Source organism: Parus major, chromosome Z (genome assembly GCF_001522545.3).
Source record: "Parus major isolate Abel chromosome Z, Parus_major1.1, whole genome shotgun sequence".
NCBI lineage: Eukaryota > Metazoa > Chordata > Aves > Passeriformes > Paridae > Parus > Parus major.
The window spans coordinates 35,961,348-36,105,526 of record NC_031799.1 but is presented as its reverse complement, the minus strand read 5'-3'; the positions used below and the strand labels follow the sequence as shown (position 1 = coordinate 36,105,526).

The 144,179-nt window shown below is 37.2% G+C and overlaps 1 protein-coding gene across 1 annotated transcript; it reads left to right on the top strand.

Moving 5' to 3' along the window:
* The first annotated feature begins 49,419 nt into the window (after positions 1-49,419).
* On the top strand, positions 49,420-122,877 carry FRMD3 (FERM domain containing 3). The gene is made up of 13 exons (XM_033520681.1): positions 49,420-49,496; positions 61,924-61,966; positions 70,887-70,965; positions 83,921-84,018; positions 85,145-85,268; positions 95,799-95,886; positions 97,690-97,778; positions 100,036-100,099; positions 101,110-101,195; positions 104,436-104,510; positions 105,069-105,137; positions 108,276-108,397; positions 119,388-122,877. The coding sequence occupies exons 2-13, from the start codon at positions 61,960-61,962 to the stop codon at positions 119,981-119,983; spliced, it is 1,497 nt and encodes a 498-aa protein (XP_033376572.1). The 5' UTR covers positions 49,420-49,496; positions 61,924-61,959; the 3' UTR covers positions 119,984-122,877.
* Positions 122,878-144,179: the final 21,302 nt, after the last annotated feature.

The window sequence follows — 144,179 nt, the reverse complement described above, 5'->3', positions numbered from 1 at the left end:
TAAAAGAGCATATGCTAGAAGTCAAATTTTATTCATTATATAGGGAGACCACAAATGTTGAAGGCTACAAAAAGGATGTGGGCTACAGCTACAGATTTGGTATGGAACATGCTTTCAGTTAAGAAAATGAAAAATGTTTACAATTCTGATTTTTGTGCACTGGGTGCGTCCTGTGGCTTAGCTGGTGTGAGAATTTGATTAACCAAATTGTGTAAGAGCTCCCTGACAGTGAGGCCATTAATAAAATATTTCAAGAGATAATGGTAAAAATGTATACTGAGTGACGGCCTTTATCCCTGAAAGAATATGAAAGTCTGTGGAGGTACAAATTGCCTGTTGCTTTCCATCTGCCTTGGTCTTGGTCTGGAGATTTGATGAAGCATTTAGCATTTAGGACACTGAAGTAGTAGTTGCTGAAAAATTAGACATGAGCAATAGGAATGTTTAGCCAGACTGGGCAGTATTGGAGTTCAGTTTAATGGGCTTACAATATGAGATTGCAGAATGCCTGAAGTGGGGCTGCGTTAACCCAGGGTCATTGCCAGGGCTATGCCTGGGAAGTGGGCTGAGTGATGGTCTGGTCTCTCAGAGAAATAAAGGATACTTCCTATGAATTTTGTGGTTTTAATGGGACTATTTGTCCCCTAATATCTATTTATAATGTTCCCATGGGCATGCTGAGAGGTGTAGATTTTAAGGATTAAGGGAGATTTTAAAGATAAAAGCTGCTATTGGGAGAGAGGCTGTAATGGCTGTTCAATTTGAAGCACTTTCTGAGTTCTGCATGAATGACTATAAAATTCAAAAATCTGAGATAGAATGCTCTCCCCTCTATACTTGTAAATACATTCATGTGGGAATATGCTCTCTGAGATTTGTATTTCAAAAGAAACGTTTAATTCCTCAGGTGATTGTGCAGGACAGAGTGTCTTGTACTGTACTGGAACTTGTCTTCTGCAGAGCTCATGAATAAGAATGTGCTTTGCTATGAGTGTGGAAAAACGAGCTGTCATTCTCATTTGTGGTCTGCCTTCTGAGTTTCTCCCATTTTGCCGAGAGAGGAGATGAAACTTGCATTGATCACAGCACAGCTTAATATTCACCCCAGTTCGCAAGGTCACCGTGCCCCCCCAAAGTGCTCAGGAGAGAAGCAGACATGCAGGCTGTTTCTACACTGTCACTGCTCCAGAGTTGGTGGGGTTTAATTGAAAAATTTTCTTTTCTGCTGTGCAGGGTAGATATCATGTCCCTGAGGAATGTTAAGCATTAAGCTTTCCTGTATCTTCGACATTCTCACAAGCTATGACCTTGTGTTCAGCAGTGTTACCACCAGACCTCAGGCGCACCAGATCCTCTGAAGCACTCTGTTCTTCGATATTGTTTACAAGACAACCATTTGGGAATACAAATAGAGAGCACAGCACAGGAAGCATTCAGAATTTCCAGAAATCACACCATATGCCTCTCAGGGGATTATAATTTGGTGAAAGCAGAATCATGTTCTTTCAGAGACCGTTGTTCCTCAGTGCCAAAATTGCTGCAGATTATCAGTCTACCCTTTTCTTCTTTTTTGCAAAACGGGCTGATAATAATTTTCCTCCATACTTGTAATTTATTTTCTTTATGATATTACCATTTTATTTGTTCAGGATTTACCATTTTAAAACTAAAAATATATGTTATGAAAGTTTGATCAACTTTCATTAAGAATATCTGTTATTTAATTTCTGTAATTTAAAAAAGCCACACCAGACAACTAACACTCAGATGCTTCAGTTGTCTCTGTACATCTAATGAATGCAAGCAGCTGAGGGCCAACATGCAAATGACAGCTTGGAACCAAATGAAACGTGTGGAGTCCATTTCCATGGGCAGTGACAGCAGTGTTTACTGCATTATCATATTATCACAATAGTGCCACAGAGCCTGAGGCATGGATAGGGACCCCATTGTACTGTGCAAACAAAAAGTAAGATGCACTTCCTTGTCATGTCTAGTGACACAGACAGAGTGGAATAGTATATTATGTATATACATAAAATAGCTTGCTGCTGTTTAGATGAGAAGTTATATTTGGATCTCTGTGTGCTCTTGGCTCATGATAAATGGGAGGGAAAACATAGCAGTCTGAAGTCTTTTTGCCAATACATATTAATATGTTTGATTGGACAGTGTTCACAAAGGCAGGCAATAATTATTGAATCATCAAATGCAACTGAGCCAGGGTTCTGAGCTTAAGTCCGTAAATTGAGATTGTTGCCTAGATGGGCACCAGTAGATGAAGAAATTACACAGGGCAGTGTGGTGTGGTGGTCCCTGCATATTGCCATCTTTGCCAAGAGATGAGGGGATTGAAACATTATAATGAAACATTATAATGAAATGTGTTTTGCATTCCGTTGTTTTCTGACAAAGGTCTGACCTTGAAGGAAACGCAGTTCCTTGTTTTGGAAGTTTAAGAAATGTACTGTGGGAGCTGAGAAGGATACATGATTGTTTTCCTTCCTCACTCGTGAGGAAGGAGACAAGGAGGCTTAAAGTGAGAGGGTCCTGATAGGCACCTGATTGGCTGAGCAACTACTGGTGAGTGAAGGTTATCTGTTGATAATCATGCTCGTGGCCCTCAGCTGGACTTGCTCCAGGGGCTCCATGTCTCTGTTGTCCTGAGGAGCCCAGAGCTGGACACAGCACTCCAGTTGTGCCTCACGTGGGCTGAGTAGAAGGACGGGATCATCCCCCTCATCCTGTTGGCAGTGCTCTTCCTAATGCACCCCAGGCCACTATTGGCCCTCTTGGCCACCAGGTCACACTGCTGGCTCATGGACAGCTTTTTGTCCACCAGGAGCCCCAGGTCCTTCTCCTCAGAGCTGCTTTCCAGCTGGTGTCTGGGGTTATTCCTCCCCAGTGCAGGACTCTGCATTTGCTCTTGTCAAATTTCAGACAGTTCTCTGTCCATCTCTCCATCCTGTCAAGGCTCTTCACTCTGGGGTACTTGCCACTGCTCCCAGCTTTGTGCTGTCAGTGACAGAGAAGGCATCTGTCCCTTTGTCCAAATCATTGGACTCAGTATTGAACCTTGGGGGCACCACTTGTGACAGGCCTCCAACTAGACTATGTCACTGACTGTTACTGTCCGGGATCTGCTGTTCAGCCAGTTCTCCATCCACCTCCAGATCCACTCATCAAGATGGTTTTCCCGTCTTTGCCTTTTACAATATCATGGTACCTAGAGCCTTGCTGAAGTTTAGGTAGACAACATCAACCACTCTTCCCTCATCCATCCAGTGAACTGTCTTATCACAGTTTGGTTAAGCCTGACTTCCTTTTGGTGAATCCATGCTCACTTATCACCTTCTTGTCTTTCACATGACCAGAGATGGTATCCAGGATGAGCCATTCCATCACCTTTCCAGGGACTGAGGTGAGGTTGATTGGCCAGTAGTTCCCTGGATCCTCCTTTTTGCCCATTTTGAAGACCAAAGTGACATTTGCTTCCTTCCAGCCTGAGGGCTGGAAGATCACCTCTCCTGATCACCATAATTTTTCTAAGATGATTGTGAGTAGCCCAGCTATGGTGTCTTCCAGCTCCCTCAAGCATTCATTGGACTCCCATCACTCCCATCAGGGCCCATGGACTTGTGGATATCAGGCTTACCTAAGCAATCTCTAAGCCAGTCTTCCTCAACCAAAGAAAAGTCTTTCTTCCTCCAGACCTTGTTCCTGGGTCAGGGATTCCTGAGGGCTGGTTTTATCAGTGAAGGCTGAAGCCAAGGTAGGATTCAGTATTTCCGCTTTCTCTGCAGCCTCTGTTGCAATGGTTCCTGTTTTGCACAGAAACAGGCTCATGCTTTTCTTTTTGTTCTTGATGTGTTAGAAAAAGCCCTTCTTGTGATCCTGGATGTTCTTGGGCAGATTAATTCCAAATGGGCCTTGTTGCATTTTTACATACTCTGACAACATCACAGTATTCAGCCCTGTCAGGTGGCCTGTCCCTGCTTTCACCTCCTATATATTTCCTGCCTGGGTTTGAGTTTAGACAGGAATTCCTTCCTCATCATGTGCTGGTCTTGAGGCTGCATTGAATATTGGCTCTCTATAGGATCCTACTTCTTTGTAGATCATGTTCACATGAAATTATTGAAAGAAGATCCCTGAAGAGACTACAGTTAACTCTCCTGAAGCCCAGGGCTGCTTCCTCCTCAAGCAATACATAATTCCATGATCTTACGGTCACTGTTATGAGGGTTGCCAGAGTCTTCACATCTGCAGCCAGACCTTCCTTACCATATATCTTAATGCTCAGAAGCACAGCTTTTCTGGTTGGCCCTTGCATCACTAGTAGAAAGTTCTCATTAGTGCTTTACAACCACTTGGATTGTTTGTGCTTTGCTGTGTTGTTCCTACAACAGATGTTAGAGTGCTTGAAGTCCCCGTGAGAACCAGAGATTTTGACTACATAAAGGAATATGCTGAAGCAGGAGACCATGGAAAAGAGCTTTGCATCATTTTTTGGAAAGATACCAGTGGAGCAGAATGACATTTGGCAGGCTCGAGGATAGGATGTTGGGATAATGTAGTCACATAATAACAATAGTGAAGTAATGTCTTCATTTATTATACTTTTGTCTGTTTAGGGGTTAGAATGAATAATGTTTTTTTGTAGTAAGAATATGATTTCAGGAAACAAAGTAGAAGTGTGTTATGCGAGCATGACCTTTGTCATACTTCAAAATTAACTGAACAAGTAAGAGGTTTTTAAAAGTGTTCCCTGACAGGCAAAGGATGCATGGGCTGTGAAGATGATTGTGTATTAGGTATGCTTCCAATAAGGTAATAAATCTCTAGATGCTTAGTAGTGGAATCCCATTTGCAATTAATAAATGATATTTTAATACTTCTTTGCTTTGAATTTGGCATGGAGAATTCTGACTGATTGCTACTGCCCTGTTGTGTGCTGGCAGGGTCATAGTCTTCTGGTTGATATCATCTAGATTTATATTTTCTGTGTTTTGGGGTTGTCTCTAATATTATCTACAAGTTTGAAAGGTGAGTTTCAACTGAATTGAGCACTTTGATTACTACAAAATTGCTATGCTTTTGTACAACAAATCATATGTACTCTCACCTTGAGAGGTATGCTTTTCAATTCTTAAAAAAAAAATTACACTTTTTGACAATCACAAATAGTTGGCATCTCTAATGTGTTATGTGAAAAACTCTGGTTTAGCAAAGTGTTAGGGAACATTGTATAAAGTGCAAGTGCAGGTGAGCTGCTTATTGACTTCCAATGTAGTTTGCTGTTTTGGAGAAAAAAGCATTAGGGAAAATGAAACTCCATTTAGGAAAAAAAAAAAAGTGTTTCTGTTGATTTGTATAAGGTATTTTAATAGCTTAAGTTGAATTAGACTAGATTAGTTTACTAAATAGAATAGTTAAAATTAGACTAGATAACAGGCTTTCAGCATGAGGCAATCAGCTTATAGGTTATTGCTGAAAGACAGAAATATAAGGAATGTCTGCTAGAAAATTACAAAGTTAAATAACTTTAGTATCTTTAAATTAACATGGCACAACTGTCTTTAAAGGATTTTTTAGTGTGCTTTAAGACTGTGGGGTGCAGAATGCCAACTCTCTGTGTCAGTTTTCTATGCCTGAACAAATATGTGAAGGAAAACCATTTTTATGCTTACTTCATTATTCATTTACTACTGAGAGATATTATGTGTAAGGTTCAGTGTGGTATGCCTGATTTATGAAAGTTGTTTTCTTATTTTGCAGCAGATTTCTCCTGAACTTCACTGGCTAATCAGAAGTGAATGTAGGGGTACATAGTGCTCTCCTTACTGCAGATTCCACAGATGTAGGAGAGGGATATTCAAATACATGGACCTTTCATTGCAACTAGATTGTAGTGTACTTAAAATGTTTTTTTTTAATCAGTTAGAAGTAAGCTGTATGACAGATTACATGTTCATTTACTACAAAAAAATGAATTGAGCCAAGTCTTTGAATATGAAGGCACATAAGTTTAGGTACCTTAAAATACACTGGTGTCAGGTAAGAAAGCACATAACTAGTTGGATGGATACATGCTTGTCCAATTCCCAAAGAGTGGATTTGGAGGGAAATTAGAAGTTATGTATAGTGCTTAACAGCTATTTTATGGTACTGTGGGAATAGGGTTATCATTTGCATCAGCTTTAGGCAAAACCACACCATGAATAATACACAGAGCTTGCACAATTTTTTAAATTTTAAATTAAGGCGTGTACAACTTCTGTTTGTTTAACCAGTTAGCAACATCCCCTTGAAGCAAATTTTCAATGCAAAACATCATGCAGGAAATACATAAGTTTTCAGGTGCAAACCACTTCAAAAGCTCTGGGCGAGAAACAGAAATTTCTGTCTAGCAGTTCTAGTATGGAGAAATGGCTAGCTCTTTTTGAAAAACTATTCCAATGTGCACTGAGGTGAGTGAAACCAATTGAGTGGTTCCAGTGCAGTCAGTGGAAGCAACATGGTGGAGGATATGTGGAAGGTACATGGATTATACATGTAAATAATCACATGATTAATAATGACATGAGCACCTTTATTTCCTGAATTATGCTTGGAATCTGGACTCTGCACACTACAGTACATAAATCAGTACATAAAAGCAGTTGCTCTGAAAAACATGTTAATTCTTACAGTTTTGTTAGCTTACGCTGAAAAGGGTCGTTTTCTCAGAGGCATGACTTCATTTTGGAGGTGGTCATCATTTTTTTAAAGGTACTGTAAGTGGTTCCTCAGCTTGCTGTGTTGAAGTTAACAGAGGTTTGGAATATTGTATCCAGTTCTGCTGACTGTCTACTGACGGTCTTGGACTTCTATCAAGAACAATAGCTAATTTAAATGTTACACCTAGTATCTTCAGTAATGTTTATTCAAGAAACTGAGGATTCACTACCTAAATCACATGAGCATCACATGAGCTTTGAAAGTTAATTTTATGCAACAATTCTGAACTGCTGACAGGCCAAATAAATAAATAATTTGTGTAAGTCTACAATAAAGTCTTAGTCAAGCATTCAGAATGCTAAGGTGGTTTGCTTTATGTACTGTAATAAAGCTGATTTTATGCCTGATGCAAACAGATAATAAGCTGGAGTTTCCTGTGATGAGGTTAGTCCAGTCTGCAATTCTGAGCTGCAGTCAAGGAAAAAGGGAAAGTTACAAATCATCCTATTGTCATAACAGTTTTATCAATAGTTGTTATAGATGTTTTGCTTCATTTTCCCTGCACAGTATTAAGGATTAAATAATTAAATACCTAGTGAAATCTGAAATTTTAATTGTTTAACAGTACCAAATTAAAAAAAATACAACCCTTTCCAAAATGGCAAACCTAAAAGAGATGTCTATTTTTTCATAGTACTTCTATATACAATATTTACAGCAAAAACCTTTCCTTGAAAAATTACAGATTGTTCACCTCAATGTCTTGTACAAATTTTAGAAAATTATAAGATCTGAAGAAATTATAAGAAAAAATATAAGCCTAGGAAGATACATGAAAGTAGTACAGTAGACCTCCAAGTCATTTCCAAGCCATATTTTAATTTTAATTAGTAGGCATTTATTTCATTTACTTTTCAGTTGAATCCTAGTGCCCATCCCATTAAAACAGAACACAAATGGAAATAATGTCTAGCTTTATGAAGTATTCCAAATGGAAATGGAAGTACTGAACCTAGGCTTGGTGATATTTAATTACTTAAATAATTAGTTATGTATACTCAATATAATGGCATGGTTAAATTGGATAACATTTCTGAATATTAGCAACTATAGACAACTAATGTAAAGGAAAAAAGTGCAAATATTAAAATGGAATTTTTTATTTTGTGTATCACTAGTTGCCTGGTTGCTATTTTAAATCAAGTGTACTTGCTTAATGGTTTTCAATATGTGTAATGGCTGAAGTGCCAGTTTGGCTTGAGGTTTTACTGACGAAAATTAGCAAGCAGAAGTCCTGACTAGTTTGCAACTGAAGATCATTCCTTGCTACTGTAAATTATGCCTGATGAGGGATTTTTGTAAACATTTCCACCTTTGCAGTGCATCTTGTGGGCTAAATTCTGCCTTAAAATGCAAATGTCTGTGATTGCAGCCAGTGATTGCACATTGCAGGGTAGGTCAGGGCTGAGAATGCTGGTGCATGTACTCACTGTGCTGCTATACTGCTTTATGTCTCTGGGCACTCCTGCCACTGCCCTGTAAAACAGAGTGAATTACCAACCTAAAGAGAATTTGCAAGGCTATGTTGGCTGTGTTTCCCTTAATTAATTGTTGTGCTTAGGAGGAGACAAATATAAAGGTCCCAGGTATTCACAATTACTGAAACAGACCTTTCAATGTAGGTAATAATCTTTAAAGAAAGGTCAGAAAAGTGTGTCAGTCCTATTTTCATATTATTTTCTTTTTATCATAACAAAATGATGTTTGAAAGCACAGGAGAGAGCCAGTGTTAGATTGGAAATTCATTTTAATGATAAATAATTTTCTGAGAATAGAACATCAGTGTTTTTGAAGATACAAGTCTTACTCTGCTTATGAACTAAAAGTAATCAAGCCCATTAATAATATTATTTTTGTATTTAAGAGCAAGGTTTTGGCTTCTTCCATTTACATAAACCTAATTTAGCCTCTATGAAAGAACTAGTAAAGTGTATTTAAGTGTGAGACTCTAAACACACCTATTTCAGTTAAAGAGAGAGAAATTTTGGGGCATGCACTTTCTCATGAAACATAATTCATAGAAAGGATTATTACAAACATTTTTCTGATTCCTGCTCAGTCCTTCAATGGGTTCTATATAGTAGTATTAAAGGTTGAAATTACTGATCACAAAAGATATCCTTGTATCAGCAAAGATTTTTAGATAAATGGGAATCAGTACATTTTATTGCTTGTTGGTAGAAACATTTACTTGTTTATTTGTGGATTTCAATGTATTTATTTGTGTATTTTAAATAACCTCTATGTGTCTGAGGGAAGAAAAAAAGGAAGTGCATATAGTGTAAATGTGTTGCTTGTGGAGAATGTTTAATTTTTAATGAAACTCAGCATAATTTAGCAAAGTTATCCTTCCTTGAGCAATTTTATCCACTGCTAGTATTATCCACATCCACTGCTAGTATTACCACATACAGTGCATGTGTATGAAATTCTGCACTGAGGTATGTCCCAGCCATATGCGGAAAGGATGTGTTTTAATGTATTTATCTGGTTTTTATTTTTAAGGTGCTTTACAGTTTTGGTTTTTTTTTTTTAATTTTTTTATTTATGGGCAGTGGATTTAAATTTTTCTGAAAATTCTTGAAAGCTGGAAGCTGCTATCATTATCTGAAATTTTCAGTTCAATTATCTGGCTCCTGAACCACTTGATAGTTCAAAAAAGATATCTTTCTGGCCCCTTACCTTGTGCTGTGTGTCTAAACTCTCCGTCATTTAACATCTTTGGTCTTGAATCAGTTCTGTCTATCTGTGATGTTACTGAGCAGAGAGTGTTTTCATTTCCTCATACCTGCACACCTGTGCTTTGTAAGGATGTCTTGTCTCTTGGGATGAAGGCAGGACCCAGGTTTTGTTCTTGCTGAAGTTTTTAGCAATGTAGAGTGAAGAACAGGAGCCATGGCATTGCTACACATATTTCACACATCCCTTTGTGCCTCAAGATCTGATGGAGGGGTGACAGTGGTGGCCTGTGGCTGTGCCATTAGGGCTACTGACCGCACCCTGGTGGCCTCTGCTACCTTGGCTGGTAGCAGGTATGGCTGCTTCCTGACCTTGAGACAGAGGATAGTGCTTCATCTATGGATGAATGGAATGGAATGAAGGATGGAATCCATTGGGATGGGTGAGGGGGTACACAGGATAGGGATAATTTGCCATGCCACCTGTATTAGGGAGTGGAGGTGTCTGTGGAGCAAAATATTTGTGTAGCTGGGGGGGCTCCTGAATCTTTCTGGGTACGGGTCCATGAAGTGGGAGCTGGGTCCCCAAGGACCTGATTTGCTGCTGGTGCAACACTGACAGGATTATATTTGTGTAGAAACATTTGATCTTCCTCTGACTTCATCCCCTTTATGCGTTTCCTTATCCACTTCACTGGGCAGATGTATTTTTTCTTTGGGATTATAGAATGCTTGCAGAACAGTTTGAGTTCACTTTATGCCATTTCCAACACCTCAAGCTGGCAGCAGTCCAGTTACAACATACAAATTTGGTGTATTTCCATTCTAGTCATTATAGGATGCCTCAAGGTATAGTTGTAGATTGAATATTAAGAAGTGCTTACAGTTTTATTGTAGTGAGCAAGTTCTACCAAAAATTATCCATGGAACATTTATTGTGGTGATCTCTTCAATTTATTTTTTGGTGTAAGATTCATATTGTTTTTTTATATTTCAGTTTAACATTATATCTTGTGAGTTTTTTCATGGAAGTATCTGTACTATGGCTGCAGATATACTTGGGGTACAAAGAGTCTTCAGCAACAGGACAGACTCATTGATTTAAGCCACGCTGAGTACTCAAAACTTGCTCAACATGGTAGTGGCAAAATTCAGCAAATCTGAATTGCACCTTTGCCTCTTTGCTTTATGGATAATTCTTGGCCAGGTTGTAAGCAATCTTATTATATTAATCTAAATTCTCTAATTTATTCCTAACTTGTATTACTTCAGAGGCATTTGTTTCAATTTATTTTAGATTCTCAATTGTTGGCCCATTTTTTTTTTTTTTAATTGTATGCTGAATATATTTTCATAAAAGGCAAAATATTCACATTTATATGTAATATCATAAATATTTCCTGCTATAGTCAATCTGTGGATAAAGAATCAAATCTATCAGAATCCTTCCTGGAATTCTTTGGCTTGTGCCTGTTCAAGTTTGATTTTTTTTGTTGCTCACTAACAGAGAAGGTCTCAATTGTGAAGCTGTAATTTGTGCTGTCTGGGCCACAGTGACCATGAAGTGGTTTAGTTTAAAATTTCTGTTGTTAGGAGGAAATGTGACAGCAAAACTAAACCTGGGCATGGGGAGATCAGACTTCAGGCTTCTCAGGGAACTAGTTAGTGATGTTCTGCAGAAAATGCTTTTGAAGGTGCTGGGGTACATCAGTGGTAGTCACTTTTTAAACACCTCCTCAGAAGGGCACAGGAGCAGCAGTTCCTAAATGTCACCTGTCAAGCAGGCAAACTGGAAGGCTGGTCTAGATAAACAAGGATCTTCTTTTGGTGATAAGGCAAAAAAGGAAGCTGTAAGCCCAGAGGAAGCAAGGTCAGATGACATGGAAAGTAAATAGAGATGCTGTTCATCACAGTAGGGAGAAAGTTTGTGTGGCCATACCTCAACTGGAGTTGAAGCTGATAGAAACTGTGGGGTACAGAAAAAAGGAGTTTTTAAAAATATAGTAATAGCAAAAGGGAGTGCAAAAATGACATTGGCCTGTTGTGAAAGGAGGGTGGTCACGTCATAAACAGGGACACAGACAAGTCAGAGTTGTTAAATGCCTTCTTTGCCTCTGTCTTCAACACTGATGTTGGGCTCTGGGAATCCCAGTGTCCTGAGATGATCAGCTGGGTATGACAATCACAAACCCTCAGCTGACCCTGAAGTTTTGAGGGGTCTGCTGCTCCAGCTGGATCCCTACAAATCTATCGGGCCTGATGGGATTCATCTGAGAATACTAAAATACTTATTGCTGCCTATTACCATTGTGAGGTTTCTCTCAATGTTTTTTGAATGATCTTGGGAATCTGAAGAGTTCCTAGTTGACTGAAATGTGTCAAATGTCCTGATTTTCAAGAAGGATGAAAAGGAGGATCCTGGAAGCTACAGTCCTGTCAGTTTCACTTCAGTGTCTGGTAAAATTATAGAGAAGATTATTCAGGGAATTACTGAAAAACACAAAAAGTAATGCAGTCACTGGTCATAGCTAGCACAGCTTTGAGAGCAAAGTCTAATCAATCTTCTGCCAAACCTAATTTTCTTTCATGACAAGGTACCCCACTCAGCTGACCAAGGGAAGCCAATAAAACCTTTGACACTGTCTCTCACAGGATCCTTCTGGACCTAATGTCCAGCCCACAGCTGGATAAACACATGCTGGGATGGGTGAACAACTGGGTCACGGGTTGGGCACAAAGGGTTACAGTGAATGGGGTGACATCAGACTGGGAATCTGTCGCTGGTGGGGTTCCACAGGGCCCCACCCTCAGCCCTCTGCTCTTCAACATCTTCCTAAATGACCTGGACACAGGACTGGAAGGGATACTGAGCAAGTTTGCAGATGATACAAAACTGGGGGGAAATGTTTACTCTTGAGTGCAGGGAGGCCCTGCAGAGAGACCTTGACAAATCAGGGGTTTGGGCAATCACCAACCACATGAAGTTTGCACAGGTGATATAATACCTGCTTCAATGGAGAAAATTAATGACTTGTATGGCCCAATTTCAGAGTCTGGAATGGTTCTGAATTTGCAATTACAAGTATGTCTTTTCAGTTGCTGCTGCCTCATTCTGCATGGTATTGTGACTTATCAGCTTGAAGCCAGTATTGTACTATCTGTCACTAGTTGAGCTCTCTTGCTCTTCCTTCTCATCTCTCCTTCTCCCTGAAACTAATTTTGTACTTTAAATAAAGTTAGTATAAATACTAATACTTTCCTAACACACTGAAAACAAATTGTTTTGAAGCAAGTTCTCATAAAAGGTGATTTGTAAAGAGATTATAAAAGTTTCTTTCTAGAGGGCTGGATGCAGCGCCACTGGAATGGCTTGCAAGGAGCAACTTCCCCAAGCTCCATTCACAGGGTTTGGGTGAAAATCTGGTATCCTGATGATAATCTGTAATTATTTTATGTATCACACTGACTTGGTCATTGAGATATTTACTGTGTGAATATCACAGTTAACAAAGAACTACGTAATTAATTTGAGTCTACTGAAAGTAGACCTTGATTAACTCACTGTCCACAAGGACAGGCATCAGGGAGCAGTTACTCTGTGCTGATTCCAGCTTTGCAATTGCAAAAAGCACTGCATGTTTTCTAAGCAATTGGGAACTGAAGCAGCATGTTGCAGCCACTTCCCAAAGCCCTTCCCAGCTCCCAAAGGGAGAATGGGGGAAGAATTTCCTGCCAGAATGTAAAAGGCATTGCATATCTGGGCCATTGGTGCAGCCTTGAAAAAGTACAAGCTGGCTGTGGACCAGAATCTGCCATTTAAAATAATTTTATGCCTGGTTTAACATGTTGGAAACCCATAAGCAGTAGCAACCAGTAAGCAAATAGAATTGTTCAGCATCCACCACTGCTTTCAAAATACTAAAGAATTAATTTGGGAAAAAACCTCAAAATAAATGTAGGATTTTATGCATGTAGTAGGCTTACTTTTGTGTTTGCACTGTTGGGTAGATACTGCTGTCATTTTGCAACATATTACAGCAGTATAGTCAAAATATAAAACTTCAGCCTATTCTTACTGACAGTCACCTTCACTTTTGCATTCTTACTCCTTCATATTTTGTGCTTTCTTTGCAATTTCTTTTACTAATTTTTAATGATTTTTACTGGTAAATCTTACTTGGAGAAAATGGAAAGAAGGAAAGAGAACAATGAACTAGAGCAAGAAAAGTAAGAAAGGAAGGAGAATGTACAAAGTCATGCTGGAGGAAAGCACCTACTTAGGTTTTATATAAGCTTAAGAGATGGTAGGTTACAACTTTTTATTGCTTCACTGTGTAACTTCTGTCAATTAATTCAGTGTCAGTTAATCTTTTCAAAGGGTCATAATTATTTTTTAATAGCTGGACTGTTGAATTGAAGTTTTCTGTTCCCTTGTTGGATAATAAGTGCTTTGTACAATTAAGAATATTATCATACTTAAACTATGAGACAACTGCATTAGTGACATTTTCTGCATTTAATTATAGAATTATTTGAGTTGAAAAAGGCCTCTAAGATCATCAAATCCAGCCATAAAACTAACGCTGCCAAGTCCACCACTCAGTCATGTCCCTAAGCAGCATGTCTATGTGTTTTTTAAAATACCTCAAGGGCTGTTATTCTCAACCACATACCTGGGCAGCCTGTTTCATGATGAAGAATTTTTTCAGTTATCCAGTATGAACTATCCTTTCAGTGTTGATTAGTAGTGCATAAGTAAAAGTTGCACATGCAAAATGTCTCGCTGAAATTCAGCTCATATCTTTAGGGCAATTTTCCGAAGTCCATCTTCACGGAGTCAACTTGACTCCTCCCTCTTGTGTGAATGGCACTGCCCTGTGCTGTGGAGGGGTGTGAGAAAGAGCCATTTCTAGCAGGGGATAGGTCTGCTGTTGCCCTGAAAACTCAGCTTCTGAGCTTGCTGACATGGTTTTCTAAGGACTTTCCCAGGACAGTAACTGTAAACATAGATATGTGTACATTCTTTCTGTAACACGTCTTGTGATGGGCATCTCTCATGGCCAGTGCAGTGAGAAAGTGTTATCTTGACCATCCAATCCCTGGCCGTGGTCAGGAGCCTATAAATCCTGGGAGGAAAAATAAACTTTCTCTTCCCTTCACCACACCTCAACCTGTGTCCGTGTGATCTATTCATCTTCAGCGGCAACAGTCTGCTGGCATGCAGGTCAAGCGTCTGTATTAGACAGCTTCTCCCTTTAACAGAAGCATAAAATAAAATACAGATAATGGGAAACCACAGGCATGACCAGGTCAACTGTAGCCAAGTTGTATGCTAGCAAAAGACAGCATCTGCTGTGTAATTCTTGTCAAAAAACAATGCTAATTGGATCAGTATTTCATCTGAGCTAATGTTCTCCTTTTGCCTAGCTCAATAGGCATGTTTGCTAGGCAAGATATTGGCAAGTATTGGCAAGGTACTATTAAGCGAAAGGCCTTATTGTGGTGATCAAATCTGTGAAGAAAATGGTACAAGGCAACTATGAAGTTGTAACACAATAGCATAAAAATAGTATTCAGGGCATTTCAACATTGTAGTAAAGCTACAGTACTGAAATTCAGTACTATACAATTAAGTACTGTAGCCAGCTGCAAAGTAATTTGAATCAAGTGATGTACTTCAATATGTGATAAGGAGAAGAAAATAATTTGAATGTGGAACGTCAGTGTCCTGGTTTTGGCTGGGGTAGAGTTAATTGCTACTTAGTAGCTGGTACAGTGCTGTTTGGGACTCAGTAAGAGAATAATGTTGATAATTAATGCTACTACATTGGGAGGAGCTGTTGACACCCTCAAAGACACAAGGTCCCTGCAGTGAGACCTCAGCAAACCGGAGATAGGCTGTCACCAACTGTATGAAGTATAACAAAGATGTTCCGGATTTTGCACCTGGGATGGGGCAGCCCTGGGTGTTGGGCAATGACCTGCTGTAAGCAGAGCCATGGAAAGGCACCTGGGAGTTCTGGCAAGCTGAATACAAGCCAGCATTGCCCTGGCAGCCAGGAGGGACAACCCTGTCCTGGGGGGCATCAGGCACAGCATCACCAGCTGGGCAAGGGAGGGGATTGTCCTGCACTGCTCTGAGCTGGGGCAGCCTCAGCTCCAGTGCTGGGGGCAGTTTGGGCACCACAATATGAGAAAGACATGAAACTGTTAAGAGAGCATCCAAAGGAGCAATGGACTTGAGGGAAAGCTGTATGAGGAGTAGCTGAGGCCACTTGGTCTGTTCAACCTGGAGAAGAGGAAATTGAGGGGAGAGCTCATTGCAGTCTGCATCTTCCTCAAGAGGGGAAGAAGAGGGGCAGACATGGTGGTCCTGTGCTTAAAATTTCCTTCTAACATCCGAGCAAAAACTGCACTCAGTTTAAAAAAAATTATTAGTTTAAAAAACATTGCCCACTGTCCTGTCACTACATGCCCATATAAAAAGTCCCTCTCTCTTCTTCTTGTAAGTCCCTTTAAGGTAGTGACAAGCCTCAGTGAGGTTTTCCTGAAGCCTTTTGTTCTCAAGGATGAACAACGCCAGTTCTCTCAGTTTGTGTTTGTAGGAGAGGTGCGCCAGCCCTCTGATCATCTTCATTGCCCTCTGGACTCTCTCCAACAGGTCCATGTCCTTCCTGTGCTGGGACCCCAGAGCTGGATGCAGGGTTCCAGGTGGGGTCTCACCAGAGCAGAGCAGAAGGACAGAATCCCCTCCCTCCCCTCCTGCCCATACTGCTCTGGATGCAGCCCAGGACACGTTTGGCTCTCTGGGCTGGCAGTGCCCATGGCTGGGTCATGTCCAGCCTCTCACCCACCAGCACCCCCAAATCCTTCTGGGCAGGGTTACTCTCCATCTGTCCATCCTCTGGCCTGTGTTGGTACCAGGGATTGCCAGGTGCAGAACCTTGTACTTGGTCTTTTTAAACCGCATGGGATTTCCATGAGCCCAATTCTTGAGCTTGTTCAGGTCCTTCTGGATGTCATCCTGTCCTGTGGGTGTATCAGCTGCATCAACTGGCATGGTGTCATACGCAAACTTGCTGAATCTGCACTCAGTCTCACTGTCTGTGTCTTTGACAAAGACACTAAAGAGCCCTGACGGACACTACTCGTCACCAACCTCCAACTGGATGTAGAGCCATTGACAACTCTCAGCCTGTGTCCATCCAGTCAATTCGTAATTCACTGAATAGTTCATCCATCAAATCCATGTCTCTCCAGTTTGGAGATAAGGATGTCATGAGGGACCATGTCGAATTCTAGGCAGATGTCATTTGTTGGTCTTCCTGTGCTGACTGTTGTTGCCATGTCATAAAAAGCCACATCAGTGGTCAGGCACAATTTGCCCTTAGTAAAGCCATATAGCAGCTTTGGATCATCTCTTTGCCTTTTATGTGCTGTAGCAAATCTTCCAGGAGGATTTGCTTCAAGGAAGGATCTTCCCAGGCACAGAGATGAGGCTCCTGGGCTGTATATATATGTATAAGATATTACTTTTAAAAACGGGGGTGATGTTTCCCTTCTCCTCCATGAAAACAAAACGTAAGTCATTTTTTCAGATGAGCTGTGTATAAAGGCTAAAGGGACAAAGAAGCTGTGAAGTACCAGCTCTATATTTTGATGATTCCTTGATTAGTACACCCCATTTTAATTCATAAGTTTAACATTCTTGAACCTTGCTGTGCACCAGCAGCAGCTCTCTGCAAGCAACAGTTCCACTTCTGAGCCAACTGGTGAAATATCTTTGAAGACGTATACTGCCTCAAAACTACTAATGTACATCAACCAGTAACAGGATTAAAAATACATCAAAACAGAAACTCAAAATATAATTAGGCTAAAGATATAATTAGGCTCCTCCCCCATGCTCCCACTTATAGTCTCAGGAGCTATCGTAAATGACTTATATGCAAAAAAGTACGTATGGATGCAGGAAATATTTCTCCCTTGCAAACACGTCGTGAAGCCCACATGCATGCAAACCCTAAGGCATAAACAGATCATCTGAGAAGTATGGTCGTATCAGAGTTCCCCTGACTCGCACATTTAAGAACTGACAGAGGCAAGAGGATGAATGATTATAGAGCATTCCTCCCACAAACATGTGAAAATAGTTTTCAAAATACTGGATGAAGTCTAGCCAAGGAAAGGAGAAAATCTATTTTAAACAGAAGAACTTTGTTTCTGTCAGTGGGGATTTTGGGAGTAATATTAACATGAAGCAGAACTATATGATACATCCAAAACATGTAGTAATTTTGATTACAGGAAAAATAATATCTACCATATTAAAAGAGTTTTGTATGCAGCACTCTCAGGAACTTTAAGTAAATATCACTACCAAAGGATTACAGAAAAACAGAATTTCAGTACACCAAATGTTCCTCTTGTATTATACTTACTAGGGCTAGTACTATATGGTGATACCACTAAAATAGTTCTCACAATCAACCTCAATTACATTTGAATTTCCTCTTATCCTCTTATCCTCCCCCTTTTCCTTTCTAATGGAAGCAATTAGAAGTTAGCTTTCCTAAGAACAGCAGTTAGCTTAACAAAGCTAAGAAAAAGTCTCACCAATTGCACTCATAATCACCATCATGTTGGTATTAACAGATATTACAGTAACCTCAAATCTTAAAACATTAAATACTTCAAATGTCAACAGTCCAGTGATGTTCCAGCAGGACAAGGGAAACAAATGCAGACACATTTCCATATTATATTCTGAATTTCTGAATTTTAGAGATCTAATCCTTGCATTTAATGCTTATTATTTGAAATTTAGTAAACTGGATAGATTAGAAATCCAACTTTAGAGTAATTTTAAATATCTATAATTAGGAACATGCAAATATCATAAAATATTATCATTTGGTGTGGATTGTCCTTACTTTTCCCTTCTCTTTTTGCCTCATCCTAGCATCATGCACCACAAAAAAACTTTTTATAAGCTTTTAAAATACTAATTCTTTTTAGATGCTAAATCTTACTACAGAACATTTTTATAATGGGCAAAGAATAAGCAAAAGTCTTATTCCTGGTAGAAAACCTTAATGGGATCCCTCAAACTGTGATGTTCCACTGCAGCTATGAGAACACTGCATGGAGAATTTACTACTTGAGCATGATCTTCTTGTCAGCTTGTCATCTGGCTATGCAAGTATTGTAATTGCCCCCAGAAATGGGGACTGTGCCTGCTTGTGGAAGTAGCTCCTCAGCAGGAGTGCTTTCCCTGTGCCACCAGTGCTGTCAGCACACACACTGAATGCCACTGAACAGGATTCCTAGGTGAGCTTCAAATGCTGTGGCCTGATATCCTCGTGCCTTAGGACAGCTTCTCCTCACTGGCCTCATTAGACAGCCGAGTAGCTCAATCCAGATGCTGTGCTGTAAAGTCGCTTTAAACTTTAAAGTCTGTAAAGAATAAGCCTTCTCACAAAGTTCAGTTGTTAGCATTGCTTAAATAGCTTGCTTTGATGCCGACAGAGGTGCCTCTGTCTGGAAGAAATGTCCAGATTTAAAGCTGTGTCTGCTCCTCCTCCCTACACATATGCCCACATGCACACACACACACATACTTGCTTTCTCTAAATTTCCCCTTCATCTTTGGCATGTATTAAATACAACAAAGCAATCAAAGAAAATGGAAAGTAGTTGGAAATGCAAGACTAAGAGTGTCATATACATTTTACTGCAATACTTAGGAGGAAGTTAGGAGGAAGAAAAACATTAAGACTGTAAAACTTCATATCTACAATTGTTTTAAAAGGTGCCGGACTGTTTTTGGTGTCAGCATTTTTATCTCCAGCATATCTGTACTTTGAGATTTTAAGTCTAGAAACCAGTTTGGAACACCTACAATCCCTAAAGATTCTTATATAATCCTGGAATTTTAGATTGTAATATCTGCTAACAATAGGCATTGGACTTAACAACATAAGATTTCTTTTCAGTTCTACTTTCTTTTTTCTCCTACCCTCACATTATTTCCTATGTCTGTTCTTCCAGAATTAATGGAACTAAAGCAAATGTGCATTCCAGCTGGAAACTTATAATCAGAGCTTTCAAAGGACAGGCTGTGTTCATCTCCATTCACTCAAGATTCAGATGCTAATATCAGCTAGAAGTATATTGAAATTACAAAGGCAAGAACATGAAGTAGTAGTCCTACTGACCAGTTTTGAAATAAGAGCAGTTTCCAGTGGGTTTATAAGTGATTTTCTGATGTTTTGATTATTGAACTCTTCTTCCAGATCTTCTCAGGAACAGTGGAAGTCTTAGTGCAGTTTCTCTGAAAATATGCAACAGCCACTTGAGACCATGATAATTTAGCAGCAATGTTTCCTGATTTTCTGGTTAAGAGGAAAGTGTAATGGGAAAATACTAGAGCTAAGAAGGAAGATAACGAACCTGGTTTTTGCTAACATCTCCTGTTAGCAGCTGCACCTTCTCCTTCTCTTAGGAGCAAATGCTACACTAGCAGTAGCAGCCTGGGATTCAACATTTGGCATACATTAAAGTAGCACAATGCAGTGCCAAGTAAAGAAACACCAGCAACTTGGAATGGGACTCTTCTGGCAGAAATCAAATGATTGCTTGGATGAAATTCAAGTTTCTGCTACTGGCTTCAAATTGGCTATACTGCTCCTCTATCTAAGAAAATTCAAGTACCAGCAAATACTGAACTAAACAAGGTGCCATTTTCTTGGTATAAATACTTGAAGTGTGAGGTGAAGTTTGCAAGCATAAAAGCTAAGCACGTTATCTTTTGCCACTTACCATTTCATCACTTTTTTATCACATTATGTTTTTCAGTTTTAAGTAATTTTAGTTTTTATCAAATTTCTTTATCTTTATATCATTGGCTTAACTGACTTTCATTATGTAAGCCTAGGTGGCAACTATGCACCAGGCACACGCACTTGTTCCCACCCCCCCACTGCACCCCACCCTGGTGGAATAGGAAGGAGAATGAAAAGGAAAACTTGTAGGTTGAGATTAGAAGAATTAACCAACTGAAACAAAGTAAAATATATAAAATTAATAGGTTTGGGTTTGGTGTGGTTTTTTTTTTTTTTTAAGAAAAGGGATAAAACTCAAAGAAAAGGAAGTGATGTACAAATAATTGTTCACCGCCCACTGGCGGACACCAGACCCCATTCCCAAACACTTATCAGACCCATTTCCAGGTTACTACCCTACTTCATATACTGTGCAAGATGTTCTGTGTAGTGGAATATACTTTTGGCCAGTATGTGTCACCTGTCCTGGCTATGTTCCCTCCCAGCTTTTTACTAGGTAGTTACCAATGTGATCCAGAGCTGCTGACTGAGGGAGATTAGTGCTAACTCTGTGTATTTTACTCCCATGTGCACTTCTGTCTTTTTCACTTGGGTGTGATGTACTTTTAACTGTATTCAAGTCATTGTTGTGCCACACTGTCTTTTCTTCCATTTTATATGTGTTTTTACTCACCTCTGACAAAATGTCATGTGGTTGGTTCTCTGTAGCAACGATTTTACAGATTTGAAAGTGCTGTTCACCTCCCTTTAGAAATTTATGCTTACTGACATGGAAATGCACACCCTGATTCTACCCCATGCTTCACATTGATTCCCTCTGGGGTAATTTACAAGTGTGTACACTTGCAAAATGTACAGCAATCCTACTTTTGAAAGTCGTCTTTAAATTCCATACTAGTATTCTTTTTAAAAAGACAGTTTGGGTGGAATGAAAGAAGTTAAGTATTTTAAAACATCTAAACAATTCTCTGAGTTCTGATGTCAGAGTTACATCAGTGAACTTATCCTTGTTAGGCACCAATATTTGTTACTGAAAATTTATTTAAGTAAATTTTAGGAATGCAGTTTGCCTCTTTATATCATCTGTTATAGAAGTTTTCTTTGCGCTAAGGTCCTATGTTACAATACGTAAAATATTTGGTTATAGTACTTAACCTTTTATTTTACGTTAATCTGTAAAATTTGAAGCAATTGTAAAGTTTGTATTTACCTAAACCAGAGTTGTTTACCTCCATGAACTGAATAGCATCACTGCAGTACAGGGTCACACTTGTTAATTTCTCTTGCTTACATTTGAAAATTGGTATGCAAGTGGGAAGCTGAATGAGTGGTGGGAAGCTTTTCTTGCTTTTCCCCGAAACAGTTTGGCAGAGCTTGTATGAGAATAACGTGTGAGAGCAATGGGACACATGCCTCTATCATCCTTAAAGAACAGTGGGCTTCTGTTTTATTCCTGTTTAATGCAACTTCTCTGGTATTTTTTATAGGGATTAGATTCTTAGTTCATGTACGTTTCTGAAGAAAAATTACTTACAAATGAATAATAGTCTTTGACTGTTGCCACATCATATTTCTGCTAGGAGATTGGTGTTCAAACATGCAGGATTGTCATATGGGGACACAAAATGGCATTTTGGCACAATGTTAGTCTGTTGAGGCTTGTTTTAAATAGTATTAACAGCACTGAAGCACTGAGCTGGTCAGGTCTAAAATTGGTATGCAGAAGGATGAGACAGAGGAAGTGAACAGCAAATAAAAGCCTACACTGCCAAGCAAGGTACTTGTCTCTGTTGGAATCCTCTTGGAAATGTTTGAGTAGTTCCTTGGGAACAGGTTTGTAGTGAAGACAGAAGAGGTGAAGGAAGGATTTATGTGTAGAGAGAGTATCTCTGAAAATTCACTTACATTAAGTTTAGGAAAACCCTTCAGAGAGGAAAAACCTCCAAATTTAAAAGTACTGTGGCTATGGTTTTCAAAACTGAAGACTCACAGGTTCTCATGATATATATTTATGTGGGCGAAGTATTGAACTTACCTTCATCAGGAGATATTGAAATCCTAGTCTCAGGCTGCCAAACTTGGTTTCTCCAACTGTCTCAAAATACCTTAATTTCTTGGCTGAAATAGAAGGCATTGTACTAATTACCATCACAAAGCTGCTCCAAGAGAATTGTGAATATTAATATTTATTGGAAGTGTTGTGTGACAAAGATGGGGGGCATGTATTAGGCTATAAAATGAAGGACTTCCCCTTTATTCACATATTTTTGCAATGTTGTGATATGTGGCCTATTTGGTAATGCAGCGTGGAGATGTTGTTTTACCTGACTTCTGCAAAAAAAAGATGCATACAGATCCTTTAAAGGGACTCTGTCATCCAGATTGCTCTTACCTTGGATGCTCATGTTTCACAGTCTGCTGAAGCTGGAGGCAAATGCCGGGCATTTCATGCCTGAGGAAACCACTTTTATAGAGGTTTAAGGTGTGAATGTTCAGTGGTGTACATAAAGACAGCTCCCACTCTTTACTCTCCACACATTCAATTTTCTAGTAGTTGTCCATTAATTTTAAATCTCCATGAATTAAGTAATAATTTTTAAAAAGAGGCGTGCCTCTCTTCCGCCTATTTTAAAAAAATTATATTTACGTTTTGTTTTAGGGTTTCATTTTTGAAGAAATTTTTGAATGGGGTTTTTTAGAAAGTAAATTTAAGTGGGTTTTTTTTTTTAGATTGGTTTGGGAAAAGTGGAAAAAACTATTTGATAAGTAAAGTATAAGCATGAAAAATGAATAATATTAAATTATAACTTTTTTTTTTTTTAAGAGATGGTAAATTTGGAAAAGTTTTTTGGTGTAGTTTGGCTTGTTTAGTTTTTTATTAGTTTTTTTCGGCATTCAAATGTAGCATCCAGGCCCCTGGTGGGCTATAGGTGTGAGCATTTGGTTTTTTTGGGGTTTTTAGGTTTGAGTAGGTTTGAATAGCTTTAAGAAAAAGAAAAGCTATATTTTGGGGAATTTTTTTAGTTTTATCCACTTAAAAAAATTAAAAGTAAAGGAGAGTTATTTTTTTGTTATTTTTGTAGATAATATAGTCTAGGAGTAGAATGTGGAGGAGTGAGTGCTGTTTTTGAAAACAAATTTTACGCTTTTTTGTTTGTTTTTAGAACTAGTCTTAAAGTTGTAGGACTTAATATTTAGCATAAACAGAATAGACAGTTGGGGATATAAGAATTATGAAGTTACTTTAGGATATTTTACTTTTAATTTTTATATTCTTAGCTTATTACTAAAACAAATACATATTTTAACATTATACACACATATACATATATATCCATATATAGCTATATTTAGATAACGGTAGTGATATTTAGTAAATTCTGATATTGATATATAGTTTTTATTTAAAAATTAAATTTTCTTGAGGTATGTACTGTGTTGCTTTATTTTTTGTATTATTTATTATATGTAAATTGGTTTCTGAGTAAAGACAATTTTATGAATGGGTTTGTTTGTATTTGAGGTAGAATTGATTTAATTTTTTTTTTAAATAAAATTTTGATATGTACTATAGGGAATTCATTTTTGTTTATTGTATGTAGGGGCTTGGATTGGGTAGGGTTTGTTTGGTTGGTGAAACTTTGGGTGTTAACTAACTAGGTGAATTTTGTTAGATATTGTTTTTAATTTTTGAAATATTTTTTCCTTAATGTTTTTAAGGTGGTTTTTAACAATCTATTGTATTTTTTTACTTTGCTTTTAGTTGGTACATGGTAGAGGATATGGTACATTTATTTAGTGTTATGTTCTTTAGCTTAGGTGTTGATAAAGCTATTTTTGAAATTCATTTTGTTGTTTGACTTAATTTTTCAGGGGTATTATGTTTTAAAAGCACTTGTTTTCTAAGGCTTAGAATGATGTTATGTGCTGTAGTGTGAGGTATATAGTAGTTTTTTAGCTATTTTGTGGTGGTTTTTATTATTGTGACTACATAGTGTTTATTTTGAGGTGTTCAGGGTAGTGTAATGTAATTAACTTGCTAGGCTTTTTTATACTTATATTTGGACTATTGTTCATTATATTATAGAGGTTTTATTTGTTTGGCTTCTTTGATTGTAACGTATGTTTTATAGTTATGGATAATTTGAGAAATATTTTTCATGGTTAAATTAATTTTTTGGTTTTGTGCTTATTTATAGGTGGTATTTTTATTTTTATGACTTAAGGTATTATTTTAAGGACTTATTGCATTAGAAATTATTTTCTTTTGTGTTGCTAATTTAAGTTTCTTTTTGACACTTTTTTTTGTAGTTTGATTTATTTTTCAGTATTTCGGTGCTCCTCATTAGCTTTACTTTTGGGGACATGGGCATTTATATGGTGGAATTTTATAGATAGTTTTTTTACTTTGGTAGTGATGGTTTTTTACTTTTTAGCAGCTTAAATTAGTTTTTTTCTTACATTGTTAATTAGCTTTTTAAATTATTCTATTATTTTTATTGAGTATTGGCTATTGTTTATGAATTGGTGTAGAGACAGAGTTTTGCTTACTTTTTTTTTTAGCAAAGTTTAGAGCTAGTTGAATAGCTTTGACTTTAGTAAATTGGCTTGATTTTTTTTAAAGTAGTTTTTGTGACTTGTGTTGGGATTTTTATGGTTGTTTTCTACTTCTATTTCATTTTTACGATGTGATAAGAACTATTAGTAAAAACAACATTGTGCTTTTTTGTTGGCAGTTGGTTGTATGGTGGAGCTTTTTTTAGAATGCGTTACTTTTTGTTTCGTGGGGGTTTTTTTTGTTTGTTTGTGACACTAAAGTCTTTGCTCTTAGGCTAATTTGTATTTATTTTTGAAATTTTAGGGTTATTTAGTTTTCCAGGTGTGCTATATGATGAGAGCAATCTACTTGCTCCATGTAGCATTGGTGGCATGGTGGGTGGAGGGAACTTTTGCTTTGAATATTTACTTTAGTATTGATAACTGGGGTGCCAGAAGGAATTGTGTTTTACTGTTTATTGTTTTTGAGGTCGCTTGGACTTTTTTATGGGCTGCCAAAATTTCCTCCTCTGTTAGAGTGTGTTTTGACTTTTTTAACTTTTGACTTTAAAATTTTAGTGGTCTATTTTGACTTTTTTTAGTCATTTTTTGTTAAAGGCTTTAGGCCAGAATGTGGCTCCTGGCTGTAAAGTAGAGTGCATTCTTTACATCTGATCCTGTTTTGATTGGGCTAAGGGTTATTGTATGAGTGGTTTTTTGTTTGATTTGGGAAAAGGTTTGTTGTTGCTTAGGGCTTTATTGGAAAGTGTTCTTGCGGGTGACCAGGTAGAGAGGCCTTATAATTTGGCTGTACTTAGGAATACGTATTTGTAAAAGCTTATGGTACTTAAGAATGGTTGTGGGGTTTTTCTTGTTGTTTGGTGGAGATATTGTTGTGATACTATTGATGATATTGGTGGGAACTTGACGTTGTTTATTTTGCTACTTTATTCTTAGGAACTAGGTATTTTTATTAGGTTTTTAGATTTTGGGTTTTTTTGGTGGTGGAATGAGCTTTTAGGAAAATTTAGATGATTTTTTTTCTTTATTAAAACACTTTTGTTGGTGTGTTCCCCTACAGAATGATATTATTGATGTATTGCAGATGTTTTGGAGCTTTATTTTTTTTCAGTGCAGTCTGAATTAATCTATGGCAGATGGTAGGATTGTGTTTTTACTTGTGGGGCAATTGGTTCTAGCTGTACTGCACTCCCCTTTACATGAAGGTAAACTGAGGCTTGTATCTTGTTGCTAAAGGAATGGAGATTAATGTACTGGCAATGTTAATAGTCATTATAATAGTTATTTGCCTTGGATTAATGTTAATGCTAATTGCCTTGGATTATAGTTCGTATTGGAGCTCCGACTTGTCTGGCACAGTGGTGCTCAGTGGTGGAGTCATTTTATTTAAGGTATGATAGCTAATTTTAAATTTTTTTAGATTTGCTAAATGGGACTGTTGAAGGCTGAGTGGGTTTTTTTTGACCACCCCTTGGCTCTTTATTTTATGGATTGTTTTATGGATGGCAATTATAGCATTTTGAGTTGTTCCGTGCTGTTGGCGGTGCACTGTTGAAGTAGTAATTGATACTTGTTCTTCTCTCTTCAGAAGTTTTGTTGTAGATGGTTTTTTTTATAGTCTAGGTAAGGTGTTTAATTTTGTCCGTGCAGCCACTATTTTAAATGCTTACTTGAGTTCTTTTGGGTTTTTGAAATACTAACTTTGGAGGGAGCTTATGCTTAAAATGTATGGGTCTTTTGGGCCAGTCAAAATAGGGTGTTTGTTCTACTTATTTTTTGTTAGGCTTATATTAGGTTTTATTACAGTAAAGTTCTGTGATCTTTCTATCGTGCTAGCAATAGAAACAGGTTTTGTTCCCACATGTCTTGATAGGATTAATGTGCATTGCACATTAGCGTGGACTAAAGTCTTATGTTTTTTGTGGTTTTGATGTATTAGGCTAATGAATTTACATAGTCTAAAAACCACATTTTTTCCTAGACTACCTGGCTAGAAGCAGGGCCCCTCTAAGCCTGATTATCCTTCTTTGGATATATGTTTTGGAGGTTTTTTTAAGGGGATTCGACATGTCATTATTATTATACTTGGCAGTTTGGCTATGGGTTATTGGAGTTGCTTTTTTTTTTTGTGGAACTTTTATTTGCTTTTTAATTTAAGTGCCTGTTGTGCCAGAGTAGCATTAGATTTTCTATCTTACTTCTTCATGTTTTCTCTACAATTATGTAGGAAGAATTATAGCTCAGCTCATGGAGTGTATTTTTTTATCTTATTTGAGGGACTTTTGTGTGTGGTAGTAGAACGTTTGATTTGCACTGCTGAGATTTGGAGAAAGCTTTTTTTAAAATTTTTTTCTTTGAGTTTTATTGTGATTTTTAAAAAATCTTATAATTTATGTAGTTGTCTTTTTACGGCTGTGATTTTTGCATGTATTCAGAGCTTCTTCACCGTATTAAGTAGACTTCCTTTGTCATCTTGTTTTATTATTACTAAAGCAGCACTATTTTTGTGGCCCAAGTCGTATAAGTTTTTGCTACGTTACAGATGTCTATGGTACTAAGTTTGGATTTTTAGTTGTAGGTTATCTGAGAAGACAATTTTTGCCATTGCCATTTTTTTCAAGTATTGAATTTTTTGTTCCATGGTTTTTCATTTGGTTTGCTGCATATAGAAATCATCTGCACACAGATATCCTTGTGTCACACTTTTTAAGATCTGTGCTTAGAGATTGTGAGGGTTAGCCTTTTCCATCATATTTTGATTTATAATTGGATGATGTGGTAAGGATTTTAAATGCTTTTCTTTACTACTGTCTAAAATTGTAGCTTTGCTTTCAGTGTCTCAAAGACAGACTAAGTAATTTTAGATTCATCAGATCATTGAGTGTAATTTTTTTTAGGCTACATAGGTCTTTTAGGGAAAAGGACTGAATAGAGATTTTTGATTTTGTGTCATTTGCTTTGACTTCTGATTATGTGTTAGGAGTTGGCTTTGAGGGTCTTTCCCCATGATTATTATCTATTGGTTGATTGGTTTTGTTTGTGTGCTTCGTTTTCATGGCTACTGTTAGTGGTTTAGGCTCACTGTTTGGTTTAATTGTTGGTTTAGGTTCACTGTTTGGTTTAGTTATAACTTGAGTAGCTGGAGTGTTGGCTGCAGCCTGAGTTACTGGGATTACAATATTGGAGTTATCTTTGGATAAGGAAATAAGCTTAGGGACTAGAAAAGGTATTAAAACTTTACAAAAGCTTAGGGGCCAGAGGCACATGAAGGGTTTTACTCAGAGAGACATGAATTTAAGCAACATGGCTGTTGAATGGTTTATTTTAATGCTAGAGCAAATACAACTAAAATGCAATTAATATAGTTTTTTTCTACTTTTTTGAGCTGTATGTTGGGTGCCAAAAAATGTATTTTAGTTTAGGGTATATTTGGGAAGAAATTTTTGAATGGAGTGTTTTTAGAAACCAAACTGAAGCAGTCTGTCTTTTAGTTGGTTTGGGAAAAGATTTTTTCTTGGGGAAAAAAGTGGAAAAAACCTGCTTATTTAACAAGTAAAACATTCACAGGCATGAAAAATTAATAATATCAAACAATAAAGCTCCTTGCTGTTCTGAAGAGATGGCAAATCCAGGAATGTCCTTGTTGTGTGGTGTAGCTTGGCTCACTCAGTCTCTTATCAGTCCCTCCAGCTCGGAAAAGTGCCAAGGCCCAGGCCTCGGTGGGCCGCAGGCCGGAGCTCCCAGGTTTTTCTTGAGTTTTCAGTTCAGAGTGTGTTTGAGCAGTTTTAAGAAAAAGAGAAGCCACAGTCTGGGGAACTTTTCTGCTTCAGCTAGTTAAAAAAACTAGCTAAAAGCAAAGGGAAGCTCTTTATCACTGTCCATGCTGCAGAAAACACAGTGTAGGAGCAGAATGTAGGGAAGCAAGTGCAGTTTCTGAAAACAAACTGTGCACTTCTTTTTCTTCTCTTTGCTCTCAGAACCAGTCTTAAGGGTGCAGAACTTAACACCCAGCACGAGCAGAACAGACAACTGGGGACACAAGCATGGTAAAGTCACCCTAGGACCTGTTTTATTAGAAACAGTTTCTATCAGCAGCAATGACTTCACCACCTTACTTTGTATATCTGTGAACTGTAGGACAGATAATTGGGAACCTAGTGCACCAACTGTAAGTAGTAAGATTACAATTCACTTTATTGTTCCTTTTCCTTTTTTGTTGCAGGAAATGCTAAACAATCTCTCTGTACAGACAAGCTTAGAATGGTGAATACACAAGTAGATAGGAGAAGGAAACATAAAAAGGGAGAAATACTCTGGCCCGGAAAATATTTTATTTTCTCTGATGAATCATAAAGGTGTTTTATTAATTTTTTTTTCTCTCTTGTTCATCTTACCACCCTGAGGGTGCATAAACTGAGAATTCCCACCCGCCTTTACTTTCTGTCACTTTAAGCTTTCTAGAAACCCCAATAAGGCATTTTGCTTTTTTATGTTCACTTGCAATATGTATTCAATGCAAGATCTTAAAAAATTGAGAGATATCTGTAATTGATTTTACTTACATATTTAAAAAACATCTTTAGCCCTTACTTACACAATTTTCATTTTTAACTTCCCCTCAGTACTGATGTGATAGTTAAAAATGCTTGGAACTGTCAGTACCTATGAAAGGAACAAGTGTTTCTGATGTGCACTTGTAAATACATACTGTAATTAGATTTCCCTGTGCTTTTGTGAGTATAAGTGCTGTCAAGTCATCACTGGTCAGTGCCAGTGTTCAGTAATAATAGAGCATGAAAAATGTGGAAAGAGGCTGTGCTGGCAGCAATGCTGTCCATAACAAATTTTGCCTAAAAGAGCAGAGAAGAAAATCGTAGTGTGTTGCAGGTCAGTGAAACTGGGAAGAATGTGCTTGATTTTAGTAGAAGGCTCAATTCTTTTACCTGTCCATGATGGTCACTTCTGCTATAAGCAGAGAACCTTAACACAGATCATCATCACAGCATGACAGAACCATAGAATAATTTGGACTGGAAGGGACCTTTAAAGGTGCTGTAATCCAACCTTCCTGCAATGAGCAGGCACAAATGATGAGCAAGAAAAAAGCATGATCCAAGTAGAATTCTAATATCCACCCCATACTTGTGTGGCTTTGCATTTGCTGTTTTTTTTTAGATTGGCTTGTTCTAGTTTTCAGTTTCCTGGCATGATTTTTTTGTTTGTTTTTGTTGTTGTAGGGGTTTATTTCTGTTTGTCAGTTTGTTGTTTTCTGTATGTGTTTGTGTTTTATTCTTGTTTTTCCTAAAGATATTTACAAGCATCAAGTCTCCAGTGAAAGAAATGGAGACCTGCTCTTGAGATCAGAGCATGTGCTATTCCCTGTTAGCTCTTTGTGCAATGACATGCAGAGGAGAATCGAGGAAGGAGTTGTAAGATCATCCCTGAGCTGTGTGAAGCCATGGGGCAATTCCTTTTAGTGGCAGTGCACTGGAGGCACGGTGGCAGTAGTGGATAGAATGTTACTTTGGGAAAGCATTTCATTCGCTATTTTTACTGTTCAGATCATTCATGCAAAACTCATTTGCTTCATGTTTGTTTAACAAAGGAAAAATTGATTCTAAATGCTAGATTTTCATTTAGATGATTGGTGGATTTTCCACCAATCCACCAGAAAATGGTGGATATTCTGTTCCTCTTATTTTATTTAAGTGGCTTTATTTTTTTTACTTTAAGCAATGATTGCTCAATAATTATTCAGTGATGGATTAGCTAAATTCCTCAAAATGCTAAATACAAAGAGCTTTCTTACCTTTTAAATGTTTTCATAAAGAAAATCAATATCAAATTCTTGTTGGCTGAGTTTTTAGAATGTGCACTCTCTCATTTGAAATGTCTTTGGTGGCAAAAAATGTATGCTAAAACATAAAGTGGAACTGGCATTTCCTGGAAAGAAAGATCAAAGAGTGTAAGGATTGTGCAAAACAGAGATCTGTTGTGTTACTCAGTTTCCTAAGGAATTTCAAAGAAAATTTCAAACCCTGTTACTTTTAAAATATTTAAGATTTATGCAACTTACTGGTCAGCTTACTTTTGAACTAATGAACATAAAAGGAGCAGTAATTAATCGGCTTTTTCATCTCTAGAAAACTTTAAAATTAAACTTAATAATAATGAAATTAATACACAGATGTCTTTGGTATACATGAAAGCAGAGTGAAGAAATGAGGCTTAATCATTCTGCTTCATTGCATAATTTACTCAATCCTTTTGCCTTGAAGGTGTTGTTCCTCTTGTTCTACTGGTTCCAGTTCATACCATTGCAGAACAATGCTCTGATGTAATTTCCCATGACTGCACAATTGATACTGAGAACAAACCTACTTTTTCTAGCTTTCCTTTGGGAATCTGATAAACTTTTCAAAGGCTCCTGCTGCAAGTAGGTTAAGGGACACAGCAATCTGAAGTCAGTAGCTGTTTTATCCTTGTCAGGTCCAGGTGTATCTTGGGATGCTACACATCCATGTGTATCTTAAGTGCTGAACCTTCACACTCATCCTAGCTGCTGGCTAGGTGGTGGTAAAAAAGCTTTAGGCCTTTGCTCTGCCTCTTTCAACAACAAGTGTACTTTCACTGTGCTACTACTGAGTCTTGTGTCTGCTGACAGTTTTCTGGGTTTTACTGCCCTGCACAGAGGACATTGCCAGTGAGCAGTGACCTAGGCACACACCTTCCCTTTGCAAAACACCTTCTCCTGAGAAGGTATGATGTATGCATGTGGCATTACCATGATATGTGCATGTGTTTCAGACCTTTGGAAGTCTGTGTGTTGGGCAGTGCTGCCATTTTGCAAAGTTCAGCATGCTGAAACTAAAAAAAGTTAAATTAAATAGAGGTTAACAAAAATATGTAAGCATATGCAAAGGGAAACACAAAAAAGTGACCCTGCCTTACTCATGTTACATATACATTGAATTTTATTGAGACTAAGACAAGAGAATTTGTGCACTGATTTCTATATTTGACCTTAGAATTTGTGTATGAATTTGAGCTATACAGATTAGCAGGAAGAGCCTTTTTGTGATGTGTGAATAGCAGCTTGCATTGTAGGCTGAGATGCTAGCCTGAGACTGCAAAATGCTGTGGGGTGCATACTTCTTTTTCGTTTTTCCTCCTCCTAGCTGTCAACTCATTCAGACTTCATCAAATGTAAAGTTACTTCAGCAACTGACCCTTGCCGAATTAAGCTGTGAGTTCGCTTTTTTTTTTTTTTTTTAAATGCTGGTGAACTTTCAGAATAGAATCGAAGATTTCCAATAAATAACTTTAAAATACGACCTTTTGCAGGAGGGATCCCCTAAAATAATCTTTTCAGCTAGTATTTTAAAAGTGAGATCTGAATGTATATTTAGCTATACTACTTACTGATTTAGAAGGGCTTAATGAACTTCTTCATCAGCATTCTTCTCACACATGCATTTTTGAAAGCCATGAAAGATTTGTCATGGTAACTTGAATGTCTGTGTTGCTAGCCCAGAAGCTGGTGTTACTGAGGCAATAGTAGTAAGTTGTTTTATGCTGATTCTGCTGTCACTCTCAGTGTTACATGCTTTAGGCATGGCACACCCTGAAGTGAGTTAGTATTGAATGTTTGAATGCTATTTTTGCATTCCATGTCACCAGTAAAGCTAGTGTAGAGCCAGCCACAATAAACTCTACCACGACAAAGCTGAGTCAGTTGCTGGATGCATCCCGTAGTAATCTTTTTCTCCTTTGTTTTCTGTGATGACCATCACAGAAATAGTGTCTCACCACTAGAATCATCTGCCCGTCCTGGGTTGTAACAAAAATTACTGTCAGGGGGATAAAAATATTGTCCATATTTCCTTTATTTGGTCTTTAGGGTATATTGGACTGCGATTGACAGTCTGAGTAAGACCTTGAATTACCTGTGAGCTTCTCTGAGAAGCCAGTATAGGTAAGGAAGTTTCCAGTTTGCCTTTCTGTTTACCCTGTGATGATTTTGGTGGGTGCAAGAGTAGGGTTTTTATTAGCTCGCGATGTATCTAGGAAAGAGCTAGTGTATTTCCCTAGTCATGTTTCTGAGGGCAGACATGCTGTAGCATTCACTGATGCTGCTCCTCACCTTTTCATTCTGAGTAAATAAATCCAGTCTTAAAAAGAAAACAAACATATACCTTTATTACTTAGATATTTTCCATTAATGTGCTAGCAACTGAGATGCTGCTGTTACCAGACAAATTTCCTGCTACATCCTTAATGCAGCTCCTTTCCGGAGGAGTTATGTTATACCTATAGTCTTTTACATTGTCAGGAAACAGTCATCTTATTAAGATGAAAAGTTAATGAGAATTTTCCCTCTGCAGAGGGACTAATGGTTCAGGCTAGTCTGGAGCACGACTGTCTTCCTGACTGAAATATTATTGTTAAGTGGATGGAATGGATGCAAGATTAGATTATCAAAGTGAATAATGCAGATGGTTTTCTTGCTGTATTTTGGGTGTTCAGTGCTAGAAGAATACAATAAAATAGGTTTTAAAAGTACCTTATTCCTCACTGTAGCTAAATAGGCGTCAAAATGTGAGGATTGTAATACAGCTATTTTTGCACATGATAGGAAAACAAGTGGTAAGGCAAAAAACTGTCAAAACATAATTCATTAAATCTAGGCAATTTGTCATTAAACCTTGGATTACCAAGAACAAAAATTTGTTTAATGGAAAAGATTGTCAGATGCTTGTAATTGGTTATCAGAATAAAGACTGTTTATACATTTAGTATGGAATTCAGGCACCAGGTATTTTGTGTTGTCTTGCAGCTGCAGTTAAATGCAATGTTGATCTTCACAGTAAAACAGTTTTTTGCACTTTATGTTTTATTGTCTGTATTCATTAAGCTGTTCCAGTAGAATGTATTGTAATGATTTGTAGATCAGATATAATTGTGAAATAAAGGGATTAATTTTGCAATTTAAAATTTGAAACCTGTGATTTAAATGACCTTTAGATGTTTGCTTTTCCATGGTGTAGGCAGAAGAGTATTGCACTAGGAAAGCTGAAACTTTGTCCTTGACACAGATTATTATCTCTGTGTTCAGGAGAAAAGCTGAGTTGAATTCTCATTTATGTAGTTCTGGCAGGATGCTGTTGAAGGCTAATAGTTTATTGATAACTCTTTTGATTTTACTATTTCATTTGCTGCATATCACATGGCACATTTGCTACTCTTTTCCAAGCATATTCCAATCACTCCTCAAATGGAAAGATTGGTTTTTTAAGAAAAGAAAACTGTATTTACTGGGTGTGTCTGCTTTTTTTCTCACTTTCTGGTGTTTTGAGGGAATGTTTGCACTTTCCTTAGCTTGGGATATTTTCTATTTAAAATTTTGGTTTTATGTTCAACCAGAGATTCTTGCCCAGTTTTATGGTAAATGATTCCTTCAGAAGGAGTTAAAATATCACAACAATTTTAGTGCAATAATGGGAGCCATCATTGTCATCCTCTGGTATTACCTATAACAGAGAGTGGTGTGAAACAAGAGAAGGGTATGACAGCTGCAACCTGACTATGCAACTGAGAGTTTGAGACCTGCTCCTGTTGCACAACCTATTTTGGAATATTGTAATTTTTCTTTTGGTGACTTGAGAAAGAAGCTGGAAAAATATGTGAATTTATATCTTAATCTGTTAGAAGTTTGGGTTGTTTTGTTTTTTTTGGTTTTGTTTTGTTTGGGGTTTTGTTTTGGTTTTTTGTGGGTTTTTGGTTGGTTGGTTGGTTTGGTTTTGTTTTTTGTTTTTTTTTTTTCATGTGCACGATATAGTTAACCCATAATAATTTTGCAGTAGAAGAATCTTAATGTTTTAGCTTTCTGGTAATTTCAAAGATCTTTGACAAAATCCATAGTTCCAAGTGGCAGATGAGGAGGGGTGAATGAGCTGGTGAATGTTATTATAAAAACAGGAGAGAGTTTAAAATGGTCACAAGGAGTCTAAAGCAGATGAAATTGCCACCTGATGTAAGCAGGATCTGCTTTCTGTGTTTCCATAGCTGAGATTTTTTTGAGAACCTTGGCAAAATCAGCTTAAACATTCAGTGAATGGCTCTGAGGATTTCCCTTGATTCTGCCAGGAGGGAGGAGCCACGCGTGTTTTTCCTCCTGAGACAGGGTAACACTAAAAATTTGTGCCACAGTGAGACAGGAATCATGACAGTCACAGAGCCAGGGCTGACATTTAGTTTCCTGTGTTTTCACGGGAGGGAATGCACAGTTCCATCCAAGGGCAAGCTGCCCACCTGCTTTCTGTTTCATTAGTCTGTCATTAACTGACTGGGTATTTCCAGGGCTGATATAAAAAGCATAAAAAGGATATCCACCCCCTTTACTCTTTCCTTGGTTCTAGCTCACACATACACATCTTGTACTAAGTTGTATTGGCTGTTAGAGGGCACAGGAGATTTTCCCAATTTTCAAATGCCGTATTGGTCCTTCCAAACTTTTTTGGGGAAAGGATGCCTATATTCTCTACAGCTGCTCAGTATATGAGGAGTTTTTGGGATTGTGAAGTTTTGTGTAATTTTGAAGGGTGATGTTGAAGAACAAGGTAGATGTTTGACATAGATTGTTGTGCATGTATATTTTAAGACTTCTTTGGTTCATCTGTAAAAAATTTCACCCAATATGACTGTTTATAACTGGTCATAACTGTTTTAGGGATTCAGTGAAACAAGGGTGAAATTGCATCTTAAAACTTTCTGAGAAAAGCTGTGCTTAAGACTTTGGAATGTGTTCTGGCTTGTGACAAAGTCAATATTATTAGATATGACAGCGTATATACATTTTAAAGTAACAGTTTTTGAATGCTGTCAAATAGATCATAGTCCTTCATTAAATCCATTTGATGAAAAGAGATTGTTCTAGATAGGTAGCTATCTAGTATATTTTTTTTTAGTAATGTTTGTGGGAAATGATGGTGCTCTGTGTTGCTATGTTGCCAGTACAACCAAAGAATGTTTTTTCCAAGTTTGTTTTGTAAAGCTCATAATGCAGTAGAATTAACCAGCATCAGAATCTGCATATTTTTAACCTCTTTTTAAAAAAGCTTTAAGTCAAGATTGACTGCCTTGTCTAAAGACATGCTGTAGAAAAAAAAATGCAATTATTTCATTTTATGAAAGATAAGGCTGGCAAGTATGATATGTTAATTTGATAAAATGGTATATTCTAAATTATGCCGAATCATCTAATGGCCTTCTCTAATTTTAAAATCCCTTAGTCTTTTTTCTTGACATCTTTTTTGTATTTATATATGAAGTGTGTACATGTAGTATATATATATATACACACATGCACAAAAAATATGGGTGTGTATGTCTGAGATGCAGTATAAGCTAGAAAAGGAAATGCCTTTAATGAGCTAAATGCATGATGATGGTCAGCATTTTTAATCTATTGGCCATTGCTATAAGAAGTTCTTTATTAAATATTTCAAGTCTAATATCTTCAGCCATGTATGAGTATGCACTGCAGCCGTTCAGCAGGGTCAGTGTTTAAATAGGTAGTAATATCTGGAATTACTGAAACACCTTTCAGCCATCCTGTGAAATTCTGTCCTTCAGCAGGCTGGTACTTTCTGACAGCTGTGTTCTGAGTTATTCTCTTGTGCTGCCCTCCTGCCATGCCTATAACCCAATGCACAGACTCAATGCTCAGAGCATGCAAGCTGATACGCATTTATATTTTTGTTTCTGCTGGCTGCTGAAAGAAGGTGACAAAGACAAAACTTCAGAGGACTGGCTGCTGGGTACCTCAATGTGTGATACCTACCTGCATCAGGTGAGGCTGGCCACCCACTACTGCATGGTAAAAAGGAAGATGAACAGAACTGGGAAGGATTAGGGAAGACTAGGTGGAGAGACTGGGGAACGTAAGAGCACAGTGTCATTCCTGCACTAAACTAGAGTTTAAATGCCTTGTAAGAAAGAGAATCTTTCATCTTTTCTAGAAAAATATACTCTGGTTTACTGAGTCTCATGTTTCTGATACAGTTTTGCTTAATTCTGGTGCATTCTCAGTTGAGTTTTCAGTGCAATCGTTCCTCAAGGCTCTTCAGAGAACATGTGAAGATGGATGGATTCGGATTAATGGCAGCAGTGCAGTTGGTGGCGAAGCCTTTAGAGAGTAACAGAATATTCGATCATCAAGTCCAACTCTGAAGTGAATGTCTCATATGAGGATGAACCTACAACCTCGACATCACATGCCTTTACCAACTGAGCTAATCCCAGTGGTCTTCCCCTGCTCTCTGCTTTCCTTCTGCTTGCTGGTTTTCTTGTACGTAGGGCACATGGCTAAGAATGATTGCTGCATCCCACAAGGAGGGGGATGAAGGAGGCCACTGAAATGTCTGATTGCTCTCTCACCAATTTCCACACTGGCTTGTTTCTTGCTTTATTTTCCAAAAGCTATTTTTGCACCAATGTGTCAGGCAGAAAGAGAAATCCAAAAAGTCGTCTTGTGCTGCAAGACAAGATACCTTTTCTTCTTTGATGTCATCTGCTCATTTATGTAACTTCTCCAATTTTGAAAAAGAGGTTCATTATAAAATAATTTCATCCTGAGGTTTTGCAGTCAGTTTTGGCAGAGCAGGTACAAAGCTGTCAGAGCTTTGCTTCTCAGAATCTGCATGTCAGCTTTGCATTGCATCTAGCTCCTTCTTAAGACGCTTTTTAAGATTTTTTTTTTCTTACATAAACCTGTAGTACCCACAGATGACCTGGGTGAGGAGAATGCAGCCTTAGTTTGCTCCCAAATTACAAGAGGTTCAGGACAGGTTTTCTACCATCAGAGGACAATAAGAAGTCTTACTTTACTTTTTTATTTTGCAGTAATATTCAAAGCCATTTACTCCTTTTTTCAAGTTGCTTAGTTGTCCTCCTGATATTTGCAGTTACTCTGCTTCAATTCTAAATGTGACAGGAATTTAAAGAGAGACCTCTCTGATGCAACTATGACCTAGGAACCAGCTGTATTATCTATTTAGGAAAGTTACTGTATGTTATAATTTTTGACAGGTCTCCTTCCACTCCATAATCATCTGTGTGAGAACACGAGCTTATATCCAAAATTATAGTTTCATGCTTAAATACCTGTTAACAAGGTACATCATCTGAAAAAAATTTGCTTAGGAGAACTGTGCTCTTTTGAGTACAGGAAGTACCTTCCACTGTATGGTTTTTTATCTGCCACTACACATGGTAAAATGAATACAGGCAATCCCATTAAGCATCATCTTCTGTGTTTTGTTTTTTGTGTTTTTTTTCTTGTTTTAATGGTTTTTGTCTTCAGTTTTAACAGGCAGTGTGGTTGGTTAAGGGAAATTGATCAGTGTACATAAACATTCTCTGCATCCACTGATTTTTCAATACTTTCACCAAATGCCAGCCACCGAGGAGCTTATCAGAATGCTTCAATTATGTAAACACAGAATCTGTAGTCTTTTTCATCCCCTTCTTTTTTCCATTTGATTTCAGCCAAGAGCTAAAATTTTACAAATATCAAAGATAGCAAATTTTGCCCTGAATAGATAAGAAAGAATAGACAGAATAGTATTTTTTTAAGGTGAGGAAAAGTGAGTTACATACATTTGATATGTAATTCAGGGCTTTGCTTTCCATTTACTAGATGGAAAAAAAAATATTTGCAGCATCCTAGGGTTTATTTTGAGGGAGACCATCTTAAAAGAAATACAAGAGTAACTACTGCTAAGAAGAAAAAAAGTGTGATGAGTTCCCAACTTAGTCAAAAAGGATGTCTTTTAATAGCATGTCAGTATGTTCCCTAACTGAAGAATGTGGAAAACAAACCAATTACTGAAACAGTAAAAAGTGAGGTCAGCTTGCCTTTGATCTCTGCTGAATGTGTGGGAACAGGAAGTCTGAGCACATGACAGAAAGATGAAGATGAATCTGACGCAGTAAGGGAGAAAATGAAGTCTACTAAAGGTGAAACAATTATAGGATCTGTAAAATGTATTGCTTTATTATCTTCTTTTTTGCAGCTGTGGTTAATGGAGTAAGTCTGTAGAGCCCTCTATTTGAATTTCTATAGTGTGTCAGGTTTTTTGTGATGATAGTTAAAAGAAATTCAGAAAGACTTGTTGTTTTAAATCTGTATTATTATAAATAGTTCTTTAAAGAGTGAAAAAACCACAAACCATAGTTGTAATTTTGTGAGCTGATGATTACAAATGCATGGGTAGTTCTGGCTATGCTATCAAATGGAGATTTTATTCTAGTGGTAGTAATGAAGCAGTTTGTATGTCTTTCAAGGACTGAATGACCTCCAGAAAGGGAGAAAGAAAGGAAATCCAGCTTCCCCTACTACAAAAAGAATTATGAGCTGGGAACTTCTTCTTTGCCAAGAAGACAGAAACTTGTATGACACAGAGAATGAGTTCCTCCTTTGATGTCAATAGCTGGCTTCTATTAAATACCATTGGTGTGCATTGGTGTAGGTATCATGTTCAAGGAATTCTTCTGGAGGACTTCTTTCTCCAGTGTTTTCAATCTACCATTAATTTGCTCATCTGAAGACTGAATGTCAAATCTTATAAATTTAATGTTTGTTTTCCTTCAAAACAAGCATTTAACAATTGGGATTATTATGAGGGGGTAAAAGTACTGATGAAAGATTCTTTACTGTAATTATTTCTGACAGGAAAATATATTTAACCATATGTGCCTATAAAGCAGTAGTTGAGCAGCTTGGAAATAGTTTCTCATGGTAAAATTATTCCTACAATCTGCTGAAAGAAAGCACAGGAATAAAGCACTTTGCTGAGTGGGAAATGAGCCAACATGATCCTTGAAGTTACAAAATTTCTGCAGTCAAAGCACATGGGAAAAGTGATTAAGCATACTGAAATATTACCAAAGTTGGATAGAAAGGAGTTAGCTTTCTATCCAAAGGTAAGTAAACCTGAGGCAGGTAAGCAAGATGGATAGTTGAAAAAGATGTGTGTTGGTGGATTCTAAATAAATAGAAGGTGGGAGATCTTTGTGTTTATCCTCATCCTCTACCATAAAAACTTTTTTGAAGATGCACAGTAGGTATTAAGACAAGCGTCCTTTGAGGCATAATAATATAATTATATGGTATGTCTATCTGACAGTTCAAGTGCATGGCATGGTGAGGATTCCTCAGTTAACCAAAAGTTTTATCTAGGCCCTTATCACATCAGATTAGTGTATGAGTTGCACTTTCAGCTGCTTCACTGAGAGCTGGTGACTTCATCACTGAGACTGAGGGTCTTGTCTGTCAGGAGACATTATTTGTGAGTTGCAGCACTTATGATTGGGTGTGCTCCAGAGGTGATATTGCCAGATCCATGACTACACAGCTGGATTTGTGATTCTGGAATAAACCACATAGTGATGGATCAAATTTCTGTAATATCTAGTTGCATATACTGTTCATTATGTAAGCTTTTAGCCTTTCACATCACTCTAATAGCTTTTCAAATGGCCATTGCTTCATCCCCTCTAGGGATTATGTTCCATGATCTTATTTTTCTTCCTCCATGTCTCCCACCAGTGCATGCACATCCCATGTCATGCTTGCAGGCATTCATGATGTGTTTCCTCATGTGAGGCGATGAACGTACAGGGACAACCCCAAGCTGTGAGGGGCTTGAGGGGGACCAGATGAGGTGCCACTCCCAGTGCTTGCAGGGGTTCCCCAGCTGTACTCATAGCTTCTTTCAAGCCACCCTTCTCTCCCACTTGGTGTGGAGGCAAAGGTTTGTTCCTGCATGACCCTTACCACGGTTGTGGTTCAGTGTGCTCAGCTGAGCCCTGAAATGTGCTCCTGGAGGGGCATTCTTGCACCAGCCCCAGCTGCCTGTTCTCATGTGGGCTGCACAAGTGAGCTGTGTCATACCATGCTGAGTCTTTCTTTTGCCTATGCTCAGGGAAGTGTCTTGTTTGGCTAGAAGAATTTCTGGTTGCTTTTCTTTTTTAAAAACTCTTCTTGTAAAATAAGGGCAGACTGCTATGCATCTGTTGGAAAAAGCATATTTAAAGAATGGTGCTTGGATTTGTACTTGAACATGTACTGATTTTTCTGTGTGTTTTGAAACTACTGAGAAGATTCAGGCCAAGGGAGGATTGCTGACCATCATGTGTACTGGGGGATGTTAGGGTTTTTTTATTAAAATCTTGTTTTGGCTTTTATGTTGCTTTTGTAGGTGGAGCCTGAAAACTCGTTCTTGAAATCTCTAATCCACTTTCCTAGATGTGGTATGATGTCGAGAATGAAAGAGAGAAAGCAGAGTTAGGTTTGTTGAACAATGATGGATATTGAATAAAATGATAGATTTGTTGACTGAAGGACTAAATTCCTTTTAAGAAATCAATAGTGCCTCAGATGGCATCACAAATGCTGCGCTAATGGACGCTGTTACCAGAAGCGAGCAGTTAATGCTGCAAGCCTTCTGTGAGGCTGACCTTCAGGGACACAAAACCTAAATGGCTAAGTGATGCCCATGTGAACAACAGAAAATGAGCATGAGCCCTGTAAATGAATATTGCATTTGTGGTTTCCTCAGTGCTTGCTGGCCAAACTGGTGGAGACTTTTGAGATCTGCAGTATGTGAACTATAAATATTTATTTTTATTATTTATTTTTATAACTTACTCATGGGTCAGAGTAATTTACTTGCAGAATATCACTGAGGTCACGAACTGATTGTGTGAAAGCTATCTGCCTTCACTGCTGCTGTCCAAGTTTTACTATGTAGTATAATATACTTTTCATTTCTCATAATATTTTGCTTTTGGAATAGTTTTCATTGCCTGGGACTGGATTTTTTCTGTGGTGTAATTTTCCCCTTTTCCTCTTCATCTATTACTATTTGATCACAATCCTCATACCTCTAATTTAAGAGAGAGTAAAAATATGCTGTCTTATGGACAAATCTGTCCATCTGTGGAAAATGAATAGTACAAAATAAGAAAAATAAATAACCTCAAATGATCTTCATTTTCCAAACAAGTTAGCACCTAAGAGGAATTTGACAAATATATTTCTGACCTCACAGCAGTTATTTCTGGATAAATTTTCAATGCTGTGTACATGTAGCCATGCAGTTTCATTTAAGGTTAATAGAACTTCCTCAGCTACATTCACACATACATCCTTGAAAATGTTCTTCCCTTATCTTCTTCCTAACATAGACATTATTCTTTTTACTTTCCTTTCTCTTTTATTTTTAGATGTATTTATATATTTCTTTCCCAAAAGAAACTGTAAATAAAGGCTAGTTTATGGAGCTCTTTTCCCCTTAGTTTTCCTTATTAGTATGTATAGCTTGGGGCTCAACTGATAATTAAGTGCTTAGAAATTTGAGTTTAAAAAGTGATATATTTGTAAAAATTATGTTCTTTAAGATGCATTCCAGGTCACCAAATTAATTCTAAACCAGAGGAGTAGGGGTAGTTTATGTCTCATACATGAAGCATTCTTTATCACTAGTAACTGCTAAATTCCCTATGAAATAAGATGGGCATTAGTTCTCTAGTGTTTTCTATAATCTATGCACATATATCTATACATAATAAAATGTATTAAATGACAGATATAAAAATCGCTCCTTCCCTAAGTTCTAGAATTAGATAATGTTGATATAAATTATTTTAATTAATATAGAAATTTTAACTAGTCTATAGAAAAAAATATATACTTTGCAAGAGATAATAATAAAAAATAACATGTGGAAGAGGCCTGTTATAATTAAGTAAATGCCAGCTATTTAATTGCAGTGTCATGTTTTGTGCCTTTCAATAAAAAATCATTGCCCTTTTTTTTGCTTTGTTTTAGGTTTGTAGAAATACAATTAATTCTTCACTGTTAACAGAAGAAAAATTCGTGATTAATGCTTTGTTTCTAAAATAGGATCTTCCATTTCAAATTTGTTTGTTTTCTTTCAGCTAAAGTTTGTTGCCTTTTTTATTTTGGAATGTAAACTACAATAAAAGAAGTAAATTATAACTGGCTCTTATTACAGCTGAGAAAATTTTCCAGCTAAGTGTTATATACTGGACTAGACTAGACTTGAAGTGTATTTTCAAATAATATAAAATACTGTAGGATGCTGATTATAGAAGGAAAAAATTCCTTTTAAGAGTTATACCACTTTAGCTGAGGAATGAAACAACATGCTTTTATTGTTCTATATATTTTGAATTCTTTACTCAGTATTCTGTTCTTGTGAAACATTTTCATATATTCCTTTTGTTGTTTCCAAAGAAGGAACAGAAAATGGCAAAGGGCTTGTCTGCATAACTGTCTTGTAAGTATTTGCTGTCATTTGTTGTCTCAGTGAATCCATAAATCCAAAGAGCCATAAAAATTTGCAGAGGGCATTGGAGATTATCAGGATTAGGGCTGGCCCAGTTTTGCCATGTTGGAGTTGAGTCTGTTCCACCTCACTGACTTTGGCTGCTGCAGAATGAGGGTTCTGTTCCAGATTCTGTTATTCAGGCAAGACTTAAAAATTGATTGAGAAGCTACTGAGAAATTCAGGCATGCCTAGTTGTCTTCTTTCTCTGTGCCCTTAGTCCTCCCCCTATTCAGCTTTGATGAGTTGATATTAAATTAGTCCATTCCAGGGCACATCCCAGTCCAGTGATGCTTAGTGAACTCTTTTGCTGTGCCACTGGAGACAAATGCAAATGTGATGATAGCTGATCAGAATGGACACAAGCAGAGAATTGCTCCCAGATATCATTTCACAGCCATACTTTGGTGTACAAGAGCTGGCCCCATCCTGAACTATAGAATAACTGTTGATGCAATAGAAGATGTGTGCCTGTTGGGATTGAAGTTATTTCTATCATGAAAAGCCTAGAAGAAAGATAATCTTATGAGGATTTCCAAAGAAAAGTCAAAAATGTGAGATGTGGCAGCTGAAGTGGCAGTTTAGCTATATGGCTTTTTATAATTATTGTTAGGTATTATCAACAGAACTATCTTATTCAGTGGGTAAAGATGTTTTTTCTTTCTTTCTTTTTTTTTTTTTTTTTACCTTGGAGGCACAATAGTTTTGTACATTTTTCTGTTTGGGTTCGTTTCCATTCTATGGTTCTGTTATGATTGTTCTTTAATACATGTATTTAACTCTTTTACATGCATAGAACTTCAAAATACGTTGCAGCCCAAGGAAAATAAGCACACAGAATCAAAGAGTATGCTTGCCTTGGCTGAGAGCCTGACTTTCCATTAATTTGTTTCATTATGCTTTGTTTGTTGTATTGATAGTTTTTATTGGTTTTTTTTTTTGTTTGTTTGTTTGTTTTTTTTTTCCTTTCACATGGCTTTACACGTAAGGAAGCATTTAAGTACATGACCAGCTTTACACACAGGGTAACTGTTGGGAGCTGTTCACACAAGTAAAGACACTTATGGGATGAGGATTGAAATCCCCAGTACAAATAAATACTGTGTTTATTACTCTGCACACTTCTTAATAATGTCAGTGGCTTCCTGACAGAGATAAGCACAGCTGGCAAGACTTCAGTGGTTAGATAACAGAACAGAAACATTGTGTTTAATCTGCTTGTGACTCTTGCTCTTCCTTGTGACGACATTCAGATAAATACACACAGAACTCCACAGTGAAGCAAATGCAAATAGGGAAAACATTTCACTGGATGTAAGTTCTTAAACTGCTATAAGGAATTTTCCTCTCACTTTTCAGATTTGTGGAACAGTCACAAAGGTTTTGTGGTCTCATTTTACATCATTGGAGAATCGTTAAATCTGTAGAACAAGTTATACTCTCCCTTGCTTTTTAGGTTGCATCAAGATAGTTGAAATAAAAAAATAAATCCCCAAAGCAAGCGTGAGATGGGGATAATGTGTTAATGTGGGGATAATGCTAAAGAACAACAAAGATTGTTGTTTGGATTAGTTTCTGTATACCAGAGAAATTACCAAGTAATTAGGTTATTCAGTCATAAATTTGCAGAGTTGCAGAAATGGAAACTGTAATAGGAGTGTCTGGTAGGGAAAATGAAGCATTTCTCCAGTTTATTACTTGGTTCCTAGAGAAAAGGAACAAACTCAGGTTGCCCTGTGAGCCCATTAATGGAAGACTCTGTGATCATGTTTTCATATCTTGTTGGAGTAGAGAACATCCCCTGTTTTGCTTAATTCTTTTGTCACAGCTGCAAGTTCAGTTTGATACATATTTAGTTTTTTGATCCAGCTTAAAAAGTAGTGTTTAATAGTTATTTGCAAACTGACCTTGTGTGTTCGGGGATTTTGTCATTTACATGGCTTTATATCCATTGCATATGTGTTGGGGTTTGTTGTGGGATTTCAGTGGTATTAAGGTCAGATATTCAAATACAGCCTTAGGAAAAACATACTCATCTTGTCTGTGCCTATTTATCTAAATAAATCAAGAAGTCATTCCTCAAACTATTTATAGAAATCTCGAAATTTTTCTTTTGAGTGTGTGGAATATCTACATTGTAGGACTTTGCTTAAAGCCATTGCATGGGTTACAAAAATCGGAAGGAAAATATTTCTCATTTGTGATAGATAAATGTATTTGAATTAATAGATTTAGGGAAAAGTGGCTAATTTAATGGTATTCTTTCATTGAAAACAATGTATTGATTATAACTCAGGACATTTCATATCTCTCACAGACTTTTCTGACTCCTTTTCTGCCTGCATATATCTTCTTTAATGGACAATAATTGATGACTTCTGAGCAAACTGTTGTATAATTCTCAATATTTGACCTGTGAAAATTTTAAATGTACGACTTGATTTTTACTTTCAGATTGGTGTTGTTTGTGGCTGAAATTCTACAGTGGTGTTTGAAATACTGGCTTTCTTTATAATATATTTTTTTCATGTTCTGATAAACATTCTAAAATGTAATATAAAATTATTTTTCAGAATTGCTGCAAAGTACTTTTTTCATATAGAAGCATTTAAGGATTGTTTTTGTTTGTTTGGGGTTTTTTTGTTTGTTTTCTTTTTTTTAAGGATCACTTAATTGGAAAGCTGTATGGCAACTGTCTGAAATTTCAGGCAATGTTTTATGTTCATTATTCTCTGACCCAAATCCATTCCTCTGCTCTGTTGTGAATGACTAGCTGTTCTTAATTTATGTTATCCAGATTCTCTCACAGATCAGAATGAAATTTGGTTTTAATATATAATAGAATTCTTTTGTAGCATGGTAATATGTAGTAATGTGTAATAAATAAAAAAAACACATTATATTCTAAAGCTCAGAAGAATTTGAAGCATTGTTAGAGAAATAACAAAGTGTTTATGTATGTTGTTTGCAGAAAATAAAAATAGCTGCCATTGCTCATTCCTCTCGTCATAAAATCTATTACGAATTAGGACTTGATGTGCTGTGTGCCACATCAATTATTTCCCTCTGTGTATCAATTAAGATCTGTTTGTTTTCAAAAATTTCAGGTGTCTAGAAGGCTTTAATAGTGTAACATTTACAATTTCATATGAGGGCTCTCACTACATTATGCACATGCTAAATTAGCCCACTTCTGTGCAACTTGAATATTTTTTAAAATTAAATGAACTGAAGAGGGTATACTAACCAAGGGTGAAGTTATCAACTAGTCCCTTCTATTTATCGATGGCTTAAAGATTGCTAGAGCATGAATCTAGCTTGGAGGCTTTTTGCTCTTTTTTGTATGGTTTGTTTCCATCATCTATTTTCTAAGAAAGAAAACTAGGGCATCAATTCCGTTTAGAAACAGAATGTTGTTGCTGGATTTATAAACATTATGTGTGCTACACCCTTTCATCAGTTTCTTCAGGAATTCAGAAATTTGTGATTATTTAGGTGACTGAAGCAAAGGGCTTTTAAAATTCAAAGATTAGAATGTGAAACCCTAGTAGTTTATTGTAGTAGTTTATATTACTGACTGTTCTTCCAGTAACACCCTCTAATGCTGTCACATGAAAATATGGATAGTCTGGTTTCCTCATTTCCAGTGTTTTAAGAAATGGATTTAGTTTGTACTCTGTTGCCGGTGAAATCTGTTTTCATGTTTGATTGTACCCGAGTCATCTAACAGCTTATTATTCTATAATAGCTTGTTATTTCCTAGTCCTATTTAATTTGCTGCAGATTCATTTTAAACTGTATGCAACTTAAATGTCACATCTATCTTTATAACTTTTCCTACTGCCTTTGTAATGAAATGTCACCATGCAATTTTGTCAATATTTCAATGGTCTCTCATAGTGACAAAACTTTCCAGACACAAGTTTTTAAGTTAGAAGGCAGTTAATTGAAATATGACTGCATAAGTGTAGACCTTTTTTTTTTGTTAGCCAGAGGGAGAGTGACACTTTTCCTTTTGTATTTTTAAGTCTTTGATAGGACTTCTCCATTTGAGGAAAGTGTTATCTTTGTTGTCTCCAGAAAGCCCATACCTGTAACTGGGTAGAGCACAAAAAAATGTCAGTGAATGTGTTAACCACTCCTAACAATAAACAAGTTGATTTTTAAATGTCTTGAGGCTGGAAGGAAGCAATTACAGAAGGAAACCTGTTGCATCTAGGTTACATGGGAAAAGATAATGCAGGGTGCAAAGCATGAGGTTGCATGAGCACAAACTGAACAGACAAATTGTATTAGCATCCTTTGACAATGGCTGCTTAAAAATACAAATTATGGAAACACCAAGTGCAGACAAGGCAAAGGTATCTCCAGGCAAGCAGGAGTGTATGGAAGAGTACAGGACTTAAATTTATAGAAGGTGGAGACAGAGAGGAGTAGGGGAAGCAGGTGGCTTACACAGTAGCATTTGAAACAGAGGCGCCCACATCAAGAAAAAAGAAATATGTAGAGAAATTAGCAATTCCATTGTGGCTGGAAGGGAATTTGGGAGGAGAGGTGGTCCCAATGACAGGCTGGTTATGTCCACAGGAGCCTCAGCATATGGAAGGGCATTGCATCTCCCTGTCAGGGCCTTAACTGAGGATGTTTTTATTTAGTTAATTGTTTGTTGAGTGATAGAAACCAAAAGACAAGCAAATGTATCTACATGAGAATCCCTTATTAATTGTAAAGATAAGAGGAAAAAAAAATAGTTCACAGATTGTATTATTTTCTAAGTCTCCAGTCTTGAAGCATGTCTCATTTTTCCAGTGGGAAGCAGTAGGTCTCACCAGACAGTGGTGGTGCCTGGGCCATCACTTCCTTTGCCCTTTAGAGTGTGACCTCTGACAGGTCATGGTGCTGGTTTTGGCTCAGCTGCTTCTGTGCAAAATGAAGATGCAAGCAATACCTAGCCTTGTAAAGTACCATGAGAAATATAGATGCTATCTCTTCAGTTTTGCTCACCATGCTCTTTAAGGCTTAAAATGCCTTTTAACTTAAAAAAAAAGTTTGAACAAGGCATAACATTTAAGTTTTCAGGGAGTAGTTTGGAGAAGAACAATTAAATATTATTTTTATATAAAGTAATTTCATGTCCTTTGTAGTTTCTATTTAGTAGATATTGAAGAGCTTAATACACATTGTTTCATGTCAGCAAAGGGTAGACACTCACTACCTGGTCCACAGCAGAGGCGTCTCAGTGCAAGACCAGGGTAGACACACAGAGGGGAAAAAAAATGCAGAGACCTGACATCACTGTGCAATGAAGCACCTTTGTCTGCTTGGAGCAAACTGTTTTAAGAAAACAGCTTTAGCCCTGTACTAAAAATGACACAAATCACATTTCAGAAAAAACCCAACATGGCCCTTCACATTAGCTGGGTCACAAGATATGTGGAAACTCACATAGAATCTCCGTATTAGGCATCAGAAAAAGGAGAATAGACACACAGTCTTGAGATTGAAGAAAACAAAAAGAAAGAATGAGATTGTTAGCTAAATATCATGTCTGACAGTAAGATTTGATAAGGCCATAGTTACCCAGTGACAACACAAAGATGAAAACCTCTCATTCATTTGGGCATTTGTTCTTTGTACTGTAGCTCTGACTTAATTGAGGGGACTAAGGATCAAATGTCTCTTGCTGTGGGCACTGTGTAAAGATCCAGTAGAATACTCACATTCAGATCTGCTTTCAAATTTGGGGAATGAAAAAAAATACAGTGTTTTGAAATTCTATATGTAAATGAGTATCTGCTATGCCATTATAGCATCTGTGGAAATGTGATTGCTAGTAGTATATTAAGTCATATAAATTTGTAGCCATTAGAGCAGCATGAGTTTTCCTGAAGTAGCAATAATAATGATACTTTCTTAACCAGTGTGTTTATGTGCAGGGAGTGTATTGATCCTTAATCTCTTGAATGTTTTAGAGAAGATAAGCAGTTAAATCCTTGTCCTCATCTGAATAACAATAAATTTCATTCAAAAGTACCATTTTCCTTGACACTTTGCATAGATTTTTAGACAGCAAATTCAGAATACTCAACATAATGTATAATTTCTTTATCTTTTTACAGAGGGAAACCAAAGGTCAGTTTCTTATAGATCACATCTGCAACTATTACAGCTTACTGGAAAAAGACTATTTTGGCGTTCGATATGTTGACCCTGAGAAGCAGAGGGTATGTATATAATCTCTGACTAAATTTGTTTTTAAGTAAACTGATTTTTTTTTTTTTAATTAGCATGTAAGTTCTAATGCAAAGTTATGTATCTCTGAGTATTTGTACTTGGGCTGTAATCTGTCTGTAGAGGTTCCTCAAGTGTTATTTTTCAGGAATTCAAGGAATTCAAGGAATTATTTTTCCCTTCATGTATTTATATTATTATTATAGTACAATATATTCTGATCTGTGTAGTTGTGGACACTTAAACTAGAAAAGAATATATAGGCATGACTCAGAGTCAGCACAGAGCAGCTTTAGGCTCTGACAGTGCACTGGAATTTGGGATTTTTAGTTTTCTCTTAGTGTATGATTTTTGGGATATGCAAGAAGAAATTTTATTATTTTTATTAGGTAAAAGCAGTCATTCTGTTTCACCCATCACAGGGTGCATGGACTTCAAATCTGTAATACAGAAACAGGTGTGATTTGTCAAGCTTCAGGGCATTCATCAGGTTGGTCTTCCCTATAAGAATCTTTACATTTCTGTAATCAAAATTCTCAGGCCTGTGTTTTTGGTATTTTTGTGTACAGTAATTAGTCATCTTTCCTAGGTGTTAGGTGGTTCTGCAGGTTGTATTTATAGGTGACTTACTACTGCTACCCCCTGCGTGGCATCAGATGATTTTTACTGTGTGAGAGTAGGAGCAAATTGTCAACACAGGAAGCAGAAGTCCTCAGATGCTGAAATTCAGAACTGCATCTTCACCATGTTGTCCTGCTGGTCTCAATATTAGGACTTAGATATGTGACTTTAAAAGTCTTGGGAACATATAATGGCATTTAGTCTCTGGGAACAATTACCAGTTTGAAGCTGCTGTTATTGAAGAGGGAAAAAAAGAATTTGGCTGGATATCTCTTGCTACACCTTAATTAGTTTAGTCAAAAATCGCTGGAATTTAGGTATCACCATCAGGTCAAGCTTACAGAATTGCATAAGCTTTGCAAAGCTACACCAAATAGTTTCCATTTATCCCCCTTTTAAAGTGAAAATAATTAGCAGTTAGTCTGATTAGTGTTCTTAATTCTTCACAATGATAAACATTATAAAGATGTTCATCTGTTTGGAATTTATAGGAAAATTAGGTGGAGCAACGGATTGGTCTGTAATTAAATAAGACATAATAAACATTTACTTTTGTTGGGCATTTCTCTGACATTCACTCAAAATAGCTACAGAAAAATTATTTTACTTAACTGAAATAAAGAGAGTCTTATAAAAAAAATCCAGGGTTTTTTTGTGAGAATACTTTAAAATAGTGATACTTCAAGAAAAACTCCAAGATCCCAAATGCATTGTGATGCCCATTATATCACACCATATGTGTTTCCCATGTTTCAAAGAGCAGTTAGCTATATTGTTACTAAATTGTTAGATAATGGTCTTATCCATCTTGGCTATGCAATTGTCGTTTTACGTCTTGTAGTATAACTAATTTAGTGCTAAGTTTATGGAAAATCTTCCATACAGAAGCTAAAATCTTCTCTTGCTTAGCAGCACAAAAAATGTGAAAAAAAGATAAAAATTATGTTCTTACCTAAAAAAATCATGTTTTCATTTCCCTTTGTATCCCACAGCTAGATAATATTGTTGCCATCCTATGTAGAATGGTGGCTTGTATCAACTGGTCCACTCTTCAGCTGGATTGTGTTAAACAGACTTACCAAACTTACATTTTCCATACATGCATTTTAAGTGCTGATTTATAATTGCTGTCGTGATTTCAAGCATATCGATAACTTTCCTAATTGGATATTATTTCTTTATTTTAAATTCTGTCACGTATTAGGACATGATTTATACAGGACCCCTCTTTGGACAGACTTAAATGCTTTGATGATAAGTTCAAAGCAACATACATTCTTCTCTTAAGTTACCATTCATCAAAATAAGCTATTTTTTTATTCAGTGCCTTGTTTTGTCATGAACATCTTCCTGGAAGCCAAAGAATTCTGCACCCTAGCAATGATGTGAATATATAATAACCCAAACACTCCCACACAGCTCCAGGTTTTGCCACCTCATGGTTACTGCAAAAAGTTAGCTCTGTCCTAGCCAAAACCAGGACAGCTCAGTAAAAAATTAAGGAAATTACGGTTTTGAATTTGTGAGGCATGTGGCAGTTTTCCTCACTGTTTTTTATTTTAGCAGTTTTGAGTTTAGATGCCTGGAATTTATCTAACAAAACACCATCGGTAGTTGTCTAGGTATGTGTTTGAAGAGATAAGCTATAGCAAGTTTAAATTCTGGTGTGGTCACAGGAGAAATGTCAGGTGGCTGTAGCCGCTGTACAGATGGGAGTACTTACAGTTCTGTAGAAGAAATTTTCAAAGCTCTGTGCAATAAGTGTACTTGTAATTTGATAGAAGAAATTTCCAAGATTCAGTGGAATTCTTACAGGTCCCACCAAGGAGAAAGGGAGACGTGTTTTCTGCAGTACTTTATTAGGCCTTGGTGAGATGTGTCACAAAACACATCTACTGTAGCCCAGTAGGTGGATTTCAGCAGCAGCTTCTTTCTGAATGTAAACCTTATGGTTTGACCAAGCACAATTACTCTGAAGGAAAGCAATAGTTCATGCTATACCAGTTAATAACGTGTGTCACAATGTACTTCAGTGCCCCAGAGGCAAATAAAGTGATGTGGAAAAATGAATAAAATTAATATTGACTAAGATGGCTTTAGTGCATGATGTGGCTATGGTAAAATACAGCATATTGTTTGCCGCTTAGGACAAATATCATTAGACTCTAATGAGACCTCAGCTGCTCTGATGTAGATACCTGTATTCAAGAAAGATCAACTTAACTGAAGAAGGAAACAGAAAAGCAGTGTTAGAAATATAAAAAGAGTGGAGAGCTTGTTTATGAAATTATTTTAAGAAGAATTTTTTATTTTTTTTTCTCTTTTTGTGTAGGAAACAGGCTAGAAAAATGGGTTATACCTGCATCAGAGTGTAAAATGGAAAGAAAAGAAAGTTTAAGCAAGGGAGGTGGTTCTTAAGGTAGTGAGCTGCACTGTCTGAGACAGTCCTAATGGAGGCAGTGGGGGAAAATCTTTCACCAGGCTGGTAAATAAACTTAGTGGGATTATCTATAATTTTATGGAAGGAGTTTATATTAAATTTTGGCACAGACAGAGACTAGGCACCATCTTCTGACTGTTCTTTCAAGCAACATGTAAGCTGAAACAAGAAAGCAAAACTTTTTTTTAGGAGAGCTGTCATTTACTCTGATGTACACAGCACACAATGAATGTTGCTTTGTCAAATTTCTTGTCAAATGCTAAATGCCTCTTTTGTAGTATTTTATACGTCGAAGAATTTTATATTTGACCACATGGTCTCTGTGTTTGCACAGAAAGGGCTGTATCAATGGTTCCAAATGAAACTGCCAAAATCATGCATTTAACTCTGTCTTTTTTTGAATTATTAAATTATATTAAAAAATAGTATATAATTATATAGTGTACATACACACAAACACACAGACACACACACACACACACATATATATATGAAATATTATGCAGATTTACTCCTGCTGGCATTTGGTCTGGTAGTGATGCTTGTCTCCATTTTATTAAGATCTCATTTTTTTTTTTGTGCAAAGGTTTCATAGTTGCTCTGAAAGCTTATTTGCAATCCTTTTGTGTTGTAATGAGGGAGCTCAAGCAGGCAAAACTACCAGCTTTAATTCATCCAAAATGTCTTCTAAATGTATGCTACTGAAATGTAGCATTTTGACTTAGGAATATCAAAATATTTGACTGAGTTTGAGAATTAAAAAAAATAATTGTTTCAGTATTTCAGATGATTAAAATTAAATGTTTCAAGATTTATGTTCAGAGTATTTAGAATTTCTGATTGTGTAAAAAATGTAGAAAATTGAGCTAATTGTCTTATGTCAGAAAGAAATTTTGAAATGGGGGAAAACAGCTGGTGTTTTTATAGATTATTTTTCAAGTAAGTAATAATATATATTTTTTCTTTTCCCCGACTCCACTTTTATAATAATCCTTTTCTCCTTCATAAATAAACATGTGTGTATATTTTGGGCATACTTAAACTTTAAAAAATTTTCTATAGTTTTTCATATTCTATTCCAGACCCCCAAAAAAATCCCCAAACTCTGGATGATATTCTTAACAGAAGGCAGCATTGTACCTTCTTTTATATCTTTAAGTCTATGGGAGAGTAACAGTGTCAATAAAATCAAATTGAACTAGCAATTTAAAATCCTATGTTCTCCATCATGCTGTATCTTTTAGCATTACATTTGGATGTTCCCTTGGGGAAACTTTGCCTTAATGTAGATTCAAAAATATCAGTGGTGTACTAATAGTATGCAGTAAATTGTAGTATGCCATTTTATGCCATACAATACTGGAACAAAGGAATTCCTAGTGTTCATATATTAACTGTTGACTTTTTCATGTGGATTTCTGAGAAAATTATGTGGGATCACATTGCCTTTCTCCCTGACTCTAAACTGTAGTAACATTTGAAACTACTTTTGGTCAAATTTGACCACAGCAGTGATTATCCCTCTGCACTGCCTCTGGTGAGGCCGCACATAGTCCTGGGTTCTTTCTGGGCCCCTCCCTTTAAAAAGGACAGAAGGGCAGCAAGGCTCGTGAAAGGACTAAAAAATGTGTCTTATGAGGAATGGCTGAGGGATCAGGGCGTGCCAGGGCAGACCTCATCACCCTCCACAACTGCCTGAAAGGAGGGTGTAGTGAGGTGGGGGCTGGTCTCTACTGTGCCTGCAGTGAGAGGACCAGAGGAAATGGCTGAGACAGGGGAGATTCAGACCAGTTATTAGGAAATTCTTTTTCACTATTAGGGTGGTCAGGAAGTAGGTTTCCCTGGGAGGTGGTGGAGTCCCCATCCCTAGAGGTGCTCAAGAGGAGTCTGGGTCTGTTGCTGGGTGGTGTGGTTTAGTGATTTAAAGGTTACAGTGGTAATGCTGGGTGAGCAATGGGACTGGACAGTGTTAAAGGTGATGCCTTGATGATTTTATGATTCTATATAGTTCTCAAGTTTTAAGTTCCTATATGGTTTCATGAAGATAAGCTGACAGATTGGCGGATAGAACCCTATTATTTTCTTATTGATGGAAACACTAAAGGTCAAACCCAACCCAGGAAATCTCAAGAGAGTAAAGAGAGGTACACTGTAAGAATCCAAAACCCATCATTTGTAGCTTGTACTTTTTAACTGTTTCAAATAGGAACCATGCCTGGATGAGCTGTTACTGATTCTTCTACTCAAGGAACTATTCCTGGTACCTTTTCATATACTAGATACTATACTGAGGCCAATTGTCACACTCTCACACTTGTGAAAATACAGAATGGCTAATTTTGTGCCAGATACCCTGGGTTTATTGAGCAACTTCTTTGTATTTTTTGGGCTGGTGTGAGATGAGAATATAATGATACAGTGAAGCTGCTGTTCAGCATCTTCTCAAGAGTGGATTTCTTGTTGAAAGAGGCTATTGTTCTTGAGCGCAAGGGGAGATTAAACAGAAAGATGTTAGTGTGGTAAAATATTGTCTTTAAGTCCCTTCAGAAGGGCACCTGAGAAATGATTTAAACTTGGAAATGCTTCTTTAATTTATTTTTTTTTCCACTCACAGTGGATCAATCTAAGCACATGCTTGTGGTTTTGTTTTTGCATGTGGAAGTATGAGGTGGTAATTAGGCAGAAATACCTTGGGGCTACCCGTGGAGTGGATTGGAAGTGCCATGAAAAGGCTTTGTAGGACCCTGAAGCAACTGTGAAGTCTTACCTGTCACTGTGGAGATGTTTGAAATTGTTATCACCTTTGAGCATTAAGATGCTTTGTCATGTGTGTGTGCTGCAGGGCTGTCTGGGAGCAGCAGAGCAGTGCAATGGTTCTAGTTTTGTGCTTGTATGTCTGTCAGTATGGAAAGAAAGCCTTCGAATTAGTGAAACTACTCTGTGAGTACACTCCCTCTATGGAGCTGATCCTGAACGGTAGCTTTGAGTACACTGGGATTTTCCGACTTCCCCAGAGCACAGAGCCTGGTTTGGTGCTTTGATAGAAAGATGATGCTGGACACTATGGATTTGTTGGCCTGCCTGCTAATTTCCCCCTAAAGAACTGTTGCAGATACAATTCTCATTTTGCTTTCAAGTTTAAATATGGTGAAAATTAGGTGCAGCTGATCTCTGCTTTAGCAAGAGCAGCTATTTAATACATGTTTCTGAAGACATGTACCTAGTCCCACATGAGAGTGGTGAAGGTTGGCAGAAAGACACATCAGAAAACCTACAACCTCAGTTTAATGAAGCTTGTTTTTGTGTAAGGAGTTGCAATATTCCATACAGTTAAGAGAAGAGAGATCTCCAGTCTCTGTGAAGGGTTAGAACAGAAGTAATACAGGCCAAATCCTAGAGAGACTGGGCCATAGGTTAATAAAAATCTTTGTTCTTATCCATGCATATAAACTTCTGCTCCAGGACAGAATTATCACAAAACTTATTGCATTTGCATGAACTCTTGCTGCAGCAATGCTTGCTGTGTGTAGTCCAGGTTATGCTGGTTCAATAAAAAAATATAGTAGTACTGGAAAAGGAAAAAAGAAGGCTGTGAGAACCATATTTAATAGAAATGGATTTCATCCAGGGGTGGATTAGACAAGAATAATATGGCTAGGAAAAGAGGTGAGTGACAGAGAATTAATTAATAAGAGAGAGTCAGAGAGTAAGCAAAAGTGAATGAGAGAGAAAGATGTAAAATCGTTTGGAGAAGGTGATCAGGGAAAAGTTGCCTTCTAATTCTCAGAATTGAAACATTCTAAAGTAAACTAAATAGAAATTCACTGGTATTGAGAAATAGTTTTTAGAAAATCACAGGCAGTAATAAAAATCATTGTGGCTGTCAAGTATCAGAAAGAAGTGTTAAAAATGGGAATTTGAACAAATTGGCAAAAGCCTACAAAGATTTACAAACAAATTTTAATGGAGGCTATGTGGAAAAAGCCCACTGAGCGCAATGGGAGCTACTGCTCTTGTTCTTTTTCTAAGTGCTTACCTCTGACCATTTTCAGAGACTAGGTGCTGAGTTAAAAGGCACCATGCTTTTACTGGTAGAGATGCATTTATGTACTAAACAAAAATTTGACAGAGATTAATAGTAGTGTGGAAAGAATATATAAACTTAATATATACACTTAATTCAACAGAAATATTACTAACTAAATATCTTGTGTCAAGATTAGTATACTTGTAAACTAAATCATTTTGCAAGATATATTGATAAAAACAAAGATTTTTTTTTCCCATCAGTTGAGAACCTGTTGCCTGTGAGAATGCGGTGGCTTATGCATACATCAATATATGCAGATTTTATGGCCAGATGTTCAAATGATGTAGAGACTATGAATAAGTTCAGCTACTCCAACAAACAGCTATGATAATTAGCAAATTTATTTAATAAACTCCAGTTCAGAATCATACAAATGGTGATTCTGTTCCAGTGTATGTGACTACTTTTTTGGGACCAGATAAAGGCTTGTGGTAGCAATGGTATCTTGTTTCTTCCTCATTAGCATGCCACTAAATAGCATCGGTGCCCTGATTTTGGAAAAAAAAACCAGAGGAGCAGCTCTTTTGCTACAGCAGAACAACATCAATATTCTTGATATAAAAGTTCTTGAAACCATGAAAAAATGTTATTTGCCTTAGGGCATGAAGGAGGCACACATAATGCCCTGGGCCCTTTGGCATCTCTTATATCTCTGTGGAGTGGACACCTAATTAATTCCCCTGTCTGAGCTTCCATGAGCTTCAGATTTTTTTTTCTTTTCTTTTCTTTTTGGCAGGTGATAACCCCATGCAAGTCACTTCTTTGAAGTTAAAGCAAATTTACCTTGATTTTGCTCTTCATTCAAGAGAAAGATTAGATACACATTTTCAAGATTAATGTAGGGTGGAGTTTTAAATAAAATTAATTATTTTTTTACTTTTCTAGCAGTGTTCCATATACCCATTCTTCTGCCCTTTTCTGTCAATTAAACAAAGTTTTCCAATCCAGCCCTCGCCTGAAACATTTTTGTAAAACCTGCCGGTTCTTCTAATTCTGTTTTACTGTATGCACACCCAAGCACTTGGCTAAGTATTGCTTGCTGAGCAAAATTTAAGTATTCATGGTATTTGGCCACTTCCAGTTGCCCCTTATTAACTGCTCCTCTTGCAAACAGAGGGACTTAATCAAAAGCCTCTTGGCTTGCAGGGTGGTGAGGCACTGGAACAGGTTGCCTAGAGAATCTGTGGATGGCCCATCCCTGGGACTGTTCAATGCCAGGGTAGATGGAACTCTGAGCAACCTGGTCTTGTGACAGGTATCTCTGTCAGTGGCATGGGAGTCTTTAAAGTCCCTTTCAACCCAGGCCATTCCATAATTCTATCACTCTTGCCTTTTTCCTCACAGCTTCTTATTTTAAAACTCTTAACCCTGTGTTGAATCAAGACCAAGCTCAGTCTTCTCAGACCTTCTCAGTGATTGGCTTCTTTGAAACAGACTGAAGTGTTTTTACAAAAAGCATACGAGTGCTTGTGGTGTTGGCTTTCTAGAATGGTGCTTTTGTCCTTGCAGGGTGTCCGTGTTCGTCCTGATCTTTTTCTGTGAAAGCTGATAGCACATCAGCTGCTCAGTATTTGTGGGTAAGCAAGAACACACCTGGCCTTACTAATGACTACTCAGCACCATTTAAGGGCTGATCAGAGGTGAAGGCTCTATTTACAAAGTAAAAATTGCACTAGTCTGAAACACAGCATGCAATTGCAATGAAATATTTGTCAGAAGGCTCAGCATATTTTAGGAACCCAGCACCAAAAGTGATATCCACGATAGTTTGCTTATGCACCACTGGCACTCGAAGTACCAAGACTTGTTAGCTCTCCCATGACTGACCTTCAAGATTTCTGTGTATCTTTTTCTCTCCCTTTTATTTTTTGTGAAGGCATCTGTCTGGTCACTGAGATACCCAGCAGTTACTGAAACCTCTTTCAGCAAAGAGATTAGAAATTAGTAGCGCTGAACATGAATCTCTTCTCAGGATGCTTGGCAATGTGTTAGCAGGATTAGGATCAAAGGCTTTTGTTCCCCATTGGGCAGCAACCATGTTGCTAACATGCTTTCAATGAAACAAGTTCAGCCCCTGAAAAGAATGATTTTTGGTGATTGTTAAGTACTATCACACATGAAGCCAAGCTGGTTTGAGGGTGTAGGCCATCCTTCAATTAAAGCAGCCTTTGTGGACTACAGTGTCAAATGCATGAGACAGAAATGAAACTGCTTAAAATTGCTGGAGTTTTTTTCTCTCCCTGATTTGCACGCTGGGAAAGAAATAAAAGATTCTTGTCTCTAGTTAAAGTTTTATATCTGAATAGGGTTTTTTTGGGTTTTTTTTATTAGTCTTATCAAGTACAATAAGGGGCACAATAACTCCTTACAATGAAGAGTTGACAACATCTGTGAACTGTTCTTGCAAGGCAGTGTTGCCTACATATTAATGGCATTCTTTTGCAGCTGAACATTTAAAATATTTCTAGAATTTATCTTGACAAGCTAACTAAAAATGTTATATTTTCCTTTCACCTATTTTTTTTCAGGAAAATTGTTTAAAAAATGTTGCTACATGAAAAAAGCATTTTGGAAAACCAAATTCTTTTCAATTTAAAGTTTCTGCAGAAACGGTTTGATTAATTTACAGGAACCTTAATCTCCTCCTAACTATAACAGCTAATTAATCTTGGAATAAATATAGCTTGGATACTGTATAGCAGAGATGAGGCACAGGTATTAATTATTAATAGTCAATGCTGTAAGCCTGAAAGATAAGTACTCAAGGGAAAATCTTTCCTAAAACTCAAATTGAAATATGCAAACAAATGTAGGGGTGGCTATTTCCAGAAGTATTAGCAATGACTAGGTGTTTATCTTCCCCTGACAGTCAAAGAGCATTAAGCACCTAATTGCTGTGTCTTTGAAAGTCTCCACAAATTATAAAGTAACTCCTCAGTTTTCTGGAAGATTCAGCTGAATTGTGTACACATTTGCAATCTTCCACCAACAGAAGGTCACAATAGAAATCTGAGCTTGTAGAAACTGCCTGTCAGTTCCATGACCTCCATGCTTAATTGCTTGGTGTCTTTTCAATCTGTTTTTAACCCATGAAGGTCAGGTCTTAGTGAAACATATTTGATTTTGTATGTGTTAGGTAAATCTGCATTCCTGGGGGTTTGAGGAATTTCATCCATGTCTCCCCCCTTTCATTATTCACATGGTTGGTATGAGGTTTTCATATTTGCCAATTGGCTTTTTTTGACTCTGACTGTTCTGTTATAATAGGTTAATTAACTTTTTCAAACAGTTCTAAATGCTGATCTGATCTGTGCTGAAATTCTAGCCTGGTTTTTTAAAAAGGAATACTAAGAAAATTGTGTTGTGTTTCTGGTAGACGAGAATAGTGAATACTTTCAGTTTCCTGGGAGCAGTGCAGCATGGGGACTGCCCAAGTCCCCCTGTGCTGTCTGAATCTTTATCTAGGACTGGCCTGATCCTGGTGGATATGGGATAAGGAAATTGCACTTGTATATCTATGTGTGTCTTGACTGGTTTTCTATCCATGAATTCATTCTGGATTATGTATCTATAAGCCACTGCAGACTGTATAAGATTTCTTAAATCAGATTGTTATTACCTTTTTATGAGCAACTTTCAGCCCCCATTATTCAGAGTGAAACATATAAATAATTTATATGTATGATCTAAAAAAAGAATGAAATGAGCTAGATATTTCTGGTAAGTCAGTGAAACCGTCATTGCTGATTCACTTATGTTTCTTTCATCTTTTCCCCTAAAAAAAAGAGACACTGGGAAAATGGAATAGGTAAAGAGATGTTGGAGGGTTGCTGTTTTGCAGTGGCTGTTTGAAGTTTGAAGCTGTTGGGTTTTTGTTTTGTTTGTAGCAGGGCTCCATTGTCTCTCAGTGATAAGTGAACTTCAAATATAAATTTGTTGCAGAGCTTATGTTCAATACTACTGTAAACTATATGTGTATAAGTTTCTGAGCAACCATAGAAAGAACATAAGGCACAGATATTTGAAAATGTTCTTTCCAAAGTATTTGTTTTATCGAAAGTTCTCTTTCAGGAAACTAATTTAGGGTTATCCTGACTTCATCTGAATTGAGATGTCAGAATTTTTAAAGTAATAATGTTCTGTCAGTTATTAACAACTATAAAATATCTACACCTGGCCTTTCTCTGCAGTAGAATTACTAATGGTTATGTGGATAAATGGTAGCTCATGTAGGATATTTTATGTATTATGTATGGTTTAATAAATGCTAGGTATTCTTTTTGCAGTTGACCAAAGGGATTTAGAGCTAGAATGAAAGGGTTAAAAATGAAACCCCTTAGTGCAAGGCGTTCCAGTGTTGAGTATGCTTATTAAAACTGAATGCTGTGCTTTTTGACCAGCTGCTTCCACAGCACAAATCTCATTTTACTGTGGAGATTTTTGCTTACATGAAAAATACTAATACAAAAGGTGCTGGCTATAGTCAGAAGTGGCACTTGAATATCAGCATGTTCTTTTGTCTGACAAAACATCCTCCTGAGCAGGTCAGCTAGTGCTAGCAGGGGATGTGCTAAGGCTCTTAACTAAAATGTGAGCCTAACTTTTGGTTACAGAAGCACCTGAGTATTTTTTCTAAGAGAATTTAAAAAATATGAAACTTTTCCTGCCAAAAGCGTCTTTTCCGGTGAAGTTACGCATCTACCGATAAGCATCTGTACCTCTCTGCTTTATATTAATCATCTGTATTGTGGACATTTCCTGGAAAAGTGCAATCTTTTTCCCTTGAAATTTTTAGTTATTGCCAGAAGAGAGCAATAACTTGTGTCCTGTTTTTTTTGACTGAGGATATGGTACTTAAACATTCTTCAGTTTTAAGAAATGTAGAAGACAACACTAATGAGGAGACAGTGTTAAAGTTTCTGAATAGTCTGTCCTACTGTCTGATATGACCATTCTTCTGGGAAAAAAAAATGGCTGCAAGTATGAGACTAAAATGTCTACTGCTAGCTGAGGACTACAACCTGTCCCTCTTAAATGTGTCTTTGAAATATCTGTCTTATTTATGTCTCAACTACATCTATTTTATAGGCATTGGTGATATCAAGAATGTTTATGCAGTATAATTCCAGTATGGAGATGCTTTTATCATTTATGTTTTCTCAGTGAAACAAAATTCCTACTTCTCATTTTTGATACCTTATACATTTACAAGGCTATTTTTGTCTACTGTGATCCATATTAACCTCTGCTCTCTGCTTTGTCTTTCCAGCACTGGCTTGAGCCCAACAAGTCCATCTTCAAGCAAATGAAATGTAAGTCTTGAAAGCTTATGTTTTTAAACTGATTTTTAAATAACTGAAGGTTTTCTTGTGCTTCCATGAAGTAATTTAGAATAAGTTTCATTTGTTTCCCGGGGAAAAGAGGTCCTTCATGTTAGCACATGAAGGAGTCCTAAACACTCCATGCTACCTGATCTTACCATCTCTCTTCTGTACATCAGAAGGTTTCCCTTACTGGTCATGGCTACAGCCAGAGGCCAGCTGACATGGGGTGACAGATCTGGTTGGAAGATGTATGAACCAGGATGTTCCAGCTCTCATTTTCAGACAGATACAATCAGCCACTGAGAAATGGCAATGAAAATGGAGCGTGGCAATTGCTTCTGGGTCTTTTCTGGTTTTCCTTCTTTCTGCTGCCACTTGCCTTCTGAAAATGCAAAGGATTGGCTTGAAACCATTGCTACTGTCCTGCAAACTCAAGCACTGTGGGCTAAGTGGTGAGCTTTCTGCCACAGGTGAAGGTTAAAGGAGGAATGAACATAAGATCAGTATTTTTAAAAGTGTCTTTAAAACAGGAATGTATTATTTTAATTATCTGTTTGAAATGTTACTGTCGGACCTATGGTTTTCATTAAATGGTCCAACTCTGAGGCCTTCTTTGGGAAACAGAACTGCTATGGTACTCAGGATCTTATATCCAGCAGCAGAAGACAGTCTATTTGGCAGTTCTGGAGACCTGACATGGTGCAGCTTGTGTCTTGGCCATTATCTCTCTAGCTAGCTAGCTAGCTAGCTAGCTACACACCCACCCACCTACCTACCTACCTACCTACCTACCTTAGGAAATAAAGGAGAATTTAATCCTCATATTGGTTGCATACAGCTGTATACAGTTTTCAGCTTTAAGCATAAGTACAAGGAACTTTTTTGTGTGGGAGATAATGTATTTGCTTGAAAATGTTGTGAGGCTTAAGAGATTGTCTAATGTGCAAAACCAGTAAATACTGGATGTTGACTGCAATATATGGAATACTTCAAGGAATTCTTCCATCAATGCAGCCATACTGCAATATATGCATACATGTATATATGCAAACACACATGTATCTGGCATATTCAGTGTGAACTCCTATATGTAGTGTTTATCTGGCTGAAATAATATCCAGTAATATAATTAAGTTCAAAAATATCAGATGAGAACTAAGCTGTGCTCCTCAGCAATGCTAGTAAAGGAATAAAAGAAGGAAGAACAGAGAAATTGTAAAAATTGTAAATTTTCTTAATCTCTTGCTTCCATCCAATGTGTTATCAAAAGTAGAACAGTTTCCTGAATGTTCTGGCTTGCATTTGTGTCACTGCTTTTACCCAAAAAAGCATACAGGCTTATTCCTCTTGTGCACTTTGCATAGCAACACATGCAGGGGCTCTGCCAACAGATGTGCTGAGAATGTTTTGACTTATTCAAAACAACCTTTCCTGCATATAGATAGTGCCTAGATGTGATAGATAGTAGTCCATGAATTCTGTAGATTTAGTGATTTCATGGCCTTATTAGAGGATTTCTGTGGTTTTTGTGATAGAATCCTAATCAAAACTCTAAAAAATAAATGAATACATACCAAAAAAGCAAAATAAAATGCAACTAGCATGAGATTGTTTATTGTGGTGGAATGGTCTTTAGAGCCAAAGAGAATGAGATGCTAACAAAGGATTTTTGTAACCAGCCTTAGATTTATGACACAGAAGTTGAATTAACTATATTGTTGGCAACTTATGTTCAAAAATACTAGTGTAAATTAACTTTCTCTTATATCACAAAAGAAGGACTTTAGTTCCTACAGTAACCCTTTAAGGAAAAAAAATAAAGCTATGTATATATATTTTGTACATGTGTAGAACCCATGAAGATTATGGTCCCAGAGGTTTCAAGGACATTTTTGTATTAATTCGGTATCAAGAACCTTTTGATTTATTTTTCTAAAAATAGGCTATATTAATGTATAAAATCAAACAATTTCTAAAGGAGCAAGGTTAACTCATATTTGATCTAAAAATACTTAGTTTACTATAAAAAGGTTTAGACTCAGAAGAAGAAATTATTGATACTCATTTGCAAAACATCCCAGTCAGAGGTGGCACAAGTGAGAACTGAAATTAGTAGAAGGTGGAAAGGCTAAAAACTGAAGCAATGAAGTGACTGTTTAATAGCCCAAGTGTTATGTAAACATGACTTATGGGAGAAATGATAGCAGAAAGCTATTCACAGTGGCTGTACTTGATGGATGTTTCCTTTTCTTTCTTTGCATTAAGGAATTCAGGAAAAAATGAATAATTTTCTCTGATAATACTAATGACTCAAAAAGTTCTAAAATCAGTTGAATGCTTAGATTTACATAGAATTGTGGAGCACTTGCATAAGTGCAGAAAAATTTCAAAAATGCTGTGTCCTTGAGCTCAGCTACCATTTCTGGGGAGCTTTCCTTATCCTCCAGCACAGCAGCAAGTTTTTCAGTCTGTTTATTCATGCAGCTCAATACTGGCAAATATTTGAAGCAGAAAAAGTTTGTCTAGTAGAAGTAGTCTAGGTATACTTTTTAGTAGGTACTACTTTTCATGGGCCTCAGTAGTACATGAATCATTCAGGCATAATCCCTCTATATAGTCAGGTTGTACAGAACTCACAATCTGGCAACGATACATTTCTGTCCACGGAACAGAATGTTGTGTCTTTGAAGGTCTGAAGTGTCCATAGGATCTTGTGTGATGTGCTACAATTTTAATTTCTTTGGCTTTGGAAAAAAAAAATACTTTAAGTTCATACTTAGCAACATTGAATACAACAGGAAGAATCTTCTAAAACATTTTCTGTTTTGTCTTATTACATATGAAACTATATTTAAATGTGTTCTGGTGCCACACAAAAAGAATGAAGGCGTGGTATATGTTTTGTCTCACCATCTACCTTTGTGTTTTCCATTATCATTGTAATGTTTGTGTTTTAATGTGATATGTAAAGTCTAGGTCCTCAGCCATTTTTATCACTAATTTTGCCTGAGAGGGAAAAACTTAGTTTCTGAGAAATGTCCTGAACCACTGCCAGTCTTGTTTGTACAGATTAAAGCCAGTTGGTGACCCATGATCAGCAGCTGCCAGCAGTGTGTTTCCAAGGGTGTGATGGAAACCTCTCTGGAAGGTTGCTTAAGGAAGCTGTATCTTTCTGGCTCAGGATACAGAAATTCTAAAAGAAATTTTTCTGTTCTTTTGCATGTTGTTGTGTATTGTGGTACAAATACTGGCAGTAAATTTCTCTGTTTGGCAGTCTTACATTTTTTGTTGTTTATTTTCTGTCTAGGAATATTATGGTATAAAACCTGAGTCACATCAGCACTAATGTTTAAATAAAGATTTTCCCCATACACTTTACTCTTGCTGTTTTTCGATTAATTTCAAAGATTATTCTGCATAGTAATATCCAGCTCTCCTAAAACCTGCTTGATGGGAAATATCCATATATATGGATTTTGTTCTTGATGACAGTGGAACAGAATCATTTCTGTTGCCCTGATGTGCAGGAGTTCTAAATTTCCATGTTTTTCCTGCTGACTTGCATAACTGAAAGAGCATAGGTTTAGATTACATATTAGGGAAAAATTCTTTACTGTGGGGGTGGTGAGGCACTGGAACATGTTGCTCAGAAAGGTAGTAGGTATCCTGTCGCTGGAGGTGATCCAGGGCAGGTTGGAACCTGGTCTCGTGCAAGCTGTTCCTGCCCATGGCAGAAGTGCTGGAACTAGATGATCTTTAAGGTCTCTTCAAACCCAAACCACTCTATGATTCTATGATCTAAAAGAATAATGCTAAAAGGATGTTCTCCTGTGTCAGGTCATAGGAATTTTTCAATTACTTTTTGTGATCTCTAGGATGCTGTCCTAAAACCTGAAAGGAGGTGGAATGAACCAGGGAGTTGCAGTAGAAATGTAAAGAAAAATTTTATCAAATATGAGATTCATAAATACATGTACAATGAGAATGGGAGCTTTGTGTGGTCTTTCAGGCGTTAATCTGAATGCTGTGTATTCTATGATCCTCACAAAGATTTAATAACAGCATTTTAAGCTTTATTATTCATTATTTTAAGCTTGATAAAAATCCACCTTGCCCTGTGTTGTTCTGTAAATAGACTGCAATGTGGGAGACCCCTAATTTGAGATTTATGATGGATCAGGTAGCCCTTATGCATAGAAACACTAAGTAATGTTCTGCCTATCTTAAAAATGCTCAGCAAGGAATATGGATAAACAGCTGATTTGTCTGGAAAGGGAACAGGTATATGGAAACAACTGTGTATGTCTTAACAGTGCCCCAGAGATGCTTCTGCAGAACTAGTGAACATGAAGACTATTTGAGTGTAATATTTTTTCTTGATTGTTTCTTTGTTTCTTAAATTTCACTAACTTTTTGTAGGATAGTGTAGTTCAGAGAACATGTAACGTCAAGGAGAAATGCAGAAAGTTTTCTGCATTGTTGCATTCTCAGGACTATGAAGATAATTTTTACATCTTCTTTTGGCTTTCAGTATCCAGCTGTACTTCATATTTAATATAAAAAAACCCAACACTGCCAGCACAGTGCGTTAGAGAAGGTAGCATTTGTGCTTTGTGAAAAAGAGATTGTGAAAAACAAACCTTTTGGAAAGTGTCAGCTGAGAATCTCCCATCTTTCTCTATTTGGTTGACACATGTAAATCAAGTTTCAATCAAGTTTTTCAACAGCTTTTAAAAACTATTTTCATCTTTTGTCGTGTTGTGGTTTAACCCCAACCAGCAACCCAGCCCTACGCAGCCACTTGCTCAGTCCCCCACCATAAGGATCAGGGAGAGAAGTGTAAAAGTTGGAAAACTCTTGTTTTAAGACAAAGACAATTTGATAGGGAAAGGAAAAGCACACACAAGCAAAGCAAAACAAGGGATTCATTCCGTCCTTCCCATGGGCAGGCAGGTGTTCAGCCATCTCCAAGACAGCAGGGCCCCACCACCTATAACAGTGACTTGGGAAAACATTTACTCCAAAAGTCTCCCCTTCCTCTTTCTTCCTCCTACTTTATATCCTGAATATGATGACATGTCATCTGGCATTTGATATGCCATCCTTTGATCAGTTGGAGTCACCTGTCCTGTCTGTGTCTCCTCCCAACTTTCCATGCACTCACAGTCTCCTAACTAGGGTGTCAGTATGAAAAACATCTCTGTATTATATAACCCTGTGTTCAGCACAAATCCAAAACACAGCCCCCCCCATATCAGCCACTGCAAAGAAAATTAACTCTACCCCAGCCAAAACTAGCACATATAAATATTTTCCTCTTTTTTTCAGATTCTTTGTCTGTGGAGAAAATGGTAATATAAATGTGTGGAACTTTTGTAGACTGCTTAAAAATAGTTCATGTGAGACTCAGTCCCTTACTTACTGATGTCTGTACCAAGGGAAGCATCTCCCATATCTCTTTGTTCTGGTCATGGTGTTGTAGGTCTGGGTGTACTTTAGGGCAATCCTTCCTGTTTGATGTACATAGAATGCTGCAACTTACTTAAATGTAAGTGAAACAAACTTAAAAAACATACAACCAGTTTCCCGGAAAACTATGCTTTGTATGTAACTCCTTCATGAGTGTTTAGATCATGACTGGTTTCAGCATTCAGCATAACTTAAATGATTTTATTTGTACTTTTTCCTTCACCTCTTAAGTACTATTAGCATATAAACTGGCAAAATAATGGCTCTGTTTCAATGGAGTTTGCTGTCAATACTGTTCTCCACACTAAAGTCCTTTGAAATTATTGTAATTGTGAATGTTTTTTAGTGAGAAAGTGAACTCTAATGATAGGAAATTGTGACAGAGCCTTGGGCATTTCACTATGCCAGCTGCTACTTATCTGAGACATAAAGGACCTTCTGAAAGAACAGGCTTTTAAGAAACAGCTATTAAAAAACTGATTATGTGCTTGCTTGTTTTGTGCTGATGAAATGTGCTTCTGAAAATTCTGTTCTGTTCTGGGAAGGTTTGTTGTTAAAGTTTCCACTTTAATATGTAAGTGGTCAAAAGCAATTTTACTTTCAAAGAATTGAGAAATTATCTGGCTTGACAATCATATTTCTTGAGCTGATAAAATTAAATGCCTATCTTGATTTCTGCTATGAGAAACCAAAGACAGAACATGAAGTCGTCACGTGTATTTATTTCTCCAGTGCAGTAAAATCTATAAGACAAAGGCTTTGCTTAATGTTTACATATCATCAAATGTCTCTTTGGAAGAACATTATATTTAAAATTAAGATGGATAGTAAATTGGATAGCTTTTGGGATTTCCCTCTTTACCCAGTCAAATGTTCATTGTGGCTGGTTTTCCAGTTGAGAATAAGAAACAGAAGAAGAGGATCTCCTGTAATTGCAGGGAACCTTCTTATCTCTAGAGATTAATTAGATGGATAGGTTCACATTATTTTTACCATTTCAAATTTCAAGTTTTTTTGTTTTTTTTTTCCATTCCTGCACAGCAATACAGAAATGATCTTGGCTTAGCAGCAGACTTGTATATTATTGCTGCACTGCTGAGGAGGAATATTGTTACAGGAGCTTGAGTCTAGGAAAAGATTTGCAAAATAGGCTTTAAGCTTCCTTGACAAATCTCCTGCATGTCCTGTGCATTGGTGTGCACTTCTGTCACATACTGTTCTTCTGCTACAAGTAAAACATTTTCTACTTTAACCTTTCATATGAATGTGGGCTAATTTTATAGTGCTGTGTGTGCCTGCATTTCCTCACTGTGATACTCTTTGCATACAGGTGAGATGATACTTTTATGTGGTTACCACAAACTGCCAGAATGGGATCTTCCACTATAACTTTTTTTTTTCCCTTAATTTTTACCACTGAAGAATTTAATTTTTTTTAATTGAAAATTAGGTAAAATTCAGTACCTTTTTGTGGTCTTGCAGTAGGCTTGTATTTGCTAGGGCCCTGAAGACACATGTATTAGCTATTTTTATATCTTCATCGCTATTTCCAAACAACTTCTAAATCTGCCAAAACATTTAAAAGTCTTTAAAAACGCAGGTTTTCCTCCATTGTTTGGTTTTAACATGGCTATTTAGGAGTAACAGAACCATTTAAGATGACTTTAGTTCTGCTTTGTCCAGGCAACACGAGTCCTTAGTGAGTTTCTGCATGGCTGCTTTCCTTTCTGGGACAGTGAATTCACTTTACCTTCTACTTTGCTGTTACAGGGCAGGGAAGACATAACAAAGTCTTCTGCTTTGCAGACTGTTTCCAGTCACTGTAAGACAATGCTGCAGTCACATCTAAGACAGCAAAAACCACAGAAAACAGACCGAGTGTTTTCTAGCCTTCAGAAGGCTACTCCAGATTTGAAAAGTGTGAAAGGTCAAACCATCTCTGGAGAAAAATTAAGGCTTTTTTTTTTTTTTCCTTAATTTCCTCTTAATTTATATTTTTTATTGATTATTTGATATTTTTCTTCTCCTGTACTTTTCATATTTCCATTGCCATCCCTTCTGAAATTCCTCCTTGTGTCTTAAATGAATAGTTATTTAAACAAGGGAAAAAAAGTGAAATCAGCAGATTTGTTGAGGCTGACTGTATGTAAAATAAGTCCAATGTGAGATTTTGAAAGAGCAAAATATTTCTATACCTTCAAGAAGAGTTGAGCCTTCCAAGAGATACCAGATATAACAAAAGATTTAATGAATTTTTATTTTCTGTTGCTGTTGTACATCACATGGAACTGTGTGATATCCAGAGATGTGTTTCTGGAACACTCCACCATAGAGGTAAATACTGCAGTCAGAGTAGCTTGAAGATTACCATGATTATTGAACTAATTACCACATGAATTTTATACAAGCCTATAAACTAGTAAGCTTAAGAACACGGTCGAGTAAAATGTTCTGGTAACTTACCAATTATTGTTATAATTTACAATTTAAAAAAGTAATTATTGATTTCACCTGGTGGTGTGTTGAGAGACCCCCGAGCAATTCACCAGTCTTCACAGAAGTAATTGTGAACGCCGCCTAACTTTATTTTTAGCACACCTTTTATAGGGTTCTACAGGGTTTGCGGGCAGAGCAAGCTACTATTGGCTAAGACACACAGTTTATATATTTTCCCCTACACACAAGGATATTATTTTGCTTTACTCTCTCTTCTGCAGGCAAGTTTCAAGGATTTTAGCCCTTAATATCACGACTTACTTCAAAGGCTGGTTTGTGCATACAGGCCTTTACTAATATATAAAATATATCAACAGTGGTGTCTTTTATTTCCTCTGTATTTTTTTTCTCTTTTCTTCTGCCTTCCCTTTTCCTGCTGTAAAAGCACCATCTCTTCAATGTTTTGGAAATTTAAAATTGACCACATACATTGAGAATATACCAAGACCAAAATATTTTAAAACTAGCTAGAATATTATAGATCTGCCTTTTGCTCTGAATCAAAGTGCCTGAGAGGCACTGATTGCAAAACTGAATTATTTCTTCTTGTTGTGATTCTTTCCTCTTTCTCCTTTCCCTTTCCCCCTTTCCTCTCTCTTTTTTTCCCCTCTTTCTTTTCTATTGACAAAATTGTAGGTCAGTCTTGGTATTGATACCATTGCTCAGAGTTAGGTACTGTAATCTTATTAAATACTGGGAGCAGAAATATTTCACCTGTCTTTAGTTTCATTAACTAAATGGTTTCTTCAATTTTGTAGTATTATTGCTTACTGCTTATCATTTGCCAAAAAGGACCACCCCAAAATAAGTATGTAATAATGCTTTTGTTTGAATCTCTGGCTATACTAACCATTAGTAAGAATCTGTAAGGTCACTCCTGCAGAGTGACTTAAGGAATGTTTGTTTGCTCCTGTTCTCATGCTTTTTCTTTATAATGTTTCAGCTCATCCACCATATACCATGTGCTTTAGAGTGAAATTCTACCCACATGAACCCTTGAAGATTAAAGAAGAGCTCACCAGGTATTTTTTGGTTATTGTTTGTTTGTGTTGGTTTTTTTTTTTTTTTTGCTTTGTTTTGGTTCTTTTTTTAGTCTCTGCATTTAATGTGCATTGTTAACAAGTTCAAGAAAATGCAGATTGTTGTGTAGGGTAGGGCTCTCACTATTTCTGATAAAATTAGCCTAGGCTGACATTTGCAATACTGATCATCTTCTTTCTACTGTGATACCTATAGATTTTTAAAATGTTTAAAGGAACTTTTTTATAACATGCAGACAAGTAGTTATGCTACACCAGAACTTTAAAATAATGAAGCAGTAACTGGGCAAAACTTATCCTGGTTCTTTCCCTGGAAGGGATAAGTTCCCTTCCCCTTCCCCTTCCCCTTCCCCTTCCCCTTCCCCTTCCCTCCCCTCTCCTCTTTCTTTTCCTTTATCTCTTTCTTACAATTTTTTTTTCACCCTTCCCCTGAAAGAATCTGGGAAGTTTAATTCAGCCCCATTTCAACAGGTTTATGTGTAGTCTCTCTTAATTCTCTATCTTTAAGATATCTTTTCAAAGTAATGACAGATTTTAATAAACTTATGTAAAGATGCAATAAATTCATATTTTTCAAGTACAACTGCTCTGGAGGGTAAGGATTCTTGCTGCTTATGTTGGGATTTTGAAATTTATGCTGTGAAAACAGAGTTGTACAACACCTCAGTTGTATTTAATGAATGGAAGCTTTGTCCGTCCTACTGGTAATTGTGAATATTCTGTTGCTCTGGGCATTTTCCAAGAAGTGTATGTGGTGGGGGGTGGGGTGGAATGTAGGAAAGTAACAGCCTTTTTGAGCTCTGTACCAGTTGTGCAAGACTGTATGTATGCTTTACCACCTTGTTAGTGAGCAGTTCTCACTGCTGACTGTTGGCTGCACGCTGCAGAAGCACCAAGTGCCTCAGCACTTGTTGCCTTAGGTTCTGCATTGGTTCCTCCCCTGAGCATTGCATGGGCTTATGCACACAAGTCACTTCATGAATGGGGGTGATCCCATTGTCACTGGCTTCACACTGAAAGTTTCAGAAACAGCTTGTGTTCTGCTGAATTGTATATTTGTAGTTTGTTTAGAACAGCTGGAGCATGCCGTTCATATTACAGCTATTTATCTTGGATGAAATACTGAAACTGTTCAGATGAGTGAACAGGTTATAAACCAGGAAGTCAATGGATTTTCAGTATATACTACTGTTTGTCCTTGGATGAACATTTTACCTTTTTATGATCCAGAGTATGATTGTATAGACCTTTCTCATTTAAGAATCTAAATTAATTGACTTTTTAAAAACTTGGATATCCTCCCAGGATAAGTTTTATTGGAATGCAAAGCACCAAGAATTGGCTTGCTGATGTGTATTGTGCTGTGGGTATGTTTTGGTCTTGGCTAGTACATTTCAAATGAATAAGTCAAGTTGTGTAAAAAATGGATTACAGTTTTTTTATAGAAATTAATACCATTAAGAGCTTAAAAAGGAGAAATAATTTGAGACATCATTAATTCCACACTTTTTTGGAGTCTGATCATCTTAATAGTTTCCCAGTGTTGTTACTAAGGAAGCTTTGCTTTGTCTCTGCCCCTATGTCTTACACAATAATAAAATACAGAAAATGCTCCTGAAATAAGAAGTGAAGTGCAGCCCTGTAAGCCATCTCTGAGAATTTGCTTAATGACCAAAGCACAGGGTCAGATTCAAGATGATGCTCTAGATTGGCTGGAGTTATTTTTCTTTTCCTTGAATTGCAATGATTGGTGAAATTCAAGCAGAAAAATATTCATGAGCATTTGACAGAGGACAGTCATGAAACCTTGAGGACTAGTTGGCTTCTTGGTAGATTTTTGCTTTGCTTTTTTTTTTTAATGCTGTGTTCACTTGACAATGATATTTTTTGCCATGTGTTCTTAGGTTGTTTTGAAAATAAACTAATAATGTTGTCACCCTTTGACTTAAAAGCCATCTGTACTTTGCAGCTGTATGTACAGCCAGCTGAGTGAGAGTAATAGTGCTTTACATTTCTGTTACTGTCTGTGCCTATGCATGTCAGAGCTGCTCTTTCACTTCTTCAGCTGGGTGGAAATCTGATGGTGGCTGTGGTCCCCATTTAAATAAGGAAATTAAGTTACAGTAAGACATTCTGTCATATTGTCATGCCACTCTTCGGTTCAGAACATTAATTAACCCTGTGGTTAATCCCTCATGTGGATTATTGTCAATGCAGTCTTTGTAAAAGCTTTATAAGAATAAATCTTTAATGAAGCATCTTTGAGACATCAGAGAGACTTAACAGTTCTTAAAAAGAACTGGTTTTCCAACTCTTCCATAGAAATAGCTGATGTAAAAAAATCATCCATTCAGCACATGAAGCTGTGTGTCTGTGGTGTAAAGGTTTGATTTCTGTGAAGCCAGTGTGACATGGGTAGAGATACTGTTCAGGATTTAGACATCACAGGAAGAAAATATAAGAGCTGTCCCCTCAGATTACTGATGCTTCATTTCTGTCCTGCCTTTTATAAATTGGGCTTGACTGTAATCCTTGAGTTACTCTGTGGTTTAACATGTGAAACTATTTTCAGAAAATTAAGGTGGAGAATGACCTATCTAAAGTTATCACTATGTCTATGATATTATAGGAAAAAAGCCCGTAGTAGTCTGAAAACATGTGCACACTGCGTGTTTGGAGGCCAGGAATGCCTTGGGCAACAAATGATGCTGCGTGCTTGCCTGCCGCTGCATTTACTACACTGCTAAGGACAGCTCAGAATATTGTCAGTTACGTTGTAACTTTCCACCCACTTACTTTCATCCTCTCTTGCTTTAATTAACAACTGCTTCCATAGCTATGCTTTTGAAATATAATCAGTGCCTACCTTTGGACATCAAGGCACTCTGAAATATTACTGCCAGAGAGGAAATTCTATAGAAAATATTTCTGCCTCTCACTATGAAAGGGAGGTTCTGTTTGGTACTTGGTCACTGTTTTCTCTGATTGAGCTGGTGTTAGGATGGTAGTTCACAAGTTATCTTCAGAGGCCATGGGGGTTGTTGCCTTGATCTCTCTTGCTCATGCAGTAGTAGACCACTTGAAACCCAACTTGTCAATGAAGTACAAATCTCAATGCGCTTCAGTGCTTCTCAACTCACCATCTTGATGGGTGTCAACATGTATTTAGAAGATCTGTCCTTATTTTCAGAAATAGTTTCCACAACACTGAGGCTGCACTTTGAAACAGGTTAGAAAAAGACTAAAGATGCACATTTTCTTTTTTAATTAGGCTTTTTTCCCAATGCCTTTTAAAAAATTGTGATGAGAAAGTGGTAAGGATTTAACTTATTTTTCTCAAATGATTTGGCCTCTGTATGTGCACTGGAGGCTCAGCAGACTGCAACACAAGCAATGTATATATATTTTTGAATGGTTTGTATAATCTTAAATGGAGAAAGATGCTCAGCCTTAGTAGAAGAGTGGTGCTCCTTGTAGTGTGTTGAACCTGGCTTCATGCCTGGCACCCACTAAAGCCTTTCTCTCACTTTCCTCCACAGCTAGACCTCTCACAGGGGAGAGAAAATGTAATGAGGGTCCATTAATTGAGATAAGGACCAAGAGAAATCACTCATCAAACACCAGCATGGGAAAAGAGGGTGTAATTTGAGACATCAATTGACTTTATTATTAACAAAATCAGAGCAGGAAAATGAGAAGTAAAATAAGACCTTAAAAATGCCTTCTCCCCACCCATCCACTCTTTCCATCTCCATCTGCTCCTTCCATGGCACAGAGAGATGGGAAATGAGGGTTATGGTCAGCTGATGATTTCATCTCTGACTCTGGCTTGCCACCTTAGGCTCATCTCTGGAGAGCCTGTTTTTATCCCCTTTCAAACTTCAAACCTTGTTTAAAGTCCTCTAAATCAGCCCTGCCAACTCATGGGCTAGAATCCTTTTGCCCTTGTTAAGAGAGATGGAGTCGCTCTGACTCTAGAAGACCTGTCACTGTAAAAAGTTGCCCCATGATCAAAGTTACATTCATCTGCTCTGCTGTGGAGCTTGTCCATGGGCTACAGGTGGATCTCTGCATCCCTGTGGATCTCAGCAGGGGCACAGCTGCTTCACTATGGTTGGCACCACAGGCTGCAGAGGAATTTCAGCCCCAGAGCTTGGAGCATCTTCTGCCCCTCCTTCCCGGCTGACCTTGGTTCCTGCAGAGCTGTTCCTCTCATGTGGTCTCATTCTGTTCTTCTCTGGCCATGATTACATCTGTGCAATTGCTTTTTTCTTCCTTCTTAAATCTATAATATAGATTCTATAAGTGTTACCACTACTTCTGACAAGCCCAGCCTTGGCCAGCAGCATGTCCATCTTTGGAGCTGCCAAGGATTGGTTCTGCAGGGCATGGAGGAAGCTTCCAGCAGCTTCTCACAGTAGCCACCCTGTTATCCCCACCATTACCAAGGCTTGGCCATGCAAACCCAATACAATCCTTTACACTATGGCCATCTCTCAGGTTTTGACTTCAGCTCCATGCGTAGTATGTGGAGGATATCAGGCTTTTCTGAATGTTGCTTCTTAGGTTTTGTTGTCTATCACTTAGAGATGGTGTGAAGTCAGGACAAAGTCCTTCAGTTTTAGAAAACAGCATTTAACTGGCATCACTGAGCATATCTAATGAGAGTAATAAGTGCAAGTTTTTAATTACACAATAGCAACATGGCACCAGATCTTCACATCTCCCCTGTTCCCCTGCCACACATAACCGTTTCTTTTCTTTTTAAATCAGTATTTGCAATGTAGCCTGGCAGGACTGGGGATAGAAGCCTTGAATACAAACAGTTTTGGTATTACTGCTAATTTCCTTTTCTCTTAATTTTCTGGTTTTGGTTAATTCCCATTGTTTTTCCAGAAAGCATGATAGCTTGATAGGGGGAAGTTTTCTTTTGCTATGTGCCTTAAACTGTGTGCAGAAAAAGGGATATTCTATAGTTCACTATAAAGCCCAAGGTTTTGCATGGCATGCAAAGAAATAAAACTGCTGTGAAAAAAGTTTAACCTGCAGAAATCACTCAATCCGCAGCATACACAGCATCCCAGAAGACTCTATGGAAAGCACAGATATTTTGCTCTGTGCCCTTCTTCCCTGTTCTTGTTCACAGCTCAGAGCCCTGAGAGGGTCCACAGCTAGGAAAGCCTGAGATGCTGGACATGAACAGGATCTGAACAGTCAAGGGAGTATGAACAGATATATCCAAAGACTCATCATACTTGGAGACAGATATTTTGTTATTTATTTTCAGTGTTCTTTTTTAGGTAATAAATCAAACAGTGTTTTTTATTTCTTATATAAGAAAGCATCCAAGGGACTCATTCTCTATTTTCAAATCTCTTCATTTTAGTATGTGTGCATAATTAAAATGAGAGAATATAAAGTCATTTGAGGTCCCAAAGGAATGCTCTAAAATGCTACAGACAATACTGTATCAGTAATCCATTATTATTGTAGAAAAAAACAGTTTTAGAAGAGGGCATGGGTAAATAGCTGGTGGAATCAACCAAAGATAGATTATTTCAACTAGCTTTCATCATGCCCTTTTTTCCTAATCCATACTTCCTAATCCAAGAAGCACTTCTTCAACGACTAGTCTGTCATAAATCACTGTAGTGAGTATTTTGATAGCAGTAAAAGCGGATGAAAAAATTGTTTAATTGGAAGTTCACATAGAATTACAAAGACTTGGGGTATGTAAGCATGGCACACTCAGTGTTTGTCTAGTCCAGTCTCAATCAGCTGTACTTAATATTGCCATGTGCTGAAAGGGTCTTGTGCTTTTTCCTCCAGAAGCTGGAGGCCAATTGAGGTTGACAGTAGTTGTTAATGCCTGAATGGATCTGGTTGTTAGTGCCCGAATATCAAATTATTTGTTTGCAAGTTGGAAAGTTGTGCAATAGGTTAATAGCTTAAAGGTAAGTTCATATGAGCTGAGCCTGTGCTCCTAGCCCTGTTCCAGACATCATTTAGGAATACTTCTGCTTGTCCTGGTACCCTGTTCTTCTCTTCTTGCGGTCATAGCTGTGCTTTGGTATCTATGAAAGTCCACTTACGTACTTTGTCTTTGTCAAGGCCACTTTGGCAGTTGCCAAGTGAGTTTATAGTTTTAATAGTGTTGCAGTCACAATCAGATTGAATAGCATAAATCTTAAAAGTGAGTGTTTTGGTAGTAAGAGCACTTCACACTGCAGGCTTGCAGATAATATTCAGCGTGACGAAAAAATTACCAAAAAGATCCATATTTTTTTAGTGGAGATTGTGCCTGATGGAGAAGAGACCTTGTTCAGAGCTCTTCTTGTGGTTCTCTGAGGGGAAGGCAGAGTGGCAGAGAAGAAGCAGTCCAGTCATGATGTTTTATAGAAAAGACTATTCCTGTGTTGTGGTGGGAGTTTTTATGTAGCCAGGAGCCAAAACAGTGCATATCTTTTGCCACTCCTTTGCCTGCTTTACTCATTAGTGATATTAATTATTATGTAACGATAAAGATTTTTTCCTCTGTGGCCAGTGCTGTCAAGCAACTCACTGGAATGGTAATTTATCATCCTTTACCGTTTTCCCAAGGAAAGATGATACACTATAATTCAGGCACTGACCAGCTCTGAAGCCAGAAGCTATTTGCTAAATGCAAGTAGCAGTCATAATACTGACCTCAGAAGTCAGAGATTTGAGATTACTGAAAGCTGTATTAAAGTCATCTTCCCACCCCCCACCCCAGGGTATAAAATGAAGGACTTCTTTCTGAAGGAATAGTTTTGGGTGTTTTGGGGCTTTTTTTATTACTAGGTATCCATGATTTTGGCAGTATAGGAGGGGCAATAGGCAGAAGGGGGATGTGGAGTACTTATACCTTCATTATGTTTTGAGTCCTTAACATATTTCTTCAGAAGGCATAGAACAAGAAGGGTGATTCTTTCTACAGGTGCCTGTTAACAGAATTAGTCAATTTCTCGAATAAGTGAACAAGACGATTTATAATACATTTGGTGTTAGATATTTTAAGAGAAGTAGAATTTTCCATTTTCTTGAGTTTGGATGAAGATAATGCTTTGAAATCATGATAGATATTCCCTCAGTTCCTAATTCCACTGCTAGAATTTGGCTTATGACTGTTCAGATAGGTTAAAAGAGAAATTGCTGTACTGGCATCAGTGTGGCATGCTTATTGTCATGTTTGACAAATGGAGAGTTGGGTTTAAGCTATGCTATCATGAATGGAACTTTCCTATTGTTTCAGAAAAACAGGAAAACTTCTAGATGATCTCCTTCCCATCCAAATTTGCTTTTTGAATTGTATTAGGACTTTCAACATGTGTATTCATTTTAGTATTATTTTCTGGATATTTTGCTCATATTTGTATAATCATTCCTTTTTTGTACTTGGTAATACTGTCTGTCTTCACAACCTCCTGAGAAAGTGGACTCACTATCTGCTATGTCGGGTGCTTTCTTTCCTCTGCCTCAAGCAATTTCCTGATTTCACTGATTTTCCCCTAGCTCTAGTATTGTAGGATTCAGTGGGGTAGCAGTTCTGCATTTGCCTTTCCTGCCATCCTCATGATTTCAAAAGACTCACTCTTACTTTCCCTTAGTCACCACCTTGCCCTGTAAGGGAGGCTCTGTCTTCTCATTCATTTTAGTTCTCTATTAATCAAGCTCAGCTATGTCCCCCTCAGTCTCCAGGGACCAGAAACATTCAAGGTGTGATTACTTCAAGGCTTTAAGTAGTGGCAAAATGCCTCTCTGTTTGTCAACATATCATTTCAAATATCATTCCCAGTGATACCAAACATTCTCTTGGCTTTGTTTTTGGCTGTTGCTGTACCGTGAGTTGACGGTTTCAGAGTGATGACTTTTCCTTATTTTAAAAGATATCCAAATCCTTCTCAAGTATTAGCAAGTAAGTAGGCAATATATTTTAGCTAATATAATTATTTTTTTCTGTCACAGAATCAATTAGATTGGAAAAGATGTCTGATATCATTGAGTCTAACCTATCATTTAAAATCACCATGTTCAGTAGACCATGGCACTGAGTGCCTCCAGCCTTATCTTAAACACCTCCAGGGACAGTGACTCCACCACCTCTCTGGGCAGCTCATTCCAAAGTCTAATTGCCCAATCTGTAAATAAATTCTTCTAATGTCCAACCTAAACCTCCCCTGATGCAGCTTAAGCCTGTGTCCTCTTGTCCTGTCACTGGTTACATGGGAGAAGAGACCGAGCCCCACCTGGCTGCATCCTCCACTGAGCCTCCTTTTCTCCAGGCTAAACAACCCCAGCTCCCGCAGCTGCTTCTTGTAACACTTGTGCTGTGGTTCCTTCACCAGTCTTTTTGTCCTTCTCTGGACTCGCTTCAGCACCTTTTCCTGGTCCTTCTTGAACTGAGGGCCCCAAAACTTGACGCAAGACTGGAGGTGTAGCTTCACCTGTGCGAGTACAGAGGGAGAATGACTTCCCTAGTCCCTCTGGACAGACTGCTCTTGATAAAGACAAGGATGCCACTGGCCATCTGTCTTGGTTTGAAGGACGGGTATCTGCTAAGGAAGACAGGAGTTTCCCTTGGAATGGAAAATGTAAAGCCCTTCCCTCCAAATTATTATAGTTATGAAATTAAGGTGCTGTCAGGTGAAGATATGGGGATAGGAATGTCAGTTCTTTACTGGTGTGTACAATAAAGCAGACAGCAGCAGCTCTGGCACTCACACCAAGCAGAGCAGGCCCCAGTGACCCCTCCGGGCCGCTCTCCCCTCACTGCTGTGCCGGGGCAGGGATTCCGCCGGGCCGGCAGGGGGCGCTGTGGCGCGGGCTGGGCCCACACGCGGTGATGGCGGCTCGGCCCAGACGGGAAGGGACGGGAGAGAGGCTTCGCTTCACAAACCCCCCTGGGACAGCCGGTCCTGGTGCCCCCGCAGGACTCTAGGGAGCAGCACGACAGGCTGGTGGGAATGAGCAAAAATCCCGGGTGATAGCAAGCTGTATCAGAAGTTCCGGAGCTGTGGCTGGAGCCGCGGGATGTCTCGGCAAGCAGGAGGTGCGGGCTACAGTGCAGCGAAAGCTCGGAGCAGGCTCCGAAGAAATAGCGGGAGCAGGACAGCAGCAGCCCGGCTTCCAGCAGGGCAGAGAGGGACGAGCTCAGGATCCCCACGGCAGAAGACAGCAGGACTGTGCTGGGCTTTGGTGGCAGCAGGGAAATCCTTTCCCCAGAACAGCAGCGGAGTGAGAGAGTGAGACTAGCTGCTGCCCCCGCCACTTCACATGCCCAGTTCTCATGTTATCTCTGTCCCTTACAGAGAAACTACCAAAGGGTGAAGCGTCGCCAGATGCCATTCTCTCCTGAGGTTGGCCACTATTGTTTGTTAAGTATGTTGGTATGTTTGTTAAGTGTTATGGGTATAAGCCATAAGTGGTTAGTATTTCTTATTACCTTCTGGGAAAAATTCTATAGGTACGAAGGAACAAAAGAAAGGAAATCTATCCCCCGACGTCTTCTTGGCTACCTGGACACATTGCTGGCTCATGTTCAGCCTTTTTCTCTTTTTTTTTTCCTCTTCTCTTTTCAAGCTTTTTTTATAGAATATGTTCTCTTATTTGTGATATTACATACTTGTATGTAGTAGTTAGTGTTTACTGGAGATTCATATGCTTTGGCAGAAAACAGGTGCTCCTGCAGTGTACTTGATATCTACTGTAAAAGACAAAATGCAGAGTTGGTATTCTGAATAATACTCATAAAGAACTCAGAAATTCTTCTTGGTAGAAGGGCACCCAAATCCAGGAATATTGTATACACATTCATTTGCCGTCTGCCACTCTGAACCTGAGTACACACAGTACCATGGAAAAGAGTAGTGAGTCGAAGTCAGATACCATGCTAAGATAACAATTTTTCATGAATTGCTGGATCTCTGGAGATGACCATATCTGTCAGCTGGAAAGACTGCAGCAACAGTGGGAGATACATTTGCTACAGGAATAAACTGAGTAAAGTGACTTGAACCAAATAAAAAAACACTGTGTGGCCAAATTACAAAGTTTGGCTGTGGGAAAGCTTTCTTGCCTCACTGAATATCTTAAAATAGATAAATTGTCTGTTAAGCAGCTAGCAACATGGTCTCTGGGGTCATGATACTTGCTTAAAAACAAGAATAGATATTGCTGACCCTTAATCTTCATGGCAGGAAAGGCTTGGCCGACCTGAAGTTGAGTCATCTGTATTGCAAACAGCTAATAGATGGAAATGAGGTTATTCCAATGAGAGACATTTGTGAGTACAAGCACTGAAGCATAAGTTTACTAGCTTCTTGTTAAGCTTGAATACTTAGGGGGCTGTAAATCAGGTTATAAAGATATGCCAGGGCTTGGAAAAAGCACCTATGGTGGAAGGACACACAAAGAAGCAAAATCAGATCTGATTTTGCAAGTTTTTTCTGGAAGTGTATACAGTTTTAAGTACATACAAAACACCTTAGTGAATTTAGGAGTCAGGTGTACATTCATAAGTTTTTTCTGACCTGGAGCATAAGTATTACAGGAAGTGTCTGAAGTTTAGTGAGCCTTTGGCAAAATGTGCAGAAATTCCCTTCAATTGAGAATACATTTATCTTCTTCATTTGAAAGAATTCTAAAGTATTAGTCCTGTTCCAGGCTGCTCTTCTTGCTTTGGAGATGTCAGTCTGTCTTATTAGGACAGGTTCTCCAGCCCTCTGATCAATTTGGTGGCTCTACTCTGGATTTGTTCCAACAAATCCACCTCTTTCTTTTAGTGCAGACCCCAGAGCTGGATACAGTACTCCAGATGGGATCTCACCAGAGCAGAGCAGAGGGGCAGAATCCCCTCCCTTGACTTGCTGCTCACACCTCTTCTGATGCAGCCCAACATAAGGCTGGCTTTCTGGGCTGTTTGCACACTCTTGGGTCATGTTGAGCTTTTCATCCACCAGCATCCTCAAGTCCTTCTCTTCAGGGGTGCTCTCAGTTCATTCTCCATCTGGCCTGTACTTGTGCTTTGGATTGCCCTGACCCATGTGCAAGACCTTACAGCTGGCATTGTTGAACTTCATGAGCTTTCCACAGATGCACCTCTCAAGCCTGTTAAGGTCCTTCTGGATGGCATCATTTCCCTCCAGCTATGTTGACAGACCCACACACAGCTTGGTTTTATTGGCAAATGACACTTGGGATCTTTGATTGTGGTCAGCAACAAACCATTTGCTTAGAAGTGACGCACAATATGTTGACCTCACAGCTTGGCTAACAAACCATTTTCTGAAACCTTGGGTGGGTTTTTTTGGCACTGCTTACAGCTGAACACAGTTTGTCCTCAAGGTAATGGTCCCTCTGGAGAATGGTATCCTATTTTTTTCATCCTGGAAAATCTTACCAAAATTTTCTGCATAGGCACTGCTCAATTGCCCAAGTTATATATGGTATTTACATCAATATAATGAACCTTTTCTGGTACACTGTCATTACAGATTAAGAATTTTTATTTCATTTCACTGAGGCCTTTGGTGCACACTACTACAGGTAGTTCCTCTGGGATCTACCTATAGACTAGCAGTACCAACATATGGAAGTGAATTTAGGAGCTGTTACTGGACATGGATTACAGAGGGGAGATAAGGTGCTGCAAAATATATATATAAAAAAAAAATAGCCTTGAAATGCAAAGATTCTGTAGATCTAAAATTCTACAGATCACATCTGTAATGTGAAGGGACGTGTTTACAATGAGAGAAAATTGTTTTTCTCATTGATAACTATCCCATTTACTAGGTTCAGTAAAAATCCAAGGAAAGGAGAAAAGTTTCTCTTGTCCTTCAGATAGTATTTCCAGACTTGCTCTTGATGCAGAAGCTCATGATATGAGCAGGTAACAGAAGCAGGTAACTTGGACAAAATATATCTGACAGTGGTATTAGTCATAAACCACCTTTTTATTGTCTATGCTGTATGTTGCTCAAGTTTAGAGAGGACTGTCAGTGTCAAGGAATGTTCTGATGGTCTGCAGAAGCCACTGAGTCTTGATAAAACCCTCTAGATGCTAGATTTTGTCTATTTGAAGCAATGTTTAAATAGCTTATTTTCCCAGAGGGGTGAAGTGCCTAAATGGTGTGGCTGAAACCTGCCTGGTGCTGGGAAAGAAGGTGTGAGTGACTTGCTGTGCAGGTGGGTTGTTCCATCTATGGGAGGCCGTTCTGAAGGGGAGAAAGCAGAAGAAAAAGTGGTTGGAGCTGTGCCATTCCACTTGCTATTAAAGCTTAGAGATCCTCTGTGATAGAAGGCCGAGGATAGGTAGAAGGAACCTTTTGTTTTCTTCTCACCATTTCTTTAGAGAAACACGTGAATGGGAGAGGTGACCTCCCCAGGCAGGTGCCCTATGCCTGTGGCATTTTAGACCTCATGAAGTTATTTCTGCCTTCAAACTTCATCTAGGATCCTTTACAGATAAAAAAAAACAAACCACAAAATAGAAGAGAAAAAAATCTCCACTGTTCGTCAGTGTGTTATTTTGCCTACAGGAAGAGAAAGATTGCCTGGTGTAAACCTGTATATAATGAGAACAGGGGTGCTCAAACAAGCTTACATTGCCATAATTTATTTCACATTATTATTCAGCATTATAATAGCTGTATATTTTAAATAAAGTACATTCTATAACATTTCTTAGTGGTTTTTTGCTTTTTTTAAAATTTTTTGCTCTTATTATTCCACTGTTATTGAAAGAAGATCTATTTACCTCTGTTTTTATCTCGTGGTTGTGTTCTGCCTCTTTTTCCTGCCAATTAAAATAAAAAGAAAGATTCAAAATTGTTGCACAGTTGGTTTCGTGCCGATACTTTGAATCTGTTACAAAAAGATAGCACGTTGTTTCTTCATCTTTAAAATTTTATTTCAGATACCTCTTATATCTACAAATAAAAAGGGACATTTTCCATGGCCGTTTGCTGTGTTCCTTTTCTGATGCTGCCTACCTGGGTGCCTGTATTGTCCAAGGTAAGTATGAGCAGCAGGCTTCTTTAAATACTTCAGTCATATATTCGTTTTATCAAAGCAGCAATGCAAAACTTGTATAACTACAGCTAGCAATAACTTGTTGTTGTACTGTTCCCCTGTATTGACATGCACTGTGAAGTAAGCAGTTCAGACTGTTAGCCAATGAAGCAGAGCTTAAAAGAAATTAAACCAAAGAACTTACCTTAGCATTTTAGTGAAGAAGTATGGCATCAATGTTAGATTCCACTTACCAAAAAAGAAAAACTCCATTCTGAATCCTGAATGGGAAAGTAGCCTATTCCATTTGAATTAAGCAGGAAAAAGTGTCATTCGGTATCCTTTCTTATGTTAAAGAAGACCTGTGTGATGATGGAATCTCTGGCAAAAATGGAAGATGTAATTCAAGGGGAAAGAAATTCTGGTTTATTTTCCCTATTTTTATTTTTTTTTCCCTCTCCATCATTTCCTGAGGACCAAATTCAGACAGATATGTCTTGAATTGTACAGAAAGGAATAATCATCGGTGTGTCTGATTAGGCAGTGTTTCCAAACCAAAACTGAATCCAGGCCTTATTAAATGAGGCTCATTCAGAAAATTAGAACACCAAATGTGAGGTTTGGGTACCTAAGTGACATCTTTAGAAGAGAAATTAAGTTCTGCCTGATGGCTTGATCAACAAGGCATGTGTTTCTCTGCTAGAACAGAATTAGAACCAGTCCATGCCAGTGAGGATAAATCATGTGAAAAAGGGAAGAATAAGGAGCGCATTATTTTAGTTCTGTCTGGTACCAGAATAATAGATACTCGGAGGGGAACAGTGCCAATGTTTCTGTTTCAGAGAGCATTTTTCTGCCACAGAAAATAGTTTACTACTGCTAATTAATGCTGTAGTTAATAAGGCATTGAACTTCTCTTGAAACTCATTGATTAAAGTGACAGTTATAAGGATTTTGTTATTTCAGTTAATTATAAATTCCTCAAAGAAACATTTCTTGAGAGATGCTGGATTCTTACTTAGTGAGTGTGAAAGTACCTTGAATTACGCTGCATTTATTGCCTTCTTTCCCCATTAATTAATGTTGCAATTCAATTTTTCTGCTTTGTTTGTGTTTTGGATCTGTTCAGCTGAACTTGGTGATTATGATCCTGATGAACACCCAGAGAATTACATCAGCGACTTTAAGATTTTTCCCAAGCAGTCACAAAAGCTTGAGAAGAAAATAGCTGAAATGCATAAAAATGAATTCAGGTAATTTATAATGCTGTTTGGTAAAGAGACAGCTAATAAACTTTTATCTGTAGCACATGTTAACTTAAAAGGGTTTGTTCCATGAATTATAATAGAAGCTCTACCAATATGCTGTCTGATAGGCTCTATTTGAAAATGTGGTTTCAGCTTAGGGGGTTTTCTTTGCCTGTTAACTTTCATTAATCATAGTTGATTCCTGCATGACTGCTGGTAATTTAGACTTCATTTGCTTGAAATGTAGGTCTGGTTAGTGGGAACAGCTCCCATGATCAGAGCTGTTCTAGTTGATTAGTGGAATAACATATTTCATTTAGAGAGCACATGTTTTTTGCTCAGAAGTTTCTGTCTGTAGTGCAGTTCTAAAATTTTTGATAGATATTGACCTGATTGAAGCTATAATTAGGTTATTTCATCTGTAGGTGGTTAACATAGTAGTGAATTGCACAGAAATATATTTAAATAAGTAACTTCCTTGGAAGATTAAGGAGGTGAGATCCAGAACTCTCTTCATGCTCTTTTTTCTGTCCTAAACTTTTAATACTGTAACAAAAAGCAAAGGAGAAAACAGTCAATCTTTTGGTTTTGAAGTGAAATGAGTTTCAGGAGAGAAGGAGCAGTGAGCTGTGCAACTATACCCTCTTCAGGGCTGTTGGTGAATGGCATGCAGAGTGTCCAGGGAGATTTCGAGGCCCTCAGCATCTTGCTTAGTTGAGGATAGTCCTCAGAACACGGGGAAAGGCATAGAATGTGCAGAAAATCAGATGATTAATTACATAAAGTAATGGTAAAGTTTTAATTGAAAGATTACAGGGCCCTTTGTACTTGTTTACTCTGTGTTTTGTTTTCATATTTCAATATATGCAAAAAGAGGAGAAAAATTTCTTTCCAGGACAGTTAAAGCTTAAAACACTTTTTATTTCCAAAAGCCTATAAAATGTGTTTTTCAAGTAAAATGCAACACTCATGACAATAAGTTTGCCAATATTAATGTATCTTTTTCTTTTTCCCCTCCTGAGACCTATATACCTTCTTTGTATTTCTTTCAGTGAAATGATGTCTTAAACGGCTTATATCTAACATTTTTAAAGCAGACCAGCCTGCACTATGCACAGACCCATAGGAACTACATTTTAAAATAAGAATAATTTCTTTTAATGTCAGTATTTTTCCATAAACTGTCTACAGATTTCCAAAGGATAAATTCAACCTTTAAAAGCCAAGATATTTCATTAGTTAAGCCAAGGTGCAATTGAAAAATCTGATAAATTCAGTCATTCAAGAACAGGCTCATGCATTACTTAAAGTTAGGAGAAGAGAAGGAAAGCTGATAGGCCAGTACTGGTGGGGTTTATATTTTCTAACACTGGGAGAGATGTAATTTTTTGAGTTTGTTTGCTTTTTCATGTATGTATAATTTTGCGCATCCTTTGTGAATGTAATCATCTAGTTCTCCTGTTATGAATAACCAGACACATTTTTAGCTCATCTTTTAAATCTCCTTTCCTGTTGGTGTAATCTGTCTGATACCATGACAGTAAATGTTATAAACTTTCATACTGATCCCTCTTGGATTCTCCAGGTCTTGAATTACCTCCCATCAGTGGCTGCTCAGCACATGAGGATGTCCCTGAATTTCTTCAGTAGTCTTGTCAAGGGCCACCATTCATTATTGTCTTTTGGAAGTCGGATGCTATCAGGCTGACATTTTTTGCTTGTGGATCTGCTGGTTCCTTCAAAAAAACCCCAGGAGGTGTTTGAGGCATAACTATGATTTATAGCAGAATTCTTCTCATATATTCCACTTATATGTTCCTTAATTTGTTTTCTATTCTATATTTTACCAATTTGTAGGTGATGAATTTTAGGCTCAGTGGCTTGTAGCTCTTTGCAGCCTTCAAGAACTGCCATCTTTCTTTTCTGTTTTCTTGGCTTATGTCAGCATCTGGTGTGCCTTACCTATTTGTCTGTTTTCAGAGAACAATGGTGGTTTCAGAGTTGTCTGGGTGGCTTCTATTTGGTAATTTCCCATTGCAGCTCTTTGTCTTCCCCAAATTGATTTTTTTTACATCAGACATTTACCAGTCACAGAGAAGTTTTACCTTTTTCTCTATATTTAATTCCAGGGATCTCTATTCTAGCAGTACAAATTAATAAAACATATCTGACATATGAATGACAACTATATAGGGGAGGGTTCCAGTGCTAGATGACAAGATTTTGGTACATCTTGTTGGAAAAAACTGATAGGAAAAAATAGGTTCTGTATGGCATTGATGAGCACATGTGTTTCAATGCGTTCTCCAGCAAGTTGAATTTTCTGATAACAATATTGTGCTGCTCAGTGAGAATTTTTGAAGTTGCAAGGGGTTCCTCAGGTCTTTTCTCACAAGATACTGGAGTGACATGTTAGCTGACAGGTAATAAGTGAGAAGAACAGATGAGACTGAGAGCCTTTTTAATCCAGCTGTCATTCATCTGTCTTCAGAGTTGTTACCTCTGAGTTTCAGCTTTGTAAGCCAGATTGTTTTTTTCACATGTGTAAACAAAGAAGAAGACCTCTCTTTCTCTAGGGGTAGGCTCCCATATCACCAAAGCCCTGGGGCTTGGAAGTGGCCAGTTCTTCTTTGAATCCTGTGTCAGCATCTTTAAGGCCTTCTCATTGGTCACATCTTTTCTTCTGTCCTACAGAATGGTGGAAGAATTTAGCTTTAGAAAGGAACATGAAGATCAAGAGGGGAGTATGTCCAAAGCAGCAGTAGGGTACTGTGACAGCATCTAGTGTTTAATTGGGTGTTATTTAGAAGCCTTTTTTAATTACTTAAAGCAGATGTATTATTATGTCTTATTGGTTTTGGCTGTGAGAACATCACTGGATTTTAGCAAAATGTAATCCATTATGTGACTTTCTGTTGCTCATAATTGCAAAAATATAAATGTGACAGAAATTGATGGCAGGTTTGTTGAGTTGTGATTCTCTTGTGAATTTTAATTAATTATTCTTCCCTCATTAAGGAAGGGGGAGGTACAGAACAAGAAAAAAGACAGAAGACAAAAATACCTTCTAATGAACTCAATATCAGGTCTTACGTACTTTAACAGAGTTTCTTACTCTGAAAAAATTCCCAAGTTTTGGAAAGATACCTTTCAGACAGACCCCCACCCAGAGGCTAGGTACCAGAAAATACAGACATTTCTGAGGGAAATACTGCCATACATCCCTAACAAGGGAATTTATATTTATGGGACTAATGTTTTGGTAGGGTTGTTTCTTCTGTTTGTTTGTTTTGTTTTTTTTTTTTTTTGGGGGGGGCGGTGGGAGGAGGGCTGGGGGGTGTTTGTTTCTTTGTTTGTTTTTTCCTTTTTTAAAAAGAACTCGCTGGTTGAAAATCACACCCTTTTCCCATCCCATCGGAAAATGAATATTTCATTTTTAGTTTTGATATGAAATATTTCATCATGTATTTATGCAAGTGTTATGTAAAAAGCTTTGAATTTATCTGAAAACCCCTCACAAATATTTACTTTTTCGAAGTTACGTGACCTGTTCAAATGCCTCTATTCAATGCTGACTTCATATAGGTAAATACAAGTTATGTTTTTTTTCCCTTGGATAGCCAATGTGGATACAGTCTTAAGATACCTGAGTGTTACTGAATTGGCTGTTGTGTCTACTCTGTGTATCAAATGCATTGCAGAAGTCATATGTGAAAGACTTTCTTTTGGGATGAGAAAATTTTCCTGTGAGCATGTGAAATCACTGCCATTTTCTGGTAATAACTATCTCAAAAAACATTTAAAGTGTAATGCTAAAGGGAGTATTTTCTTGAAAACCAAAGTAGCAAATTAATGCTTGTCTTTGATCCAAGCTAAATGAGAAATGTTGTTTAAATTTGTTTTGACAGGCATATAACATTTTTATCCTTTGCTGCATCATCTACTTTGTAGCTACTCAGTGGCGATATAAGCAGTTTCAATTTCCTGTGCTAATTTGACTCTTACTGTGTTCCCTTAGCCATCCCATCAGCTCTAGTATGGCTTTTACACTGGTGCCAGCAGTAGCACAGGGTATCCTGGTCTCCACTGATGTGGCTCTCCAGCTCTTGTGCAGCTGTCAGTGGAGATACTGGCAAGCATAACTACAAGTATTACTGTCGGAGTACAATCTGGGAGGCTGTCCTAGAAGACTTGGCAATGGTTGCTAAAAAATGCTTTTCTTTGTGGGTGTTAATATCATTTCATTCAAGATTAAACAACTTCTTGCATGATGAATATATTGAAATTCAGCATATGTTGAATACATTAAAACCAACTAAAACTAAATTATGATTTAGCTGGTGCAGAATAAGGTGGATTTATTTCATTTAAGTGCTTCATACAGTTAAAAGTACATATTATATGGATTTATGCATGGTGCTGGTGGCCCACTCATGTACACTTTATATTTAGCTTCTAGTACTACCCTAATCACATTGGTATCTAACAACCTTGTATACACGGAGGGAATTAAATTGAAAGAACAGACAGTATGCTCCAAAACTTGCAAGTCATGTTACAAAAGAGAGCAACTTTTACATTACAAAAGAAGCCACTTTTCTTGGGATCAAGGATCTGTTAAGGTTTTTGTGGAGCTGAGGGGAAGGTCTGGAAAAGAACAGGGTTTGGGCTGCTGTAGGGATAAGTGCCTTCCAGGCCTCAGGGCCCAAAGTGTTTTCAGTTCCTGTTCATAAAAAATATACTGAGGACTTTGGAGGGCTGAGTCCAATGTCCTCTTCATTTCAGCTTTGGTATCCCATGGTGCCTCAGAGTTTTCCAGTGTAGTCATTTAGATTTATTTATCAGGCCATATGTTGGCAACTATCACTGCTTCAAAAATAACCAAGTCTCTAAGTATTAAAACATCATTGTGTGTGGTGGTGTAATAGATGAAGAATTTGTTTCTGTTCTGCTACATTTTCCCAGTGTTTTCACTCCAGAATTTGTATCAGTTGTAATCTGGATGAATCAGAGAGATGGTTGGAATGTAGTTACCTAGTCCCTTCCCTGAAGGATTACATGTGTGCTGGTTTTCTCAGAGCTTTATTTCTTCTGACAGAAATGTTCTTAAGACCAATTCAAATTAAGGAACTGTTCTTGTAAGTCTGGTATCACTAATTAGAAAATAATAAGAGTAAGATGTAGTTTTATTGCATTAATGTTTGCATGGTACAGAGAGTATTTCCAGAAGCTTTATGATGACGCACAGCTTTCTCTGAGTGGGAATTTAATGGAAGAGACAGTTGTAGCAGTAATCTAGAGAAAGGAACTTCACAGACTAAAGACTGCCATTCTTCTTTGAAAAACTGGAAAGATATATCAATACATGGGAATTTTCTTTTTATATAATTCCAAGAAGTATTCAGTAGAAAGGATCATCTGTTTGACCTGAAAAGATTGTAAAATTTATGGAAACATTTATAGTTTTTTGGCTTTAGGAGAGATTTTTCTTGTGTGTATGTGAACTTCTGCATGCACTGCATTTTTTACTTCTTTTTTCCCTGTAAAGAGTGGTCATAATCATGATCTGCAAATATCATTATTTTTGCCTGTCTCATGATGAGGTTTAGAATCAGGTTCTGCATGCTTAACACACTGATATCTTCATATGCCTGTGTGAAATTTTAAAATGTAAGGATTTCTTCATAAGCTGGAAGGAAATATTTCTTTTGCTCCCCTCCTCCCTTCTCACCTCTTCTCTGTTTGGAGAAGGCATTGTGGGCCAGGTGTGTTTGGACCAGATATATTAATCTACTGTGATAATAAAACCAGAAAGATTACTAGATATCTCTGTATCATGGGAGTACATTTTAAATTAATATTAGGTAAATTAAAACTGCATCTCTTCTGTAAATGTATTCTGTCTTTGAATACACGTAAAGTTGTCTGTGTCACTGCATCAATTTATGAAGTAAAGCTGAAATACAAATGTCTGAACACAGACTTCACAGATACCATCTCAGTCTGATCTCTGAAGGCACACAAGTAATTTGAAATGTTCTAATAGAAGGAGTTATGTAATTTGCACATATCATTACAGCATGCATGCTGTAAAATTAAACCCAAAAGCATTTAATAGACTCAGTAAAAGAGTTTGATTATTGTTTTAAAGTGGTTATTTGGGTTTTACTCAGATTCTGTCTGTCTGAGAGAAAAAACAACTTTACAGTAAAAGTTAAAATTGATATTTAAGTGTTCTGCAGCTTTCTAAGTTTAGTATGTTTCAGCAATTTTCAGCAATTCATTTACTTCCTAGATGATAATGTTTCTTTCCATATACAGACCCTTTTAAAGGCTTTCCTCTGCCAGTGCCAGGCTGGGCAGTTCCTGGGGACCTGCACTGCTGTTTGGGCAACGTGCTGAATCTGGCCTTATCATTCTGATAAACTGAACCACAGACTACAATGCAATTTCCTTTACCAGAATCCTAATTTAGTTCTTTTCCTTGAAATTATCACCACCACTGTGTTGTTTTTTCCACTACAACTAAAACATTAGCAATCATAGCAGGTTTATTTCAATGCTACATAGCACCATTATTGTGACTAAAAATACAGCAAAAAGACTTTATTTAAAAACATCTCCACTATCTGCCAAAATATTCTGAGCTTAAAGTAAGATCTGATCAAGACCATTAGTGCTATAATTTTATAACAACTGGAATCTCAGATACATGTAAAGAGATTTAAAGATGCAACAGCAAAAACTTATTTGTGTGGTAAGCAGTTGTGTGTTCAGTGTGCAGTGCAGCGAAATATGCTGACTCTTTGGCAGAGTTTTAGCATTATTTTAGGTTAAAAGGAACCCCAGGTAGCTCAGTTCTGCTGGGAGATGGCCTCTAGAAACTCTGGGATAGAACAGCAAGAATATTTAATAGGAGGACATAATTTTTGAAGTTGTTACTGTTGTCTCTCCTGCGATCACAGTGAAATATGTCCATGATTGCAGGGTAGGGCAAAGAGAGGTTGATTGTTTAAAGCATTACAACTGATGTCCCTGGTTCGCATGGAGTTGAATATGTAATGTCTCTAGAGGCCAGATCATTATGTACGTATTTATTTATTCTTTTATTAAAATACATTAGTACACCTTTAGAAACCGCAAATGTACAGAAGATAAACATAAATAGTACATACTCTAGTAAAGTATTGCTATTGTATTCTGCAGCAAGTACCTTTTCTTGACACAGAGATGAGGCAAAAGGGTGGACTGTAATTGTTATTATTTTTTTAAAAGTCTCACGGCACTTTATAAGTCAGTAAGAGAATCAGAGAAGACAAATCAAATGACCTCACTAATGGCACTCAGGAACCAAGAGGATGAGAATAGCATTGAAAATGTTTTTCCTTTGCTGTTTTTTCTGCATGGTCTTCTTTGTCAAAAGGAGTTAATTCTCAATCCCGTGCTGTTTCATCCTTAACTTGTACTAAGATTTATGACTTCAGTATGTAGCAGATACATACTTCAAAGGAAAGGTATGAAGGGAAGAAATTTCTGGAATGATTTGGTTTTGGCAGTGAGTGAAGCAAGTAGACCATCACTATGACACACCCTGGAAGTTATTCCCCGTTGAGCTTCCTTGCCTTTGAAGTGCTTCAAAGTTGGGACCCTGTGGGGAGTAAAGAGAGCTTTTACATCCTCTAATGCATATTTCTCATGAGCCTCAAGTTAAAACAGAATGTTTTGCATACTTCTCAGTGTTCTGTTGAAGTATTTGTTTCATTAAAATTTTATTAGGAACTTTTGGATTGATTGATTGACTCTTAGGTTGAATCATTAATTCATAGCTAATGGTTGTGGAGCTCTAATTTCACAAATAATCCACCCTTTAGCATTTGTATGATATGCAGAAAATTTTCTGAGGAGTTCTTCCTGGTTTTGGCCATGTTCAGTACCTTTGCCATGTAGCAGGCGGGTGTTGTACTGCCTGCAATATATAGGAAGAGAACATATCTTTCCCTTAGTGCTGAATTCATACTGAAAAATAAGGTCAAGAACAGTAAATTCAGACACTTGAGTTTCCTGAGAGTACTGGGTTCCAAAAAAACAAATATGTGTTTGCTAAATATTCCCTGATTTTTGACTGTAAAATACTTGCATAAATATAAATTATTGTATAAAGCTGTTTGTTGCATATAGAAGGCTTACGGGCTTTTTCACAAAGCAAATCAAAAGCATATCTAATGTTAGATCAGTGACTGATAAAAAAACGTTGACTTTGCTGGTAGGATTTGTTACAGTTATATTTTTATTTAGTAAGAAAATTTTCATTACTGAGTTACACATGAAAAGCATATTATCAAGGCTTAAATGCTAATCCCTTCATAAGGGATGAATGAGGATTTTTTTCATTTGATATTGTCCTTGACTCTTGTGCTTTGTGATGTTCTTTTAAGGCTTTGCACTCTAGCTATTTGATTAGTCTGTAGTAAGATAAGATCAAATTTGCCCATGTCTTCTGCTTTTTTTCCCCAAAATTACACAGTTTGTTTCACTTGAGGTAGATAAAATCATTATAGTTGCAGAGGGTGTGGGGGAGAGGAGCCTGATAATACTTATTTTAATGTCTCTTTAATAGTATTGGCAAATTGAGATTTTTTTTTTCCTCATTTGAATATACCAACTCTCCAAACCACATTGTTGCAAACTAATTGTCACTTTTTGGTCCGTTGTAACCAGAAGATTAACTCTCCTTTGTACCAGCAAACAGAAGTGGATAAAAAAATGCATTTTATAATCCTTTGTTTTTGTAAGGCCCAACATCTAATAAGCATTCAAACCACTTGTTTGGCTTTTCACTATGCAACATAACCATTTTAAAGTAATTTAGGTCTAAACTAGTGAATTACTTCTGTCAAATGCAGTACATGAAATAAACTTGTTGCCTTTTTAGAGGCCATTTATGGTCTCACAGTTGTAAAGACACATAAAGTTGTGATTTAGTAGTATTTAAAATGAAGTAAAAGCTTAGTAGAGCTACCAGAAATCTGAGTGGAAAAGTAACCATTTTTGTTTGAATGCTGCTTTCATGCTGCTTTCTCCTTAAATATTAGCTGTATAAATATACATTCGTGGTTTTTTGGTGCTCCCCTTAATACATGCTCTTCCCCACTGGAAGTGGTGAGAAAGAGACCAAAACAGGAAAGAGAAATAAGGTCACTTCTTCCCTAAAATGTATTTTTTTAATTTAGATGAAAAACATCCACAAAAATATGGTCTGAAATAAAGTGGAGGTTGTGTAGTGTCAGATAAATACTGAAGTAGCCCAAGAAATATTGTGGGGTTGACTAGGAGATAATAAACAGTGAAGTAAATATGAGCAATTTTAAAACTTTGCAACAGAAATGGTTATTGACACTTACTTTACCACAGGTCATTATCCTGTCATGTTCAAAATAGGATTTGATGTCCATAGGCATGGTAGATGTTGCTTTAATTGTTAAACTGAACTTTTGACCAAATACTGGACATCATATGTCAATACTTGTTGGTTTCTACATGGTGGGGAATGACAGGCTTTCAGGGAAATTATGTTACAACAATACACAGTGAAGTATTAAATGTCAATTCCTATGTACAATTGATCACAGTGTAAGACTGAGCTCACAACAATAAAAGGGTAAAATAAAGTATGACTGTTGCTATGCTCCTTGAAAGTTTGTTTATGGCTTTTTTTTTATTTCTTTCTTTTAATTTGCATGTAAAGTATTTATGAGGTTTGGCTTTCTAAAGGTCCTAGGCACTGGTCAATATCAAAAAATTGTATTATCTATCAAAATCATGTACTCTAGTCATACAGACACAGAAATTAAGTAATACTTGAAACAGAGAGGCATTGTAAATCTGTGTTAGAGCTTATTGTAATGTAGGTAGTTACCAAAAATCAGATAAAAGTTACTCCAGACCCCAGATCTTCATGCCATCTTTCAGGCTTTAGTGTATATTTGCTGTTGATTATAGACAACCTAAAAATAGGGGTGTATAAATGGAAATGCTGACAAATTCTGAGCTATCATGTTGGTAGCAGGCACTGCTATAATTAGGCATACATCTGAGTAGGCAGTGTAATATGATTGCTGTGTTTATACCCTGCACTGGAAGGAATGTTTGTTAATCTGCACAATCCTTTTAAATGAGATGGTGAGCAAGAGTTTGTGGAAAAAAGATGCTGAGGTTTATTTCATATTCAGGCTGACATGAGGATATATCAAAAAGACAAGAAATACTTGCAGAATATTAGATAATTTTGTTGTTATCTCAGGATTCATAAAAATAAAACAGAATTTACCTGAAAGCATCAGGCACTGTACAATTTAGCAGAAGAAAAGATGTGAGAAGTTTTCTACCTTTTTATTACAAAAAAAAATGATTGAGATAGTTTTAATGTCAGTAAAAACTTTACCTCCCTCTGTCTTTAGGCATTTAAACTCTCCAGTCAAAAAGTATTTTTCTCCTATTTTTTGTTCTGGCAAACAGCTTTTTCTTTTGTAATTTCAGAGGTCAGAGCCCAGCTGTTGCTGAATTTAACTTGCTTCTTAAAGCAAATTCTTTGGAAACTTATGGTGTTGATCCTCATCCTTGCAAGGTAACAATTCTTTTTGCTAACTTTTAATAAAATGCTCTTTTTAGTAACATCTAGTTAAAATCCAGTAATGGAATTGATTTAGCTCTGGTTTTTATCCAGGCACAAATAGGGAGCAATTTCTTAAAAAGCTGCCCTGAAACTATGTATTATGCTTAAGCCTTGGAAGAACACTGGTTAACATTTCTGCATCAGTCTAAAAGCAGGTCTCCCCAGAGGAAGCAGAAGAACATCCCAGGAGAATCTAGTAGATTGTAATGGCATAAACTCTGATTATAGTCCATAATTTCTTTGCATTTAGTGCAAAGGTTTCTTTTAATTACTCCAGGTATGAATATTTTTTGCTTGCCAAGATTTTCAGAATTCATCATTATTTTGACAAGATGCAACATATTGATAGTCCATGGCAGATCAGTTTTTCAAACACCATCAAAATATGCAAAGCTTAAGAAGACCAGCAAGCCAAATGTACAAGCAGGAGAACCCACTTCCCATTCCCACTTCCCACTTTGTTATTTTGTGGTCCTCTCTAAGAAGGTGATCTTAAGTTCTGATTATCTTGTATGCATGCATTTTTAATTACTTGGTTGTACCTGCATAATCTGCAGTGTTTATTTTTAGAGTGACTTGTCTTGTGTTTCAACTGCTGCTTTTGCTTTGGCTTGTGTATTATCTCTTCTGCTAGGTCAGCAGTGCTGTTTAGTTAGCTGTTCTGATGGTGAGCATCCTTAAGCAGTCAGCTCTAATACAAAACTGTGTAAGATTTGGTATGTACTTTTTGAGGAACGGTGCTCCTGTGTGAAAGACGGGGTCGTTGTTCAGAGCCTAGTGAAGTCAGTGACGTAATAAACTTGCCTTTGAAACTATACTACAAATTTTCAAAAGGTGTCCCAGAAACTGAGCCATAACTGGCTCAGAATTACTTCTTTACCTGTGTGGCAGAGCTTATAATGGAGGGGGGTGCTATCAGAGGTTTATCACCCATACCCAAGGAAAATCTGTCTGTCTTCTGAAAGTGAACTGCAAAGAAAGGTTCTTTGCTGGCTCCTTATGACATGCTTCTTTCAGTGCTGTGGCTGATACTCCAGAACCATCCCTGTTTCTGTTCCCCTTTTTTTTGTTGGTAAAACATAAGGCATAATAAAGTTGATAATCTTTAGTAAGATGAGGGTATGGAACCTGGGATGGACAGAAAATCTGGTTCATACAAAATTAATCTCAATCATTAATCAAAAACTAAGCCAGAACTTTTATTGTGAAGTTTTATTTTAAAAATTTTCTTTTCTATTTGAAAGGCACGTACCACTATTTCTTCTGGTTTGTACTGAAGAGAATATGAGTACAAAAGAGAAGCTTATATTAGTAAATACTGTCTGTCAGCAGTATTTCAAACATGACACCTTTCAGAGGAACTATGTATTGTGAACTCTTAAAAAAATATGTGTTGAAGCACATATGAATCCCTGGTTTGTAGTTAGTCCTCCTTTTAAGAATGGGACATACACAGAAGTACATTTTCAATAAATTTGGTAAGTCTACCTAAGGAGTTCCTGTTGTCATCAGCTACAGGTAGATGGAAACAAAGCATAAGATATTGTTACTAAAATGCCTAGAAATAAATGAGGTCTTTGTTGCCAAGAGCAGTCCTTTCCTTTAGAATTGTACATTTTGAAGGCATAATTTGTTTTGAAGATGAAAATAAAATAAAGGTAATTTAGAATGGAGTGACAATTTATGTTACCAGTAAGAAATACCTCATTGGATGACGGGAAAGTTTTGTTGTTATGTTTCTTTTTCTCTTTCAAGGACTCATTTGGGACAACTACATTTTTAGGATTCACAGCTGCAGGATTTGTAGTTTTCCAGGGGAATAAAAGAATTCATTTATTAAAATGGTAAGCATATGATGTAAGAATATTTTAATAAATAAGCATATCATCTCCTGTGTCTTCTCTTCCTACCATCTTCACCTCAATTTGTTGTCGTTAAGGAGAACCATGTGAATATTACATCTCCTGCCCCGTCATGTTTCTGTTTTAAATGATTTTAGATAAGAAAACTACAACTGCAACAATAACAACAACAACAGCAATTTGGTCTCATTCAACTCCCAGTGAAAACTATTCCACAGACTACATTAGTCAACATAATTTACAAATGCTAAAATTGAGTAAGTTGATTTTTCAGCTATGCTGTAAATCACCTGTGAGGTTTTTTGGCAGAGAGGTCTGGGACACTTATAGAAGTCCACCTTAATCTTTATTTGAATCTTGGAAATATTGCAAGTTTCTCATTTAATTACCCTCTAATTTGAAAACTATAAAAGAACTTATTTGATAAGCAGAGGTGGTAGAGGTGAGAATGCCCTTGAATTTTTATTTTTTTAGTCTCTGTTTTTAAAGAAATGGGCACCTATGCTACTGTCCTTGGTTTGTCTAGGTTTGCTTTTATTTGAACTCCAGGACTTAATTTGTTAGCCTTTGTCAGCCACATTTGAGGAAGAGGTAAAACCTGAGCTCCTGCAGATGATGCTAAGAGCAGCGAGCCACACCCTCAGCAGTGTGGTGCAAAGTGACCAGTCATCCTTAGACACTGATAATCTCATTTTAGCCCTGCTGCTACATGCATGCCAACAACAGTTTCTTAGGTATGCCTGTTCCGTCTCTGAGCTCTCAGCCTGTCTTGTGGGATCAAGAAGGGCAGAAAGTGAAAAAAACGGTGAAGCTGGGCTCCTTGCTGCATATTTGTAGAAATTTCCCTGAGTGTTGAATAACCTGAAATCCTCGGAAGGGTAAAGTCATTGTAGTCCTGTCTGTACAATTGAGTTCCCTATTGAGCTCTGGGGACATGCCTGTCGAAAGCCATCCATTTGCAAACCTGGATTTACACTATAGTTTCCCCAGGGTTAATTGCAGGTAGCTGGGGTCACAGTACTCAATGGTTTGTGGTTTTGGCACTAAGAAAATATAACAATAATGTCAGTCTATGGCACACTGAGGAGAGAGTAGCACTTGCCAAGCATGTGTCCACCGTACCATGGGAAATCAATCTCACAGCAAGCATTTAGCTTCTCATGTTATTTGAGGATAATGTGTCCTAGGCGTATTTATTAAGTGCATTAATATATAAATCAGATAAAAAATAAAGCAGTGACAGAGGAAAACCCAATAAACTCTCAGGTGTACATTAGAGGCTGAAAGGTCTAATGTACACCTAAAAAAAGGTTTTATCTGAACGCATGTACTGCTTCTTTCATTTTAGAGGCCTAAGAAGTAAGTGCAAGTAGCTGTAACTAATTTTAGCTGAAATGTGCACTTCACAATAAAACCCCAAATTTGTATTTGAGATTTTCTTTTCAATGTAAAAGCTTTCACAATGATTTTTGGTTTTTTCATGTGAAAGGAAAACTTGTTGTAAAGTTTCAGGTATAGCATTGTCCTTGCCTCGAAGATTATTCCTGTTTCAACTCTGACTTGCAAAACCCTTTGGGAAATTTATGAAAAAACAGTGTCTCCATTTTAACTCTGGTAATGACAAAATTTCCATTACAATTTAAGCAGAGGCATGGCATTGCCTTTTTATGGTGCACTGTTATTCCATATGTAGATTGAGAACTGAACCTTGATTAAATTATATTTTGATACAGATTTTTCAACTCAAAAAGCCCCTCTGTAACGACTGCTGTCAAACATTTTATTCTTGTGTTCTGTAATAAGTAGTCAGTTATTAAGACACGTGATATGAAGCCTCAGATAAATAAGTATAGAGAAAAGAACATTATCTTTCCCTCAATTTAATTATAATAGACGCTATAAGATTTCAAGACGTAAGAGGAATTGTGTAGTGTGCCATACATATAATATAAATATAAGCTTCTTTCTACCTTTAATTTCCTCTTCACTTTCCAGCAGACAAAGTTAATTCTTTGAAGGTACATAAGGATGTAAAATAAATTCTCTGGGCTTATGTCCTCTAAAAAAATTAAACTATTAAATAATTTTGTCCTAAAGTCTGTAAGGCCTTTTGTGGGCTTTTGTCATTTGATAGCCTGCTTGACTTTGGTAATCAGGGAAACTTACATGCTAGTTACTTTTCTTACTTGTAGACCTATCTTTTTTTTCCCCTATACCTAAATATTTTTTCTCTTTCTAGGTGTGATGTCTATAAACTGAAATTTGAAGGGAAGACATTTTATGTGTTTGGAGCTCAGAAAGAGGTTATGTTTAATATTTTTACAGAACTTCTGTATTTGATTAAGCTTGTATAAGACAATATATTTTTTAACCAAACAAACTTCTAAATAATCAATAATTGTATTTAATATTGTAAATAAACAGACTGTGAATGAATGGGAGTAATTTTTGAAAAAATGTCTAATTTGCAAAGGGTTGAGACATTTCTCACTTAATTTTCATACTGTGGATTGTTCATGGTTTTGGATGCCATTGGAGTCAAGCTTTAATTTATTTTTAAGTGCTAAAGCTGTACTTGCCCACTGTAAAGTACAGAAGATGTCTGTATATGATTGCAAATTCGGGTAAGCATTGGTACCTGAGTCAATCTGAGGTATTTTTGGATAATTACAATCCCATCCTCAAATTCTGGTGAGCTGAAAAGTTAGAGTCTGTCTCATGGAATGAGAAGTCCTATCACTGAGCTCTTGTCATTGAAATCCTACAGACTATTTGCCTACAGCATGTTATAATTGGTTCCTTCCCTAGATCAGAGTGATATAGTCTAAGGTTATGGTTTTGAATGGAGGTGGGGAAAGAAAATCAAGGAAGGAAATAATGCCAGAGGTATCAGGGCTGCTCATGTGGTTGCAAGGAGATTCTGATGGTAGGACGTTGAATGGTAGGGAGGAGGGAGAGGTGGGTGGTAAGTGGTGCAGCAACAGTGCGATGTAGAATATTGGACACAGAGATTTCCATCCTTTGCTTTTGACCAGTTTTACAGTTTTAAAAGCCACTTGTACATATGCTCTTCCAGGCCCTCTCCAAGCATGTCCTTTTGTTTCTGAAAAAATTGTCTGGGCAGTTTAAATATCAGCTATATATGGATTGTGTGTCTGTGGGTGTCCAGAACCACAGATTTACACTTACACAGAAAGACCTGGTCTTCGGTGTATCTGGTTAAAGGTGATGCCATTAGGTACAGCTATTTCAATCTTTGAGAATTCAAGATTTTCACTGCTTTCATTTGCTTTCTTTTCCTTGCACTTAGAAGAAGGCTGTGCTGTCATTCCATACCTCTACACCAGCAGCCTGCAAGCATCTTTGGAAGTGTGGTGTGGAGAACCAGGCTTTTTACAAGTATGTACACCTGAAGTCATTACCTATATTAAAAGTAAAGTACATGTGTGTGGAAATTTCTCATTGTGAAATGTTCCATTTAACTAACAGAAGGCAAGATGCAGACAGAAAATATGCAAGCTAATGGGAAATATTATTTCACTTCAAGCCAGTGTTAGAAATTGTTTATAATCTAAATGAGACAGGAGGGTTTTGGCTCCAGCACAATGCTTTTACTGCTCTGTAGTGAGATATTGGATGGACAGATTACTGCACTTGTGTCTGGGAACATAGCTGTTAATCTTAGCCCTGCTGTGGAATATCTTGAGAATGGAGGAAAAAAGTCTGTTATGCTTTTTTCTCTGGGCTCTTCTGCCAGGAGGTAATTGTTCTTCCACTTGAAATTGAAGGCTTAGTAAGAGTTGACTGAAAAATACACAGTTCTCTATAATGATTTAAGGAAGAAAAGAAAATATTCTTAGATACATTTTGAAAGATACCTGTGATCTTGTTATACCTAAAGAGCCCATAATGAGACAAAAAAAGGTAGTATCTACCTCCCTATTCTCTGAAAGAGAAGCTAATAATTCCTCACTAAAAGCTCCTCTGGATTTTTTCTGCCCTCCATTGACTTTGTTAGATCTGTTTATTGATGCTTCCCTCTAGGCATGTAGCTTTTATTCTTGCTACTTAATGTTTCCTCACAGCCTCTCCCATATTTTATAAATATCACTGTTTCTGTTTTGGTGCATAGCCACACTAGGGGGCTGCTGTAAGGGTAAAAAAAAATGAAGTAGGAAAAATGTGTCTTCTAACCTGGATGTAATGATCTGCTTTAATTTGGAGAGAGTCTCTTTTTAGCTTTAACAGTGATACAATAATATGTAGTCTGTCCAACTGATATATTCAATTGGATAGAAAAAAGAAAAGGAAGTAGGAGCTGACACAATGCATTTGTTAATACTCTATGTCAACATCTACTGTGCTTGATATAACCTAAATATAGTCTATAAATAAAGACTAATTTCAAGTTTATTCAGGAGCACTTTCTGTTGGAAGTGGACTTAAGTAGGAAAATACTGCATGGTGTTTGAGTAGTTTTATGTTATGTTACAAGAAATAAATAGGGAATAGGAGATGATTTCCACCTAAAGGAGATAAATAAATTTCTTTGAGTAGAAATTAGTTCAATGTAAAAATGTCTCAGGCAGACTCGCAGAAATATCACCTCTCTGCTGTTGTTAAATGGCTGTAATATTAACTATTTGGGTTTTGGTCACAAATACTTGATTCAGGGGATTTGATCTTGGCTAGATGCCGATGCCTACCAGCTGCTCTTTCACTCCCTCTGCTTAACAGGTCAAGAGGAAAAAGTATGATAAAATAGCTTATAGCTTACAAGAAAAACAAAGGGATTGCTTACAAACTACTGTCACAGGCAAAACAGACTTGACTTGGAGAAGTTTAATTTAATTTCATTTTAACCTTTTCACTCTTTTTCAAATTATCAACAGAGACAAAATTAAAACAACCCTTCCCTTGTTTCATTCCAGGATCAACTTTACTCCTTCATTTCTGACTCCTCTATGTCCTCCTTGCCCTGAGCAGCTCAGGGAGATGGGGAATGGGGATTGCAGTTCCTCTCTGCTGCTCCTTCCTTCTTACTCTCTTCCTCTACTCCAATCTCTTTCATGAACTCCTCAAGCATGGGTCCTTCCCATGGGCTTGCAATCCTTCAGGATATACTTGCTGAATCTTGTGTTCCTCTCCATGGGCCACAATGCCTGCCTGGAGCCAGCTCACGTGTGAGCTCTCCATGGGGCTGCAGCTTCAGAGCATGTTGGTCTGCTACAGGGCCTTCCATGGGCTGCAGCAAGGATATCTGCTGTGTATTTGCTGCAGCAGGACAGCCTCCTTCCCCACAATTTTCTCCATTCACTTCAGGGTAGAATCTGCTACCAGGGTCGCACCTCCTCCCCTTCATTATTCTCTGACCTTAGCATGTTCAATGCTGTTTCCCTGATCTATTTTTCTACTTTCCAAATTTATTGAGTGGAATTATTCCTTAACAATTATTGCTTGAAGTTATGCCCACCTTTCAATTTTGGTGGGTCTTTCAAGAGGACTTTAATGAAACGAAGATTGGTAATGTTACTCAATGGATAGGGATGTGAACAATAGATTGGAAAATTGTAATGTTTGATATGCAGAGTGCAGAAGAAAAACAATAATTCTTCAAACATGAAACTGAAGCCAAAACTATCTATAAGTAAAGCCTTAAGATAGTAGTTTCAAAACAGGAAATGTCTCTACACATTTCAGAGAAATAGAGTTGTACAGTGGGGACTGTTTCTTAGCAGCATTAGATAAATCCCATTTGTTTAAGTTCTGTACAATGGCAACAGGATATTCTAATAAGATTAAAGCAGACAGAGTGAGATTGTATAAATAATTCACAGCAATGACACTTTGCCTTAATTAAATTCAGTCCTCTCCTCTCCCTAGAAGAGTTTGAGACTTGGAATTTAAGGTAAAGCCATAATCACATGACAAGTTTTGAAAAACAGAGCTTTAGTCCTGTCTTGGTCTGGGTTCAGGGGTCACTGTTGCAATTATTCAAGTAGATGTTAATCATAGAAAGTTGTTTACTAGGGTCTGGGAATGAGACACTCAGTACAAAATCGATTTGCCATTTTTCAAGAGAACATCAAAGAAATGGCAGTATGAGGAACTCCTCTGTGTTAGACTGTGATAAAAGGTTGCTGTGTACTCGGTGATTACAGAGAAGCAGTAGGATATGATGCAGGCTACTAAGAAGTTGACTGAATAGAGATATTGGAAAAGCATCTACTTTGGGAGACAAGTTGTCTTTATTATTTCTTTGTTTTCCCAGTGGAAAAGCAGAAATAGCCATATTCTCCCACAAACAAGGTGGTGTTAGGACATGTCTCAGAGGCTTTTGGTATACCATGGTCTTTCCTTCATCCTCAGAATGAAAATTCAGAGACGCAGCAAGCATCTGCATTTCATTTTCTTGTTCTCATGATAATCACTTGTTCCATGTTCAGTTGTTCTATGCTGTCTCAATGATTTTCTGTGTGCTTCATAGTCTAGTTAGAATAAATGCCTTAAAAAAGTTGAAAAGCTCATTTTTGGAATATTATTTTATGGTATAAAAATAACAAAGCTCGTGGTTTGTCTTGTTCATTTATGCTTATCTTGTCCTTGAAAAGGTGACAGCCTCTGTTATTTTTCTTCAAGGTATGCAAAGTCCAGTCAGATCAAGACAATGTCCAGCAGCAAGATATTTTTTAAAGGCAGTAGATTTCGATATAGGTAGGTGTTTGCTGTTTCTTATTCATGGTAAATAATTTCAGGAAGTAAGAAAATGCCGGTAATTACTCATGGCAAATTCAGGGCTTTTCCTGCTGGAGGATCTGTTCATGCCTAGCTGACTTCAAGATATGAAAGTCTTTCTGTTGCCTTTTCTAGTGTCACTTGAAAAATTAGCAGGAGCTTTTTCACAGATGCTTCTGTAAAGAGTACTTCTACTATCAGATAGCTGCACTTTTGGTTCAGCTTCTGTAAAAATAAGGATGTGTGGCAATTGCAGAGATTTTATGCCTCTTGCAGCTGGGCAGCTCTGAATCAGGTGTGAGATACAGTCCTGTTCCACTCCTGGTGTTCTACTACAAAAAGTTGCTTTTTCTTTGGTAGCTTTGTGGGCAAGGAGTCAGCACGATTTTATTCTGGGACATTATATATGCACTCTATTGCATTTTTTCCCTTTTCTAATTTGATTCTTTTTTAATGTAAATTAATTGGTCACATTTATGTAGTTCTTGGCATGTATCTTAGTATTTACTTGGATATTCATTTCATCTTTTAATGCAGTGGAAAAGTAGCCAAAGAGGTTGTGGAGGCAAGCTCTAAAATCCAGAGGGAACCTCCTGAAGTTCACAGGTATGACATTCAGTATTAAAGTTTAAGGAATAGGGAAGATTATTTTTCTCTAAATAAATATTATCAGATGCAATGGCTGTAATTCTGAGCTTCCACAATTATGCATGCAAGCCTTAGGAAATATACATCTGACAATGATACAAAATTCTGACCAATGTCTCCTGCAAATGAGAACCTAATCTGTGCTGCTTTGAAGCTGAGTTTAACTAATCAGTCAGATTGAAAACTTATATTGGTTTTTGTGTTGTGGCATAAACTGTTATTACATTGTCCTGACAGAAAAGTACGTTCTAATTTCATTCCTAGATTTTATTTGATTTTGAAAGTTGGTTTGAATATGCTTATGGTTCTTTTTTAAAGTATACTTCATAGTTTTTCCATAATGCATTCAGATTAAAAAGCATGAAGTTGATTCAGTAAAGAGGAAAAAATATTAGAGATTTTTTTTTTTTTTGAGGAAAATTTGGCTTGTAAGAAATAAGCTGCTTGACTTTGCAAGCAAACTAATGTTTTCAGGTCCTTATCACTCATTGTATTGACAGTAAAATTTTCTAAAAACCTGATTAAAGCACTTCAGAAAAGGAAGAGGCCATCAGGGAGCCTTTGAAGCCTTTTTAAAAATCAGGTTACTTAAAAGTCTGAACATTTTACAGCCATGTTGCTATTTTTGTTGAGATTTCATGTTTGGGGAGATATTTTTTTTCTTTGTTATTTTTAATTGAATATTGCTATTTTATCTGTATTTGAGTTAAAAGTGGATTGTCTTTACTAAAAGATGGGAATATATTTGCAGTAAATATTTATAATAGGTCATCCAGCCCTAGTCTGTAATTAATAGTTAGGCCATGCAGGCATGTTTCAAACGTATTTTTCCAGATTACATTTTAAAATGGGGTAAGGGAAGGTCTAGAATGTGTTAAATGATAACACAGAAGGCAAAATATAGATGCACCATTGAGACAGTATAAAATATTTGGGCACACAATTGTATTTTAAATGAGAATAGTTGTTCACTTTCAGAAATAGCTTACTTTGCCTACTTTCCAAGAGGTTTCTTTTTTCCAGGAAAAGAAAAGATTTTCATATATTTATTTTTTTTTTATCCTGCATTTTGCTTTTCTTTGATTTCTACATTTAGAAGTATTTTAAACATACTGTTTAAAACTTGGTGTACATAAAGAAACAGATCAGAGAGCAAATAAGTTTATAAAGCAGCATCATATGGATTTAACACCCATCAAATAACAATGCATATCTTTCATCATTAACCTTCTTTCAAAGTTTGCGTTTGTAATATTATGGAAGCTCCAAGTTCAGTTTCTTAGAAATACTAAGAAATACAGTGATTTCAGGTGCTTTTATAACTCAGGTTGTGAAATGGGAGACAGAGGTTGCTGATCCTTCTGAAAGCTCAAGCAGGCAAAAAGGATAGAAAATTTTCAGCTCCAAAAAAAAAAGGCATTTTTAAAAAAAAGTTCCTCTGTAAAAGAGGATTTGGGGATAGGGAATGATGGCTTTTCAGAAGCAGAACATTCAGAAAAAAAAATATTTAATTGAAGGTCAGTGTATATCTATATATCTGTATAAAGTTTTTCCTCCCTATGTCCTCACCCTCAAAGTAAATTCAGTTGTACCACGGTTGCTATAAGAAAGAAACATGCAGTTGAGAGGAGGGTACCACTCAGTATCTTTGTGTTTGGATATTACACTTAAAGCACTGTGTACTGAAAATCTATTGGAGTGTGTAGTCATGCAGGATTAATGCAGTGGCAAGTTCTTCTGATAAACACAAAATGAATGATTTAATGTTTTGCTTCCAGGGCATACTTGAATGTGGCATCTTTGTAAATATGTATGGAGCAGAAGCCTGTGGGTGCTCCCAGGCATAGCTCCTATTTTGGGAGCTGCTTGAGAGCTTTTTACAACAAGCACAAAGGTTCAGGGACTGCATAAAAAGCCTATGGGTTTACCTTTGGGTTGGAATGACTATAATAATCTGAGTGAAAACCTTCTGTGGATAGTGAAAACTTAGACTAAATAGCTATCAGAGAGTGTTCAGAGAATGCAGTGAGGATATGAATTTTTTTGGGTATGTGTTACGGCACAAAAAATCATGTCAATTGAGCAAGAAAGCTTGTTTATTTCCACAGACTGACAGGTAGTGACTACTGACAGGTAGTGTGGGTTAAGAATTGGACATCTGTGTCCCAAGTTTACCTAAACCTTCAGCAACACAGATCCATCTTCTGACTTGAAATAGGTTTTTTGTTCAATCTGTTTATGTGGAATTTTAAGTTAAGCCTTTTATGCAGACTTGAAATGCATTTTGTGAAACTTCAGGACTGTATCAATATACCATTTGAACTCAAGTAGAATACTCTTCCACTTCATCTTTGCTTTTGTCAAAGTAAATATTTTATAATATAATGGTTAAGATTTACTGCAGGACTCTTGCTTCAGGCCTGTATTGTGTAAATCCCAGATAGCATATTCAAAAGAACCATTTTATGTTCTCAGTAATATATTTTTAGGCTAATAACCATGATGACTGAAGAAAATCAGCAGCATTGCTAAAACTTTCCAAAGTATATTCAACACCTGCTACCAGGAAAGCCTCTTAGAGTGAAGTAAGACAAGAAAGAAAACCAGCCGGAGTGCTGGGAGGCATGGTGTAGAGGCAGCATCTGGAGTGTGTGGGCATGAGTGAGAGCACTCTGTATCTGTCAAGAGATACAGTTGTTCCTGCTTTAGTCTTTGATCCTCAGTGCTCAAACTGTAACAAATCCTTTATCCAGTTCTGGAGGCAATGGAACAACTTTCCTCTTCCTTGAATCCGAATACTAATGTTTGCTGCGTGCTATGGAGGGGAGCAACACACTGAAATCCTGCCCAAGACGAAAGGAAGTCAGGCAGTGTAAAGGAGGCAAATCAGCATAATACCTCTCACACTTCAGATGTTGAAATCTTTACATCTGCAGAGGGTGCAGCATTACACAGCTGAAAGCAGCATTCAATGTGTCAAGCTTTTTACAGCAGCTCAAGGCCTAGTAGTTTATACAAAATGATTTTGAGATGAGACTTACTGGACTGCAGCTATTTCCAGTAAGCAAACTGACCCTGTTTTCCCCATTCTTTTAGAACCAGCATTACCCAGAGTCGCAGCTCTCCCTCCTTGAACAAGCAACTCATAATCAACATGGAACCTCTGCAGCCTCTCCTTCCTTCTCCCTGTGAGGAGGAAGAGGTTCCTTTAGATGAAGGTGAGTCACTCAATTCCTGCCAATATTTATTACAAAGCATATGGAAAAAGATATGATACTGACTCAGTGATATGGAAAAAAATTAATAATTTTCATTGGGAATACATAATTAAACCTCTGTATGTCATAACCAGAAATGATCACTATCTCAAGAAACTGCATAAGCCTTCTGCAAGATGTATTGTGAGGAAAGTTAATGCTATTTGATTTCTCTGTCAAGAAATCTTTTAAATTTTCAGGAAGAAGGATCTTAGGAAATAAATAGTCTCAAGATAGCACCTTTTTCTAACTAGTGTCAGCAGACATTCAGGAGTGAAAACTGGCAGTTTACTCGTGGATATTTTTTTTCTCAATTCCCTAATTTTTGTATTTCCTTTCTGCTTTAGTCTGCTAACTTCATTTCCTTGACAAAAAAAAAAAAAAAAAAGATTTAATTATACTCTTTGAAAATCAGCTGGGAAAGATCTTCTGTTAATTTGTCTTCCTTTGTCAAAAAGGGATGTTATTGGAATATCAGTTTGAATTTATTCTGTAGTGTTTTCCATGTGTTTCTTTATTTCTTGATATTTTAAATATCACATGGAGCACCTTTCTTTTTGAGATATGGTCACTACAAACAATGACATGAATGTCATTGCCAGCTTAAATGAGGATAATTGTTTTTGTTCTAATAAAAATGAAGCCAACCAAACAAAATCTGACGCTGGTTCTTGCTTGAGATGTAGTGAGATAATTGTCTCAGAGGTTGGGAAATAAGATCTTTGCTGTTGCTTTGTTTTGGTCAATGGGAAACAGAAAATAGCTGAATATCTTCCTTTTCATGGAAGTATGTCCTAATTTTATTTTGTAGGAGTTGTATGAACATGTTTTGTTTATTCTTTGGAGTTTGGACACTGAATGTAGCAAGTACAAGGTGAATTACATTGTCCGTATGCATACCTTATTATAATTAGTAGCAGCAGCTGTTAGTTTTAACAGCTACTTGTTTACCTCTGCTGTGAAATAAATGTATCTGAGAATTTGCCTTCTAGCAGCCAAGTGCCACCGCTGTGTTTCCTCTGGGCTCTTGTCACCACTGTAGAGTAACAACAGCTGGATATAACCACATGTCCTTGCTTTAAACACACAACTCTAGGCAATGAAATCCATTTTTGGAAACTGGTGACTTACTGGTGTATGCTCACCATACAGTGCTTGTTTTAAATGCTTGTGTTATGTAAGTTTGAAAATTACCTTTCCTTTATATTAGACAGATTGTTGTTACTTTGATGAGCTAATAGACATGTTTGCTGGTGGTATTTAACTACATACTTTATATGTTGTTAAGTATCACCAGCTGCTAAGCTAACAGTATTTAGACTTTTACAGTCTTTTCCTGCAGAAAACTTGGCTATATTATCAATTTGCAGCTTGAACTGATCTCACAGTTCTCCAACCGTGATGCTGGCTCTCTTCCCATTGTCCACTTCTGTGGATTCCCACCTTCTCCCTTGCATCAGCACTAATCATACCAGTGATTGGTAACTGGCAGAGAGAGTTAAAAACAAAACAAATAGTAAATAAATTCTAAACAACAAGAAAACCAAACCAAGCCAAATAACAACAGCAAACCAGATTAAAACAAACAAAAAAAAAACACCAAAACCAAACAAAAACCCCTTAACTGTGCACTGTCCTGTTATTGCCTGACTCAACCTTTGAGTGGCACATCAAGAGGGTCAACCAAGTTCTTGTGCTGAGGTAAGGGCCTGAGGAGGAGATGGGGAGAGGAGAGGCATCCAGCCCTGAGACTGCCTGGGAAATTGCTTTTAGTGTGCTACAGACATGAAACTCTGTATATCTCTGTATATGTCTCAGCCCAGCAAAGCATACTTTCATTTTTGTTGTTCCAAAGGCAAAAGTCAATGTTATCAGATCAATAATCTGATAACAAATATCAAGTGACTGAAAAGAAGCTTTCATCACTTTGTCAAAACCACATTAATATCCTGTGACTGGAGAGGTATGGTTTTGTCTTTTTTTTTAAAAAAAAATAGTCTACTCAAGTAAGTGAAGCTGTGATATCATCACGTGCTAGAAAATCTACAGACACTGGACCACCACCTGCAAAACAGTTGCCAAGTGACCAGGACAGGCAGTAATCTAGTTCATCAAGATCAGACAGTGAAAGAAGGCAGCCACAGAATCTGCATAGCAGCACTACAAGAAATGTAATGTGTTCAACAACACATGGAGAAAAACTGAGCTATACTCGATGCTGGTGAGACTGCATCTCAAATCCTGTATTCAGTTCTGGGCCACTCATTGCAAGAGAGACATTTAGGGGCTGGAGAATGTCCAGAGAAGGACACTAGTGTGAATGAAGGGAAAGGAGCACAAATCCTATGAGGAACTTTTGAGGGATCTGGGGTTGTTTGAAGAGGCTTGGGCTGAACTTTATCACTCTACACTTCCCTGAAATGAGTGTGCAGCCAGGTGGGGATTGTCCTTGTCTCCCAGATAATAAGAGAAAGTGGCCTCATGTTGCACCTGAGAATGTCTAGTTTGTATATAAGAAAAATTTCCTTACCAAAAGGATGGTCAGACATTGGAACCAACTGTCCAGGGACATTCTGTCATGTCCCATTCCATGACTGAATCAACTTCCTTGGAAGCATTCAAAAGGTGTGTGGGTGTGCTGCCTGGGGACATGGTTTAGTGGTGAACACAGCAGTGCTGGGTTAACAGACTTGACTTTTCAACCTTAATGATTCTATGCACAGAAATGTGCACACACCTGCTACCATCAGTCTAATTGTCTGTGAGGGTACTCAGCAGTGTAAGATTTGTTTGTAGAGGAGAGGCATATGGAGCTTTTGTAGGTACAACTATATTAATCTTTTTTATATAGTCTCTTGCTGAGAGTTAGTATAGACCAGGAGTCAGAGTCTTTCTGAGTCAGTTGTAAAATTTTAAGATTTCTTCCTTAGTTATGTGTAAAAAAAACTATGGGGAGCGATTTGAAATTAACACGGTCATTTCTATTTTGCATAAGCATGGTCACATGAATCATAAATTATAGATTTTACTTCTCAACATCAGTATGCAGGAACACACTGGCCTTTTTTCCTCTTGTACTAGGATTTGACGCCTTGGATATTTTTACACTTCTGTGTGGTTCAGCTGTTATGCTAGCAACTGCTAGCTGAGATGGATGCTGTGGAAGTTTGCAATGTGTGTTACAAAGCATTTGGAAATGTTTCAAATGTTGGAAATCTTTCATGACCATGTCTGGCTGACACTTGAAGCCTTCCTTTATGAGTTGAATACAGCAGTGGTTAGATTTTTGTAAGAATTAATGCTTTCCAGTTTTTGTAGCCATGTTCACAATGAAGGGCCAACCCCTTTTAGTTAGAATTTAATGACCCTGTTTTGGTTGCTACAACAGTTATGAGATTAAAAAATGAGAAGAGAAGACAGAGTCTTACTTTTGAAGGGGTGACAAAATGGAGATAGGAAGTGAAGGAGTACTTGATCTTTCCTCACACCCACAAGAAAGTGCTTGCAGAGAAGTAAAGGAAGAGAGAAATCTTTGCTCTGGCAGAGGAAGGAGTAAACAGGACCTCTGCTGGATATTTGTACTATACAGGCTGTGCGGGAGCCACCATAAAGATGCTTTCCAAAAGCTTAATGGAAGCAGATGTCCTTTATGAGAGAAATATTTGTGTGTAAAATAAGTATTTGCAGAACTCCCTCTTCTACTCCTCTCTCCCACATATTTGTGTGCATCACTGAATTTTTTTGGTACAAAGAGAACAAGGATATCAGGTAATGAAGACTCAACACAACATGTCATAAGCATTACAGATGAGTATTCTGGGAAGTGACAGACTATATTCCCACCAGTGTACTCTTCCCAGTTTATTTCTTCCCTGTGGCTTTGGTGAAAAGAGTTTCTTTCCAACTAGGATAGTGTGATGTCATGCCTTCCAGCTCCCAGCTGGAGCAAGTTATCAGCAGCCAACATAGGTGCATCATGCTTTTTTTGTGAACCTGTATATCTCTGCTGGACAGGAGCAGGGAAGTGCCCAGCCTTCTGAAACAACACTTCTTTCTGGTGGATACGAATCTGTCCAACAATTGTCCTCAAGCAGGAGCTGAAGCTCATATGTAAAGAGAGAAATTTTTTTTCCAGACTTAGAAATTTTATGCCCTTGTTTTTACATGGGATGAACAGTTTTTATTCTAGGCTAGAAATTAACGTGTTTTTGTCTCACTGGTTTGCTTTGTGACTAAGGTTTGTAAGCACAGGATAAGATTTTTCCATTGTATCTGCATGTTTCACAAATAATTTCCAGGCAGTGATGGGAACTGACATTACTGGCATATTAAAGCATTTTAGAAAAATAATGGGACTATGAATGCTGGCATCTTTTTTAACTGCACTATGTTTTGGTGCCTTAGATATTTTTATGTCTCTGTGTGTGGTTCAGCTGTTATGCTAGCAACTGCTAACTGAGATGTGTGCTGTGAAAGTTTGTATTGTACATTATGAGGCATTTGGAAATGTTTAAAAATAACCTCTGGTTCTGTTCCCTGCTGGGATATTTTTGTTGAGCATGTTAGAAGCTTGTCATTTGATTCATTGAGAACGACTTGTGTTAGTCTCTTTAAACTCAGTGGGAACTTAATAAAAGGTCAAAGCTGGTATGGCTAGAGCTTTTACAAGACCTTGAGAAGAGGAATTAATAGTCAAAATGGTGAAATGTCTTGTAAAAATCCAAACCAAGAGAAGCATTCATTTGCGGATGGTTAACCACTGCAACAAGGAAGTGTGCATTCGTTTACTGCGGCATGGCTCCAAGATCACAGCCAGAAGGGCTGGTAAATTTACATTTTATTTTACTCAAACTCCTTTTTTAACCCTCTAACCCTAGTTTATGTTAATAGTTGTCTCTTGGAAAGGAACTGTACTGTAAATGACATGTACAGCAGAGAATAAGGTCAAATTACTGACAAGAACAAAGATGCAAATGAAGGATGAATGAGACAAAATATAAATTTGTTGTATTGTCTTACAGAAAATTTGTTTGTTAATTGGTAACAAATGAGGGACTGGAATTTTTTCTTTGTATTTTTCTGGGACTTTGGCATGAAGAAATACTTTGAAACTGTAGTAATTTGGGACAAAACTAAATGGTTGTTAAACTAGAAGGTTGTAGATTTTGAATGTGAGCTGAATGCAGTAGTTGAGACAGCTCGGTTTTTTACTTCTATCAGTTTTCCAGATTGTAACTTTCTTTGGTTTATTTTTATAGATACTAAATAATTTCATATACTGAATGATGGTACTAAGGCTGGTGGAGGAAGGTGGAGCTTGGGCAGAGTCTGATTTATTTCTCTTTTTACTGCACACAAGAGGAGTACAACCCAAAGGACAAAAAGCTTCGGTATTGCTTTGGACAGCAAAGTGGTGTTTTTTTTATAAATACCTTTGCCAAAGATCTATTGCCTCCCTTGTCAGTAAACATGTCCATTTCCTTAATTTCATAAGACATTTAAAAAATCGTTTTTCCTTGTTTCTGTAGTACCATTTGCTTTTGACATTTGGGCACCTATAAGTGGAATTCAGTTTTTAATAACATTTATTAAATCTTCGTATTGAATCTTCATTTCAGAAATCAGTTTTTAATCAAAGAATTAGCTGAAAATGTTCTGGCAAAGATTAGAATATTGTTACTCTTTTGATATCTGAAAATTAGAAACAGGTGAGTGCAGTAGATACAGGAGAAACTGCTTCTTGCAGTCTCTTGTCTCTGAGTAGCAACAGCTCCTGATTATCTTTGTTTCTTGAATTCACCACTCAGGGGAAACATTAGAACCTATGAGAATGCACCTAATTCCATTGATTCAAAAACAGTAGCAAAATTGAAAAAAAACATTATTATTGACATGTGTTTTGTATTCTTATATCTCAAAGGTTAAATACCGGCTCCAAATAGATGCAAGACATCTTATTGGTTTAATATAATGACACCAATCATAAGGTATTTGTATGTCGGAACTACATTAGTTCTTAAACACGTTGATTTTGTACTGTTTATAGATGTTGTTCCTTTTAAACTACACATGCAAAAGAAAAAAAAAATATAAAAAAAACACATATATATATATAAGCATTTAAAATATGTATACCAGCACCAAAGCACAGGAGGTAGCCTGTGTAAGATTCCTAACAGGGGACATAACTCCTCAGGAGAACCCCATTGTGACCCTTTCAGAACAATGCTGACTTGTGCCAGGAGGGGTCACCCAATCTGAGTGGGAATGCTGAAATGTCCCACTTGCCCTTTTGCGTGGGTGCTAAGCTTTCACATCAGTACCCTGCTCTTTCCGCTTCACTGTCCTTGGCGTGCTGGGCACTGAGTCACTGCAGTCCCATCACCAGGTCCTTCTTTTTCTGAACTGCTGACAGGCGTATCTTTCCTTCTCACTCCTGCTCCCATGATCCACAGTTGTCTCTCCCTGGTGCTTCCTTCTGTCCTATTGCTGCTTACTCCTGTTTCTGAAAGGGGATCAACAACTCTGGGTTGAGCTCCCTCCAGGCCAATGGGAAATTGAAGACAGGCATTCCAGAATGCCCACTGTATGGTATGCTCTGTTCTGCTTCTGCCTCTGTGCCTTGGGTGCCCTTTCTGGGGTGTGAAAAGCAGAGCAGTGGCCTTCAGTGGCAGCACTAGCTGTGACATTGAACACCATGACGCAACATAGCTGGGAGGCAAGTTGTAATGCCACAAAACATGCAACTAGTACCAACTGGCAACAGGGACAGGGCTTTGCTCCTTTCTAGAAGTTCCCATTAAACTAAAGCAAACAGTAATGGCCAGCAGGAAAGGCAGGTCACTGCCTAAAAAGAAGTTACTATAAACTGTCATTGATTAACTCTCCTTGCAAAGCTGTAACAGGTGTCTTTTATGGGCATGGGATATGGGTATAGTACAAATCTGTGACCTCCTATTTCTGAGGGCAGGAGCTCTGGCTTTGATACAAATCCTGCTTGACATAGATCCTGTGTAGGGAAATATTTAAGTTCAATGTAATTCTAGAGTTTGTCTCCTTTTTCTACATTTTCTTTGTGCCATTCAGGCATTTTGCCTGATGAGAAAATCACCGTCTCCTTCCCTCTGAAGAGTCATTCTATTCATAGTACAAATGAATTTTGTCCACACGGAAAATAAACAAAGGATACATGATATTCCTAGAGGAAGAAGTGAAAAAGACAGGAAGGATTTCTCCTAATTGCAGCCTCGCTGGCCATTTTTGTTTACATGCATGTGTGAAATGTTACTAGCACTGTTCTCTCTGGACCATATCTAATTTTCCATTTCTTTCCTTAAAATGAGGGTATATTCACACTTGTTCCTTTCTACAATATAAAAGGCTGTTATAGGTGTGTAATTGTGTTTCTAGTAAGAAAAGCCATGTGTGGGATATCTGCCCAGCAGACAATGTATGAACTTATTTTTTTAATAAGCAGATGATACATTTTTCTGAGGTGCTGTACTTCTAGCAACTGCAGCTTCTTAAGAATGGTGGAGCTAGAGCTGTCCCTCATTTTGTTAATCCTCAGCTGCTGGTTTTGGCCTCCGTAGAAATACTAGCAGCTGACAACTTTTATGCCAGACCTCTTGCACGTTCATGTTCACAGCAGATGACCACAGTAATCTCATGTCTTATTCAGAGGTTCGTGTTCCTGGTTTGGAGCAATCACAGTATTTGGTGGAAGGGGAGTACTGAGTTTCACCTAGGATAATGAGATCTCTGGCTTTGTAAAATTTGTTCAGTTGCCAGAAGAGTGTAGCAAGCCTTTGCTGTGGAAATATAAGAAACAAACCTGAGTTTATTTACCTGATACTCCAATAATCTCTATTAGAAGTTTCTGATTCATGGAAAGTAAATTGCCAGTAAGAATATAAAGTAAAAATTGGAAAGAAGAGGTTCTTCTCAAATGTAATTTAATTTTCAACTCATACTCCTCTAAATCTGAACACCACAAAAATTTTATCTATTGTTAAAAAGGCTGTAGACTTTTCAAAATCTTGCCAACAAATTATATAAAATGATAGCCATATAAGTGTAGTATCAAAATAATTTTTATGTATGAATAGGAGGAAAGGATTTACAGTAAAGCTGTAGAATAATTAAAGAGTATTAGGAGTTTGGCTTGCTTTAACTTTAGTATTCTATTTTTCCATTGGAACATTTTGAGGATTTTTTTTTAAATTTTATCTTGATTTTATTATTTCAGATAACTGTCTCTCTCTTTTCTCTCTGAAAAGTAAAAAATCCAAATTCTTTCTTCTCTCTTAAATTTTTGTTACTGGAATATTCATTGTACTGTGGAATTTTGGTACTCTAATGTGATATTCCTAGGCCTGCATAAGCTTTGTAAATTATGCTTGACATAATAATTTTACAGTTACATATTTCGAAACCATCAAAATATGAATATCATGACATACTTATCTATATTATTGCAACATGACTGGAACTTTGCTGGAGTCACTTGTGTTGACCCTGGTTAATAGCCTATGATTTTGTCATTAAAAACACTAAAAAATGTTGTAGTACTACGGAGAATATGAAGGACCAAAAAGAAAAACTTTATATATTTAATTTTTTAAAATATCAAATCAGCTTGAAGCAGAAGCAGCATTTAATGCCCATTCTAAATTTTCAAATATTGATTTACACTAGTATTTGACTGATATAAAATGCAGATATTTTGGTTTAATGAGTTTAAATAACAAATAAAGGAGTTGAAAATTCTTTTTAGCAGTTGAAATTTATAGTGGAATGCAAATTTAATGTGCACATCAGAGCTGCAACACACTACAGTTTTAATACAAACCCTTCAGGAAACAAGAACACTGACTTGAAAAGACTCCTCTGTTTCCTTCTATCAACAGGTTAACCTCATAGTCAGAAGTTTTCCAGTTATTTGAGAAAAACACAGTTTTAATGAAAGTTAGTATGTTGTTCATGTTCATTGTGTAGTTTTTGCAAGCTGGAATTTACTGTGGGGAGAAAGAGGAGGCTCAAGAATCATAAATTGGGGTGACCTTTCTTTCTGGTAGCTGCAGCTGTCCTCTATGATGAGTAACATGATGAAGATATATTACTGACCTTGCATCTAAGCTGATATAGACCTATGGCCAGGATTCTCAAATTTGGGAGAGTAAAATTGGGTGCTTTCAACCATTTTGAAATGTCTAAGTAAGTGGCTCAACTTAACCTACTCATATTTAGAATAATTGAAAAGCATATTTGAGAATCAAATGGTAGTGCTTGTGTATAGGTATATACATATAAAGATATGTATAGGTTCTTAATGCTGGGTCCCAGAGTGAAACTATTTTGGCTTTAGTAATTTATCATGGGTGTACTCTCAAGTAACTGTGTATGGTTTGATGATCCAGCTTTACCTTCTGTTACTTAGGAGAAAGATCCTCCAAATCTGTTCTCACTTCTTGGTGTTCATATACTGTTTTGTCTCACTTCAGTTGGGTTGTATCCTCCTCTTGATGACTGTGACAGATATATTTCTTAGTGTAAAGACTGGTGTAAACGATTAAGTTCCAGCACAAAATGCTGAAAAGTGATGAATTTCTAAATTGGCTGTGATGAGAGAAGACAGAGTAGTTGAGGCAAGAAATTATTAGGTAGGAAGTAAAATTAAACTTACAAAAATTAAACTAATTAAATTACTGAGCTAATAATGATTGAAGACAAGGTTTCATTTCAGCTATGCACATTTGCTGCTGAAAAGAGCTCTCCTGCTCTCTTTTCAATCCCTGGTTATGTGCTGTCTCCACAAGAACACATGACAAGCCAGCTCAAGAAGAAGAAACATCAGACACTAACCCAAGCTGCTTTTCTCAGCGACAAAATGCAAGGAAGCAGAAATTGTCTTTTTGGTCGATTAGCCAAAATGTGAAACCTCACCTGCAGGCATGGCCGGTGAGGTCTAGATAGCAGGGAAAAGATAACAGATTACAGAGGAAGAGATCTGTCTGAGACATTCTGAATACTTAAAAAAGAGAAATTTCCATGAGAAGGTGTCTTAATACTATTTTGTAAGGCAGGTTTGTGCCCAACTGTCCTCCTTTCCGCTCCTGCTACTGACAACTAACAGCAGTCACTGAAGGTTTGACGTAGCTGTAAACAGCTAGACTTCTTTGAAAACTTATTCCTGTTAGAGATAGACTGGAAAAAGGAGAGTAAGTTTTGAGAGGAAAGGGCTTGAGCAGAAAACAGTGTCATAAGAAAGTCTCCTCTGTAAAGGGGAGGGAGAAATTTAGATGAGAGAGAAAAGAGCTAAAAAACTAGATGAGCAGAAAAAAACCAAAAAAGACAGAAGAAGGAGCTTTTTTAATCGGTGAGGCTGTTAGAATCCTGTTCCAATTATATCCAATCCTCATATCATATGTTAACCTTCCTCTCCTCTTGCCCTTTTTACTGTTAACATCGATTTATCATGATCATCTGTTGTCTCTTTTTAATGTCATGCTCTGTTTTCAGCCTTAGCTATAACCTTACTATACTCATTCATCTCAAAGCAATGAGAGTTGGTAGTTGTTTATTATTATTTTTATTATTATTATTCACCAAAGAGTACCAATTTGCACATGTAGTAGGTATTAATTTATACCAGAAGTCAGGTTGCCAGTAGAAAATAATCTGTTCTCTTTTCTACTTTGCACTACACTATTATCATCCATAGTTGTGTGGAACCCTCTTGAGCAGATCTGATGTACTGCAGCTTTGTAAAGATACTGTCCTTTTCAGAAAGCTTTTCCAGTTTTTGATTACAGTGTACAGTCTGATTTTAATATGCAAAATTATTGCAGAATCTTCTTTCCATATATCTGTTAAATACTGTTGGAGGGCTGACTTTTGGCACCAGGCTGTGAGAAATTTAGTATCATTGTTTTAATCTAATTTTTTTCAGGTATCCAGCTACCAAAGGAAGAGGAGATTTCAGTACCTGTGACCTCAAGCTCTCCAGTAAAGGATACTGGGAAGGATGTTGATCTTGCCATTGAACAGGAAGAGAAGATGAATGAGGAACCCTTAACCATCTCAGAGCTGGTGTACAATCCAAGTGCCAGCTTGCTGCCCACCCCTGTTGATGATGAGATTGACATGCTTTTTGATACCTGTCCAAGAGCAGAGAATGAGAAAGATGATACCGATTCATTTGAGGAACTTGAAGCAGATGAAAATGCATTTTTAATTGCAGAGGAGGAAGAACTGAAAGAAGCTCGGAGAGCCCTGAGGTGGAGCTATGACTTTCTAATGGGCAACATTGAGGTGAATGCTTTTGTGAAGAGTTTCTCCAGACTTTTCCTTGTAGGCCTTGGACTATTGTTGTTTGTGTTCCCCCTTTTCCTTGTTCTCTTGGAGTCGGACCTTCAAATCTCTTTCCTTCACGAAATCCGTCAGACACCAGAGTTTCAGCAGTTTCATATTGAATATTACTGCCCCCTTAGGCAGTGGATGGCTTGCAAAATAAACTTCATCCGTGATATTCTGGGCAGCTTTTAAATTTTACATGAATATGATACAACTAAGGGCTATATTCAAAGTTTCAGTTAGTGACAGCTTTCCATAATGCCCATAGGCCCATCTGTTGGCAGCTGCCTTCGTAATTTCATGTATGGTTTTCATTACAGACTCTTCAGTTCTTAAGTTCCCTTTACATACTTAAATTGCCAGTTTAGTGACCAGCTTATACAGTCACCTCTCAGTAACCAAAAAGAAGCTTTATTTTATAATACATTTCAGGCTTCCAGTTCATTCATTACATTATATAAGACAGGGTCACAATAAGTTTCATTGTCCTTAACCTTTCAATCCATGATACTAAAACTGATGATACTGAAAGAAAAACTTTTTGAATATACTCCTTAGTGCAACAATCTCTTCTAACCAATGCCTATACAAGCAATGTTTATGCTGGGGTTTTTTGGTTTTGTTTTTGTTTTTTTTCTGTTTGTTTGTTTTTTTACATTTTTATGTGTGTAAGATATTTTGGTAAATTTTTAGTAAAAGGCAATTTATGATGTTATTTAAATGTACACATTGGTAAGAACAATGCAGAGGGGCATGTAGGGTGTTTTTAGTGTTTTACTAATTATTTGTTTTTAAACTATGGCTGGAGAATGAATTAATTTAATGTAGCTATATACAAAGGGACTGTGTTTGGGAAACAGAAAAGTTCACTCAAGTTCAGTAGGGGCTACCTGGGGGAGGTGAAATGACAGCAAGTATGCAAAAGAATTTCTGAATGCAGTGAAGTTCCAAAGCTTGGGGAAGTGAGCAGAACTGAAATGATCCTTTCTCTTATCTGTCAGATTGTCTTCCACTTTATCAGTTCTGTATAAAGTCTTCACAAGATAGTCCAAGTATGTTTAGTGAAAGATTGAGTCTTCAGTCTAAATGTAGATTATTGTACATAATGGAAGACAATAATAGTAAGCAGCAAAAAAAAAAAAAAAAGAAAGAAAAAAAAAGAAAAAAAAGAAAAAAAAAAAAAAGAAAAAAAATGACCCAAAAATAAATCAGTAGGTGAGTGAGCTACTTTTAAAAACCATAAATAACATGAAAAGGTGAAAAAGGAATAAATTTTTCATACTTCTTTTAAAAAGCAAAGCATTAGGCTGTACAGCTCATATAAAATTAATCTACTGGCTCACAGTTAAAGGCTTAAACACTTTAAGAGATGCATCTTCATGCTTGATGCCCTTATGACTAATCTCTAAGACAACATATTTTCTGTGCATACTAATATGCTTCCTTTCACATATAGCACCATACTTATCCTCATTCCTTGTTATTATGAGCCCAGTTATGAGATCTAATGCTGTTTTGTGTAACATGGATTTGTGTATCTAAAGGTATTCCAATATAGCTTAGAGAATATACTTACGTAAAATCTTGTCAATGCTGAGAACATTTGAAGGCCTTCAAATATACCACAGAGGTTCTGTTTAAGACAAGAAAGTATTTATTCCTCCTCTCCCACAGTCTTAGTGCAGCCTTGATTCATATTAAGAAAGTTGAATTTTGGCTTCAAACTCTTTCTCCTGCTTAGACATTTATGGAGACATATTTGAGGCTATTTTATTAGATGTACATTTAACACATTGTAACCACATGTCTAATTCCTACTGAATAAATTCCTTTAGTTTCAGTATCAGGGAATATCTTTTGCTTGGTTTTCTCTTGTAAGCCTTTGCAAGTGTCTAGTTTTAAAATGGCAATTTTCAGAGAAGATTTTTCCTTCCCTTCTAAATCTCCAGTTTTTAAAAGGCAGAACAGTTACGGGGCTTAGGAGTTCCTTTCCTCAGCTGAAAACTTTTGGATTGCTATTCATCTCCTCTCCAACAAAGACTAAATTAAACAGCTGTGTTTTTTTATTGTCTTTGTATGTCCTTGCTAATCTGTTTCCCAGAAGAATCATTAATGATTAGTTATTTAATGTCTATTTCTTCCTGTGCTACTTGCAGCTAAATGATCCTTTCCCACAAGGTAATAATCATTCAGGTGAATAGAAATGGAGAGTGAACAAAGGTAGACATTTGGTCTTAACCAGAAATTCTTCATTTGCATTGTTGCTAAAAAGCTGTTTTTAGTGGTGAAGGCTGTGAGAACAGACATCCCGCTGGACTGTGACGACATGGTTCCAAACAACATCCTAGAAAGTCTGATAATCACTTAAAAAAAAAAAAAAAAAAGGTTGGATACAATAGTCTTGCCCCTGTGAATTACAGCACCCCAGAAGTAGGAGTATATTAGTGCTTGATTCAACTCTTGTCAGAAAATAGCTCATTTTATGATGCTCATTTTCTCATGTTGCATGAGACCATAATCTCAAAAAATTGTGCAGTGCAGTGAAGTTTATCTAGGGTTAAATGCAAGTGTGTGTGCACATGTGCTTGCATTTACTAACCATGTGCATCCATTCAGACCTGGCCTTATAAAATTCTCACCTTTCCTTCCTGATATTCTCTGTTCTATCAAAATAATTTAGCTAAAAGTCATGAGAGTCTTATAACTTAAAGGTCAGGACCGTGTCATACACAGAAGGATAGAGCTGGGCACATTCAGAAAGAGTAGCAGCTTTTTAAGAGTAAAGATGACAGACTTGGACTATGGAGCGTCTATAGGTACAGTATTGTGTATTTCTGTCTGTGCTTGGATTATATTGTAAAATGTTATGTACTTGAAATCTATTTTGTGGTTTGTCTAACATTTATAAACACAACTCTGGGAAGAATTAAAAATGGTTTTATTTCATGGAGTGTAAGGGGAAAATATACCTGTAACTTGAGCCTTATCTTTGTACAGTGAATTTCACATTTCTATATGTCAACATCCTGATTGTTTTGTATGTTGATATGATGGCAGGAATCCCTAATAAAATTACACTGGAGAAAAGCTTTCTGTAGTTATGATAGTTCTTCTGGGGAAAGATTTTCTAGAAATAATATTTTTTTCTTTTTTCACAAAGCACTTGGAATATAATACAGTACAGATTTCTTACAACTCTTACAATGCTTTCAGTATGATTTTCTTTATTCATCAGCTGGTGAGACACTAAAAGGTACTTTAAAATAGGATATTAACATGGCATCAGGCTCATTTACCAAGAGACTATTGGTTTGCCTGGTTACCACATAAGAGTGAGTCAGAGTCCTGAGATACAATGGCTACACACAGTGAAAACTGAGAGGCTAGTTTTACAGTCAGGCCTTGGCAGTGGACATATGGCTGCAACCTTTCAGGGGCAGGTCTGGCTAGAGTGTTACTTAGCAAAAGCTGTGCTTTCTTACATTGAATTGGTTTGGAGCTCTGAGAGAGCAAAAGTATTTGGTAAGAAATGTACAGTCTGCAATGAAGCAATTGATTATAATTCTGGGGAGCTAAGAGAAATAAAAGCTACTTCCTGAGCACATAAAACATTTAGATGAAGATATTAATGTCTTGTATAGAAATTGCCAAAATCTAAATAGACTCTGGGAATTTGAAATGTAAAAAATCAGAACTATATAGTACAGGTAGACCTATTTATTTCAGCTAAAAGGATGTAGATTGTAATACAGCCTTCAAAAGAGGTTGTGTTCCTGCTTTAATGTAAGAATAAAATATACCCTCCTCAACACTGTTTGAATTCTGAAGTCCCTACTATAAGTTATGAAATTAGCATTTGTAAACCAAATTATTTTTACTTCGGGTAGAAACTCAGCATTTGCCATAAATTCTTTCTGAACAATCACACAAATTTCTCTAAAATTACAACTCACTGAAATGTCATGTCAGAGGTGCATTTGAAGAAATCAGGCTGCATTTTTTGGTGCTAATGGTCACAGCAGGTCCTTGACAGCAGACCTGTTGACCAAACTGGGTATTACAAGCACTGGAAGGCAAGAAACTTCATCTGGAAGTCAAGGTACATTTCTTAACATTTTGTTCGGTTGTGTTGGCTTTTGTTGTGCTTAAATCCCAAAGGAAGTAATTCTCTCTTCTGTTTGCGTAGACTCGCTGTAGATTTCCTTAAAGCTGTCGTATCATATGGAAAAAGTAAAGACACAGAGTGTCTGAGACACTCTGTGAAGATTCCAGCTTTATGTTACCTGCAGTAAGTCCTGTGGCCTGAACAAGAATAAAAAGAAAACATAGTTGAATGGTAGTTAAATGATAACAGTCACAGCTGTTAAATGCCATGCTACAAGACTGATCCCATAGTCTTACGTCTTTCATTCTGCCTCTTTACAAGGGTGATTCCCTCATCACCTTTATCCTCAGAAATCTGAGGCAGCTGCTGTGACATTTAGAATCTTTCTTGGAGTTTCTTTCTCTTAAGGCAGGTGATTGATGTTCATCTCAGCTAGATGAACCCCCTGCAGTGATTATATTTTGCACTGTTGCAAAGGTTCACAGTTTGCCCACAGGTCTCGTAGCTCATGCCTAGAAAGCATGGACACTATTTGTCCCTGTGATGCTTAAGGATGTAGTATGAATTTATAGCTGTGGCACAACTCATCACACTCATGATGCATGTATCAATTGCTGTAACCAACCACAGCTCAGTGCTTGTGTGTTACATTGAAGAGCAATAAAGCATTAATTTCTGCTTCAGCATCATATAGGGGCAGAGTACAAAATGTAGTTATAAAAATAAAAATTCAACATGTGCTTGAAAAATTACCTGTTCTATTTATTTCATTCTGACCCTTCCCATATTAGCTCACTTTTAATTTCACTGAAGAAATGTTTGTTGAGCTCAAAAGATGGCAGATACTTTGGAGATGCAAAGTGGCCCCCTAGAATCTTCGTCAGTGTCATGATGAACAAATATTACCTACTAATTGCTAATTGTAAAAGATGAACAAACATCACTGGTTTAAATGGGCTAAAAATCCAGGTAAAATACATTGCATATCTTTGAGTGAAGAATAATTAAGTATATTTGAATCTATTTAATCATATATAAAGATTTAAATATATATTTAAATGTACAATAATTATATAGTTATTTCTTTTCAAAGAAAATAATATCAAAATATTTCAAATATCAAAGAATTTCTTTGATAGAAGAATGATTAAATATGTTGACTAAATAGGGCTCCTATTTCTAGAAGAAACTGTAGACAGAAGAATGTGGAAAGCTTCTCATTTGCAATGCTATATATCTTATCAAATAAGTAATGAAAACTGCTGCATATAGTGTCTCCTGAAAAGTCTAGTTCTAAATCCATTTTAAAATATCTTCTGTGTTTCAGTATTATGCACATGAATAATTCCCTAAAGAGAAGTTTAAATGGGGCTGCAGGAACTTTTGAATTAACTTTTAGTAAACCTCTCAATAGAAACTCAAATGTCATCTAATGTGTTTCTCTCAAATCTTCACATTCTCAAATATTCAGGTTCTTCTTTCCTGAGAAAGGGCTGTATGCACACAATGGCATAGACTTTGGGTATGGGGAAAAAAAAGACTTCTGCAAAGCCAAAACCAAAGTAATGGCTTCTGAGCACCAAGTTTGCTTAAATCCTCATCTTGAAAGCTAAGTAAACAGCTGTAATCCTCACTCAGAAGGTGTATAGCCACTGGATATACCCAACTCAGTAGCACAGTGATCATTACCACTGGCTTTGCCTAGCTCATGGCAGGTGCTATTTCTGCCTGAGATCCTGATATAACCACAGGGAACTGTAATAAAAAAGGTAATGTAGGGAAATATCTTTGCTGTGTTAACTGGCACAAAACCAAAGTAAATATCAACTGGTGGTGAAAAATAGATTGAATCAGTTTTGCTTCATAACTATCTAACTTGCTCTTGAAATTTCAAGCTACTGTTAAGCCGGTATAGCTGACTTGTATTTTCTTCGGACAGCTCACCAGAAATGTTACTTACTATATATTCAAGACCATTATTATATCCCCACAATTTTGCAGTCTCAGATGTATGGGACATCATCTCCAGTGGTTCCCCCTGCCCCTTCCAACACACATTGTTTTCCCAAAAAGTTGTTTTGGAACCTCAGAAATGAGACAAAACATCACATCTCTAAAGAGGTGAAGTGCTACTGGTGCTCAGAGAAAGGACTAATCTTTTCATGTCTGAGCAGCCCTTGTCATAGTGCCCCATAGCTGTGCTATTTTGAGTGCCCTTACAATAGCACAGCCAGCATGTTTTATGTGGGAAGGCAGCTCAGAAACGGAAAACAGAATTTCTACTGTATGTTGTTCTTCTGATCAAAGTCTCCTTGGCTGTTCTGGTTTAGGCAATTACACTCCACAAGGCACAGAGCTCCACCTGTCAAAATGTCATTTCCAAAACCTCTCTTCTGCTTTCAGAATTTGCACCTCTCAGGTGTAAATTTAGTACACACCCTGGATGTACAAACAATTGTATTAAGCTTCTGTATATCCCCTGAAATGTAAAACAGGTACAACTTATTCCTGAATATTTTGTGCTGGACAGCATGACCAATTTCTTAAAGCCTGTAACAGCATATAATATGTGCAAATTGTTATGGGTTGCATTGAAGCTATATATATATATAGAGTATATAGCTATACTCTGCTATATTTATGAAAAACCCACGATGATAGACAATTATACTATAATAGAACTCTCAGAAATGTTATAAAACATCAGGACCCTTAGAAAACATCTGATTCAGAGATTTTGGCTCTGCAGGTGTCACTGCTGCCTCCGAGTAACAGCTTTGGCTTTATGGCTCTCCTTTGCACACTGACTTCTGTTGTTATCAGTAATCTCTTGGCAGGGCAGCAAGAAGTGCATTTAGTAAAAATTCATCAGCAAAACTCTGAAATCCCCACAAGAAGCTCAAGTAATGCATCACAAAGCACTAAAATAAAAGAATATATCAAACCTAAATCACTACTGAGAGTTATAGTAGCCCTCACATTTAGCTAAGCATTTTAAAACTCTGAATGTACACGAGAAAGCCTTGATAATTATGGTATTTATATTCTCTCCAAAGATACACAAAGTGAGGAGTATAATCTTATTTGCAGCTGTATTTATCCAAGTGTTTGGCTCCCATATAGACTATAAAACAAGAAGTAGAAATTAGAAAAAAAACCAGTGGTCTTATCAGCTATAAACTGGGTGTTCAGAGGTTGTTTTACTGTGAGTTTCTCCATGTTTTCTTTTTCCCAGTCCTTCCTGTTTATGGTGAGTGTGTGGTGGATTTAGCCTTTTGGAAATGCTGCAATGAATCGAAGATGAGCTAGTAATGTGAGAAAAGCAGTTTTAAGAGTAAGTACTTCATCAGACTGAACTAAAAACAGTGAAGATATATGGAGGATCTAAAAGAGTCTCAGCAGAATATCCCACAGCCAGACACACTGGTAAGGGTCAGGCAGTCGGGATCTCCTGCACCTACTTAATTGCTGCCATGATTAAGTCAAAGCTAGAAGTAATTTAGCACACCTGAATAGCAACTTGTGGTCCATCTCCTCCCCCCAAAACAACTAACCATTTTGGTAAATGTGTTAAAGTCCTACTCAGCTTGGATAACAGTATCATTTAAGTTCATTTAAACTTCAAAATGAAGTTAAGTATGAAACACATTTAACCCAAATGTAACCAGCATCGCCAGCTGTCTTAAAGTCTGTCCTTCACTGTTAAGATGTATGGATATGCTAACTTATCCTTCCACTATTTTTCCCTTTTTGTTCTTGTTCAGGCCCCAGGACTTACTGCAGGTAATATAAAGACCAAAATGAAGATAGATTCTACATGTTGTTGTAAACACTTGTTCCACTGAGCTAACTATAAAGAAGTTTTTTAATATATTTTTATAAGATATTTTATTTCTTTCTTTTACTTTTGTCTCAAAGGGAAAATTGGGTACATCACCTCAGATGTTTTAAGGTATAATTCACATATTGTAATCACTTGCTTTGTTCCATCTAAAAAGCTTTTACCCAATGTCTTTAAAATAATTGTGAAGCAATGTCACTGCAGTTATTTCAATACTTTTTAATACAATTTCTAATTTTAAGAACATAATTTTACATTTCTCAAAATTTGTTTCCCAAGTTGTATTTTTTTAAAGGAGTATACATGCCTAGTTGCTTCTAGTCATTAAAGACAAGGTACACCGATATTAGTACCAGAGTTTTATACATATGGAAACAGCACATTTCAAACATTGTAACTAAAGCGTAAAATACATTATATGATTTCAGAGAAAAGCTGTGAGCAGAGTCTAAGAAGCTCTATCAACCAAGGCTAATGCAGCTTAAATAAGGGGCTACAGCTGTTAGTTTATCTAAAAATTTAACGCAGCTATAATAACAAAATTTATTATTTACTGCCTGAAATTTCAGCTTAAGTAAGGTTTAGTGAATATGAAGAGATGTCCTTATCTTCTGGGCTGCTGGGGATCAGAAATCTATGTCTACCAATGAATACAAAATAACTTATAAAACACCTGTCCTCGCTAAAAAGAAAAAAACACTGTTCAAGAGTGTCCTCTTGTGGCACTACAGAATAAACCATCTGAAGTTGTCTTGTATAGAAACATTTTTCTTAACAACTAGATTCTGGAGTTGGTTGGAATGTTCTGGTAGATATTTTTGGTTGGTTATTCAATTGGGATTCTTTAGGTTTTGTTTGGTTAGTTGATTTTATTTGTTTGTTTTTTTAAAATGATACTAAATAAATATTTGCAAATGTGTTTGAATACATATTTATCATTTTAGAAATAAATGTTTCAAGGTTGGTTGATCTGGGAACAAGCTTTTGCACCGGTTCAGGAAGACATAATGCCAGAGGTCTCCAGCAGTATGCCTTCTTCTCCTCCTAAGGGGATGGGGGATGGATGGAGCTGTGAATGCACAACCATCCTGGTCAGAACTCTTGCCATCGTTGGCTCCCCTGCAGGTCCATGAACACATGTATCTGCTTGCATTTGCACTATATATGTATAGTATACATAGATATATGATAGAGCTGTGTCAGGTGTAGTGAGAGCAACCTGCATTTAGGTCCTGGGCTGAGCTGGTGTGGTTCTAACTACCCTCTCACTGGCACTATGCATTGCTCTGCAGGTCAAGCTTGCCTTCAGCCATGCCTCTCAACCCTGCTTGGAAAAGTGTTTATTATGCTATCATGTTTAGCTGATGGTATCATGGGTAAATGTGGCTAGCCACACTTCAGATATTTCTGAAGTTACTGTTTCTGCTGGCCATCCTGTGCTTTTGAGCTTACTTTTCTCAGCAACTTCAAAGTAATAACAGGTGATTTTTAATTTGCTGAAGGATTTCAGCAGTGCAGGGTCCCAGAAGTGAATGGGGATACTGGGCAGGATCACAGAAGGGAAATCTGTCCTTCCATGGCTGGTGGCCTCTGATGTGCACACATCCCACTGATTGCTCTAATGACTGTGGCTACATTTCTGTGTAGGCAGCTGCCCCTGAGCACTGTGTAGCAGGCTGGGAGACCTCAAGAATCTGACACCACATTGGCAAATGGGTTAAAACAGTGTTGGAGAGTAGACATGAAAAAAAGGAACTGAAATGGAGCCAATACAGTTGTGTAGTTGATTAGGCATGATGCCAGGATGAAATATTTAATTTATAAGGGATTGTTTTTTTTTTTTCCTCTTGAACAGCCAATTACTTAAGAACAATGTCTCACAGTACTTTCATGAAGGAGGATTTTTCACTGACAAGTTTGGTATGATGGTTCTGGCCAGCACTGTCCATGGTCAGATGAATAGCTCCAGGGCCTCTACTGCATTTCACAAAATGGTGAAAAATGAAATCATCACCTGCATTATTTTATCGAGCTGTTCTCTTCAATTTTATCAAAGAACTACCATTGATAAAATTGTTGTGTCTGGTTAGTCCCTGGAAAATCTTTGTGGTGATGCATAAGAAAGTAAGTTTCTATCTAATACTTAGTTTGTAGAGAACAGGATGTACTCACAAAAAATAAGTTATCTGAGACAGAGGGCTTTGGTTTTAGACTTAAATTAGCAAGAAAAAGAAAACCAAGGATATTTGAGAATTACCCTTGGAGAAGGCAAACAAGCAAAAAGCATGTGGGAGAGGCTTTCTTTGAAAACTATTGTGGCCTGATAACCTGAAAACCAGGTTTCTAAGAAGAGTTATTATAAATAAGCTTAGTATAATTTTCTTGACTGCTCAGATGGTGTTTGCAAGCTTAATCTAGTTCCTTGTGTTCTTGGGTGTTGTTTCTGTGCCCATATTATTGGTAAGTAATTTGTTTTATCTTGCATTTCATCAGACCCATTAGGCTGGGTTGTGTTTCTTGCTGTGCTGGTTAAGATTTGGAGACAACTGCTTGTTATTTTTCTTACCTCTAACAACTGAGAAAATGCTTATAAGCCCCAAGAATAGTGTTCAAAAGGTAAAAACACACAAAATTATTATTCTTGTTCTCTAAATTGGAATTGGAGAATAGAGATCAGTTGAGGAACTTTGAAATAGTGAGGGAAGTACCCTTAATATGTAGGGAATGTCAAGTCATTGGTTCTTTAAAGGAAAATGTAGAAAGAAAACTTTGTTTGTGAAATAATGAATAAGTAATTTTTGAAAGGACCTCCAAAGTAAGTTTTCTAACAAGAAGACCTGATTTTCCTCACTGTCTTCTCTGTAATCTTTTTTTAAATTTCCTGTCCTATCTCACACAGTTTACTTATAGCTGTAGGTAGCAATTCCCAGATCTGCAAAAACCATATTATTAACATTTAATTTATTATAGATTTCATTTGTGGCCTGCTTCATTATGGATGCCATTAATTTCCCATAACTATTAGAGGAATTCTCCCATGTTTAACTATTGGGTGTCATTTGTATTTGGCTGTCCTTCTGACAGTCTTGTGGTGATCATGCTGCCGGCCCTGCTGGAACCAGATGGGCTTTGCAGACAGCTTGGATTCACCCCAGTGGCTTTTGTTGATGTGGATGTTGCTCCTGAGGTCAGCAGATATGCAAGAACTCTTCATTACAGCAGAGAATCAAGAGAATAATATTTTTTTCTTGATTCCTTTCATATCTGGATTCATGTGTCCTCTGGTCAATGAGCAGAAGGCCAAAGAAGGAAGGAGTGGAAGACCTTTGTCAGTAGTGAGTCTAACATATCTTAAACCTGAAAAATTGTATCATATGACTTGTGAATTCTGACTTCTTATTTGCTTTACATGAGTCAGCCTGCTTAGGTGAGTTCCTTGAGCACAGGAGTAACATCAAGGTGGGAACAGAAGTCCGATAATATTCAGTGCTTCAGGTATAATTCTTGATAATCTCTATCAATTCACCTTACTGACTTTAAGCCATGTGGAAACTTCAGACTTTAAGGGATGTGGCTTGCACTGAAACTTTCTGCTGTCAGTTTTGTGTTGGGAGAATTTGTCCCAAAATTTGTCCCTGAATGAATTTATTTTAAGGATTATTTTAACTTGCAAAATTGATCTGTGAAAACACAAAATCAGTCTTGGATGTGCCGTCAGTTCTCCCTCCCCCCTTTCATTCTTCTTTTCATATTACATCAGTAAAATTGAGGTTGATTAACTTGTAATGTATTTTATTGCCTTGTTTCCTAAGATAAAAAGTAGCAATAGGACTCCAAAGACTCAAATACTCAAGGAAAGTACTTTGAAATTGTATCTACTTGAAAACGTCTACTTTGAAAAGAGCACTTCAGCCTGAATGAGACATTGCTGAAGTTCCTTCAGCTTAAGGGGAATTCATGATGACAAAGGTGAGAACTGAAAACTTTTTGAGATTAACCCTAACCCAGGCCTTATATATTCAATCCCATGCAGGATAATGATTGCAACAGTTCCTTATTTGATTGCATTCTGGAAGAAAACTGTTGGCATGAAGCTGTAAGAGAGAGAAGAGCTCAGCTTTTTGTTTAAAATAGGCTAGCTATATATTTGAAGTTGAAAGCTGAAGTGAAGAATGGATGGGCCAGACTTCCTGCTATTTCCATTACTACTTCTTTTCTTTCAGCAAGAGCCATACAAATCTAGATTTACAACAAAATATGTGTGTAATATCAGCATCATTGTGGCTTTTAATTTTAAACACAAACATCAAATTCAAATATATGATAATCCTTTTTGAATGACATCTTGATTGATAAATTTTATCGACATGAAATTGTGTATTTCACATGAATTGAGGCACTGCAGTATTCATTCAGGGGAGCTTGCTTGTGTTTCCCAAAGCTGAGCTATTTTAGTATTTCTGAGCCTTCCAAACTTAGCTGGACCTGTGAAGCAAACAAACCTGTGGATTTTGCATTCATACTACTAGAAATATATTCACAGATCTCAATAAAGTCAGGATTTCACTTTCAAGGTTGTCAGGATTTCATGTAGCTTTAGAAGATCAAAAGAATTTTGCAGAGATATATGTCTATATCTATATCAAAGAATTTGTTGAATATTTAGCAGTTTAAAATCTTTCTAGGTTTTTTTTTGACTGAGGACTTCCCTCATTGGACCCCTGGAACAGTATGCTGTGATTAAGAATTTTATTTTAAAATTAGGTTTTATTGTTTTTATTAAGGTCCACAGCTGATTTAGCAACTAAATATCAATTTTATTTATTAGCCTATATAACTTCTGTTCCAAGACATTGTTTATGGAAACAGCTTCATAGTTTTGTTTCTTAAACATAATTGTCAACATAGTTGTGGTTTGATTTGCAATATGTCAAAGTAGCAATAGAATACTGAGCAAAAGGCCTGTTGCTTTCTAACCTATCAAATTAAATATCAGCTAGTTTTTAATATTCATACATTCATACAACCAGATCCTATTTAACCAGATTAAAAGTAAATAAAGAAAAAATTATCTAGTTGTTTAAGACAGTAAAGGAAAGTTTGAATGAGATGTCTTACTTGCTATGAATACTTCAAACTTTGGTAACTTTTAAAAAGGCGGTGGAGACAATCCAGTTGTGCATATACCCAATTCTAATTGTGTGAATGTTGTAATTGAAAAAAACATCCTTAATCTTCTCACTTATTTCATGTTAGGCATATAGTCTAACTGCAATAAAGGAATACAGTTCTTATGTCTTCTGGCATCCTCTGAGCTCTCCATCTTGAGGGTCTTCTTTGTCCCCATTAAAGAATTTCCTTTACTGCAGGCAGGATCAAATCTATGGTCATTGCCATTACTGAACAGTAAACAGATCATACCTCCTGAAGATGAGCATTCAGTGCCATAGTTAAGTTGGTGAGGATGTCATAGGCTGGAGAGTAAATTGTCCCCTGGCTGAACGTAGAATCACAGAGTGACTGAAGTAGTGGAAACTTCTTCTGAAGTAGTGGAATCCAAAGATCGCCTCATGCACTGTTCCCGCTCAAAAAATGGACAACCAGAGCAGATTTCTCAAGGCCAGTGTCCAGCCGTGTACTGAATATCCCCAAGAGCAGAGACTCTGCATCCACATCAGTGTCCTTTGTGGCCGTTTTCTGGAGTCAGTCCATTATGACCATGTTTCTGTCATACTGGGGAGCCCAGAGCTAGACCCAGTTTTCCAGGTGTTGTCTCACCAGTGCTGAGTAGAGAGAAATGATCACCTCCCTCAGTCTGCTGGTAACATCTCCTAATGCAGCCCAGGTGCTTGCTGGCCATTTCTGCAGCAAAGGTGTGCTGGTGACTCATATTCAATTGCCCACAGAACCCCTAAGTATTTTTCTATCAAGTTTCTCCTCAGCTTGTTCTGACGCATGTTGTTATTTCTCCCCAGGAAAAGGACTTTTCCTTCCCTTTTCCTGAAATCAATGAAGCTCCTGTTTACTTGTTTCTCCAGCCATCTGACAACACACAATCAACTAGAGTATCACCCAGATAGATTGGGATAGCACTGTGTAGCACTGAGATACATATTTTAAATTACGTGTGCTAAGTAAAATGCAAGCTAATACTGTCCCTGCAAAAGTTTGTTGATATTTCCCATAGGATAACTGCTTTTACTGAGCCTTTGATGACTTTTTTTTCCTTACCCTAGCAGCTATTACTCACCTAGATGTATACGTAAGCATGTAAAAAGAGTGAAAGAAATGCTTTTATTGTTACAGAAGAACATATTGGATCCTGTTGGATCCAATCCATATACTACTTATGACAAATGTTACTTGGGAAATTTTCTGTGATAAAAAAGGCTTTCTGCTCTCCTCCTTCAGCAGAAGTTCTGACCACCCAGATGCACATGTGTATGTAGGGGAATTGTAGGTTTGGGATCAGGGAGATCTGCATTCAGATCTTTGCCACACATTTGTTACGACAAAGATTGCTCACACAACCAAAGTTGCTTCAGTTCAGTTAAATTATTAAAGAAGAAAAAAAAATCAAATATTTTCCACTGGCTAAGAACTTCTATTTCATTGTTCTCAAGAATTTAAGTCAAAATACAAAAAAGTAAAAACATCATCAAACTTTTATCCAAAGACCAAAAAGTAAAAGAAACAAAGCAAAAGAAACCTGCATGCACTGGAAGACCTGAATAGTTAATAAGGAAGGTGGTTTCTAAAAAAAGAAGGAACTCAAGGCTGTGACTAAAGAAGCAAACAAAACTGCAGGTCACCTGCTGAAGGGTAGCTCTGCCATGGCTTATGTCACGTTCTCACAGTGAATTCCTGAGCAAATACACCTTGCACAAACAAACGTCAGGGGTTGCATTTCAGCAGTGCTGAACAAATGTTCCAGCAATGAAGCGTGCTGTTCCTTTGGAGAGGCAGCAGCAGCAGCAGCCACAGCAGTGGATACCGCATCCCTGGGGGCAGGGGGCAAGGCCTGGGCCACCCCGGGGTGTCACACGAGCAGTTTGTGACAGAGGAAGTCAGGAGGCCTCTCTGCAGGAATTTGTCTGGTGTTACAGGCTATCAGCTATAGGTAGCACACATAGGGGTAAATAGCACTCATCATGCAGGCATGCAAAAAAGCACGTCAGAGGGGCTTTTCTCTTTGTTCTTGTACTTTAGTCCACTTTGGTTGCTGTACATTTCGTGAACCAAAACTTCAAAACTCAGCAGTCTTTTCAGATGTACATGTTCACGTGAGAGAAAGAAAGGCTGTCAGCTTTTGCTTGGTGAGGGTAGTTCTGCAGTACTTCCAAAGACAGGATATATACTCAATTTCCAAGACTGATTAAGGAATTCTGTTATGATTGACATCAGATACTTCTGTATGTACACTTCCTTGCTGTCGGTACACTGCTACTTATAATGCATAAAGTTTGAAAATATGAAAGTTTTGTGGATCTTCTTTAGCTGGATAGAAAGCCTCTAGCAAGTGAGACTATTTTTTTTCCGAGCTGAAGGAATTTCAAGGGATAGCCCATCTTTATCTCACCGTAACACTTCACACCAACACAAAATCATGTTCAGCCCTTTGTCAGCACAATCATGTACTTTATTTGTATATTTTTAAAATTTTCATTAATTCCTATATTCATAACCTCAATAACTGCAGCTACTTTCCTCTTTAATCATACCAGTATCATAATTGGCATAATTAAGAGTAGGGAAATAAAAAGGTGAAGCCTATGCAGAGACAAGTATACAAAATCTGCATGCTAGCACCAAGGTGGAATTAAGGGAAGGATTCATAGAAGAAGCCCAGTTGCTGGAACAGGAAGAATGGCAGGATCACAGAGCTAGTATCCCGAGTATACTAAGGTGTGAGGACCCTTGGCTTCTCCTGTAATCAGCTGCTGTAGGTTATTCTAGCCACTAGTGTTATTAACATATATCTTATATTGAAGACTAGGCTACTTTAGGAAAAAAACTACATATCTATATTAGCTTTTCATGGGTATTTTTTGGTGAGATAAATATATTATCTCACCAGGCTGAAGTAGAAATAATTACCTCATTTAGCTCCTCTGTAATCAAAAGTGCAGACAGCTGCTTTGGCTTCATTGGCAATCTGTCAGCTGGTTCTGAAATACTTCGTCATGCAAAAAGAGTGGAGTGGGAGGCATCTCTCTGCATAGTTCCAGCACTTCAGTGTTTATGTTGCTGAAAATCCATTATTTTTCTACTTGTAATGCTTAGCCCATACTCTTAATTTCTGTTCCCAAGCAGTTGTTTAGATATAATTACTCCTAGTCTGTAGTATTGACAAATGTAATTTTAGGGAGTGATTCTCAAGCAAGGATTTGGAGACTGAGTGTAGGGATATCTCAGGTAATCAGGCAGCTATCACTAGGAAATGGTATTATGTGAGCACAGAAACTGTATTTTGACTTTTTAAAATAGGTGGCTTGTTTAGCTCATCTATATTGTATCCTGTATCTTGTTAAGGAAACAGATGAAAATGGGTCCTAGCAAAAGTTATAGATTTATCTTAAGTTTTATGTGAAGACAAAGCATGGATGGATGTATATAAATACAGGTTTGTAACGGCCTTCGAGGCAATGATTTTAAAATAAATAAATCTTTGAGTTACAAACTCTAGAAAACAAAGAATCTTGGAGTACCAGAAGTTTCTGTAGATAAATAAAGCCCAGGGGATTTTATCATAATCTCCAAACAAAGCCCTATATACTACATACAGTGGGGTCATTTATATGTGCAGTTTGAACTGATGTGCATCCCAGAATGAGAAGAAATATATTAAATCAGTGAATTGAAATGGCCAAGGTTTGTCAAGTCACTTAACATGGAATCTGTTTTGTACTTTCTTTTTGGAACTGCAATGTAAGTTAATGAAGGTAGCTACTTTCAATTGCTTTAAGTGTTGTTGTCAAATGCTAGAGTGAATTTTGGCACATAGAAAAATACAATAAGGGGATTAATTTCAATTAATATAATACATATTGTGAGAAACAGCAGATGCTAGAAATTCTGTGAATTGTTTGTTATTGCTTTTGTCCTATTTATACACCACTTGACGTGCATGTAGTATGTTTTCAACAAGTAGGCCAAGTATTTTAGATTTGTTCTAGATTAACCTAATCTTGAAGCAAAGATGATTAACAATACTTGAAGAAAAGGATAGTGAATAAATGGGGAATAAATAATAATAGGATCTTAATATAGTTTTTTAACAGTCTGAAATCTTGAGCTGTAGATCCATAAGAGAGGCAAAATGAGCAACTCATAAATGGCAGCAACCAGCTGTTTAAAGTGTCCTCAAATATTTCTCATTACTAGAACAAATTTTGGGATGCTTTGAAACAAAAGTGAAAACTCAGGCTGCTCTTACATTGAATATCTATGCAATAATGAGAGTGTGAAAAGCCATATGAAATAGTGTAAGAAAGGTGTTATCCTTTATTGCTTTATTTGGCTGCAGCATAAATATTGATGTACGTAAGCGGAGCAGTCCACCTGAAACCACTGCATGTTCTTTTAGACAACTTTTAGAGAATTTCTATGGTACCCTTTGAGGAGAATTCAACACATTTGTGCTGAAAATAGAAAAATCCAATGAACAATGTATTTGCCAAAGTTTCACTGCAATACATGATTCTACATGGAGCCTGCAAAGATGCTTCACAAGCAGATCCCTCATAGGCACTTGAACCATCAGCAGCCCCAACCCCTTCAGCAGCTGCATGGGGCACCTGAGTCTTGCTCTGGGTCTGTTCCCCAGCCTAGCTCAGTTGCCCCAAGGTTCGCCCCATAATCTCCAGCTCCAGGAATGCCAAGACAATACTGAGTCTTAGTTTCTTATCCCATCACCAAGGGAAACTAATCCCTGTCAAGGAGGATGCTGTTCCCTCCAAAGGAACAGCACCTTCTGCCCTTGGCATTCCTGCTCCCAGCCACTTTAACCCTTTTTTGCAACAAAGCCTCCTTGCCCACCACTCTGTCACAAATTACCACTGCTGAGCAGTCTCAGTTAGAATTTTCCTTTCACAGCTAAAATACGGCTTATTTTTCATGTCCTGTATTTGGATTCTTCTTTGTCTTGTGCACTGAGCTTAGTAAAGTGCAATCATTTAATCCTTTATTGATCTAGAAGATTTTCTTTCCTTTTCTTCTTGCTGTCTAGTGCTTTTGATATTAAGCAGCTAATTCCAAGTATATTTCAGGTATTTATATAGAGTACTTCCTGATGTGGGATCATCAGCCAAGTAACAATATTTAAAATAGAGAAAGGGAGGTAACTGACGTAGCATTTATTAGTGCCTTGCCCTCTGCTTGGAGCAGGAAGTCTCCCCTGGAGCAGTGGCTCCTTATGGGGTTGCCATGGACACTAGTACACAATGTGCTGCAAACAGAAAAGGACTGAACTTTCCAGGGGCCCTTCTGTAGAGCAAGTTTCAGCAACCTGGAAAATGTTGAATCTTTAAGGTTAATATTTCAGCAGTAAGAGTCAAAATAACACTTGAAAAAAACAAATAATTAGCATGTGAGCAAGTAGTACAAGAGTTTTTGTTACTTTATTTAGATACATGCCAGAAGTAACTCAAGTTTCTGCTCAGATTTTGCCTTGGTTATTTTTTTCAAAGTCAGTTAACTGGAGTCAAGGCTAAAGCACTTTTACAAATGAGCAGCTCAGAGTCACAGCTGGAAAGAAATACACTAAAATCTTGGGTATTAAGATCCTATCAAGACCAAGATTAAGAAAAGTTTGATCAAGTCCAGAAGGGCTCTGCCCAGATAGAAACCATTGTCAGATCATGACCATACTGAGGAGGTAATTCAAAATGTAAATGTGGAATATGAAATCCTCTCTCAAGTATGACCTGAGAAATGTACTTTAGATGAGTTTTCTTGAAAGGTTCTATCATGCTCCCTATATTAGCCCAGATATGCAAATATCGTTAAACATTCAAACAGTGCAGAACTAATTAGCGGACATCAAAGACATTACTTATTTGGAAGTGGATGAAGTAAACATGATCCACCTGAGCAACATGATTATTTTCTGTGAAATAAGCAGAGCATGACCAAGGCTGAGCTGCTCTTTATTTGAGTCTGACATGCTACAGGAAATTGCTAATGCACCTTCAATTTTGAGCAAGCAGCAGGTAGCCCAAACTTTATAAGAACATTTTGAAACAAATACAAAAATGTAACAAACAGCAGAAAAATTCCCCCCTCTCTTTATTTGTTTATTTGTTTGTTTATTTGTTTGGGTTTTTTTTGAATGTCGATGAAAATCAGGGTAACACTTCAAAGAAAGTGGTAGTATAAACCCAGAAAAGTGACTGTGCTTTTATGCCACTTGTGTTAAAGGAAACAGAGCTTTGTGAATGCTTCACTATGTGAAGAAACAAAACTTCATCTGTGAAACCCATGTCTTTCTATAATTCACCTTCTAAGAGAAATAAACTTACAGGAATCTGCTATAGTGCTAGTGATTTTGCAGATATCAAGTATTCAGCAAAGCACACTCTTATAAGCTTTGAATTATTTTTTGTAATAAATTCAACTGTGCTAAAAACATGTGTTTTGAAAAGCAAAAAAAGTTTTTTTCTAAAAGTTTTACACATACTTACAAAATGGACCGAATTATAGAATTTTTCACTGCTGAATATACTCAAATGATACATTTTGTTTGGTGTTTTGATTAGTAGTTCAAAAGATGCAATTGGTATTCATCGTGGCTCTGCTCTGTACTAATTAGTTTGATTGGCAGAGCTAATTAGCCTGGATGTAGGATTGTGCTGATGCAATTATACAGCATTTTGATACATAAGCTAATATTGTTGTATGGCAATGGGGTGTTCCAGTTCATTAATAGCTAGATCAGCTCTTTTCCTAGTATGGCATTGAATTTCTTGCTGTAGATGTGCTCACAAAGACTTTACACATGGACAAAATATGAAACTTTACCCTAAGGATTAATATCCTGCTGGAAACACTTGGACATTTAAGGTAAGCCAGGTTACTTTTGCTGCAGCTGATCTTCAACCCTGCCTTGGCAAGACTTCCACTGAACAGGTGGATTTGTAAGACTTTGAGCTATATTCATTGAGACTAGACTTTAAATGAAGAGAGGAGAGAGTTTTTAGAAAGTGATTTGGTAATTGACATACCCTATCAAAAGCTTGGGATTTTTTGTTTCACAGAATCACAGATTGGCTGACGCAGGAGGGAGCTCTAAGTATTGGCTAGTCCAATAACCCAGTTCAAAGATGGCCAGCTAGGCCAGGTTGCTTACTGCTGTCTCCAGCTGGCTGTTGAGTATCTCTAAGGATGGAGACTCACCAGGGAGACTCCACAGCCTTCATGGGAAACATGTTCTAGTGTTCGATAGTAGCTGGTGTCAAAAAGTTTTCTGTCTATTGAATGGAAATTCTTGCATTGCACTTTGTGCTCATTGTCTCTTGTCCTGACACCAGATACCACTGAGAGAAGTTTGCCTTATGATAACTTCCCATCAAGTAATTATGCACAGTAAATCTTCCCTTCTCCCTGCTCTCTCAGCCTTTCCTTCAGTTCTCTGTCTCCTCCACAGCTGTTTGCTAGTGTTGGTCACACATGCCCACGTCTGTCTTGCTCTGGGGAGCCCAGAGATGGACCCAGCTTTCCAGGTGAGGCTCACCTGTGCTGAGTAGAGAGGAAGGATCACCTCACTCAATCTATTGGTGATGCTTTCCTAATGCACCCCAGGCAACTGTTGGCCATTTTTTGGGAAACTGCTGGTTTTGACTTGTCCAGGGGAATCATAGGTCTTCCTTTCATGCAGTATTAATAGTTTTCCATCAGTATCTGGAAGTGGGATTATATAATTGGCATTATTTCCTTTGTTGCTAATTTATAGGCAACATGTTTATCTTTCTGTCTTTACATCTGACTATATATTTATTTCAGAAATCTTTAGGTTTTCTTTTTCCTACACTTTATAAATTCATTTGTATTAATCTATTTTCTTCTTTATCATATTAATTACATTGGTTTTGGTTTTGGTTTTTTTCCCCTAATTGTTGTGTCTAAATGCAATTCTCATTAATTACAAGTTATTTAGACAAAGATTACCACAATTAAGGAGTTCTGCCAAACACAGCATTTACCGTAACTTCAAATTTTAATTAAAGAGCTCACAGTTCAGTTTTCTCTGAACATTCTTTTTTGCAGTAGCTTTTCTTACAGCTTTTTGTAGTGGGGAATTTAGAACAGAAAATTACTTTTGGGAACTATGTTCTGTATTTCCATATACTTCCAGGAATGCACGCGTGTTACAATAACTGATCTCGAAGTAACCACTTGTTTGCAATCTAGTAATTCATTAATTTTTATTCCTTTGGGATTAAAACAGATCTATTTACTGTTTTATGTAAAACCTTTGCTTTTCAATTAACTTCTATAACATTAATAAATGTCATGATTTACCGCTCATTGAATGAAAGTGTTGTATAACAAGTAACTTGAAGTCTACTTAAAGTTCTCAGGTATGATTTTTATGTATTACAAACAAATATATTAAAAAAGGAGTATTTTTTCTGGTCTTATCTGGAGATATCAAGCTTCATTTTTTTAATGTGTCTTTTTGGTGGGGTTTTTTTTGTTGTTTTTGGTGGTGGAGGTTTTTTCTTGGTTTTTTTTTTGTTTAATTTTGGTTTTTTTGTATAAGGTATGTTGTTGCATTCTGGAAATAAGGATGTGAAGAAATCTGCACATTTAATACTGAATTTGGATAGGAGAAGCATTGCTTTCTAATATTAGTATCTTGTATTGCTAGTTTTGGCATATCAGAAATTCTTCTCTTTTAAGTGAGTGAAATAAAATTTGGATAATTAAGACAATTTTCATCTGCTGTCATGACGCTGCTCTTGGCCGCACCGGAGCTCCGGGCTAGCTCTACGGTGCCACTCCGACACAGGCAGTCTCCAGGAGTGGGGAACTGCAGGGGAAAGGCGATCCCACTGCTGAACTTTCAGAGCACCGAATCCTGCCCAAGCTCTGCCAAATCAGGCGTCATGGGTGGTGGCAAAAGGAAGGAGGAGACTCACTCGGCTGTACTTCCCAGGAACAGGTTTATTCAGGAGAGGGGATGAGCACACGGGTCTGGACTGGCAGAATTCAGGACCGAAGAGAGCCCCGAGCACCTCTGTGCACTGGGTTTTATCTCCAGGGCGGGCACAGTCCAGGGTCCAATGGGAACTCATGGAGGGAGGGGTAAGGGGAGGAGGTTACAATGTCAGGGACCAATGGGGATACAAAGAAGGCATGAACATAACATAACAACCAATAACGTGTCGAGGAAGGGATGATGTACATGGAAGGAGCTGGAATGAGAGGTGGGGTTTACGATGATGGATGGGAAGATGGGGCTGGGTAGAGGTGATTGATGGGGAACATTCAGGAAAACTGGGAGGGGTTTATGTAACAGCAGACAGCTGGGGCTAAACCAATACAATCAGCAGCGGGAAACAAGAACATACTAACAAGTTCTAACAAATTCTTAACAAAATTAAATAAACGAACTACAACACTGCCAGACTGCAAAAATGTGAACTGTCATGCTAGAGAAATCAGTGGCACAAGTCTTGCAATTTTAGGCCAAGACCTAGGTCAGAACTACTGATCTTCATTAATTACTGGCTATTTCTTAATCTAATTTATGTAAGGACCTGTTGGTTAATTAAAGGTCTGTTTTACTAAATTGAAGCTGTTATATTTTCCTGTATTTGTATCACAAATTAGGTTTTCAGATTAAAGTGGAGACTAACTCTGCAGCACTTCTATTAAGGCACATGGTTTTTTTACTTGGTTTTACAGCTGTTGCAAAGAACAATTAACTTGGATGCATGAGGCTAACCACTGGCCAATTTTTCTCTTAGTTGCACATTTTTTATAGCAAACTGAGAGTGTTCCTGATCCATACTATTATAAATGTGAGGAAATTGAGTTCCAAAAAAAAAATAATGATAACACAGCAACTTTAATGCTAATGAAACCTATCTTGTCTTTTGAAGAACATTCAAAAAGCCCAGAGCTAGGGAGGAGAATTGACAAACCTCCACATTAATGCAAGAGAAAGAGTGGTACGGAACCTGTAATAAATCTTGGACATGTGGTTTCAAAAACCCATTATCACTCCTGCAAATGCAACAATAAGCACAATTAACTTTGGTTGCCTTTAACAGGATGCAGATGTCTAGCAGCATGATCTGTCAGTATGCTTAATTAATTATCCATCCAAAAAATGATGAATCAAGAACTCTTTGAATTTGATCATTTACAGATGATTTAGAAAAATGTTTTTACACATAACACATTTACTTTCAGAGCATTCCCTTGCCTGTCAGTCACTAGTTCTTGTAAATTTAAGGGGTTAGTGTGGAAAATTAAAATATTTCATAGCAAAAACCACGAGGGGGAGCCCATGTCATCACATCTGTTTTGGGTTTTTTTTTTCTTTTTTTATATACTAAGCAAGTGGTCCTCTGTGGTTTAAAGACTGAAGCATGATGTTTTTTCTTTAGAAGTTACATGTCTTCAGCCTTCTTTACAACAGGACCTGGTGAAAAGTTATCTGATACAGTACATTTCTGAATGTTGTCTTTTTATGGGGGAATGATTAAACAGGTAAGAACCTTATTTTGTATAAAACCAGAAAGAAAAGGTGCTGAAGCTCATTTGATTCAGCTGGCCTCTATTAGGTTCAGAAATTTTTCTACCAAATTTCATTTAGGTTTAGTTTTCTTTCTGTATTGCCACACTGAAGAGAAAAATGTTCAGGCAGCAATTGTCACAGAGGTACTTTTGCATACATGCAGTCATAGAACAGCTTGAGTTGGAAGGGACCCTAAAGATCATCTTGTTCCAAGCCACCTGCCATGGTCATGAATGCTACTCACAGGATCAGGTTGCTCAAAGCCCCATCCAGCATGGACTTCCAGAGATGTGGGACATTCACAACTTATTTGGTGAACAGGAACATAGAGAAAAGCAGAAGAAATCCATTGTCAAGGCCTCATGCTACAGAGAAAATATACTGCACTTTCTGTTAACTAAATGTGAGCATAATATAAGACTGGCGAGGTTAGATCTATAATGGCTTCCCAGGGAACTGTCTCAGAACTATAAAATAATCCAGAGAATTCAATTTTTGAAACATATGTTATTGTTACACACAATTTAAGTGTATTTATTAACAAGATAGCTGCATATTTACAGAGGAGAAGTAGTTTGAGCATTTTATCCCTAGTTACAGGAAGTCATTCTACAGAAGTGGCAATAAGATAAAAAATTGTATTTTTTGGACAAGGAAAGTGATTGATAGACAATGTGTGATAAACATTTACATCAGA

Excerpts from the sequence above, each read along its gene's own strand:
- FRMD3 (XM_033520681.1), top strand. Across the intron at positions 85,269-95,798 it reads ATGCATAAAAATGAATTCAG|AGGTCAGAGCCCAGCTGTTG; the intron begins GTAATTTATAAT and ends TTGTAATTTCAG. Across the intron at positions 108,398-119,387 it reads AGAGGTTCCTTTAGATGAAG|GTATCCAGCTACCAAAGGAA; the intron begins GTGAGTCACTCA and ends AATTTTTTTCAG.